At 41.9% G+C, this 144,179-nt stretch overlaps 9 protein-coding genes, 1 long non-coding RNA gene and 1 pseudogene across 19 annotated transcripts in view; 5 read left to right on the top strand and 6 right to left on the bottom strand.

Moving 5' to 3' along the window:
* The first annotated feature begins 12,017 nt into the window (after positions 1-12,017).
* On the top strand, positions 12,018-14,171 carry LOC105901625 (annotated as a pseudogene).
* Positions 14,172-18,150: 3,979 nt separating this feature from the next.
* On the top strand, positions 18,151-19,225 carry LOC116222369 (free fatty acid receptor 3-like). The gene has a single exon (XM_031576095.2). The coding sequence runs from the start codon at positions 18,248-18,250 to the stop codon at positions 19,223-19,225; it is 978 nt and encodes a 325-aa protein (XP_031431955.2). The 5' UTR covers positions 18,151-18,247.
* Positions 19,226-20,819: 1,594 nt separating this feature from the next.
* Positions 20,820-21,826, bottom strand: LOC122133315. Its single transcript, XR_006152681.1, has 2 exons — positions 21,524-21,826; positions 20,820-21,220 (listed from the first exon to the last, which is right to left on the bottom strand). It is a non-coding gene; the product is annotated as an uncharacterized LOC122133315 (long non-coding RNA).
* A 1,053-nt stretch (positions 21,827-22,879) lies between these two features.
* LOC105901622 (free fatty acid receptor 3-like) lies at positions 22,880-24,192 on the top strand. The gene has a single exon (XM_031576097.2). It carries the CDS (start codon positions 22,880-22,882, stop codon positions 23,858-23,860), a length of 981 nt encoding a protein of 326 aa, XP_031431957.1. The 3' UTR covers positions 23,861-24,192.
* A 4,205-nt stretch (positions 24,193-28,397) lies between these two features.
* LOC116222370 (stonustoxin subunit alpha-like) lies at positions 28,398-30,430 on the bottom strand. Its single transcript, XM_042709246.1, has 2 exons — positions 28,798-30,430; positions 28,398-28,642 (listed from the first exon to the last, which is right to left on the bottom strand). The coding sequence occupies exon 1, from the start codon at positions 30,407-30,409 to the stop codon at positions 28,838-28,840; it is 1,572 nt and encodes a 523-aa protein (XP_042565180.1). The 5' UTR covers positions 30,410-30,430; the 3' UTR covers positions 28,398-28,642; positions 28,798-28,837.
* Positions 30,431-58,313: 27,883 nt separating this feature from the next.
* Positions 58,314-62,158, bottom strand: LOC105901620 (vascular endothelial growth factor receptor kdr-like). Of its 3 annotated transcripts, XM_042709072.1 has the most exons (5): positions 61,543-62,158; positions 59,973-60,254; positions 58,730-58,832; positions 58,575-58,630; positions 58,314-58,456 (listed from the first exon to the last, which is right to left on the bottom strand). In XM_042709072.1, the coding sequence occupies exons 1-4, from the start codon at positions 61,682-61,684 to the stop codon at positions 58,627-58,629; spliced, it is 531 nt and encodes a 176-aa protein (XP_042565006.1). In that variant the 5' UTR covers positions 61,685-62,158; the 3' UTR covers positions 58,314-58,456; positions 58,575-58,626. The 3 variants fall into 3 exon arrangements, with proteins under 3 accessions (XP_042565006.1, XP_042565005.1, XP_031431970.2); XM_042709071.1 differs by having other exon boundaries at positions 58,575-58,832; XM_031576110.2 differs by lacking the exon at positions 58,314-58,456 and having other exon boundaries at positions 58,489-58,832.
* A 7,298-nt stretch (positions 62,159-69,456) lies between these two features.
* si:dkeyp-97a10.3 lies at positions 69,457-79,619 on the bottom strand. The gene is made up of 9 exons (XM_031575896.2): positions 79,535-79,619; positions 79,205-79,256; positions 78,213-78,554; positions 77,375-77,644; positions 74,874-75,158; positions 74,355-74,459; positions 74,063-74,118; positions 70,601-72,694; positions 69,457-70,046 (listed from the first exon to the last, which is right to left on the bottom strand). Exons 2-9 carry the CDS (start codon positions 79,239-79,241, stop codon positions 70,020-70,022), a joined length of 3,216 nt encoding a protein of 1,071 aa, XP_031431756.1. The 5' UTR covers positions 79,242-79,256; positions 79,535-79,619; the 3' UTR covers positions 69,457-70,019.
* On the top strand, positions 79,238-83,937 carry LOC105901619. Of its 2 annotated transcripts, none has more exons than XM_031575897.2 (6): positions 79,238-79,390; positions 81,380-81,455; positions 81,551-81,883; positions 82,407-82,637; positions 82,862-82,961; positions 83,060-83,937. In XM_031575897.2, exons 2-6 carry the CDS (start codon positions 81,416-81,418, stop codon positions 83,124-83,126), a joined length of 771 nt encoding a protein of 256 aa, XP_031431757.1. In that variant the 5' UTR covers positions 79,238-79,390; positions 81,380-81,415; the 3' UTR covers positions 83,127-83,937. The 2 variants fall into 2 exon arrangements, with proteins under 2 accessions (XP_031431757.1, XP_031431758.1); XM_031575898.2 differs by having other exon boundaries at positions 79,239-79,390; positions 81,410-81,455.
* Positions 83,938-92,398: 8,461 nt separating this feature from the next.
* Positions 92,399-119,696, top strand: LOC105901678 (peroxidasin-like protein). Of its 7 annotated transcripts, XM_031575823.2 has the most exons (12): positions 92,399-94,159; positions 99,050-99,173; positions 113,846-113,930; positions 114,040-114,387; positions 114,504-114,734; positions 114,954-115,056; positions 115,142-116,220; positions 116,384-116,447; positions 117,549-117,893; positions 118,176-118,412; positions 119,022-119,118; positions 119,590-119,696. In XM_031575823.2, the coding sequence occupies exons 8-12, from the start codon at positions 116,393-116,395 to the stop codon at positions 119,651-119,653; spliced, it is 798 nt and encodes a 265-aa protein (XP_031431683.1). In that variant the 5' UTR covers positions 92,399-94,159; positions 99,050-99,173; positions 113,846-113,930; positions 114,040-114,387; positions 114,504-114,734; positions 114,954-115,056; positions 115,142-116,220; positions 116,384-116,392; the 3' UTR covers positions 119,654-119,696. The 7 variants fall into 7 exon arrangements, with proteins under 7 accessions (XP_031431683.1, XP_031431684.2, XP_031431685.1 ...); XM_012829166.3 differs by lacking the exons at positions 92,399-94,159; positions 99,050-99,173 and adding an exon at positions 113,110-113,153; XM_042709074.1 differs by lacking the exons at positions 92,399-94,159; positions 99,050-99,173 and adding an exon at positions 113,112-113,153 and having other exon boundaries at positions 114,024-114,387.
* Positions 102,610-105,082, bottom strand: LOC116222310 (vegetative cell wall protein gp1-like). The gene has a single exon (XM_031575822.2). The coding sequence runs from the start codon at positions 103,923-103,925 to the stop codon at positions 102,888-102,890; it is 1,038 nt and encodes a 345-aa protein (XP_031431682.1). The 5' UTR covers positions 103,926-105,082; the 3' UTR covers positions 102,610-102,887.
* A 16,345-nt stretch (positions 119,697-136,041) lies between the features above and the next one.
* Positions 136,042-144,179, bottom strand: part of LOC105901649 (protein argonaute-3) — a 9,413-nt gene continuing 1,275 nt past the window's right edge. Inside the window, exons 3-14 of the mRNA XM_031575800.2 lie at positions 143,654-143,801; positions 143,044-143,163; positions 141,945-142,067; positions 140,747-140,880; positions 140,220-140,404; positions 139,884-140,043; positions 139,656-139,746; positions 139,110-139,304; positions 138,681-138,815; positions 138,396-138,497; positions 137,465-137,664; positions 136,042-137,048 (exon numbers count right to left, since the gene is read on the bottom strand). Of these exons, the coding sequence (XP_031431660.1) occupies positions 136,940-137,048; positions 137,465-137,664; positions 138,396-138,497; positions 138,681-138,815; positions 139,110-139,304; positions 139,656-139,746; positions 139,884-140,043; positions 140,220-140,404; positions 140,747-140,880; positions 141,945-142,067; positions 143,044-143,163; positions 143,654-143,801 (1,702 nt within the window). The 3' untranslated portion in view covers positions 136,042-136,939. The remainder of the gene's footprint in view (positions 137,049-137,464; positions 137,665-138,395; positions 138,498-138,680; positions 138,816-139,109; positions 139,305-139,655; positions 139,747-139,883; positions 140,044-140,219; positions 140,405-140,746; positions 140,881-141,944; positions 142,068-143,043; positions 143,164-143,653; positions 143,802-144,179) is intronic.

Here is a 144,179-nt window from a genome sequence, read left to right on the forward strand (position 1 = left end):
AAGTCAAGTCACAGAAAATATCCAATTTTGTGGAGATCCACTCACACAGCACATGAAAACAGTTACAACAGCTGTGTAGAGCATGCTATATATATTATTGTTTCATGTATTTACCTTTTAAATGAATGAGATAAGTAAATAATAAACTAAATTAATTAGATTAAATGAGCCACATTCCCACCTCAGCGTGTTTTACTGTCTGCTACCCAAACACCATAGTGTGCATTATCCCTTACTTTGTAACTTGTAAAGAGCCCAGAGAGTGCTGAACAATGCATGCTAGATGATTAACTACTGTCCCATCTGCAGATGGACAGCAGCCAACGTAATATTACCTTTCTCTGTATTTTACATTTCCTTTTGGGATACAGACAACATCTGTTAACTGGGGCTAAATTTCTTTTAGGGTGTTCATGTCGACGGGACAAGTCTTGGATCCTCCACCCCCAACAATACATGTAAGAGAAAAGGACGTTTTTTCCTTCTGCAGGCATGATGTCTGCCTGGAAGCGGTATATGGTGTCATCACCTATGATGTGCATGACAGCGAGGGAGGAGTGAAAGCTGATTGTCAACTTGCCATCATGTTTTCTGTCCCTCACAATAGGGCGGCATATTCAAATGAATTTGGATTTAGGCTTCTTTCTCCTGGATCACCCTGTGATGCGGTCCTGCTCTCTGATATGTATTCAAGCAATGATAAAAAGATTGCTGATGGCAGTGAGCTGAGTATCAGTGATAGAGGGTATGTTATCAAGGGAACAATGTCACAGACGGCTCATGCCACCATGAAAGTTGAGATCTACAAAGCCAAAAAGTAACCATAAAGACAGAAGTCAACAGAAGGGATGAGACAAACATGACATTCTAAGTACGTTTTGTTGTTGATCATAACTTCCTATCCTGTGTTTTTTTTTCATCCAGGAGTTTGACCCAGTTAGAGATATCGACTTTGCTTTGTGCTTTCAGAACTAGTGAAAATAATTTTATGTTTATAAATGTTCATTGTTTTCTTGTGAATCAGGGTTTCTTTGGTTTTGGTACAACTGAACATAGCCAGGAGAATAGGATTTCTTAAACCTGATCTACAGTGACATAGAACCTTTATTTTCTATGATTATTATCTTCAAGCGGTGAATTAGTATTATGCGTAATTCTTATGAATTCTATACTATAAATTGATTTAACACCTATTCCAATTTTTTTCAACTTTGTCCCTTTTGCCAAGACTATCTGCTGGACAAAAAGTGCACGCCTGTCATATCTGATTGATTTGAATAAACCTTCTTTACCAGTCCCTGATGTTGTGAGGCTTTCAATCAAACAGAAAACAAATGGAATGAGCTCAATTCACTCATAATGGTTGAATGTGACTGTTTTAATTATATCATTCTATGCAACTGAAGTGTATTATATTAATTATTATTTATTATTATTAATTATTATATTTTGCCCATCTTTACATTAGAACAGGAATGTTTTGTGAGCAAAGGTGTCTGTGATGTCTGCTCTTACCCGATTAGTTATTAGTTATGCATAATCATCATGGCCCTACACAGCATTGAGGTCACTGAGCTCCAGGCCTCAGGATTTTTCTGAGCAGAATGTATTTGGTATTTGTCCCACTCAAGTGCTTGGTTAGGCTGGTTGAGTTATTAAATTGGATTATTAGGCTAAGTTGTTTTCACCAAATATTGTGGTTCATCGGTTGACCCAACACTTGGTTTAGTTTTCTCCATCCCCGAGGTTACAAGTTTGGTGATACACCATTGACAGTAGTTTTAAGTAACAAGGGGCAGACCTAATAGTACTCATGAATTGTTGATAGCTACTCACTGCCTCACCCACATAAAACTGCAAGCTACAAGAGTCACACATGGCTGTTTCCATTCATAGCAATGTTGTAGTTATAAGACGTAGCATAACCTAGTTCATAATGTAACCGTTACATCGGTGCACGTATCTTCAGTGAAAGCGTTAACGTTAGTTAGGCTTGTCAATCAATATAATATGGAAATGAAACGTGTGTCCGTCTAAGAGAAAAATAAAAACATGTCGTGGTTACTTGCGTCTACGTAACTTGGCAACGTAACGTCACACAAGTTCAAGCCAAGTTCTCGACTATGGGGCTACTTGGAGCAGGACCGCTCGGGTCTCGTCGGCCAATCCTCGCCTTTCAAATCCATTCTCAGTAATCCAATCCAGCCACAGAACGAGAATGACCTGTGCCAATCGCGGCGCTTCTGCGCCATAGTCGAGAACTTGGCTTGAACTTGTGTGACGTTACGTTGAGCGGCTGCTGCAGGAACTGGTGGGTGGGGAACCTGCCTACTGCTGCCTCCAAGCTCCTCCCTGACTGCTTCCACCATGCTGCAGCCAGGTGTCCCAGCCTCTCCTGATGAGTCTGGGTTATGTAAATTCATAATTGTGTGTAAAGAAGTAAAATCACTGTATCTGCATTTTGTCCCACATCTGTTTACAAAATGTGTCACTCATCAGTTTTTATGTTTTTTTTCTTTCTCAGGCTGTGGATGACTCTGGGGTAGGGCTGAACGATTAATTGCATTTGCGATTTAATCGCGATATGATAGAACGCGATTTTCTAACCGCAACGTTCGCGATTAAAAAACGTGGTCTAAAAAAAAAAAAAAAAATATATAATTTTTTTTCTTTTTTTTTTTAAAGATGGTACATTTTGCACAGAGTGTTTAAAAAGTGCATGCCTAGTGTTTATACTTAAAATTACTTTTTTTAAATTACTTAAATGCACAGTGGCAAAGCCACTGATTTGTTGTTCTTGTTTCTGTAATGAGCAGTTAAATAAAAATCAAAAATGTGGGAAAGAATATTTTACACTAAATGTATCTAATATTGTGTTGTTCATATTTAAATCATTCATTACGTTTTGTTGGGGAAAAAAAGAGGAAAAAAAAAAATTGCATATTAAATCGCAATCGCAATATTTTGGTAAAAAAAATCGCAATTAGATTATTTTCCCAAATCGTTCAGCCCTACTCTGGGGTGCCAGGCATGGACCGAGTTGACAGCATGGTAGAGTATCTGGTGGAGCTGAGGCACCAGCTCTCTCTGGCCCTCACCAACCAGCAGGTCAGGAACATTTATTGTCTTACTACTTTCCCTCTGTGCCCTGTCATACATATTCACACTCATGTTTTTGTCTTTTCTCACGGGCTGCTGTGTTCTCTCTCTCTCTGTCCAGATGGGATCTCATCCTGAATGACTACAGGAGGATCAGGCGGCACATTCTAGACAATGGGGCTGTTATGCAGCAGACCACCCTGCAGCTGGTAGACGTGAGCCACACCACCCACCCTGGTACAGTGGCACAACAAGAGGGTGTAGAGGCAGGGCAACGTGGTGGTGCAAGGACTGGACCTGCCCAGCCACTTGTCTGTGGCGACTGACCCTCTCCTCCCTGCTAATGTGTACCCACCATCTGCACCCCCCCCCCCCCCCCCCCCCCCCCAACCAGGCCCAGTTCACCACCAGTACCCCCAGGCTGGCAGCACCGTGGGCCAGGCACAGGTTGAAGAGGAAGGTATCGTCCGCCGTCCGAACTCTTCCCTCTCCACCCTCGGGCCCTCAGCTGTTCATGCTGGGTCCAGTGACCCAGCACAGGGGCCTGTGCTGGGTGCTGCTCCACAGGCTCTGGGTGCCAGCCTCTCCTCTGCCGCTCCTGCTCCAGTCCGAAAACGGACCTGCAGTGTTCTGCGCAACACGTGCAAGAAATGCGGGCAGTTCAGGACAGCGGAGACTGGACACAGCCAGTACAAGGGCATTATATACTGCCCCTCTGTAGAGGCTGTTCCCAAGAAGCAGTGGTTGGAGGATATAAAAAATGCATGAAAAATAAATGAATAAATTGTTCCCCCCCCTCCCAGAGGCATGGACACTGGCTTAGTGCCCCTCAACCCCTTTCCCTCCCAGTTTCACACTTTCTGTATATAGTTCTGTATATGTTTTCTGATATATATTATTATATTGTATATATATATTATGCTATAGTTGTTGTTGTTCAATTTGTTATTGCAAATAAAAGTTTGTTTACAACAAAGATGTATACATTGTTCTTTTGTGAATAGAAGGATGTATTAACTGGAACACAAATATTTTGTGAAACAATTAAAGTACCTCACACATAACTGTACATGAACTTGCATTGAAATATTCAATGTAGATGTATAAATATCTCACTAATATAAGGTAAATTAAAAGTAATATGCAAACAAATTGTGATTTCCAGTAATAAAATTGAACTTTGCTGTAAATAATGCACAGCTACATTTCTGCTAACGGTGGGACTCGAACCGGGAACTTTGGGGTCAACTCTTCTCTCATAAAGGCATATATGTATTGAAATATTCAACGTAGAATTATCCATATCTCACTAATATAAGGTTAATAAATGTAATATGATTACTTGAATGTCTTATACATTACCTTATGAATGCTGGAAAACAATAAAGTCTGGCCATATGATTTGTGTACCTTGTCCCACTGACCGAAATATCTATGGGAAAATAATTTAGCGATCACTTAGCCTCCTTATGTGTAGGCCTATCACTTTAAATAGGTAGGTTACGCTCCTGGGTTGTAGGGGAGCAGGTGAACGCTCAAAAGGGGGAGGTTTGTTTTTCTCACGGTTGTGTGTTGAATGGAGAAGTGCCAGCAAGTTAAGTTTAAACTTAAATAGCCTACGACTTAGACAGCCAAATGCCAGTATGCAATAACGATCTTTTGTTTATATGTATGTTTATGGAATATATTCCTCCTACTGCATTCTCTGGACCGATCCACAAAGCAGGTTAAACGAGTACTGAGGACTTCATTCAGCCCCGGATCTGGTGAGAAAAGCGGTATTTTGTTCCTGTTTTTTTGCACGACGGCAATGCATTGCTATTTTTTATTTGGAAGAGAACTGTTTTCCATCTTGGACTAACGTTTACACACGGGACTTTGGATTTATTCTAAAGGCAAATCGAGGAAGCAGGCCGACACTGCGGCCTGGCGAGAGTCTGGTTCACGTTTGGACTGATTCATGTTTGGATCATTTTTTGTTATGTAAATAGGCTAATTACACACGGAAGAACGAACGAACGAACGAACAAAGACAGTATATGTAGGCCTACTGTATTATTTCTGTGAATGTGTGTCTGTCATGTTTACACCTCTGCCCTCTGGAGGTAAAACCCCTCCATTTATAAATACTTCCTCCATGCATGAATACCCATTGTGTGAATCATATCAGTGCAAACACAAAATTGGTATTTGGTAAGGGATTATCCTACGTCTAAACCTGTTATGAGTGCTAACACAAAATTCCATTTGATAGCCTAAATCCATAAATTGATTGTTAAAGATATGATTGGGATGCCGGGGGGATAAAGGAACCCTACCAAGTATAAAGAGTGGTGACCTGGGGGTGAGCGACAAGACAAGTTCCTCCCAAAGACTTCGTGCTCGTTGTGTGTGCTGTGCGTTGTGTTGAAGGAGCTACATGCAGTGTTAGGGAGTAACGGAATACATGTACCGGCGTTACGTATTTAGAATACAAATTATGAGTAACTGTATTCGGTTACAGTTACAATTTAAATAGATGGTATTCAGAATACAGTTACAATGTTGAAATCGATGGATTACATGACGGTACTTCTCTGTTTCACGAGTTTATTCACTCTCTAAATAAATTAAGGCAACTTGATGCATTTCCCAGAAGCCCAACATGAAAACGAATGAAAATGTAATGAGCTATTTGCGTGATCAGTAGCTGCTAATGGAGTCGGAAGAGGAGCAGGTGCCAGAGCCCGCACCACAGAGCCAGGGCAGGAATGCTTTTCTATCCTGGAAATTCAAACAGCATTTCACGTTAAAGAAAGAGAAGGGAGAACGTAATATACCTGCTGTGCAACCTCTGCTTGCCAGCAACCAACCTCCTTTCAGCGTCCAAAGACTCCACCTCCAACCTGACGAAGCATCTTAAAGTAAATGCATTTTTTAATTAGCCATGGGTAGTCATCTGCTGTAGTTTTACTGGTCACCTTGCTATTTTATAGTTGTATCAGCCAGATGTGCGACTTTACATTCTCCTATGTGCTGATTTACTAGCCCCAGAGCCGTTGAAAAACTCTGATTAGCCCTGTTTGACATGCTAGCTAACGTTAGCTAAAATTAGCTTGTGTTCGTTTAAACAGTATTCAGTTCGGGACTACAAACACAAAAATGTATCTGCGAGTTCAGGTACTGTTAGTAACACTACTGTGGAAGCTTTTATATGTTTTAAATGCTTCCACGTGGTTTTAGTTGTATGTATGCACGCTCCATAAAATGCAATTCAATGTGGATGTAATCCAAGTATTCAGAATACCTTACACAGATTAGTAAATGTAACGGAATACGTTACAGATTACATTTTAGGGCATGTATTCTGTTACGGAATACGTTTTGAAAGTATCCTTCCCAACACTGGCTACATGTGAGTATGAAATCTGCTTGGTTGATGTTCATTGTGTAACTGCTACTTGTGAATTTAGTAATTCCTTGGTGTATTAGTAGCTAGTTATCTCTACTTTGGCTTAACTTTGGTTAAATTCATCGTTCATATACCGAGGATGTATTCAATTGTTTAATAGAAGGACCCAATAGCTATTCTCTCATAACACTTAACTTGGTAGGTTTTAGAGCGCTACATAACCATCATCTGAGCAATTTCTGAACTATTTGTTAATACTGGTTTCATTTTAAATTCTTAAACTGTAAAATACACAGATGGCAAGTACTGACACATGTATTTTTATTAGTATGTTTATCATGTAGTTTACCTACTCGAACTGACTTTTTTTTAACATGCTTAAGTCTGTACAGTGAGACATGGCAGGGGTGGCGAGAGCGGTCACGGGTGGCGGTGGAGCACTGACAGGTGAGTGCATTAAGGAAGCCTCAGCCCGCAGCCTCATCATTCAGCTGACCAACTGCAGAGCAGCAACTCTTTCCAATCCTTTGTGAGTTCCTCACGATTTTAGCATGGGTTAAGTAATAATGATGACTGAAAGTAACAGAGTCAGAATACATAAAATGCAGTCCACTTCTTGTCAAGTTTTAGACAGAGAGATCGTGTTTTGCCCTTTTTTTTAACAGGGGCTAATTTTTTTTTTAGGGTTTACTTGTCGAAGGGACAAGTCTTAGATCCTCCACCACCAACAATACCAGCAAACGAAAAGGCTGCTTTTTCCTTCTGCAAGCATGATACACTCCTGGAGGCGGTATATGGTGTCATGACCTATGATGTGTGTGACGTGTATTACATCGATGGGCAGAAAGCTCTTTGTCGACTTGCCATCATGTTTTCTGTTCCTCAGGATAGGGTGTCTTATAAAAATGAATTTGGAATTGGTGTTATTTCTCCTGAAACCCCCTGTGATGAGAAACTGCTCCAGGCTATGTATTCAGGGAGTCATACAAACTTCAAAAGGCAGGTTGCTAATGGCTGTCAGCTGAAGTTCAGTAGAAAAAGGCCTGTTCTGGGAACCATGTCACAGACGTCTCATGCCACCATGAAAGTAGAGATCTACAATGACGAAAAGTAACCATAAAGACATGGCAAAAGTCAATAGGAGAGATGAGACGGTTTAAGACAAACATGACATTTCTAAGTATGTTTTGTTGTTGATCATAACTTCCTATTCAGTGTTTTTTTTTTTGTTTTTTTTTTCAGGAGTTTGACCCAGTTTGAGATATCTACTTTGTTTTGTGCTTTCAGAACTAGTGGAAATTATTATATGTTGATAACATGGAGGATTTTCGAACATTTAGACATTTAGGCTTGAAGAATGTTAGCTCCACATATTAGCCAGCTACAGGATATCTTATCTATCTTCCAAGCATGGAGATAGGTCTTAATTCTTGTTTTTACTATAAGGAATGACTGTAGTAGTATTTTTTTTTTCTTGTGAATCAGGGTTTGTTTGGTTTTGGTACAACTGAACATAGCCAGGAGAATAGAATTTCTTAAACCTGGTCTGCGGGTGACACAAACATTTATTTTCTATGATATTCAAGAGGTGAATTAGTATAAGTATTGTGCTTAATTCTTTTGAATTCTATACTTTTATATTGATATTACTTTTTTAACTCCTATTCCAATTTTACTCAACTTTGTCCTTTTTGCCATGACTATCTGCTGGACAAAAAGTGTACGCCTGTCATATCTGATTGATTTGAATAAACCTTCTTTACCACTCCCTGATGTTGTGAGGCTTTCAATCAAACAGAAAACAAATGGAATGAGCTCAATTCACTCATAATGGTTGAATGTGCCTGTTTGAATTATATCATTCAATGCAACTGAAGTGTATTATATTAATTCATTATTATAATTAATTATTATATTTTGCCCATCTTTACATTAGAACTAAAAGTTTTGTGAGCAAAGGTGTTTGTGATGTCTGCCCCTACCCAATTTGTTATTAGTTATGCATAAACATTATAGCCCTAGACAGCATTGAGGTCACTGAGCTCCAGGCCTCGGGATTTTTTTGAGCAGAATGTAATACTTTCTAAATATGTTGGGTATTTGTCCTACCCAAGTGCTCGTTTAGGTTGGTTGAGTTATTCATTTGGATTATTAGGCTAAGTTGTTTTCACCAAGCATTGTGGTTCATTGGTTGGCCAAACACTTGGTTTAGTTTTCTCCATCCCCGAGGCTACACGTTTTGTGATGCATCATTAACAGTATTTTAAAGTAGCAAGGGGCAGACCTAATAGTACGCATGAACCCTGGAGAGCTACTCACTGTCTCACTCACATAAAACTGCAAGCTACAAGCCACAAAGCCCACGTCCCCTCTAGGCCATGCAATACAAAACCAAGCCCTTTATACCCGTCTCCTAGACTACACATACAGTATGCATGAATGGGACACTGTAGAGGTGCAACTTCAACCATAAATAACTCAAGTCCGTTTCAACTGAAGTGTCTCACATTTAGTTTAAGGCCTTCAGTTATGAAGACACAAACATGGCAAGCATCTGAAGAATCCAAATAACAAAAAAAAATATTTATATCAAAAACAAATATATATCTGTTTTGTTATTTGGATTCCATTTATATATATCAAGTCCCTTAAGGTTTGGTCCATCATTCTGTCATTTCCAGATCCAGTAAAAATGAGAAGAAACAAAGGAGGGCCTAAAAATGCAAAAGTAGGTCTTTACATAAATATTCCTCTTCTCTTGCAGTAAATCCCAAAAATCAAAATGTGACAAATCTCCGATCTTCAGATAGGCAAGTAAGAGGTATATAACTCCACAAACTGGCAACAGGCTCTACACAGGCTCTCTAGTTGTCTCTGTCTAGCACACATTGATGACTTCTCCACCTCCCTTCTTTGTCTCACAGGAATCCCACACACGCACTTCCTGTCTCCTTCCACAGGTGTGCTTTTTGTTAGAAAATGTCACCGTTTACCATTAACTATAAACAATGAGTGGATTCCCTTTAGGACTTAATTTAGACCACCTCGCTATTACCTCAACAGTTTAAAGTAAACTTCAGTAATTCACTGGGATATGTGTGTGTGTGTGTGTGTGATCTAAGTCGTACTGTATCTGTGGCAGTGCCACACTACCTTGCCTCTCTCGTTACCACCCTCTCTTTACTAAGCCTGTACACAATGTAGATTGTAGCAGATAGGTGGGAAAGTACTATTTACAAAGTTCTGCAGAAACATCTGACAGGGATCAGAGGTGGAAAACATTTCTCACAGATTTCCCCTATATAGAGGAATTATGTAGGCTATGGCTTTACATGCATGTTGTTTGTTTTACATTACTCTGATTGTTTTACCTTTACATTTAGTCATTTTAGCAGATGCTTTTATCCAAAGCGACTTACAAAGATGTATACACATTTCACATCAGGAGCAATTAGGGGTTCAGTGTCTTGCTCAAGGAGGCTTCCACAGGGAATCGTTGCAACCAGCTGTCATGGAACTGGAGCTGCACTCACAACCCTCATAATCGCCCAGTGTAAACGTTAAAGACGAAAACAAACAAAGATGGCTGGATGTAACACAGATAACTGTGCACAAGGCTGGAAAGACTGAAACACAGCTGACAGTGCACAAGGCTGGAAAGACTGAATACTCAGGCTGGAGAAGCACCAGCGTAACTCTTGTTCCATCCAAAACAGCAAGAAACCTCGGGGTCATTATTGATGACCAACTGACCTTCACGGTCCACATCGCCTCTGTCTCCAGGTCGTGCCGCTTTGCGCTATACAACAACCGCCAAATCAGGCCGTACCTAACCCAGTATGCCACCCAGCTGCTGGTGCAAACCTTGGTGAGTTCCCGCCTTGACTACTGCAACGCCCTCCTAACGGGCCTGCCGGCTTGCGTGGTGAAACCACTACAGATGATCCAGAACGCGGCGGCGCGTCTGGTGTTCAACCAATCGAAAAGGGCACACGTCACCCCGCTACTCATTGAGCTCCACTGGCTGCCGGTAGCTGCTCGCATTAAGTTCAAGTCACTTATGCTTGCCTACAGAGTGCTTGCTGGTTCTGCTCCCACCTACCTAAATGCTCTTGTAAGGGCAAATGTTACACCCAGGACACTGCGCTCGTCTAGTGAGCGTCGTTTGGCACTGCCGTCTGTGCAAGCACGGCAATCCAGACTATTCTCATTTGTAGTTCCACGTTGGTGGAACGAACTGCCTAGTACTACCAGAGCAGGGGCGTCCCTCTCTACCTTCAAGAAGCTTTTGAAGACCCAACTCTTCAGAGAGCACCTCCCTTCCTCACTGGCACCTGACTAGCGCTTAACTTGCACTTCAGCAGTTACATTCCTGCACTTCTTTTTCCTTTCTAGGTCGTTTTTTTCTAATTCTCATGTAAAGTAGTATTTATTGTTACACGATGTTTTTTATTGCTCTTAGCTTGACTGTTCTCTCCCTTGTACGTCACTTTGGACAAAAGCGTCTGCTAAATGACTAAATGTAAATGTAAAATGTAACTCTAGGAGGCAACAGTTGGAAACTGCCCACTCTTAAAGTGACACTATGCAACAATTTGACACTTTTTGAGGTATGGTTTTATAGGCAACTAGTTTTGGTACCATGCTCAAATTAATTTTGATAGCATATGGTCATGTGAAGGACAGATAAACACCTGTGTCTTCCCCACTAGCCATCCAAGATATGCCCTATGTAGTTATGTGTAACGGGCTGGAACACCCTGTACAAATGGAAGAAAAGCTTTCACACGCATGACATTGCCAGCTATACTGCCAAAAGACACGTTAGTGTGTTGGCAACCTTCTATCAGTGTCAGCTGGGCTGTTGGTGGTGTTTTCAAGGTTTTTGCATGCCTTTTAGGTAGTTAGCTTACTAGTTTAGGAACAGAACTCTGCATTGCTGCTTTAACTGCCCCCTCTTAACTGCCCACTCTCAAATGCCCACTCTTAACTGCCCCCTCTTAACTGCCCACTCTCAAATGCCCACTCTTAACTTCCCCCTCTTAACTGGAAGAGTGCCCACTCTTAACTGCCCACTCTCAAATGCCCACTCTTAACTTCCCCTTCTTAACTGCCCCACTCTTAACTGCCCCCTCTAGAAGACATCTTAACGGTCAAAACGTGATGCAACAGCTACATGGTGGGAAAATCACCTTCTGGAACATATTTGTGGATAATGCATTGCTGTCAAAATATGAGTTTAGTTACTAAGCAGCAGCAAGCTGTAGGCCTAAGTATGTCACATTCACTTTAGCAGAATAAAACCGTGCACTGACTAACACACATCTGTGTTTTGTGGTTGGTCTGTCTGGATCTATCTATATAAATGTGATAGATGCTAAAGATTAGTCTACGAGCATGTGCAAGCTAACAGGAAGAGAGTGAAACTGGTTCATCACACACAATCTCACAGAAGTATCACTTCTCTTTTCATCACACAACCATCCATCTAAGCCCAAGGTTCAGAACAGTCTTGGTCTAATTAGGAATGGTCACGCCTGACTTGATGTGCATCATGCTTCTGACTGAGCTGTGAACAATGACCCTTCCCTTGCAGCTTGTGTTAGGTCTACTACAGTAGCCAATCTCAGGCAATTTAGTCAAAAGAGCAACGAGCAGATATGCTAACAAAACTGACTTGACAACTGCATTTTGAATATTCACAGCGGCCTGCCAAGATACGGCCGTGAAAATACTTGGAATCTTCCAGAAAGCTTCAGAAGTTATACATTTGTCAACGTTTTTTTCCCGAATAATGAACATGCAACTTTGGGTTAAACAAATATCTGTTTACATTGCGTGATCTGCGTTCCCTTGGATCTAATGCATCGCTGACCTGAGTTGCAGTTGGCCCAAAAAGGGGAAATTCACAGTTGACCCGATCCTCAAATAAATTGTATCACATATTCAGAATTAAGATGCTACTGTACCACAAACCTCTTCTATGGTCTGTGATATGCAGTGCTTCTTGTTTTAGAACTGTTATATCCTTTGTGAACTGTGAGAGCATTAGAGACTCATTTCCACATAATGGCCAGCTTCTACAGCAGCAAGTGGACTTTACAAACATCACTGTGCTGTCACTTCTTGTAGAGCTGAAGGTTTTCTCAAGGTAAGAACCTATTTGTTGGCAATGGCTGGGGCAAAATAAAGCTGTAGCATCTCATTTTATGCTTATAATTGACTTGTCTTGGTGAATATGAGAAATAAGACCTGGAATATAGACAGCTTTTATCAAACTGCTTTTCACACCAAATACACCATTGTAGCTATAAATACGTTTTATAAGTCAAGTTGATTGATAAATTACAATAGCACATCAGCACACCAAGCTACAAGCATACATTTCAAAATAGCACATTTACACCTCCATTGTTTTGCATCTAAAATATTGTGTAGGTTTTGTACTATGCTAAAGATGATATTACCAGGGTTGATCTCTGTAATGAAACAATCATTATTATGGAGAGATGAATAAATCACAATAAATAATTACCAATGAGATTCTATTGATTATTTGGCTTAAAATATTCAAATCATTCCCAGCTGTGTATACTGCTTATGTATGTATATGGTATGCATATACATTCTCTACTTATATATATATTTATATATATATATATTATTATATAACTAATATATATTCTAACTCTGACAGCCAGGAAAATGTTTGAAAAAGGAAAACAGAGACCTGGTTCTTGCTGTGTACTTCATCACGTTCATCTTTGGGTTGCCAGCCAACATCATTGCCCTCTATACCTTCACCAAGAAGGTACGGCGAGGTGCCACACCCGTGGATGTCCTGCTGATAGGCCTCACCATCTCGGACCTGCTCTTCCTGGTCTTCCTTCCCTTCCGGATGAAGGAGGCCATCGACGACATGCAGTGGTACATGCCCAACTTCCTGTGCTCTTTGTCGGGTCTCATCTTCTATGGCACCATCTACAACAGCACCCTGTAACTCACCGCCATAAGTGTTGAGCGCTACCTGGGAGTTGCCCATCCCATCAAGTACAAACTGAAGAGAAAGCCTCTGTATGCGGTGGTGGGCAGTGTGTTCATCTGGGTCATCTCCATGGCTGAGTGTAGCATCGTCTATATCATGCAGTACTACCACCTTGACAATGAGACCGCCGACGTGAACAGCACAGTCTGCTATCACGAGTTCTCCCCAAAACAGCTAGAATTACTGCTGCCGTTTCGCCTGCAGCAGTTCGTCCTCCTCTTCTGCTTGCCCCTTCTCATCTGCTGCTTCTGTTACATCAACGTCATCCGAATCCTCTCCCAGCTGCCCAACATCTGCCCCTGGCGACGTTACAGAGCCATCGGACTAGCCTTCGGCACCATCGTAGTCTTTGTTGTGTGCTTCGGGCCCTATAACGTGTCCCACCTGGTGGGTTACATCAACGGTGAGAGCCCCACATGGCGCAGGCACGCCGTGCTCACCAGCACCTTAAACGCTTGCCTGGACCCCTTCATCTACTACTTCTCCTCGTCTGCGCTGAGGGCCACGTTCAGCATCCTCAGCAGGGTGTCGGCGAGGCTGCAGCTACAGGGTTTCTCCAGCAGGGGGTGCCAGAGCACTGACCCATGCCTGGCCCTGGAAGAGCGCACACAAAGCACCATTGATCACCTGGGCTAGTCATGCCAAGGTTCTGTGTAGAGAACTTCCCTCTCTCTATGCGCAAGCCTTTTACTTAAGATGATGTGTAGCGTATACTTCTTCTCGGATGCGTGTTTTACTGTCTGTTACCCAAACACCATAGTGTGCATTAGCCCTCATTTTGTAACTTGTAAAGTGCCCAGAGAGCACTGAACAATGTGTGCTAGATGATTAACTACTGTCCCAACTCAATTTGACATCTCTCTGCTTTTCACATTTCCTTCTGTGATACAAACAACATCTGTTTATTGGGGCTTCATTTCTTTTCAGGTTTTCATGTCGTCGGGACAAGTCTTCGATCCTCCACCACCAACAATACCTGCAAACCAAAAGGCCGCTTTTTCCTTCTGCAAGTATGATGTACTCCTGAAAGCGGTATATGGTGTCATCACCTATGATGTGCGTGATAGCTAAGAAGGAGAGACAACTGATTGTCGTCTTGCCATCAGGTTATCTGTCCCTCACGATAGGGTGTCATATTCAAGTGAATTTGGAATTGGTGTTTTTTCTTCTGAAACACCCTGTGATAAGAAACTGCTCCATTCTATGTATTCAGGGCATGATACAAACTCCTAAAAGCAAGTTGCAAATGGCAGTGAGCTGAGGTGCGGTGGTCGAGGGTATGTTATCAAGGGAACAATGTCACAGACATCTCATGCCACCATGAAAGTAGACATCTACAGAGCCAAAAAGTAACCATAAAGACATGGCAGAAGTCAACAGAGGGGATAAGACGAACATGACATTCTAAGTACATTTTGTTGTTGATCATAACTTCCTATCGACTTTGTTTTGTGCTTTCAGAACTAGTGAAAATTATTATATGTTGATAACATAGAGGATTTTCAAACGTTTAGATATTTAGGCTTGAAGTATGTAAGTTCCACATATTAACCAGTTTTATCTTATATATCTGCCAAGCATAGAGAAAGGAAGTCTTAACTCTTGTTTTCAGACATACACACAAAACTGTTATGGCTTTTTACTATAAGGAATGACAGTAGTGATATTGTTTTCATGTGAATCAGGGTTTCTTTGGTTTTTGTACAACTGAACATAGCCAGGAGAATAGAATTTCTTAAACCTGCTCTGCAGGTGACATATAACATTTATTTTCTATGATATTCAAGGGGTGAATTAGTATTGTGCTTAATTCCTATGAACTCTATACTTTTTATTGATATTTCTTTTTTAACTCCTATTCCAATTTTTTCAACTTTGTCCCTTTTGCCATGACTATCTACTGGACAAAAAGTGCACGGCTGTCATATCTGATTGATTTGAATAAACCTTCTTTACCACTCCCTGACGTTGTGAGGCTTTCAATCAAACAGAAAACAAATGGAATGAGCTCAATTCACTCACGATGGTTGAATGTACCTGTTTTAATTATATCATTCCATGCAACTGAAGTGTATTATATTAATTAATTATTATTAATTATCATATTTTGCCCATCTTTACACTTGACCTCAAAGTTTTGTGAGCAAAGGTGTTTGTGATGTCTACTCTTACCCAATTAGTTATTAGTTATGCATAAACATTATGGCCCTACACAGCATTGAGGTCACTGAGCTCCAGGCCTCGGGATTTTTCTGAGCAGAATGTAATACTCTCTAAAAATGTTGGGTATTTGTCCCACTCAAGTGCTCGGTTAGGCTGGTTGAGTTATTAAATTGGATTATTAGGCTAAGTTGTTTTCACCAAGTATTGTGGTTCATCGGTTGACCCAACACTTGGTTTAGTTTTCTCCATCCCCGAGGTTACAAGTTTCGTGATACACCATTAACAGTAGTTTTAAGTAACAAGGGGCAGACCTAATAGTACGCATGAACCCTTGAGAGCTACTCACTGCCTCACTCACATAAATCTTCAAGCTACAAGCCACAAAGCCCACGTCCACATCCACATATATATGAAGTCCCTTAAGGTTTGGTCCATCATTCTGTCATTTTTAGATCTAGTAAAAATGGGAAGAAACAAAGGAGTGAAGGTTCAGAGATAATAATGAGTTAATAATGATATACCTGAGTCAATAATTCAATGCATCTTATATCTAGTTGTAATTGTGCTTTTATTTGGACATAGTTTAGAATGTAAGCATTTCTGGTTAGAGAAGAGAGATTGTCCTGATGGAGGACGTGAAAGTTTCATGAAAGTGTCAGCAAATGGCTCAGAGACTTTTGTCCCTGAGGCCTAATGAATAGAGTGACACCCCTTGTTCTCAGAGAGCATTTAACTGCAATCCTTCGATGGATCATCAGATGAGTCTTAGGTGAAGCTCTGAGTGAGTGAACTTCAGGCTCTGTCTCATAATGGTGGCCACCGTTGTCCAAGATTAAACCTGTTTTCTGACTGATCATATCTTAGACTGGGTCGATAATGCATTGCTGTCAAAATATGAGTTTAGTTTCTAAGCAGCAGCAAGCTGTAGGCCTAAGTATGTCACATTCACTTTAGCAGAATAAAACCGTGCACTGACTAACACACTAACACACATCTGTGTTTTGCGGTTGGTCTGTCTGGATCTATCTATATAAATGTGATAGATGCTAAAGATTAGTCAACGAGCATGTGCAAGCTAACAGGAAGAGAGTGAAACTGGTTCATCACACACAATCTCACAGAAGCATCACTTCTCTTTTCATCACACAACATTTCTAGACCATCCATCTAAGCCCAAGGTTCAGAACAGTCTTGGTCTGATTAAGAATGGCCACGCCTGACTTGATGTGCATCATGCTTCTGACTGAGCTGTGAACAATGACGGTTGTGAAAATACTTTGAAACTTCAAGAAATCTTCAGAAGTTATACATTTGTCAGCGGGTCACAACATCAGCGTTATCAAGGCCTGAACAGACTGGTTAGAGCACATGTAGACACATCTGGTGTGAATTTGTAACAATGCGTTGAGGTAGCCATTTTGGAGTTATGTTTGCTCCTGGATTACTGAAAGGGGGGGGGAGGGGATAATGGAAAAAGGAGAAACCATATAAGTTACCCCTTCTCACAGGTTTTAAAGTGTGAACCTTACAATGATAATTGTATAGACCCCTGCCAGCCAAATCTCTGGCAGAAAGCTGGGTAAAAATGCTCTCATATTCCTGGGCAAATGCTTCAAGTGATCCCAAGCTGGGGAATAATGAACGTGCAACTTCGGGTTGAACAAATATCTGTTTACATTGCGTTATCTGCGCTCCCTCGGATCGGATGCATCGCTGCCACCTATCAGTTGCAGTGGGCCCAGAAAGGGGAAATTCACTGTTGACCCGATCCTGAAATAAATTGTATCACATATTCAGAATTAAGATGCTACTGTGCCACAAACCTCTTCTATGGTCTGTGATCCGTAGCGCTTCTGGTTTTAGAACTGTCATTTCCGTTGTGAACTGTGAGAGCATTAGAGACTCATTTCCACATAACGCCCAGCTTCTACAGCAGCAAGTGGACTTTCCAGACATCACTGTGCTGTCACTTCTTGTAGAGCTGAAGGTTTTCTCAAGGTAAGCACCTATTTGTTGGCAATGGCTGGGGCAAAATAAAGCTGTAGCATCTCATTGTATGCTTATAATTGTATTGGTGAATATGAGAAATAAGACCTGGAATATATTCAGCTTTTATCTTGATGAACTGCTTTTTCTCACCAAATACACCATTGTAGCTATAAATATGTTTTATAAGTCAGTTGATTGTTGTTGATAAATTAGCACATCAGCACACCAAGCTACAAGCATACATTTCAAAATAGCACATTTACACCTCCATTGTTTTGCATCTAAAATATTGTATAGGTTTTGTACTAAGCTAAAGATGATATTGCCAGGGTTGATCTCTGTAATGAAACAATCATTATTATGGAGCGATGCATTAATCACAATAAATGATTACCAATGAGATTCTATTGATTATTTGCCTTACAATATTCAAATCATTAACAGCTGTGCATACTGCCTATTTATGTGTTTGGTATGCATATACATTCTCTACTAATATATATTATTATATATATATTATTATATTACTAATATATATTCTAACTCTGACAGCCAGGAAAATGATGGAAAAGGAAAACAGAGACCTCGTTCTTGCTGTGTACTTCATCACGTTCATCTTTGGGTTGCCAGCCAACATCATTGCCCTCTATACCTTCATCAAGAAGGTACGGCGGGGTGCCACACCCGTGGATGTCCTGCTGATAGGCCTCACCATCTCGGACCTGCTCTTCCTGGTCTTCCTTCCCTTCTGGATGAAGGAGGCCATCGACGACATGCAGTGGTACATGCCTGACTTCCTGTGCTCTTTGTCGGGTCTCATCTTCTATGGCACCATCTACAACAGCACCCTGTACCTCACCGCCATAAGTGTTGAGCGCTACCTGGGAGTTGCCCATCCCATCAAGTACAAACTGAAGAGAAAGCCTCTGTATGCGGTGGTGGGCAGTGTGCTCATCTGGGTCATCTCCATGGCTGAGTGCAGCATCGTCTACATCATGCAGTACTACCACCTTGACAATGAGACCGCCGACGTGAACAGCACAGTCTGCTATCACGAGTTCTCCCCAAAACAGCTAGAAATACTGCTGCCGTTTCGCCTGCAGCAGTTCGTCCTCCTCTTCTGCTTGCCCCTTCTCATCTGCTGCTTCTGTTACATCAACGTCATCCGCATCCTCTCCCAGCTGCCCAACATCTGCCCCTGGCGACGTTACAGAGCCATCGGACTAGCCTTCGGCACCATCGTAGTCTTTGTTGTGTGCTTCGGGCCCTATAACGTGTCCCACCTGGTGGGTTACATCAACGGTGAGAGCCCCAAATGGCGCAGGCACGCCGTGCTCACCAGCACCTTAAACGCTTGCCTGGACCCCTTCATCTACTACTTCTCCTCGTCTGCGCTGAGGGCCACGTTCAACAGCATCCTCAGCAGGGTGTCGGCGAGGCTGCAGCTACAGGGTTTCTCCAGCAGGGGGTGCCAGAGCACTGACCCATGCCTGGCCCTGGAAGAGCGCACACAAAGCACCATTGATCACCTGGGCTAGTCATGCCAAGGTTCTGTGTAGAGAACTTCCCTCTCTCTATGCGCAAGTCTTTTACTTAAGATGATGTGTAGCATATACTTCTTCTCAGATGCGTGTTTTACTGTCTGCTACCCAAACACCATAGTGTGCATTATCCCTTACTTTGTAACTTGTAAAGTGCCCAGAGAGTGCTGAACAATGTGTGCTAGATGATTAACTACTGTCCCCACTCAATTTGACATCTCTCTGCTTTTCACATTTCCTTTTGTGATACAGACAACATCTGTTTATTGGGGCTTCATTTCTTTTCAGGTTTTCTTGTCGTCGGGACAAGTCTTCGATCCTCCACCACCAACAATACCTGCAAACCTGCAGGTGATATAGAACATTTATTTAGTTTGATATTCAAGGGGTGAATTAGTATAGGTATTGTGCTTAATTTTTTTTAATTCTATACTTTTATATTGATATTACTTTTTTAACTCCTATTCCAATTTTACTCAACTTTGTCCCTTTTGCCATGACTATCTGCTGGACAAAAAGTGTACGCCTGTCATATCTGATTTGAATAAACCTTCTTTACCACTCCCTGATGTTGTGAGGCTTTCAATCAAACAGAAAACAAATGGAATGAACTCAATTCACTCACTATGGTTGAATGTGCATGTTTTAATTATAAATACTTGAAAAGTATTATATTAATTCAGTATTATTTAGTATTATTAATTATCATATTTTGCCCATCTTTACATTAGAACTAAAAGTTTTGTGAGCAAAGGTGTTTGTGATGTCTGCTCCTACCCAATTTGTTATTAGTTATGCATAAACATTATAGCCCTAGACAGCATTGAGGTCACTGAGCTCCAGGCCTCGGGATTTTTCTGAGCAGAATGTAATACTTTCTAAAAATGTTGGGTATTTGTCCCACGCAAGAGAAGAACCAGTGTAACTCTAGGAGGCAACAGTTGGAAACTGCCCACTCTTAACTGCCCCCTCTTAACTGCCCACTCTCAAATGCCCACTCTTAACTTCCCCTTCTTAACTAGAAGACATCTTAACGGTCATAATGTGATGCTACAGCTACATGGTGGGAAAATCACCTTCTGAAACATATTTGTGGATAATGCATTGCTGTCAAAATATGAGTTTAGTTACTAAGCAGCAGCAAGCTGTATGCCTTCAGTTGGTCACATTCACTTTAGCAGAATAAAACCGTGCACTGACTACCACACTAACACACATCTGTGTTTTGCGGTTGGTCTGTCTGGATCTAGTATCTATATAAATGTGATAGATGCTAAAGATTAGTGTGCATCATGCTTCTGACTGAGCTGTGAACAATGACCCTTCCCTTGCAGCTTGTGTAGCCAATCTCAGGCAATTTAGTCAAAAGAGCAACGAGCAGAGATGCTAACAAAACTGACTTGACAACAACTGCATTTTGAATATTCACAGCGGCCTGCCAAAATACGGCAGTGAAAATACTTGGAATCTTCCAGAAAGCTTCAGAAGTTATACATTTGTCAGCGTGTCACAACATCAGCGTTATCAAGGCCTGAACAGACTGGTTAGAGCACATGTTGGCGGGGAATAAAACACACAAAGTCCAACAAAATTAAGAGTAAGGGTTCTTTATCTGATAGATATATAAAACAAAAGATTTGTATAGAAAAGTACAAAAATAAAATGACATCAAATAGAAATCTTATATGATAAACTAACCTGTACACAAGCTAAGCCTATCCCAACTCTGTAGCTGAACTAGCCGTATAAGAAAATAAATGAAAGTAAGGTTCAGCAATACAAAACGGTAGTGGTGATACTGAGAGTAGACAAATACAAAAACATCATTAGTATACCACTAACATCAAATACATAAAGCTAAAATATACATAAAACCAAAATATACACCAGTATGTCCGAATGAAATGATACCAACACTTACATGTTCCTAACACGCACACATCTCTATCCTCCACACACGTGTGCTCCCAGGATACCAGTATGGCTATATGTCTGCTAGGTGAAACATGACAATTCACTTTAATACAGCCTGTATGCAACTTAATTTCCTACAAAATACATCTACACTAACTACATCACCTCATACTCTTCACTCTATAGCCAAAACGGAATTGTATTTCACAAATGTAAACTTAAATTTAGCTACATCCCCAAATGACAGAGCGACTGGGCTAATCCACATGCTGCCAGAATCCACAAACATTCCTTCCCAAACGAACTCATCCATTCATATAAATCAATGATATATACAATTGCATGATTATTAAAGTATTTTAAGACAAATGTCCCACTTACCAGCAATATTAACCAAGTATCACCAAATATCCCTCACGCCAGCCACCTTCTCTGATGCACTGCGTTCTCGCTCCAGTCTTAATACCCAGAATTCACCACATACGAACCCAGGAACTACAACATGATGCAATGTAGTTTTCTGGCATTTAAAGGAGACATGTCCCATTACCACTTAGAAAACATACAACAACCTCAAAATATGACCCGGTTACACACATGTAGGCACACACATCTGGTGTGAATTTGTAACAACGCTGTGAGGCAGCCATTTTGGAGATATGTTTGCTCCTGGATTACTGAAGGGGGGGGGGGAGTCAAATGAAAAAAGGAGAAACCATATAAGTTACCCCTTCTTACGGGTTTTTAAGTGTCAACCTTATTGTCAACTCTATAGACCCCTGCCAGCCAAATCTCTGGCAAAAAGATGGGTAAAAATGCTCTCATATTCCTGGGCAAATGCTTCCAGTGATCCCAAGTTGAGGAATAATGAATGTGCAACTTCAGTTTGAACAAATATCTGTTTACATTGCGTGATCTGCGCTCCCTCGGATCGGATGCATCGCTGCCACCTATGAGTTGCAGTGGGCCCAAAAGGGGGAAATTCACAGTTGACCTGATCCTGAAATAGATTGTATCACACCTCTTCTGTGGTCTGTGATCTGCAGCGCTTCTGGTTTCAGAACTGTTATATCCGTTGTGAACTGTGAGAGCATTAGAGACTCATTTCCACATAATGCCCAGCTTCTACAGCAGCAAGGGGACTTTCCAGACATCACTGTGCTGTCACTTCTTTTCCTTTTTCTCAAGGTAAGCACCTATTTGTTGGCAATGGCTTGGGCAAAATAAAGCTGTAGCATCTCATTTTATGTTTATAATTGACTTGTCTTGGTGAATGTGAGAAAAAGAAGACCTGGAATATATTCAGCTTTTATCTTGACAAACTGCCTTTTCACACCAAATACACCATTGTAGCTATAAATATGTTTTATAAGTCAGTTGATTAGCACATCAGCACACCAAGCTACAAGCATACATTTCAAAATATCACATTTACACCTGCATTGTTTTGCATCTAAAATATTGTATAGGTTTTGTACTAAGCTAAAGATGATATTGCCAGATCTCTGTAATGAAACAATCATTATTATGGAGCGATGCATTAATCACAATAAATGATTACCAATGAGATTCTATTTTGTGTTTTTGCCTTAAAATATTCAAATCATTCACAGCTTTGCATACTGCTTATTTATGTGTATGGTATGCATATACATTCTTTACTTATACTGTATATATTATTATATATATATGATTATATTACTAATATATACTGTATTCTAACTGACAGCCAGGAAAATGTTGAAAAAGGAAAACAAAGACCTCGTTCTTGCTGTGTACTTCATCACGTTCATCTTTGGGTTGCCAGCCAACATCATTGCCCTCTATACCTTCATCAAGAAGGTACGGCGAGGTGCCACGCCCGTGGATGTCCTGCTGATAGGCCTCACCATCTCGGACCTGCTCTTCCTGGTCTTCCTTCCCTTCTGGATGAAGGAGGCCATCGACGACATGCAGTGGTACATGCCCAACTTCCTGTGCTCTTTGTCAGGTCTCATCTTCTATGGCACCATCTACAACAGCACCCTGTACCTCACCGCCATAAGTGTCGAGCGCTACCTGGGAGTTGCCCATCCCATTAAGTACAAACTGAAGAGAAAGCCTCTGTATGCGGTGGTGGGCAGTGTGTTCATCTGGGTCATCTCCATGGCTGAGTGTAGCATCGTCTATATCATGCAGTACTACCACCTTGACAATGAGACCGCCGACGTGAAGAACAGCACAGTCTGCTATCACGAGTTCTCCCCAAAACAGCTAGAAATACTGCTGCCGTTTCGCCTGCAGCAGTTCGTCCTCCTCTTCTGCTTGCCCCTTCTCATCTGCTGCTTCTGTTACATCAACGTCATCCGAATCCTCTCCCAGCTGCCCAACATCTGCCCCTGGCGACGTTACAGAGCCATCGGACTAGCCTTCGGCACCATCGTAGTCTTTGTTGTGTGCTTCGGGCCCTATAACGTGTCCCACCTGGTGGGTTACATCAACGGTGAGAGCCCCAAATGGCGCAGGAACGCCGTGCTCACCAGCACCTTTAACGCTTGCCTGGACCCCTTCATCTTCTACTTCTCCTCGTCTGCGCTGAGGGCCACGTTCAACAGCATCCTCAGCAGGGTGTCGGCGAGGCTGCAGCTGCAGGGTTGCACCAGCAGGGAGCGCCAGAGCCCTGACCCATGCCTGGCCCTGGAAGAGCGCACACAAAGCACCAATGATCACCTGGACTAGGCATGCCAAGGTTCTGTGTAGAGAACTTCCCTCTCTCTATGCGCAAGTCTTTTACTTAAGATGAGGTGTAGCGTATAGTTCTTCTCGGATGCCTCTTTGCTTTCCATTGAATGTGTTAACGTTAACGTATAGAAATACCCTTACACGCTGGCCTTTCGATTTTATCCAGGCGGCCCTAGAAAGGATCTTTAAAGAATATTATTGAAGGAAGTTCATCCAGATGGCCCTAGTAATGATCCTTACAGAATATTATTTAATGAGGTTTTAAAATCTACTGTGACCGTGATCCCAGCTTACCATGCTACAGCGGTGGAGTCCAAAGGAAGACTTAACGGCTAAAAAAGACAAAAATACCTTTATAATCCATTACCAATAGGATCATTTACAGCCATATGGACATAAATATGAATTAATGTTCTGTTAATGCACTTTTTAATGCTTTTTTGTTTATATACTATGTGGATAACTAATATAACTTTCTAATGTAACTTTACCGTTCAACACAATTTAATTAAATTCAATGTTTAAATAATGATCTGTGTCTCTAGAACTCATTCAGGATGGATTTAGATCATATATGTGTATGCCTATCAGCCATGCGTGATGAGAGAGGTCTAAATGTTTCAAATAAACACTATTTACCAGGTTACTGTGCCCAATACTGTCCCAGTTTTGAAGGTAAACTGTGTCAATTGGGTGAGCAAGCGTGTGAACGAATAGACTCAAAAGCCATTTGCAGTATCATAACAGGGTAAACAGGGTAAATTCCGGTGTAACAGGCCATAGTATACACCCGGTCCGGACTATACCTGGGGTTAAAGGGGCCTAGGCTAGATTATACCCCGGGTATATTATGGCCTAGGCCAATTTATACTCGAGGGTTTAAATTGGCCTAGGCCAAGTCATACCCCCTCAGGCCAGATTATACCCCCATGATATCAGTTGTGTTGAGTGATATACACAAGAATTACTTAATTTTTCAACATTTTATTGGGGGTTCAGCTTTGTCAGGTAAGTTAAGTGAGAAAGCTAACTGAATTTATTACTTCAACCAGAAAAACAGAACAAATATTAGACTTCCACAAAGATCAAAGATTACTACGTCCTGAAACTTCAACTTCTAAGACCAGCAAGTCCTCGCTACAATATAAATGTTCAAAGTTAAACACTGATAACAACATCAAAACATCCACAAAGATCAAAGATTACTACAACACTTCACATAACGACATCACATAACATAATCATTGACAGTTACTAGCTAATTTACCGTAGCATAAATTACAGGGTTGTGCGCTTTCAGGTGCCTCTTGAGGTTTGTTGTGTTCTTCCAACCTATTTTGAAGCCACACCGTTTCTCTCCCGTTATTGCAGTGTGTTGTGTTTTATTTTCTGTCAAGTTATAATAAAAGAGTGTCCAGATATCTATTCTTTTTCTTCCAGTACCAGAGTCCAGAGTTCCAGAGTTCGAACCACACTCGACCCATACCCATCAATGCGCTAGCATGTTCTGACAACACCCCTACCTCTTTAGATTGTTAAATATATTTTTTAATGTCAACATATTGGTTGGAGAAATAGAAGGGGCACCAAAAACTCTGCCCAGCAAAAAAATAGTATATATATATATATATATATATATATATATATATATTATTATTATTATTTTTTGCTATGCGCAGTTTTTGGCACCTCCCTCTAGGTGGCGCTCTAGGCCTTTGTCGCCCAGAGGAAGGATTGGCCCTGCCTGGAGGGGTATAGTCTGGCCTATTTTACACCCCTGGGTATAGTTTGGCCTAGGACAGTTTATCCCCTGGGGTATACTCTGGCCTGGAGGGGTGTAGTATGGCCTAGGCTATTTTACACCCTCGGGTATAGTTTGGCCTAGGACAGTTTATCCCTGGGGTATACTCTGGTCTGGGCCAAAGTATACCGAGGTTTAATCTGGCCTGGGCCAAAGTATACCCAGGTTTAATCTGGGCGGGGGTTAATTTGGCCTGTTACACCGGGATGTGACTCCATTAAACAAACTGAAAAATGAGAACTGATCTTCACACGTGATGAGGCTAATAGTAGGCTATTTTATGTTGGTTTCACGCATCTATATGGTTCATTTTATGGTCTGATGATCACATAAGTTTTGCCTTCATGTGAAACAGTATTGTTAACACTTATTAGACCCATGATAGGGACCACATAAACACTTCCCCTAAATAATGTTGACCTAATGCACTGCAAAGCAAAAAGTAATGGAGCTTTTATGTTGCATGTGTGATGAAGATGAAGCTAAATAATATAGGAGTGATCACAGTGGCTTCTTTCCCTCTGCATAGTTCAGGTCATACACTGCTGTAATGTATACCTTTACTACGTGTTCACAAGGGGTTTCCTCCACTAAGGACTCCAACAGAAAAAACATGCAAAATAACAGAAAATGTCCATCCCTGACCAAAGATGGACAGTTCACTTCACTTGGTCCCCAGGCGCTACAAGCTGCCCACTGCTCCTGGGGGGTCCTTGAGGAAGGACGGTACAGGATGGGAAAAAGCAGAAAATAAATTCACCGCAACCTCAGGCCTACCTGCGTGTGTGTGTGTGTGTGTGTGTGTCCTGTGTCGCCTCCATATATGCACGTGTGTGTTCCAGTGTGTCGTGTGTGCCATTAAAAACCTGACAAAGGTCTTAATTATACTCAGGGATTGAACTAAGTATCTTTAGGACCCAGGGAGGTCACTACAAGAGTGGAGCCCATACACCGTGATGCCTTTTTGAACACCCTTTTTAGAATGTCCGTGTGGCGGCTGACGTTCATGACAGACATTTTCTCTCCTGACTGCTCAGCCAAAGACAAGAGCCAGACGCATAGCCTGCTCAGGAACAAAACTATTCTGTCACACTAAGGAGAGAGTATCTGTGGTACTCAGTAACAACTATATTCTGTCACACTAAGGAGAGAGTATCTGTGGTAGTCAGGAACAACTCTATTCTGTCACACTAAGGAGAGAGTATTTGTGGTACCTTCACAGTGATACAGAGTTAAGCAATGTCTACCCAATCCTCCCTATCAACTCTATTTGATTACTTTTACTTGGTTTACATTTTTGTTTTCCTATGCAAATAGAAATATTAGTTTTATCCTTTTAAAATCATTTCGGGGTTCACTTTAAAATATACTATTTTATATCATAATAATTACCTTTGTTACCCAGATGCCTCTGCTAGTGTTTCTTTGCTGGGTGTCAGATAGACTTCACACATTATTCCTTTGATTTCAACTTTAATGCCATATATTTCTTAAAGCATAGGCCTATGTTTACAAGAGCTTCATGAGAGATTCTTTTTAGACGATTGCTAGAATAGAGGTAGTTCTGTAGTATATATAAAATATTTAGCTTGATGCCTACTTCCCTGAACTACTAATGGGTGCAGGCTAGAGGAAGGGGTGCAGGTTACAGGAAGGGGTGCAGGTTACAGGAAGGGGTGCAGGTTACAGGAAGGGGTGCAGGTTACAGGATGGGGTGCAGGTTACAGGAAGGGGTGCAGGTTACAGGATGGGGTGCAGGTTACAGGAAGGGGTGCAGGCTAGAGGAAGGGGTGCAGGCTAGAGGAAGGGGTGAAGGCTCGAGGCTTCAGTACCCAGCCCCACCCAGACCATTGACTGTTATTAGTATTTGATAAGCCAATCCATCAACTAGCGACTGTGGTCAGGCGGGTTCCTGAAAACTCCCATGTCACAGCTGCATTCGAACATTTACTAGTCTTTGCAGGTCCACATAACAAAGTTATGCAAAGCATCCAAATACCTCCACCAAACAGCAGCTTTGTTTGTTTGCTTTGTCCAGATGCTCCCTGATACACCCCTTTTTACGCAGTGCCTGTAACCATAAATAAGATGCCAGGACTGCATATTGCAGTGTAACCTTCCCCATCAAAGCCTGCTTACAAATGTTTGCAAAAAACCATGACCTGGCAATCTTGTACTCACCAAGGCAAGATCGATATCCACAATACTCCATTTGGAGGAGGAGACAAATGCATCACTTAAACCCCTGTGGTGGTTATAAAGGACAGATCACCTAAATCCAAAGTTCTTTCATCTTGATTATATCTAGAGACATCTAATAAGCATCAGACAGTTACAAGACAATTACATCTTTTTGGTTTTCTTTTTGGAGATGTATTGAATAACCTTAGTGCCTGCACTACTAAACAAATCCTTTTCCTTGAGGAAAAAACATTTAGTAACTCCACTTATTACATAACATTTTGATTATTCCACATTCAGCTTAATTCTCAACTCCAGAAACAGTTATTTAACAACACTGAACGACAACTATTAAGCCAGTAGTTATTTTTATTATATTTCTCTATTTCAAGATACAGAAAGACAGATATATTAGATGCGGCCCCAAATAATTTTGCACCTTCCCCTAGGACCCATTGGGTGTTTTTCCCCTAGGGAGCCAGTAGGGGGCATGTGTTGAAAAGCCTGTAGGCTGCAATCATGAGCCATTTTACTCATGGCCATACTCCCAGTATACAACATAATAATTGTAGCATAAAAACATCATAATTATGCATAAAAACATAAAGAGCTGTTACAATATAAAAAAGACATGCAATACATAACTGAGGATACACAAAATCATCACTCTTTGACAACAACTATGTAAAAGTGCCGCCTCATAGTATGGTTTGGAAATATTCTTCCCCTTGAAATAGGCCTCTCTCTCCATCCGACAGGCCAATGGTAATCGGGCCATGGCTATTGAAGCCAAGCATCTAGAGGGGAAAATTAAAGCAAGCAGTCTTAGGTATATTATCAGCAAATCTTGTTCAATCTTGTAAACGTTTATTCAATGTAAAACAAATATTTCAGTTTCTGGTAATTGACACACCACAGGCATGCTGTGTTCTGAATATATTCAAAGCCTCACCTTTTCTGGCGGTGTACGTATCTGCTGGCCTTATGGAACTTCAGCCGTTAGCCGATAGGTTCACATTTAAAATCATCTCATTGGTCTCTTGATCATCAAAGGTTAGAGAGTCTTCAGTGGTGTTCTCTTCTCTTTGGTTGCTTGTTCTCCCATCATCTTCACTGACCACCAGCTCACGCTCCTTCTTCTTCTCTGGGGGTTTCAGATGAGGGTTTATGCACTGCCCGTTCTTGTACACCCGGATGGAGGATCCCGGGTGAGAATCATCGGATATGTAGCTGATCAACACCGCATGCAAAGGGTTCCTCACACACCTGGCCTTCACCACCAGGAAGACTGGGGAGCAGGACCGCAAGGCAGGGATGGCTCCCGGATACTTGTACCAAGGCGCGGTGTTCTTCGAGAATGTTTTCTGTACCGCAACCTTCACATCTTCCATTTTCGCGAAGTCTTCGCAATTCAGGCACTCTTCTAGGTTAGAGAGGTACGGCTCGGGGTGCTCCAGTGAAGTGAAGCTGAACATGACGACCGTGTCCAGTTTTGGATGATACAGAACTTTGTCCAGCTCTGGGCCCGGTGGCACAAGTGAAGTGCTGCCCAGTAGGCTGATGTAAGACTGGACTATTGTGATTTCAGTCTCTTTTTCGTTGAGCCACTCTCTCATTTTGATCTTGGAGAAGGAGGACTCCTCGTGGAACCTCAGGATGTCGGTGAAGGCCGTCTCCGGCACCGTCCCTCCTCTGATCTGCGGCAGCACCCCCTTCAGTTTCCTCTTGAAGACGATGGTGTACTCTGCGCGCTTGTTCTGGAACGTCTCGAGTTTGTCCCTGAGGACCGTTAGGCTCATATTCTTGCTCAGCTTGATCAGGTCGTGCGCTCTCATCTTAGCGTCGTGGAGGTGCTCGATGATAGACTCGAGCATGGACACTGCAGATGCATTGATGTCTCGCACTATTTTGGCGGCCTTGGGCTCCAGGTTGTTCAGCGGATACAGCCAGACCTTCATGGGCACTGAAGCCTCCCCTTTCTGCCCTAGCATGGAAGGAAGGCGTTTGTACACAATCACAGCCTCCTCGAAAGATGACGGATTTTCTTTCAGCTTGAAGTCGCCGTGAAACTTGCAGCTGAACCTTCGCGCCCTGCGTTTGTCTTCCTCAGTCATGGCCACTTTCCCCTCTCCCGTCAGCTTGAGCAAGGGTATTTTATCAATCATCACCTTCAGGTTGCCCTGAATGTCCTGTTTTTCCTGGTAGTCTGCAGCCATCTGATCAAAAACCATGAAGGCCTCAGCACCATAGAGCACGGCAGTGACCACATGTGTGGCCTCGTTCCTCTCGAAAATCTCCGGATGTTTGATCTCCATGTCGGTGGCTATGAGCTCTTTAAACAGTGTGGTCTCTTTGTACTGCATCGTCATCCTACACTGGCGGGACGACGACATTCTGTCATTTAGAAAACTAGCAGAGCCTTCAATACTCACTAATCCTAACAAGAAGCTGCCTTTTAAGGAAGCACTGATTTGGAGGAGTTTGGTTTTCTTTCTCATGGAGTCGGATGCTGTGACATCAAAGGACGTGTTCTGATGACCTTTGATTCTCATGACCTTTTTCATGTCTTCGTCAGACCACAGTGTCACACCTAGGAGTAAAGGCAAAATGTGTGTCCATAAACCAAAATGTAATCCACCTCATGTAATCTTGCAAAGGCTGAATGTAAATAAATAAATAAATGATATACAGTCTTGTGTATATATAGGAATATATCCTGTAATATACTGTTCAAATTTCCTTATGTATTTTTCATTGAAAAACAGTAGTTTGAACTATTGGTAAGTCTCAGAGAAGGGCCAATGAAGTAAAAGATCAATAAAATAAAATGATCTATTCTTTGAACTACAAATACAGTGATGAAGTTGTGGCTTACCTGGAATGATGGTGTCATTACATGCATTATAGAGCATTCCAGGATGGAGAGGCCGTCCGAGAGCTGATATTTGTCGATCAGAGTGCATGACTGCAAGATACAAGATATATGACTGCTAAATAGCAATATTGCTGCTCATGTTCATAGTCTTTCCACAGTTATACTATCAATACTGTTCACACTGCACATATCTTATCTCATACTGTATATATCTTATTTATTTATATATTACTATATATATTGTATTATATATACTATTACATATATACATACTCTGCACTTTTCTGCTTTCTTTGCACTTCTGGTTAGATGCTAAACTACATTTCGTTGTCTCAGTACTCTGTGCAATGACAATAAAGTTGAATCTAATATCCAGTGTATAAGTGAACAGGCAAACCAGGGTTAGAAGACTCATCTGATCTGACTGATGTGGACTGAACTGACCATGATTGTTTATTGTCAATATAAACTCTCAAATCTTGTGTCATAAATGTTTATGTACTGCTCTAAAACATACTATAGCATTATATAGTAGTTGCAGAAACAATATACCTGTCTGGCCTCATAGCAGTTTTAGAATGTGTATTTAGAATCATAATGCAACCATAGATTAAAACGATAAGACTTTAAACATAACCAGAGGATGAAAAATAAGAGACTTGCCTTTTCTAGTCTTTCTTCACCTTTTTTGCAGTACTGAAAATTCAGCTTCATCTGAAGTAACACCGCAATAAGCAGTGGGACAAGTGGAAGTATTCTGTGTTTTTCAACAAAGTAATACAAAACTGACTACTCCATCAGTTATGCGAGGCTTAACCAATGTGGCGTGAAGTCCGTTGAGCTGTGATGATGACAGCAAGCACTTTTTTGCCTGACATTGCAACAGTTACAGACACACACTGCAGATAGATGAACTGGTGAGATACGGTGCCACAAGGCCTTCTCATGAAAAGCACAACCAAGCAATGTTAGTAAAAGAGTATAGCTCGTCAGAATGTTCCAAAAAGTTCCGTTGTTTTGAGTCCTCCGCTGCACGTCATGGTCCTGTTCGTCCCGTCGGGATTTATTTTTCGATAATGAACGATATTTTCTACTTAAAATACCCTGTCTATCTAGAAAGAAATATTCCCTCTTTGGATGGTAAACTGTCGCGCTCATTCTCGCTCGCTCATTCATTCTTCCTTCAGAACACCGGCCAGAAGGAGAGATAGGCAGGGCCTCAGCTCTCTGCCCATGCGTGTTTCAAACATCAGACGTATCTTGTGAAATGAAAAGCTCTGTGTACACAAAAGCTCTGTGCATTTAATCCACACCATGAAACAAATAGTAATTGGCATGCAAAAGAGCTGAATAAATAGAAAAGAAATCAAGTTAAAAATCAAGCAGTGATATCTTCATGGTACCCTAGGCAGTGATTATGTCATGACTGCTGGTGAAAAAGAATACCAACATATATAAAGAAAAGCTGCATATTCAACCTGTAATGTCATAAATGTGTTATTCTTATGTCACAAAATGTTTGTTACATGTTTTACACCAAAATACTGTTGAAAGTGTGAGCAAGACTGAAAAGTATTGATTTAAAAATGAGATCACTGCACTGCACTACTCGCAAGTAGTAACAGTATTCCATCCAACGTGGGAATATTTCTTTCTAGAGAGACAGGGTATTTTAAGTAAGGGATAATGTTTAGTCCAGCGGCCATTAGAGAATGTTTGAATTTAAATTCTATACATGTACCAAGATTTATCAGAGTAGATGAAGGTCTAAAGTTTCGAATCTGCTTTTCAGTCAAATACCTGTTACTACCATTTATCACATGAATAACCACCATGGTAAAATTGCTTTCTCTTTATTGTGTATTTGATCATGCCAACAGGTTCAAGTCAATGCAATGAATTCCCAATAAATCTTAGACTCAACATGTTTCCCTTTAAATCCTTAATGCAGATTGCAAATTATATTTGTAACTACAATTGAATATTAATTAAAAAAAAATAATAATAATAATAATAACATTTTATACAATGGAATGAAAATTACAATGTTGTCAAAAACAATACGGTCTACATTTTAAAATTGTCAAGGTCTTGAGGAACAAACTATCACACATCACACTTTAAACTTATTTTGTACATTAAGATAATTGGTCTTTGTCTTGCTCTTGCAGTTTCTCAAGCCTTTTTCGGATCCCTCCAGACGGAGTCTGCTATGGACACCAGAACTCTAGAAAGGGAAAACAAAACAGAAATCATGTTGTGGCTTGAAATAATGAGTTTTGATGAAGGGGAGGACACCATTTTTTTTTTCAAATTTGAAACCACGTCAAGTTAGAAAATACAAGCACATATCTGATTATACAGTGAGATGTTTTTTTGCTGCGCTCTAACCTGCTCTCAAATGAAACATAGCTGAACACATTAACAACAAGAGCATTTCTGTTTTATAAAACACTTCACCGTTTAAGTTCGAAGTGATTTCAGATGCGTTTTGGGATCCTCTGACACTGTCAGGAAGAACCAAGTTCATACCAATCTGATGATCAGGTTTGGGATTCTGTCCGAGCAAGTCCCCTCCTGGATCGGTGGCTTTATTTGCTTTTGAGTGGCCTTCACTGTTGATGGCTCTCCCCGACTCCCTCTGTGTGTTTGGAGGTTTATAATGTGGGTTCACACATGTTCCGTTTTTATACACGCGAATGGAGCATCCCGGGTGAGATGTGTCGGAGACAAAGCTGATGAGAGCTGTGTGAAGGGAGTTTTTGTCACAGCGGCCCTTTACCACGAAAAAGTTAGTCAGGCTGGTCCGCATGGCAGGAATGGTTTCGGGATGCTCGTACCATGGCACAGTGTTGTTCACAAACGATTTCTGAATGGCAACTTTGACGTCGTCCATTTTTCTGAATTCTTCACAGCTGAGGCACTCGTTCAGGTTAGTCAGATATGGCTCGGCGTACTCGAGCGAGGTGAAGCTGAACATGGCGACGGCGTCGAGCTTCGGGTGGTAGAGGATTTTGTGCAGAGCGGGCCCTGAGGGCACGACCGGAATGCCCTTCATGAGGTGGATGTAAGAGGAGACGATGCCCATCTCCGTCTCTTTTTCATCCAGCCACTCCTTCATCTTTTTCTTGGTGAAAGAGGATTCATGGTGGAACTTCAGGATCTCTTCAAAGGCCTTCTCGTCCACTGTGCCTCCTCTGATTTCTGGAAGCACATCTAGCACTTTCCTCTTCAGTACCACTGTGTAGCCTATCAACTTCATCCGGAAGACCTCCAGTTTTCCTGTGACATCGACCAAAGGAATGACTTTACTCAGCTTGATCAGGTCGTGGACTCTGATCTTTGCTTCATGAAGCTCTTCCATCACAGACTCGAAGGCAGACACCAGAGTCATGTTCACATCGCAAACCATCTGGGCTGCCTTGGGATTTATGTTTTTCAGAGGGTACAACCAGACCTGTAGGGGTATCGCAGCCTCCCCTTTCTGCCCCAGCATCGTCGGCAGACTCTTGTACACGACTGCGGCTTCTTCATAGGAAGACGGGTTCTCTTTCAGCTTGAAGTCGCCGTGGAAAGTGCATTTGAACTTCTTCACCTTACGCCGCTCATTGTCGTTGATGACCACCTTCCCTTCACCCGATATTTCAACCTGCGGTATTTTGTTAACGCTGATTTTCAGCTCGCCTAGAATCTCTTGCTTTTTGAGAATATCCTCAGCCATCTGGTCAAACACCATGAAGGCCTCAGCCCCGTAAAGCACCGCAGTGACCACATGCGTGGCCTCGTTCTTGTCAAAGACCTCAGGGTGTTTGATCTCCATCTCCAGGGTCATCAGCTCCTTAAACACAGTCGTCTCTTTGTACTGCAAAGTAACCCTGCACTGATGTGTTGACGTGGTTTTGTCCTTCAGGTATTTGGCACTCCCCTGCACATCCACCGCTCCCCCAAGAAAACTGGCCTTAAGACTGGCGCTGACATCAAGCAGTTTGGATTTCTTGGAGAAGGAGTCCGATGCAGTGACATTAAAGCTGGTGTTTTGCTGCCCTTTAATCCTCGTCACCTTTTGCATGTCGGCATCGTCCCATAGCTTGAGTCCTGTCAGGGAGAGGATGAGACACATAACATTCATATGGCACTTGTGGATGCATTTACATCAAGAAGCCCACTTTATTAATATATAATAAATATTGTTAATTTTCCTATGATAATAATAATCATGTTGCTATGGTTCCACTGATGGAGCAAGGCACTGATAACTCTATGATAATGGGTTCCGTTCAAAGGGAGCACACACAGGCTACTTATGAAAATTATGTGCAGTACATCTGTTGCTCTGCATAAAAAAGTCTGCTAAATGTATAATGTACAAACCACACCTGGAATGATAGTATGATTGCGAGCATTATACAACATGCCAGGGTGCAGGGGCCTCCCAAGGGCAGCGATTAGAAAATCAGAGTTCATGACTGCAAAAGAAAATACACAACTTTATTATAATGGACAGCATACTCTCACACAGAATAGTTCATCTTATCGCTTCCTGTAGTTTACTATAATTGACAGCATACTCTCACACAGAATAGTTCATCTCATCACTTCCTGTAGTTTATTTTATGGACAGCATACTCTCACACAGAATAGCTTATCTTATTGCCTCCTGTAGTTTATAGTTTATTATAATTGACAGCATACTCTCACACAGAATAGCTAATCTTATCACTTCCTGTAGTTTATTATAATGGACAGCATACTCTCACACAGAATAGTTCACACTAGAATGTTTTGACATTTAAGTTATCTTCATTAACATACATCTCTGTGCCCTTACATTTGAATAAACAGGATGAAATTCATTAGTTCACTTGAACACACAAGAGACATCAATTAAGGAGCACAAGATTTCATAACTCACGTTTACAATTGTAATTACTGTATATTATAAGTGTTACTGTTGAAATATAGTCTTAAATAGTGACTCAGTGACTCACAGTGACTATGAGCATACCACGCCATGTACTAGGACATTGAAGAAATTAATAAAATGTTTTTAGCGTTTAATATATATATATTTATTACCCAGAAGTACTACAACACTGTAGACTAATACCCCTGAACATTGCCGCACTAAAAACACTAAAAAGACTTAAAATTAGACCTTACATGCATAGTAACTTACTTTAGCTGTTGTATCCTGTTGGTCAATTCTGACTATTTTGTGTATCTTTAAAGAAAGATATCAGGCAACTCACTGACTTTCCCTTTTGGTTATTGAGTGCGCGACATGAACACTGAAGGTTGAAAGGGGTTGAAGTTTTTAGTGGTTATTACCTCAACTGTTAGAGTGCTTTATTGGCATGTTAGTGAGACAGGCGTCAAACAAGAAGAGGAAAAAACTAAAAGGAACATGCTGACAGAATGTTTTAGGTAGACCGATTTGAAGGAAGTTCACATCAACACAAGACCGTGAAACACACTAGGCCTAGGGCTGTGTGCAACTCACTCTGAGATCTGATCCATCTCAATAAACCAATGAAATTCACATATGCTGTGTGGCTGTGGAAAGAATAGCTCCTTATTAGTGGCATAGCAATATTTAATAAGGAAATGTGAAACTCTGACTTTAATCAAGTATGTATGTGTGTTAATCATATGCCTTTGTTTGCTGAAACATGACTTTTCTGTTTCTGTATATCTTGGATTCTTAAGTGCTCACGTTTCATACTCTTTGTATGTGCTTTAAAGTGTACCTTCTCTGTGTGTGTGTAAGCAAGGGCTGATAGGAAGAACTAGTAGTCTTTCTTTTCTGCCTTGCTGATGCATAACGTTGCAAAAAGCATGGTAAGATGACCAAGGACATAAGAGACCCACCATGTGGTTATCCCTGCTGACAAAGTGTTTTGGCGTCAGAGAACGCTAACTTCTATCTATATAAACCTTGTGTGATGTTTTTTATTTGGCTTCTCTCACATCTGCTGCAGTCTGGGAGTGAGCCCAGGCCCTCTCTCTCTCTGAGAGTGGGCCCGTGCCTCTCTCTGGCCTGCCAGGACGTGAGTGAGCCCGACCCACTTGTTGTTGTTGAATGAATTTACTTATATGGGCCATTCTACCGAATTGGTGCAAAGTCAGGTTGGAAATATTTTGAAAATTTGTATGTTTTATTCCCAAAACTTTATCCGTATATATATTGTACCATATCTAAAGTACACATATCTAGTAAATGAACCATCAATTTTCATATTGTATTTTCAGAATGTGTTGGAATGTTTTTCCTCTCCCAAAAATTGTCACTACCGAAACATAGTAATAAACTATAGTAAAAACGTATTATTATTAACCTGTTCAGATTGTGTTTCCTTCCCTTTTCTGAAGAGTATTTTTACAAATATTTCTTGAAGGTTTTCACAATGAAATCAATAAAAAAAGACATTTTTACCAAATTTTAAAGTTCAATTTATACAATTCATCCAAATCTAAGTGCAATATTTCTTTGTAAAATGCAAAATACTGATCATATTGATTCCAGAGTTGATGATTGATGGGATTGAACATACATTAAACCAATCAGTATCATAACATTTTAGTTGATAACTCAATATACTTTATTTTTTACAAAACATCCAGTGTTTCTGTAGTGACTGCACTGTTTCGGTAGTGACTGCACTGTTTCGGTAGTGACCACAGTATTTTGTTTGCAAGGTTGTATGATATTTCCTCAACCTTATTGCTTAATCTTAACTCATACCATGCTTTAGGTTGAGAATATTAAAAACACAAATGTTTTGTGCTTTTGCTGTCTTTTCCTCCATGATTTTCTGACCTTCTTTTGCTCCCTGTTGGATAAATCACTGATACATTTCAACTTTCCTTCTTACTTTCGTTTCTTATTTCTTTCTCTTTCCTTCCTTAAATATTCTTGGTGTTTTACTGGGTCATCCCTCACTCTTTGTCGGTATTCTCTCAGCCTCTCTGCTCCACTTTTTCCTTTTGGCATTTTGGTGTCTTATGATTCTTTCTCTCCTGAACAATTTCAGATAGAAATCAGCATTATCTACATGTTTACCATTTAGTCCACATAACACATTTATTTCAAAATGATGGGATAGAACTACTTACCATTCCATTTTGTCACTACCGAAACTTTACCATATGTTTTGGTAGTAACTGTTTCGGTAGTGACTGTTTCGGTAGTGACAATTCTAGCTAACTTTGAGCATAAATAAATAATTCTAGCAAGCACATGGCTAGCAAACACATCTTTGAAGAGGTGTACACACAAGCAAACATAATACTTTGCAAAAAAAAACAAAAAGTTTACTTAATTGAAGAAAATATGTGTTCGGTAGTGAAAATTCTTAAGGTTACACACTGATTTTCAGACTTTGGAACACATTTATATCAAAAGTATGGGATCTAGCTACTTATCATTCAGCCATTAGGGATAGGGATGCAGTATCACTGCCTGGTTATAAATGCAGGGGTGTGGCTAAAAAACAGGCTCAGCCAATGGACTAAAACTCCTGTGTTTTGGTAGTGACATGAAAACTATGGACATGATTTTTTGAGTATAGTTTTTTTTTTTTTTTATTAAACCCACAATAAATCTAAATCTTCCAAGTTCTGTTTAAACTTAATCGTAAAGATCTTTGAAATTACATAATTGAAAAAAATCTAAAAAATCTAAAAAGTGTTATTTACAGACATTGAAATTTAGATGCCAGGGTTAGGGACAGCTACTTTCCAATAGAAAGTACCCTATAAATGATGATTTTGTATATATTTAGCTTATCCCTATCTCAATTAATGTCTTGGGTTTAAATAGACCATAACATATTCTTAGTAAATATCTATGTCTGAATACTTAATTGTTTTGTAAATAGTTTTTATTGTTGTGGGACCACACTTTGCACCAATTCGGTAGAATGGCCCATATGCAACTCCGGAGTCCTGAGATAACTTGAGTGAATTTTCACCTGACAATATTGTATCAACCTTACAGCAATAATAACTTGTGTTTTCACCAATATGGTCACCATACAGAGGGATTACTACTGAGATGGTAAATGAAAGGAACCTCATGAACCTCAAGAAACCTTTTCCAATTAGAAAGATTCATCTATGGGAAAAGGAGATCATGAAGATAATGAAGGAAGTGTGTAAATTACGTAACAGTAAAGAAGAAAAATCCACACAGGTTTTACATGTATAGAGATGTCAGTAAGAAGAATTCAATTCAATTCAATTTTATTTATATAGCACGAAAACAATCAAACAGTCTCAAGGCGCTTTACAAAGCAGGTCTGGGTCACTGGGTTGTTTCCCTTTCATCAGACGACAGAGACCTCAAGAAACCCTGGACCTAACTATTACCAGAGGGCTGAGAGACAAACACAGGGAGACAACATGAGAAAGACACAAAGCTTTTGTCTTGGCAGTCAGATGCAGACATGTTAGGTCATTCATATTCCAGTAGGAGTCAGCTTCTCACCATAAAGTTTGGGTTCCTGATATTGACGCCGTACGCCAAAGGTACGTTTTGTCTATCTGACAGTCTTAGACCTCAGGGCATCTCTCATTTAAATACGTATATTCAAAAATAAAAAAAATAAAAGTACCTTCTCTGTTTAACCAGCAGCGCGATGGAGAGAGCTCAAAGGATGATGAAACAGGCAACCACAATCCCTATCAAACTGAGATCTGAGAGAAATGGAAGAGAACAGTGAGTGAGAGGGGTTATGCACACTGGTGCAGGAAGCTTGAAGACATGGGAACCGGAAGAATGCATTTAGCTCTTATGTCTTCGTTGACATGGTGTGCCATAGCATGTACAGTTTGTGTGTATTTTTTTTATTGCTGATGTAGGTGTGACAGGGTTATCAGATCAGAATTAGTAACCATTAATTTTGGTGTTCAATATTTTATAAATAAACTACAAAAATTGATTGAAACTCTAGTTGTACTACAGTGCTACAGTCTTAGCTGGTATTGCACCACTAATGTGTTACAACAACACTACTAAGTCTATAACACAGTGACTAAGTGAAACAGAATGCTCCAAGTTCTTTGTCTTCCCCTTAAGTACCCATTTTGTCCTACATCTGGTTTATTAATTACCCACATGGATAGTGGCTTTCCCGTGATGAGAATCACACATAAAGAGACTAATGGAGGGGGTTCTCACCCAAAGATGGGGTGTGCCCCCTCCGAGGAGAGATTACTTTACAACTCACAGAGACCAGAATTCTCATGTCTCTGAAATCCATGTTAAGACTAATCTTTGCAGCTGTATGACTGAGACCACTTTTCCACTCAGACTGAGACCATTCAAATAAGTTCAAACATGATAAAGAAATCATCTTCCAATGCAATATTTCACTTTAGCACTCTTACATTCATTTCTCTGGCCCTAGTTTCAGCCCGGCATGGAAAAGCACAGAGAGAGAACCAGTGACATAAGTTTGAGATAAGAGTCTCAGCAGGGGGTGCATTTCTGGAATGTTTGTTGGGGGCACCATAAACCAACACCTAGGCCCCAACAAATGAGTAGTTACCAGAGGAAGAAGGCCATCTGTGATTTTCCACTCCAAAGATCCATTTCTGCCTTACAGTAATTATCAACTAATATTGATCAGGTATGATCAATAGACTACTGAGTAACAATTTAACAATCAAGGCACCTCACCACCTCACGAGTGTGTAGCGTGTGTATGTATGTGCGTGCGTTTGTGTGGCGTGTGTATGTATGTGCGTGTGTGTGTGTAGCGTGTGTATGTATGTGCATGTGTGTGAGTAGCGTGTCTATGTATGTGCGTGCAAGTGTGTGCAGCTGTGCACTGAAGAGAAAGTGCATACTAGAGCCAACTAGAGTGGGGATGGGCAACGGATGCGTGAGTGTGGGTGAGAGACCAAGGATCTCCAACTTGAGGGCTAGTCCCTGCTAGGCCTTCAACCCAGCAAGGTCTACCCAACTAGCACTGAAATATCAAGAGAGATGAGAGAGAGAGAGAGAGAGAGAGAGAGAGAGAGAGAGAGAGAGAGAGAATGAGAGAGAGAGAGAAATCTGAGGTGTGAAGATGGGTGGAGATTACCTGTGAGGTTGAGCATGGAATTATGGGTATTTTGGGAGACAGCGTGGCAGCCCCTACATTGGGTTGTTTTCTTATTCACTAGATTTACTTCTTGATATATTGTTGTGACTTACAGTACACCGTGAGTGTGGCTGTGACTTACAGTACACCGGAGTGTGACTTACAGTACACTGTGCGTGTGGCTGTGGCGCTCCCCGCGGGCGACTCATTGCACTTGTAAAGCCTGTTGATTCGGGTGATGTCATTCCCGCTCATATTGAGAGCTGTCCCTATAGGAACGCTGGAATCGGGGATGGGCACCAGGGTTGGCTCTCCGTTCTTGGAAAAAGTTGTTCTATAACACAAGAAAATCTTTTCAGTTAATATCTATTCTGAATATTCATAAATGTTTTAAAACGGTTCACATTTATAATTTGGTACTGTGGTATAATTTGATCTGGTACAAAATGCCATGACCACTTCTGAAGAAGTAAGGCTTTATGTCATGGTAAGATTTGAATTGAATTACAGTTGTTTGAACTGTACTGATTAAAACGTCAGCGACTACGTCAAATGAAAGGCTCTGTCAATGTTATGGTCAATGTCATGAATGTTCGCTGCTTCCAAACGACACACCAATACTTTTCTTCAGACAAACTCCCGTGTGTAAGCTTCTTTGCAGTTTCAAGGAAACATGATGAGGTGATAACAGCTGTCGCTGACGTAACTTCTTTGAATTCCCAAACATCAAAATTACTTCCTTGTTCCTTCAGGTGTAATGTAGTTTTACTAAGTTATAGTTTGGTCATCAGAGAATTCATTGATTCATGCTGAACTTTACCACCGTTGAGCATTAGAAAATGGCACATGGTTGGACAGCCAGACAGGTGGATGGTTCTGAATGTTACTAACCTGGTGTAATGCATAATAGAACTGTAATCATACGGAGTGTTCTGGTTCAGAGTTTCCACTTTTACAAAGTTTCTTTCTCTGTCTAAAAAGAGAAATCAAGACGAAGTAGTTTAACCAAAACACGTTTGGCTGCTTTTTGTGTGTGTAAGTGTGTGTGTTTGTGAATGTGAGTGTGTGTGTGTGTGTGTGTGTGTGTGTGTGTGTGTGTGTGTGTGTGTGTGTGTGTGTGTGTATGCGTGTGTGTGTTTGTGTGTGTTTGTGTGTGTGTGTTTGCATACTTAAGGGAGTCAGTGAGCTGTAAGGATCTATTTGATTTACCTGTCTGTACATTCTGGAGAAGGACTCGCACGTGATTGTCTCGGTCACTTCGCTGATGTTCGTGATGGAAACCTAGGGCGTGGAGGAACTCGTGCTGGACGATGCTGAGGAACAAGCACCCCCGTCGTTGAAGGGAGACCGCCTGCTCCCCACCTGTCCGTCCAATAAAGGAGCTACAACTGTAACACAACACAAAGAGAATTTCTAACAAAATGATCAAAAATGTATCATTCAGTGTGTTATGAAATATGGCTAATGTGCAAAAATAATGCAAAGTGAAGTATTTCAGTGAAATATTACTACTGGAATTTGTATTCCTGTGGTGAATCGTGTATCTGAAGGTGTGTCTGAAAGTCTTTGATTCATTACCATACCCTGTTCTTGAATATATGCCCAAGTAGTCTCGTTCAGATTGGCGCGGTCTGAAGCGGATGCAGGTGGAAGACTGAATCGAACTCATGCCGCTCTCAATGATACTCCTCTCACGTTGTGCTGCAGTTCAAACAGGAAACAGAAAATTGGTCATGTGACACTGTAGGTCATCCATAGAGGAATAAACAGGTGCATGGCAGGTACGTGTTCTGTTGGACAATAGAAGAACAGAAGATATAAAGTAGTAGGCTTAAAAAGGATAGTTTGTCATGCCTCATTGTTACAACCCTGTGGGTCTGTCTATGTATTTTTCCCTGTGCTTTCTGTTTCGTCTTGTGTGTCTTGCAGGCGGGTTGGTGCACAGCTGATTGGGGCTCTAATCCCATTGGGCCTATAGAAGTCCCGGCCCTTTAAAAGCGGCCGGATTCCATCACGCGTGGCTTGCTTTGTGAATCGCGTATTTCTGTTGTCTGCCACCACTCGTTGCCGCTAGGCCCAGCCTCTGGCCTTGCCCGCGCCACTACCATCTTACTCGCTACTCACCGGAGTGAGAGACCAGGAGAGAGCGCCAGGCTGTTGAGGCTTGTTCTCGAGGCCTTGTGTTTTTGATTGTTTAGTTATTTTGTAGCCTTGGTTTAATTATTCTATTCTTTGTTAAATAAATGCACGGTTATTTTTATTCTGTTGTCTGCCCGTTTTCTTTAAAACATTTGTCATGTCCTAAAGCCCTAGACAGGGACAGGACACTCATCACCAGTAGATATAGCAGAAATTGAGTGTTTCAGCTATCACTCACAGTATTCATTGCCGAGGACATATGGCACATAGACATTTCCGTCTGTAGATTTCTCCCATGCACAGCCACGTGCCGTACAAGGATCCGCATTCCTCTGATCCGCTGGGGCCACGGAAATATCGTCTACCAAAACAAATAATCTTCATCATAATATGATTATGTGAAACAATGTGATATTATATCATGTGATGTCATTTGAGGAAATCTGTGTCACTGCATCAGATATTAAGATAAGCGATATAAATACATTTTGACAATAATTCATACAGAATGTTTTGCTTGTGTTGAAAAGTGTGTGAGGATGAGATGTCTGTGTTCATGTGGTACTCATTACTACTCCTGAGAAAGGATGACTCACCTAAGCCTGAGTTTGCGGCTTCCAGTATCTCAGCTATGGAGCGGTTCTGCGAAGTGTCTTCTGTAAAGCGATAAGATCACTCAACATCTTGTTTTGAGACACACAGAAACCTATTTCAAAACGATGTGCTTTGTCGTTTTTGTGAGACCATATTGCACCAACTTGCAAGAAAAAATGACCTTAGATGGAAAGCAATGCAAGTTTTGCCGTAAAAGTAAATATAATTTGACTACCAAATAGGCATCCACCCAGTTGTGTAACCTGTGCCAGAGATACCAGATGCTAGTAGTCCCTAGCCATATCTAACCATAGAAAGCAAGGACTCACCATACACTTTTAGTTCCACCGAGACAGACCTGATGGTTATACCACTGGTACTATTGGTAACCATGGTAACGGTGTAGTTTCCAGCGTCATCAGGCTGAACTGTGGCAATCTGGAGTTGTGTGTTTGTGACATTTATTCGACCGCTGTAATGAGGTACACGACTGTAGGCCCCCCCTGATGGTCCGCCATTTTGACCACGTGCCCACAGTCCTAATATTACCCCATCAGGTGCCTGCCATGTCAAAGAGAAGATGCCCAGCGTCCCTGGCACTGACAGGATGGCATCGTCACCGGAAAGTACCACCACCGGGACTACTTCAGGGATCTGACCAAGGAGCGGCTGGCTCTTGAGTCTACCCAAAACAGCTGTGGACAGAGGGTATATGTGTCATGAAGTAGGAAACAGTGCTTTGCATTTGCATTACATTTATTAATGTATTTTGTTTACTACAGATTGCACCTTTAAGAGACATTACCAAACATGAGAGGTGATTTTCTGGTCAATCTGTCTATCTAATCGGCAGCACAGCAACCTGTGTCTCACACACCATCTAAAACCATGGCAACATGTACATCAACACAATTTGTGGGCTGTAATGCCTCCTGGTTCTATGGAGGTGTTAAAACATCTCTGAGACAGGAAAGTTACGCTAGTTCAGTTCATTTAAGACCACACTGAAGACAAAAGATGGAAGAGGTCATAGAGGTGATTGGTCTTACTGGCCAGATAAACAGCAAGAACGAAAGTTTGTTTGTGGAAGATCATCCCCAGCAAAGAAGGCTGTAAAAACAAAGAGATAACACTTAGGTTGTGTAGGTAAAAAAAAACAGAATCGCATTGATAGAAAAAAAACTAAACTGAAAAAAAGAACCTTGGCATTGAAACACGTGAACATGAGTGTGGCCGGACGTAGCTACACAGTTCAATGGGACTTACTGTCCACAAAGAATCTGCATCAATAATAAAATACCTGATGAGAAACTACCATATATAATGATATACCTCAATAATTCAATGCATTTTATAGCTAGTTGTAATTGTGCTTTTAGTTGGAATACGGTTAGAATGTAAGCATTTCTGGTTGAATATTCTGTTAAGAGAGAGAGATTGTCCTGAGGGAGGTGTGAAAGGTTTCAGCAAATGGCTCAGAGACTTGTTGTCTCCAAGGCCTCATGAATACAGGGTGACCCCTTATACTCAGAGGGCATTTAACTGTAATTTTTCAATGGCTTTTCAGAAGATTCTTAGGTTGAGCTCTGTATTTGTGAACTTCGGTCTGTCTCCCTTGGTTGCGCACCATTGTACAAGATTAAAACTGTTTCCTGAACTGATCATAACTCAGACTAAGTCTCTAATACATGGTATAAAAATAATACAATCAAATGGAGGTTCCAACCGCGAGATACACTTCTACAATATTCGAGTTTGCTGTAAGATTGCTCTTCATCCCGGTCGGCAGAGCATTTTTGTAAGTACTATTTTAATTATAGTGCTTATCTGATCTTGGGAAAAATAGGCAGTAGACTCTAGTCTTATTCTGTGTAGAAATAGACAACTCGGGCTTCTTTGAAAGCTCTATTTCGGGTGTTTTTCTCAGAAATTGAAGTAACTCTCCCTGTTCTGCAAAACACTCTATCCGGGTCAACAGACTCTATAGCAGGTCTTTTTCGGACTCTATGCGGGCTCCATAAATTATCTCTACTCGGGCATTTGGTCCAAGGCGGCCTGAGCTGTTGTTGGCCAATTGCGGATTACTCGCCGCTCAGATATTTAATCCTGAGAGAATATAAATGCTTGTGGTCAAAACGGATGTTTAAAAAAAGGATCTTCAGCTTTAGAATTGAATTTAGAAATTGTTCTAAATGAATTTGTATATTGTTTAAGATATATTGATGAGACCAGTCCTTTGTTATGGCCAGTCAGGATTCATGAAAATAGGGTTCCTTTGAATGTCCAGACTGCTTTGGCCATTATTAGAAATCAGGGACGTGCACAGGAATTTTTAAGTTGCTCTGCCCTGGAAAAAAGGGGCAACACGTTCATTTTTGTCCTATATCACTTGAAACTCTCACTAACCGCCGCCACGCCCCCGTCCCCATGACGCATATTTTGCCTATATCCCTTGAAACTCTCACTAACAGCCGCCGCCACGCCCCCGTCCCCTGGACACTTATTCCGCGATTATTTTATCTAGGCCTACATGAAGTTCTGCAGCCGCAATACTATTTAAAAATATATATATTTCCTTCGAAGGGGCAACTTCAGTCGAGGAGGTTAAACAGGCAGTTGCCCGAGCAACCTTAGCCCCCTCCTCTGCACGTCCCTGTTAGAAATGATCCAATCTGCCTTTGCCTTTGTACTAACCAAATGGGACGGCCAATGGCACCACGTTCATTAGCATCCAAATGTTTATTGTGGGCCCAGGCCTTACTGTCTGCAGCTATTCACACCCAAGACCAAATGTATATTGTCTGATGTGTTGATTATGATAACAGGAACATTTTGCTTCATGTCTCATGGAGATGGCCGACACCATTGGGTTTATTTTGGTCACACATAGAAACCTGTTGCCCAAGATGAACTGTTTCTGGAAAATCTCTTTTCAGATTTCAGGAAGCTGGAGGACAATAGGGAGAAGCACCTCGCCACAATGTCAAAAGGGGGAAGAGCAGGGCCATTTGAACTTCAAACAGTGCCATCAGCCTTCTGATCTGTGATTTTCTGTACCATCTTACAAGGCCTACACAAACACAGCAGGATAGGCTAAGATACATTTCTGGGAAACTGGATAAGACTATTGTTGAATCGGAACACTTTCATTTTTGTTCTGGTTCATCTTATAGTCATAGTTGTTCTTTGTTCTCACTGTTTTAATTTCATTTCCCTGATGGTTATCATGTACATGTACCTGTTAGTTCTGTTTTACCTGGATGTTCTCATGGCTGAGAAACAGGATGGTTATTTTTACATAACATTGACAAGGAATTTGTCCCAAATGCCTCAGGGGTTCCACCAAATTGGCCAAACGCTTTTTTTTTATTCTGAGGATACATATGGATTTCGCCTTCTCTCGTGAGAGTATTACATCTTCAGGGGAAGAGAGACTGAACAACCACTCAAATTCAAGCAAAAGTTTACTCTGATCTGACAACAATGATTTACGTCGAAGACAGAAAGTCTTGGAAGGGGGACGGAAGGAATACAGCAAGATGGGGAAGATCTGAACCATGATTCATATAACATTACTATGAAAAACTATGTTTTTCTTGCCCCTCGTATTAAAACCCTACTACTTGCACGCCAACAGAAACATTGTTGACATTGAAAAGCACTGACATCGAAAAAGACTAGCAGCGTGAAAAAAAATCCCGCACTGAAGAAACATGAAGAAACAAAGAAAAGATTGTTATTGAAAAAGCACATCAGAACGAAAAACTTTTCAGTGCCCAAAGTAAAAGCTGGTCCTGTAAAAAAGAAATTAACTTACCAAAGATGAAGAGAAAATATAAAGTTATAGGTTCCCTTATCGCCTTGTGAAGATTATCAAAGTGTTAAACAACCTTAAGTATACAGCCGACAGTTTTGAAGGACGACAGGCAATGTGTGACAATGATCTGCATGTCTCCCTTCTTGTTCAGTTGTTCAACAGGTTCAACAGGAAGGTCAACAATTTGAGGCACGTGTGGTGCTCAAGTCTGAGATTCTTGTCTAATAAGTAATTCAATTAGTTGTTATATACCTAACACTTCATTTTACAGTTTTTCACAGTTGTTAACACACAAAAAGCGAAAATTCGGCACAATTTGCACAACCTTCACTTCATGTACCAATCGCTCGACCCAATTTGGCACTACTTCACACTCCCTTATCTCCATTAGACTCTGATTTTCCTTGTTTACACTCTGATGTCAATTACACATCACCTTGTTGTCAAAACACTACACACAATGTACAGTTGTTTCACACACTTCTCAAGTAAAATCTCAAAGCATCAACCTACAACACACAAATAGTCAAATCTCTAAACATTCAGGTCGGTTGAGCAATTTGCAATGAGGACTGCAGCATAAAAGTGCCTTGAGCCTCTGTTTTGTTTGGTAAGCAATGGAGAACTTTGAAAAGATCAACAACCAGAGAAGGAGGGGTAAGAGTGAGAGGAGGAAGAGGAGGACAAGAAGGAGGAAGAGGATGAGAAGGACAAGGAGAAGAAGGAGGAGGAGGAGGAGAAAGAAGAAGGAGAATGGTTATCTCTAATGAGATTTGGGCCGCTGTGGTAGACCATGTGCTCAACCATGGTTAGAGCATGAAGGAGGCTGGCCAGAGTGTCCAACCAAATCTCAGCCGCTTCACAGTTGCTGCCATCATTAGAACCTTCAGGATGGAGAACAGGTACGAAATCTATTTGCCTTGTGTACTGTAATACTGCATATCAATAGAATACATTGTGCTCACAGTATTTGTATTTTGCAGGACTGAAAGTGAACCACACCGTGGAGGAAGAACACACACTTTCACCGCCGAACAGGAGACTGAAATTGTAAATATGGTTTGTGAGAACAACGGTATCACACGGTTTACAGTACTGTACTCTGTGTGTACCGAAATAAAACTTTTTTTGCTGCATATTTGTGTGCTGTTTTATGTTTGACTATGAAAAAAGTAGGCCTACACTGAGACATTTTACAAAAGGAGAAATGGCTCATTCTCCAGTCATTGTCATTCATATGGTGTGTTCCATTTCGATGATTGTGTTTTCAATTTTGCACTGCAGTGTGCTCTAAATGCTTGGTAGTGTGCAGCAAATGCTTAGTTGTGTGTACTCAATGAATGTATGTGCGTGTCTTTTGAAAATATGGCTGTGTGTACCTGTTACGATCACATGTGTTGTGTTCTTTGTTTGTCACTTTCCATCCCTTTTCTGTAGCTCCGCCCACGTTGTGTTCCCCCTGATTGCCAGATGAGATGCACCTGGCCAGGTGATCAAGCAGCAGATAAAGACTCCAGTTTCCTGCTGCAAAGGGGAGGCTTCTAACTAGGGGACTGCTGGTCTTGCTGCCTTGCAACTTGGGATTTTGTTGTACAGCTATGTGTTGATGTGGTTGTCATGTAGTTATGGTATTAATAAATCCTGTGGATTTGATACTTTTAAAGGGTGTTTTTTGTAGTTGTTTTGTGTCAGTGGTGGAATGTTTGTTCGCCCCATAGGGCCACTAAAGTTGTGGCGTAACAGTACCAAATGAAAACACGAGTTCCATTTTCTGAACAGTTACAGTTTTTCTCGATTGCTTAGACGCATTTTTTGAAAGCATGCCTCATTTTCTCAAAACTCTAAACACAAATCCCAAAACCACTCACACAAAATGCAAAACCCTTTATATCTCCTGCAAAATGCTACTTTGCTTTCAAAACAATGTTATGTCACCTCAAAAGGGTATTTTGTTTTCAAATGACAAACACAGACCATTATATGAGTAGACATTTCTAAGCATCGATTGAACACTGATGTGCTAAATGGAAAACACTACTATGAATGGGAAAACACCAGTATGAAGGCCTTATCAGGAGCATTATGCCTTTTCATGTTCAGTGTTACTGTATGCTTACTCCTGTAGTAAAATTAGCTGTATAATGTTTTTACTCAAATATAAAACAACAGACAAATATACAGTAACTACAAAACTATTTCAATGATTTTTTTCCAAAAGTGCTGTAGCCTATACATCACAGCAAACACAACTGAATGTGTAAATGATTTGCACAGAACAAACAATAGGATATAGGCCAGTACAGTCAACAAAAAAAGAAACATTTTACAGTTTTTCTCGATTGCTAACACACATTTTTTGAAAGCATGCCTCGTTTTCTCAAAACTCTAAACACAAATCCCAAAACCACTCACACAAAATGCAAAACCCTTTATATCTCCTGCAAAATGCAACTTTGCTTTCAAAACAGTGTTATGTCACCTCAAAAGGGTATTTTGTTTTCCAATGACAAACACAGCCCATTATATGAGTAGACATTCTAAGCATCGATTGAACACTGATGTGCTCAATGGAAAACACTACTATGAAAAGGGGAAACACCAGTATGAAGGCCTTATCAGGAGCATTATGTTACTGTACGCTTACTCCTGTAGTAAAATATAACTGTATAACGTTTTTACTCAAATATAAAACAACACACAAATATACAGTTGTAAGGGCCGAAAAGGCCTATACTAAGATTTATCACTAGGGAATAGTGAAGTAGCCGACTACGCCAGCCCAGAAGGGCAGTTATTAAATATGCATTAAGTTCACACAGGTTCGTTTAAAGCTTGTGGCTGGTTAAAACACACACACAATAGGCAATAGTCTATTAAATGGCAATTTAATGTTACAAACAGTAAAAACAGATACAAAAATACCACTAAGGGACAGTGGGCAGTCCACTAGTCCCCAATAAATAAGTACAGGCAATAAATAGTATAAATAACAGCGGTGTTCTTAATAGCAGCTAAACTCAATGTCTGGCAACCATACCAATGCGACTAACGAGACAACCACACAGGCTACTCTCGGGAACCGGCAGCGTCAATGACGCCCGAATAACAACAGCTAGGCCGGTTCCGATGCTCAGTTACACATACATAGTACCTTCGGAGGTCGAAGCCTGAAACAGGCGAGGAAGCACAGGACCCTTGCGTGCCTGATAGAGAAACTCTCCAGGCGGAATACAAGCCTGTAGCAGAGCTGGCTTGGGAGGCGCAATCGCCACGGAGGAAAACTCCTTTATACCAACATCTAACGATGTAGCCACTCAATTGCAACCAGGCCGCTTGTGGATTCCGGTGCTCCCTTCACAAAACGCCTCTCCTATGGATAAGTTCCCGTCTGCATTAAGTACTGCGTTCAATCACGTCTGAGGTTCACGGATTGGTGGAGCTAAAACGGAGGGAGAGGACAGCAATCAGTGGACAGCAGACCGAGAGAGAAAGAAAACAAGGCAATGGGGCAGTCCTACTACACGTCACATCAAACACCTGTGAATTACGGTAACACTACAGCTCATTGGTTACGTTTGTACACACAATCACAGCACTCTTATATTATACCACTACAACACTGTTTACATCCACAACACTCGTGATACTGCACACTTAAGTTTACAAAGGCTACCCATTACACAGTAACAACTAAAATATTTCTTTATTTTTTCCAAAAGTGCTGTAACCTATACATCACAGCAAACACAACTGAATGTGTAAATGATTTGCACAGAACAAACAATAGGATATAGGCCTGTACAGTCAACAAAAAAAAGAAAGAAAAATGTAAAATAAAAAAGGACAAAAAACTACTGCATCCTGTTCTAGCTCAAGACAATATTGACAATGTTGTATCAGAAATAGACCTACACAGTGTTATGAATGTTGTTGCATTTTGTGTGAGTGGTTTAGGGATTTGTGTTTAGAGTTTTGAGAAAACGAGGCATGCTTCATGTGTGTAAGCAATCGAGAAAAACTGTAACATTGGATTGGATTACAATACAGTACAGTAATGTGTCAGTGCTGATAGGACGCAATCAGTTGTGGAAATGTATATGACTTACTTGCACATAGTCATAGCATAGCTGTTTGACTGTCGGAGTTTCTGACAAAAGGCACCCTGTACACCTGCTTTATTCTCAAGGTGTTCCGCCTTAGAATACAGTCCACTGTGGCTAGGCTCACTGTATTGATGTTTAGGAATATGTCTTGGTCATCAATGGTTGCACTTTGTATTTGTTTACGTAATTTTACAGATACAGTACAATGGAAAATAAGAAGAATAAGAAAATAAGAAGAATACTATGCTCCTGATAAGGCATTCAAACTAGTGTTTTCCTGTCCTGTAGTGTTTCTTACCTATTCCCTCTTCTGAATGTCCAGAGAATGGATGCAACTGAGAAGCGGCTTATATTTGGTTGAACCCTCTGGCCAGCCTCCTGCATGGTCAAACCATGGTTGACCACATGGTTGACCACAGTGGCCCGAATCTCATCAGAGATAATTACTTTATTATTTTTCTTGCTCTTTCTCTTCATCCTCTTCCTCTTCATCCTCCTCCTCCTCTTACTCTCACTCCTCTGCCTTTCTGATCACCTCTCACTTCAATGTTGCCATCAATTGTTCTCCAAACCAGGAGCTAACCTGTGGCCATCATATTGCTAAAGCTTTGATTTCAAATGGCACAACAGCCTTGGAAATGGAAGTTTTACCAATTGAATAGCAGTGTGTTCTGTCTGAACACAAGGAGGTTTTGGCATTGATGAAGTGTGCAAAGTAGAGAGGATGGTGTTTAGTGTTTTGAAGAAAGTGTGGTTAACAATTGAAATCTGTGTCTAAAGCAGGTGTGTTGTGTTTTGAAGAAAGTGTGGTTAACAATTGAAATCTGTGTCTAAAGCAGATCATTGTGCTTATAGTTTAGCAGAATTGGTTTAGGGAGTTGGCACATGAGTTACAGGTTGTGGTCATTGTGTCCATTGTGTTCCAGTTTTTGTGTGTAATCAATCGAGAAAAACTGTAATCCGGAGTGTACTGTAGTCCATGTAGCGCCCTCCTCTGGTACTTCAGAGGAATTGTTCTTTGTACTGCAGTGATTACACAGATCATTGTCATTGCCTTGGCCTGCCCCTGTGAACCTGGTATGGGAAAGAGGATGAACATGTCATTAGGAGAGCTTCTTATGACAAAATGGAGAGGCACTGGAAATGAATAGCAGGTGTACTGAGGAATCTAGTCAAACTACACTGAATACCAAGAATGCTGTCCTCTTGATGGAGCTGCTTGAGAGGGCCCCGGTCCTCTTGATGGAGCTGCTTGAGAGAGCCCCGGTCCTCTTGATAGAGCTGCTTGAGAGGGCCCCGGTCCTCTTGATGGAGCTGCTTGAGAGGGCCCGGGTCCTCTTGATGAAGCTGCTTGAGAGGGCCCCGGTCCTCTTGATGGAGCTGCTTGAGAGGACCCTGGTTGCCTTTCAGAGGACTGGGAACCAGTGCTGCTGCTGCTGCTGGATGTGCCTGATGGATTGGCCTGATGGTTGGGGTACGCCGGTGTTCCCGGTATCGTGTCCCAAGGTCTCTGGCATAGCAAGTGTATGTATGTGCGTGCGTGTGTATATGTATGTGCAGGGGCGGCCCTAGCACATTTGGCGCTCTAGGCGAGCTTCACTCCTGGCGCCTCTGTAAAATCCTTAAAGAACTAGCCTATGTGACAGGGAGTAGGAAAACTTTCAATGATAAGGTACATCTTTTCTTCTTAACTCCACTAAAGTGCCAGGGGCAATTAACGCATTCGTGAACGTTTTCTTATCTGGAATTCATTCTAGGCTAGAACAGGATTTAAGGATTTACCTTTCTCCATGGCACGTTTCTCTTCTTCTTCCTTTCTTTTCTTTCCTAAATTGCGCCCCGGATGGCTTTTGCCTCTTCATTATTTTGTTCTTCAAAGTTTCTTGAACACACACACACTCTAACCAAACGCCTCACTGTGCTAGCATGTTCTGACAACACCAAGGACCTACGTACCCCTTCCGTTTTCGATTTTTGGCTCATTTTACCCTAATGTAAGATTTTTTTTATGTAAAAATATTGGTTGGAGATATAGAAGGGGGCGCAAAAAAAACTCTGTCCAGCAAAAAAAAAAAAAAAAATCTTGTTTTTTTTTTTTTTTTGCTGGGCGCAGTTTTTTGCGCCCCCCTCTGAGTGGCGCCCTAGGCGACCGCCTATACCGCCTGTAGGAAAAACCGCCCCTGTGTATGTGCATGCGAGTGTGTAGCGTGTGTATGTATGTGCGTGCGTGTGTGTAGCGTGTGTATGTATGTGCGTGCGTGTGTGTAGCTTGTGTATGTATGTGCGTGCCTGTGTGTAGCGTGTGTATGTATGTGCTTGTGAGTGTGTGCAGCTGTGCACTGAAGAGAGAGTGCATAAGTGAGGGTAGCACGCAAGTGTCTACTACGTCGACTAGAGTGGGGGTGGGCACCGGATGCGTGACTAAGGATCTCCAACTTGAGGGGCTAGTCCCTGCTAGACACAGTGTAGAAAAACCGCTCCCACAGAGGTATATGAAAGGGCAAAAGACACCTCATTGCATTTGCAGCAAGCTCTGGAAATTCTGTCTGGCAACTTATCCAGAACTTAAGTCATATGAAAATCACGCAACATCTGTTGCATGTACTCAATAGGCTTGGCATTCAAGAAAACGTGATGCGTCTCCATATGCCGCATTAGTAGTAGACAGTAATGTTAAACACACGAAACACATTGGTAGCCTACCTCCTCTCCTGCTCTGTCTGTCGTCACTGTAAATCCGTATTTGATGTATTCCTCATTGTGTTTTCTTTTTCTTTTTTGAATTTGTTTTCCTGTATCCTGTGAACGTATAGCTTTGTTGGAAGCCTGTCCCTCTGTCGTGGCAGCCTGTCCCTCTGTCACTCTCCTCACTAAAAACCGATCCATTGGTGCTTCTGACCAGCTAACTCGACCTTAGAACGAAAGGTTAGCTAAGGACAGTAGATAACTTCAGTCCTTCACCAAAAGTATTACTTTTTCGACTAAACTTCAAAAGTACACGTAGGCTATGCAGATGCTTGTCAACTTTGCGCGCGAGACTGTACGTTATGAATAATATGCGCGTGACGTTAGGGACGCAATGCATTAACATTAGCAAAGCACAGGCTACCATAGACTGGATAGGTGCAAGGCTACATTCTGTCAGCGTGAATCTCCTTTATATTATTATCAGCTTGTTTTATTTTTCACGATATTCAAGAGTAATCTGGAAATGTGTTGAAATATCAAAGCGAATTTATAAAAAAAAAAATAATCAATGGTGAACTGATAAACCTAGACTCATCATGTCGCGGACCCCCTGCGATGCTGTCGCGGACCACCAGGGGGCCGCGGACCCCCGGTTGAAAACCCCTGTCCTAGAGCAAGACACTGAACCCCTAAACTGCTCATGATGTAAAAATGCAGTTTCCTTGTTCGTCGCTTTGGATAAAAGCGTCTGCTAAATGACTAAATGTAAATGTAAATGAAGCCCAAGCAGAAGAAGTGCCTCAGCCAAGACACACACGTAATCTAACAGAGAAAGGCAAAGAAATGCAGACAAGAAAATTAAACTGCAACAAAGATTTAACTACATTTACCAAAAATGGAGAACACAGGTTAAATCCGCTAAGCAGCCATTATCACAATCATTCCAAGCTTGACGGCGTTTTATCTGAGAATGATGGCGTTTTTTTTTTCAGCGTTTTGTCTGAGAATGACAGAGGTTTTTCTGAGACTGAAGCCGTTTCGCCTGAGAGTGAAGCCGTTTCGCCTGAGTCTGACGACTTTTGGTCTGAGACCTGACGCCTTTTAATTTGAGTTTCACACTTCTGAGAGTCTGAGATCTGAGGATGTCCTAAAATGAACACCGTATGGGCACTATGAAATGCCATTACCGTTCAAACAGGAAAGACCAAAACTACCGAACACCAAGATATGTGCAACACATTGTCCAACTTGTCTTCAAAGGAGACTAATGAAGAATGAAGCATACTACAAGGATTACGTGAACTTCATGAACGACATAGTTTCACATGGCGATGCAGAGAACGTCCCTGAGGAGGAAATTGACAACAGCCCGGCTTGGTATATTCCACACCATGGAGTTTATCATCCGCAAAAACCAGGGAAAATTTGTGTGGTATTTGATTGTTCTGCCAAATTTTAAGAAACTTCTCTTAACGATCATCTACTCACTGGACCCGACCTGACAAACATGTTAGTGGGTGTCCTGTGTAGATTCCGAAAAGGCTCGATCGCAGTGATGTGTGACGTTGAAAGGATGTTTCATTAGTTTCATGTGAAAAAGGAGGACCAGGATTACATACGATTCCTATGGTGGGAGTATGGCAATCTTGAAACCACACCCTCAACCTACAGAATGAAAGTCCACCTGTTTGGAGCGGCTTCATCTCCTGGCTGCGGCAACTTTGGCCTGAAACATCTGGCGGCACAAGGGCAGGGTCGGTACAGTGGAGACACAATCTGCTTCATACAAAGAAATTTCTACGTAGATGATGGTCTGGCAGGTGTTCACACTGAGAAGGTGTTCACATCCAGCTCTTCAAGGAATCAAGAGAACTTTGCTCCGCTGACAAGCTAAGACCAATAACGAGAATGTGATGGCATCCATCCCTGATTCATTCAGATTCAGAGTTCAAGTCCAATCCACTCACCAGAAGAGGTGTGCTCTCTACAGCAGCCTCTGTGTATGATCCGTTGGGATTCATGGCACCTTTTGTCCTTATTGGGAAACAAATTCTCCAACAAATGTGCAGAGAAAAGATTGGCTGGGATGATGAAATTCCAGAAAACCTAAAGCCCCAGTGGGAGTCCTGGATCAGAGACCTACCCAATCTATCTGAAATGGAAATCAAAAGATGCTACTTACCTTCAAGTTTTGGCAACATTAAGGGTCATTAACTTCATAATGTTTACGATGCAAGCTCCTCCGGATATGGTCAATGTACTTACCTGCGAGTCATCAATGAGTCCAACGAAGTCCACTGCTCTCTAGTAATAGTAATAGTCTCACCAACCAAAGTGACAACAATACCAAGACTGGAACTCACTGCAGCAGTGGTTGCAATTCGCACCAGTGACATGCTACGCAATGAATTGGAAATTCAAGACCTGCGAGATTACTTTTGGACGGACTCTACAGTTGTCCTCGGCTACATAAACAACGATGCAAGAAGATTTCATGTGTTTGTAGCCAAACGCATACAAAGAATAAAGTGAAGTACGAAGCCTGAACAATGGGTCCACGTTGCATCTGAGGATAATCCGGCCGACCATGCATCCCGAGGATTAACTGCAGAGCAACTCAAAACCTCCAATTGGTTCTCCAGACCGAAGTTTCTTTGGCAAAATGACCTACCTGACAGAGCGCGCAAGGTGGAAGAAGTTAATGAAGATAATCCTGAGCTCTGCAAGGCTCGTGTTGAGTATTAAGGCAAGGGAGAACAGATCATTTTTGGACCACCTTGAGAAGTTTTCTAACTGGCCAAGGGTAGTGCAAGAAGTTGCAAGATTGAAACGACGAGTTAAAGAACACAAAGCTGACAAGCAAAGAACCAATGAAAGTACAAGCCTAGAAGAAAGGAAAGAAGCAGAAATTTCTATCATTAAGTTTGTTCAAGAAGAAGCATTCCCAGATGAGATAAAGAGCTTGAAAGTAAACTGTACGACAAAGCACAGCAAGCAGTACAAGTTATGTCCATTTTTGGACGAAGAAGGGATCCTTAGAGTGGGAGGATGTTTAAGTCAAGCCACGTTACACCGGTATGTGAAAAAATGACCTTAGATGGAAAGCAATGCATGTTTTGCCGTAAAAGTAAATACAATTTCACTACAATTGAAAATGATATCATATCCTTCCAAATAGGCATCCACCCAGTTGTGTAGTCTGTGCCATAGATACCAGATCCTAGTAGTCTCTAGCCATATCTGTTATTCACTTATGCTGTGTGGCTGTGTAAAGAATGGTTCCTTATTATTGGCATAGCCATATTTGATAAGGAAATGTTAAACTCTAACTTTTATGAAGTATGTATGTGTGTTAATCATATGCCTTTGTTTGCTGAAACATGACTTTTCTATTTTTGTATATCTTTGATTCTTAAGTGCTCACTTTTCTTACTCTGTATGTGCTTAAAAGTGTACCTTCTGTGTGTGTGTGTGTGTGTGTGTGTGTGTGTGTGTGTGTGTGTGTGTGTGTGTGTGTGTGTGTGTGTGTGTGTGTGTGTGTAAGCAAGTGCTGATAGGAAGAACTAGTAGTCTTTCTTTTCTGCCTTGCTGATGCATTACATTGCAAAAAGCAGTAAGATGACCGTGGACGTAAGAGAACCACCACGTGGTTATCCCTGCTGACAAAGTGTTTTGGCGTCAGAGAACGCTAACTTCTTTCTATATAAACCTTGTGTGATGTGTTTAATTTTGCTTCTCTCTCGTCTGCTGCAGTCTGGGAGTGAGCCCAGGCTCTCTCTCTCTCTGATACGGGGCCCGTGCCTCTCTCTGACCTGCCAGAATGTGAGTGAGCCCGACCCACTTGTTGTTGTTGAATAAATATACTTATATGCAACTACGGAGTTCTGAGGTAACTAGAGAATTTTCACCTGACAATATTGTATCAACCTTACAGCAAGAATAACTTGTGTTTTCTCCAATATGGTCACCATACAGAGGGATTACTACTGAAATGGTAAATGAAAGGAACCTCAACCTCATGAACCTCAAGAAACCTTTTCCAATTAGAAAGATTCCTCTATGGGAAAAGGAGATCATGAAGGTAGTGAAGGAAGTGTGTAAATGACGTAACAGTAAAGAAGAAAATTCCACACAGGTTTTACATGTATAGAGATGTCAGTAAGAAGATTTAAATTCAATACAATTTTATTTATATAGCAAGAAAACAATCAAACAGTCTCAAGGAGCTTTACAAAGCAGGTCTGGGTTGTTTCCCTTTCATCAGACGACAGAGACCTCAAGAAACCCAGGACCTAACTATTACCAGAGGGCTGAGAGACAAACAGGGAGACAACATGAGAAACATGAGAAAGACACAAAGCTTTTGTCTTGGCAGTCAGAAGCAAACATGTTAGGTCATTCATATTCCAGTAGGAGTCAGCTTCTCACCATGAAGTTTGGGTTCCTGATATTGACGCCGTATGCCGAGGGTACGTTTTGTCTATCTGAAAAATAAACACAATTCTTAGGACAGTCTAAGACCTCAGGGCATCTCTCATTTAAATACGTATATCCAAAAATAAAAAAAATATAAATAAAAATACCTTCTCTGTGTAACCAGCAGCCAGATGGAAATACAGAGAGCCCCAAGGACGATGAAACAGGCAATCACAATCCCTATCAAACCGCCCAAGGTGAGACATTTATCTGAGAGAAATGAAAGAGAACAGTGAGTGAGAGGGGTTATGCACACTGGTGTCAGAAGTTGGAGACATGGGAACCGGAAGAATGCATTTAGCTCTTATGTCTTAGTTGTCATAGTGTGCCATAGCATGTACAGTTTGTGTGTATTTTTTGATTGCTGATGTAGGTGTGACAGGGTCATCAGATCAGAATTAGTAACCGTTCATTTTGGTGTTCAATATTTTATAAATACAATACTAAAATAAATGGAAACTCTAGTTGTACTAGAGTACGATCACCTGCACCTCAACAGGATTTGCAGCACAGCCGCTGAACACGCAAAACTGCGCAACGCGATAACGAGAAATACATTTACCTGAACCTACACAGGATTTACAGCGCAGGCGAATTAAAGCCAACAGCACATATGCCTATCAAGAAATAGATTCACCTGTTAACCCCTTCAGGGCCCCCTGAGCTCTTAGGCCCAGTAGGCCTGTTCGGTAATACATGCCTGGGGAGAGCATGCGTGGGTGTGTAGCGTGTGTATGTATGTGCTTGTGAGTGTGTGCAGCTGTGCACTGAAGAGAGAGTGCATAAGTGAGGGTAGCGCGCAAGTGTCTGTGCTAGGCGCCAACTAGAGTGGGGGTTGGCACTGGATGCGTGAGTGTGGGTGAGAGACTAAGGATCTCCAACTTGAGGGGCTAGTCCCTGCTAGGCCTTTCCCAGCAAGGTCTCCTCAACTAGCACTAAAATCTCAATGTTGAGGTGTGTGTTCAGATTGAGATGAGAGAGAGAGAGAAATCTGAGGTGTGAAGATGGGTGGAGATTACCTGTGAGGTTGAGCATGGAATTATGGGTATTTTGGGCTACAGCAAGGCAGCCCCTACATTGGGTTGTTTTCTTATTCACTAGATTTGTTTCTTGATTTATTTACAGAGGGATTACTACTGAGATGGTAAATGAAAGGAACCTCATGAACCTCAAGAAACCTTTTCCAATTAGAAAGATTCCTCTATGGGAAAAGGTAATCATGAAGATAATGAAGGAAGTGTGTAAATGACGTAACAGTAAAGAAGAAAATTCCACACAGGTTTTACATGTATAGAGATGTCAGTAAGAAGAATTCAATTCAATACAATTTTATTTATTTTTGTGACTTACAGTACACCGTGAGTGTGGCTGTGGCGGTCTCCGCGGTCGCTTCGGTGGCCAGAGTGCAGCTGTAGTCCCCTTCGTCTCCTTGCTCGAGCGGGCTGATCTCCAGCAGGCCCTCGGCCACGGTGATGCGGGGACCCTGGGTGAGCACCAGGCCGTCCTTCCTCCAGGTGACGCCGTTCTGGTTTCCTCCTGCCCCGCTGCACTGCAGAATCACACTTTCCCCCTCGATGGCGGTGGACTGGATGGCCAGCCTCACAGACAGAACATCTGTCTCATCTGTCTCATCTGTTGATTTCAAAGCGGATCTTGATATAATGTTGGATATACTTTAGATTCTAGTTTCAAATGTGTTCGACATATCAATGTTTTGGGATAGATTGGTGGGCCTGGATTTTCAAAGCCATAATTTGCTATGTCCGTCGTATCCCTTGACTGCCACAGTTGAGACATTGTTGACTAAGCAACTTAAAACTGCTCACCAATCTGGGCATGGATTCTTAAAGATCCCTGTAGCAAATTAGGATGCTATATATATATATATTAGTGCTGTCAAACGATTAAAATATTTAATCGCGATTAATCGCATTTATGTCATAGTTAACTCAAAATTAATCGCGATTAATCGCATTTATGTCATAGTTAACTCAAAATGAATCGCGATTAATCGCAAATTTTTATCTATTCTAAATGTCCCTTCGTTTATTTATTTTTTCCATCATTTTATTTTTATTTGAATGCCCTTATCAACATGGAAAAGTTGATTGGCTTGCTTTATGCAAATGTTTTATTTTATTGAAAACCAATATTGCCAAACAGGGCGGTACAAAATAAAATTATAAAGTGCACATTTCAGGTAAACAAGGACTCAGCCTATAGTGCAGTTAAACCATGGCTTAATATTTTCTTTTTTTCAAGTTTGCTGGGAACATAGCAGTCAGGCCTCTTATTTCAGAAACATTGAACCGTAACAGTTAGGTAACCAATAAAAGGTAAGCCTACTACTTCTTTGCTTTCAGCCAGCTGCCTGTTGACATTTTCAGACAACAGTGAAGCTCGCTTCTTTTGCACAACACAACTTTTAAAAGTAAACTTTCCATTCAGAAGCTTTTTATCATCCATTTCGCCGTATCGCGCTCACCATTCACTCAAACCGTAACGTTCTCCTACTACACAGTTTGCGAGGCCAAAAAGAATGTTTATCTAAAAAAATAAAAAAATAAAAAAAATAAAAATAATTAAAAAAAATTCGCGTTAATCTCGCGATAAAAAAATGTACGGCGTTAAAATGGGTTTGCGTTAACGCGGTTAATAACGCGTTAAACTGACAGCACTAATATATATATAATAATTTACTTTGCCACGGTATCAATTACACTGAATGAGCAAGTTATGACTGTCAAAAGTAATCCATGAAATTCTGGACCATGGGTCCTAAAACACAATCTGTTCTCTGATGAGTTCTCTCAGTTAAGTTTATGTCCACTTGTGCACTCTCAACCAACAGTACAGAAAAACAGGAAGTGATACTGTCAGTTATTTCCCGCTTCGGATTGATGATAGGAATAAAACTCACTGCACTTGTAAAGCCTGTTGATTCGGGTGATGTCATTCCTGCTCATTCTTCGAGCTGTCCCTATGGGAGCGCTGGAATCGGGTTTGGGCACCAGGGTTGGCTGTCCGTTCTTGGAAAAAGTATCTCTGAAACACAAGAACATCTTTTCAGTTAATATCTATTCTGAATATTCATAAATGTTTTAAAACTGTTCACATTCATAATTTGGTACTGTGGTATAATTTTGATCTGGTACAAAATGCCATGACCACTTCTGAAGAAGTAAGGCTTTATGTCATGGTAAGTTATTGTTTGGTATTCAGAAAATATTATTTTTTAAATATCACTTAAACGTTGTAATATCCTCACGATGGTTTGAGTAAAGGGTTTTTTATTAGCTACTGCACACCAACATAGCATAGCCACTGCCTAACTTCTTTCCACCCTTGTCTCTCTAACACCCGTGTCTTAACCCTTCACCCCAACGTTACCTCCCCCTAGGGGATTAGTGCAGGTAGTGCTTTTCTCTGAACTTACAACAAACGTAAAGATTTGAATTGAATTACAGTTGTTTGAACTGTACCGATTAAAACGTCAGCGACTACGTCAAATGAAAGGCTGTGTTAATGTTATGGTCCATGTCATGGGTGTTCACATGATAACCGACACAACAATACTTTTCTTCAGACAAACTGCCATGAGTCAGCTTCTTTGCAGTTTCAAGGAAACATGATGAGGTGATCACAGCAGTCGCTGACGTAACTTCTTTGAATTTCCCTACCTCAAAATTACTTCCTTGTTCCTTCAGGTGTAATGTAGTTTTACTAAGTTATAGTTTGGTCATCAAATAATTAATTGATTCATGCTGAACTTTACGACCGTTGAGCATCAGAAAATGGTGTATGGTTGGACAGCCAGACAGGTGGATGGTTCTGAATGTTACTAACCTGGTGTAATGCATAATAGAACTGTAGTCATACGGAGTGTTCTGGTTCAGAGTTTCCACTTTTACAAAGTTTCTTTCTCTGTCTAAAAAGAGAAATCAAGACGAAGTAGTTTAAACAAAACACGTGTGGCTGCTTTTTGTGTGTGTAAGTGTGTGTGTGTGTGTGTGTGTGTGTGTGTGTGTGTGTGTTTGCATACTTATAAGGGAGTCAGTGAGCTGTAAGAATCTATTTGATTTACTTGTCTGTACATTCTGGAGAAGGATTTGCACGTGATTGTCTCGGTCACTCCGCTGATGTTCGTGATGGAAACCTAGGGCGTGGAGGAACTCGTGCTGGACGATGCTGAGGAACAAGCACCCCCGTCGTTGAAGGGAGACCGCCTGCTCCCCACCTGTCCGTCCAATAAAGGAGCTACAACTGTAACACAACACAAAGAGAATTTCTAACAAAATGATCAAAAATGTATCATTCAGTGTGTTATGAAATATGGCTAATGTGCAAAAAAAATGCAAAGTGAAGTAAATCAGTGAAATATTACTACTGGAATTTGTATTCCTGTGGTGAATCGTGTATCTGAAGGTGTGTCTGAAAGTCTTTGATTCATTACCATACCCTGTTCTTGAATATATGCCCAAGTAGTCTCGTTCAGATTGGCGCGGTCTGAAGCGGATGCAGGTGGAAGACTGAATCGAAGTCATGCCGCTCTCAATGATACTCCTCTCACGTTGTGCTGCAGTTCAAACAGGAAACAAAAAATGGGTCATGTGACACTGTAGGTCATCCATAGAGGAATAAACAGGTGCATGAGAGGTACATGTTCTGTTGGACAATAGAAGAACAGAAGATATCAAGTAGAAGGCTTAAAAAAGGATAGTTTGTCATGCCTTAATCACCAGTAGATATAGCAGAAATTGAGTGTTTCAGCTATCACTCACAGTATTCATTGCCGAGGACATATGGCACATAGACATTTCCATCTGTAGATTTCTCCCATGCACAGCCACGTGCCGTACAAGGATCCGCATTCCTCTGATCCGCTGGGGCCACGGAAATATCGTCTACCAAAACAAGAAATCTTCATCATAATATGATCATATGAAAAAATGTGATATTATATCACGTGATGTCATTTGAGAAGATCTGTGTCACTGCATCAAATATTAAGATAAGCGACATAAATACATTTTGACAATAATTCATACAGAATGTTTTGCTTTTGTTGAAAAGTGTGAGGATGAGATGTCTGTGTTCATGTGGTACTCATTACTACTGAGAAAGGATGTCTCACCTAAGCCTGAGTTTGCTGCTTCCAGTATCTCAGATATGGAGCGGTTCTGTGACGTGTCTTCTGTAAAGCGATAAGATCACTTAACATCTTGTTTTGAGACACACAGAAACCTATTTCAAACCGATGTGCTTTGTCGTTTTTGTGAGACCATATTGCACCAACTTGCAAGAAAAAATGACCTTAGATGGAAAGCAATGCAAGTTTTGCTGTAAAAGTAAATACAATTTGACTACAATTGAAAATTATATCATATCCTTCCAAATAGGCATCCACCCAGTTGTGTAACCTGTGCCAGAGATACCAGATACTAGTGGTCCCTAGCCATATCTAACCATAGAAAATCAGGACTCACCATACACTTTTAGTTCCACCGAGACAGACCTGATGGTTATACCACTGGTACTATTGGTAACCATGGTAACGGTGTAGTTTCCAGCGTCATCAGGCTGAACTGTGGCAATCTGGAGTTGTGTGTTTGTGACATTTATTCGACCGCTGTAATGAGGTACACGACTGTAGGCCCCCCCTGATGGTCCGCCATTTTGACCACGTGCCCACAGTCCTAATATTACCCCATCAGGTGCCTGCCATGTCACAGAGAAGATGCCCAGCATCCCTGGCACTGACAGGATGGCATCGTCACCAGAAAGTACCACCACCGGGTCTACTTCAGGGATCTTACTGAGGAGCGGATGGCTCTTGAGTCTACCCAAAACAGCTGTGGACAGAGGGTATATGTGTCATGAATCATAAAGTAGGAAACAGTGCTTTGCGGTTTCAGTTGACTGTAAATTATGACATTTTCTCATAGAGATTGTGTACTTGAGCTATAAAGATACAATTAACAATTAACAGTCCTTAAAGGTGCATTGTGCAGGTTGTCATAGCAGAATCTACTATAATGATGATTTACTGAAAGGACAGGGAAAGAGTCATGCAACAGTAATGGACTGGAGAGGAACACTTTGAAAACAACATTTTCTCATGCCTTTAAAACAATTATTGTTAGTCTCGAAGCATTTTGTCAATGTGGTTTGTTTACTATAGATTACTTTACAATGTACAATTTGTCAATGTAGTTTGTTTACTATAGATTACTTTACCAGCTTTGACATTACCAACCATGAGAGGTGATTTTCTAGTCAATCCATCTATCTAATCAGCAGCACAGCAACCTGTTAATGACTGTGTCTCACAGCATCTAAAACCATGGCAACATGTACATCAACACAATTTGTGGGCTGTAATGCCTCCTGGTTCTATGGAGGTGTTAAAACATCTCTGAGACAGGAAAGTTACGCTAGTTCAGTTCATTTAAGACCACACTGAAGACAAAAGATGGAAGAGGTCTTACTGGCCAGATAAACAGCAAAAACTAAAGTTTGTTTGTGGAAGATCATCCCCAGCAAAGAAGGCTGTAAAAACAAAGAGATAACACTTAGGTTGTGTAGGTTGAAAAAAACAATTTCATTGATAAAAAATCTTCCACAAAGAATCTGCATCAATAAAAAACCTGATGAGAAACTACCATATAGCTTAACTGGACACTTTAAGGACGGATTAATGTCCCAACATTGCGTATACTTTATGTATAATTTCATGATAAATTCCCATTACTCTTCTATCTAGCGTAAGCTAACATTAGCTTGTTATGGGCTTTTTAATATTATGAGGTAAAGCCTTAAGTGGAGTACAATTCTGGCATCGTATCTGGTGATGTCAAAAGGGTGAAAACAACACATTATTTAGCAAAAGTATTAAAGCATATCAATTACAGAAACACAGTGTGCACTTTAAATTTGCAATTGCAAAAACTCCATAAGAACATCAGAGTGTGCACCTTCCTTGATCAGTGTTTTGTTGAATTTGGCTCACGACACCTCCAGACGGCTTCCCAGACCCACCCCCTTCCATACTCATGATGGGTTTGGACACACGCCACTACCGGGGCCAACAACAGATACACCTCAAGATACACCTTGACAAGATTTCACATATCTCAGTTTTACTGACAGTACAAATCCCAGCATCTCATACAGATGCTAGAACCTCTTCTTGTGTGTTGCAGTTGTTACTCCTATGTCGTCGGACGTCAGGGTGGTGAGCAGGTGCTGTATCTTAAGCGTCAGGGTTGCCTGTGCTTTGACACCGTTCAGCATAAGCTTCTACAGGCCTTGGACCTCGGGCATGAACAGCAGCGCAGCAACCGAGACATTCACACTGAAGTATACGTCAAGAATGTTGAGCCAGGTGAATCGAATTGATCCATAGGGCTCATGGTCTCTCTCATTTATACAAACACTCAGACACAGACACACTCACACACACACTGAATCACACAGACACACAAGAAGTTATTTTTAGAGGAACCTCCCATCCCCCACTATTTAAACACTTAAATACTTAAACAGCTCCTCCTCTCAACATTGTCAGGTATGGCCTCTAGGAACCAATCTGAAGGCCAATTATGACCAACCTCTGGCAAAACTCCTCTGAAGGAGCTCTGATTGCAACGACCAAATCAACAAATATTCCCAATCCACTAGAAAACCCAACATAAACGTTTTATATGTTTACTGAAAAAAAAAGTCACAAAATAAATCCCAAATGACACTGACTTATATAATTGAATAGCTAAGTGAAAAGACCAAAACAAGAGCATATTGCAACCAAATTAGATTAATACAGTGTGATGTGGGGTATCAGAGAGTCTTGATGAGACCTTGAATGAGAGCAGTGTATAGGTCCTGCAGGTTATGGATGACACCACAAAATGTCAGTCTGACATGACTTAATAATCTTGCCCAGGGGTCCTATTATTACCAGTAAGAGTCCACACATACCTACTGAGTCATAAATAAAATAGCTGTCAGCACACAGAATCTGCGTTCTATCCAGCAGCTCAGCACGACATCATGCGCATCATTTGCATATTACATTACTATGCAAAACTATGTACAGTATTTCTTGCCCCTCATATTAAAACCCTACTACTTGCACGCCAAATGAAACATTGTTGACATTGAAAAGCACTGACATCGAAAAAAGACTAGCAGCGTGAAAAAAAATCCCGCAATGAAGAAACAAGAACAACAAATAAACAAAGAAAAGATTGTTATTAAAAAAGCACATCAGAATGATAAACTTTTCAGTGCCCGAAGTTTCAATACAAGTGTTTCAATGTTGATGTTCTATTATTCAGTTTAGTTTTTTTTTTTTAATCAATGATGATTTAGTTTGTAGTCTGTAGTCAGCTCCAGACTCATGTCATGAATGTGCATGGATACACAATATATGAACAATATAAGACAACTTCCCCAAAGCTACATAATCATTGAAGATTAAGTGAGCTGAAAGTAAAAGCTGGTCCTGTAAAAAAGAAATGAACTTACCAAAGATGAAGAGAGAATATAAAGTTATAGGTTCCCTTATCGCCTTGCGAAGATTATCAAAGTGTTGAACAACCTTAAGTATATACAGCCGACAGTTGTGAAGGACGACAGGCAATGTGTGACAATGATCTGCACGACTGCCTTCTTGTTCATTTGTTCAACAGGTTCAACAGGAAGGTCAACAAATTGAGGCACGTGTGGTGCTCAAGTCTGAGATTCTTGTCAAATAAGTAATTCAATTAGTTGTTATATACCTAACACTTCATTTTAATCAAACTCATTAAATGATACCCTCAAAATGTCAAAAGTTTTATTGTTTTAGTCAAGGCCAGTCATTCATTGTTCAATGATTATGATACCTATGCAGCTCCATTGTCATTTTCCATTACCTACCAAGCCTAAAGATTTCCACAAGACATGGTTAAGAGTGAACATTCATACAGAAATTGATGGCCACCATTACAGATAATCTCTTTTTGGTTTACAGTTTTTTACGAATGCATCCACGGAGGAGGAGAAGGAGGAAGAGGCGGAGGCCATGCCAGAGTTCGAGGTGGAGGTAGAGGAAGAGGAAGACCTGAAGCTGGAGGAAAACGTGCTCATTGAAGAAGACGACCAAATGTATCAGATGAACTTGGAAGGAGGAAGGGGGCCCATATTCACGGAAGACCAAGAGAGAGAGATCATTATCCCCATTAAGCCCACATTATCGGTGACCATGCCATTTTCAATAATGTCCATCAGGTCTCTCAGTCAACACTGGCACGCATCCTGAAAAGACATCAGGTTCAAATGAAACAACTTTATTTGTACTGTATTTTCAGTTTTTTTCAGATCTTTTTTTTTCTCTTTCTTTTTTACTATAATTGTAACCTGTACTGGATACAGAATTTTACGTTTGTCTGATATTTGCTGAGCTTACAGTGTTATGCACACTACTGTAGTAGCATGAAAACTGGGACATGTTTTGTTGTGATTCTCCATGTTGACATGTTGACTGATTTGGGTATATGGAGAGAAATAAATTATATTTTCATCAGTCTGCAGCATTGGCTGTGTAGTTTAGTTTGGTGAATGCATTGTATATTTCTTTCTCTTTCTCTGTGTACTTCACTTACACTACTCTAATCACTGAGAAGTAGAATTGCTAAAAGTGTTTTAGGTTTGCAACAGCAGTGTGTAACTGGTACAAACAGGATTAAGTAATTTGCAACGTGTGTTTCATTTGGTAACAAAATATGGTTTTGATAAATGAGTGTATAGTTTTTACAATAGTGTTTAATTTTGCAAAGGATCTGAGGTGTTTTGCTAATTGGGTGTGTGGTTGTGCTAATTGTGTGTAGTGTTTTGAAAAACAAAACAATATGATCAAAATCATGCTTAAGCAATCGAGAAAAACTGTAAAGGTGAGAGTTTGCGATTCTGGCAAAAGACTGTTGATATTTGAGTTTAACAGCCAATCAAATCACACCTCTGTTGATTGGCTGGTTCAGTCTATGGATCAGTCTGAGCACACACAGAATATCTTTTTTCAGTCAGAGGACTGTGAGGAGCAATTTGCTAAATTTGACAAAAGCTTTAATGGATTAGAATCACAGACTTCACCGCTCATACTAATTTGCATAGTATGAAGAGTACATCCCCCAGCCCAAAACCAAGACCACTTTTCAAAACAACCCTTAAGTTGATTTTTTTTAATTAACAGAGTAACAAATTACAATAATTTATTGTAGTAACCTTAGTACTTAGTACTAGTTATTGAGAAGGTTTAAAGGCAACAACAGTGGACAGAAATGTTCATTCAAGTTTACACAAGAATATATATTCATTTCTTGGGCAGTACGTAGATTTGATGATACAGGATAGCAACAGTATGAGGAAGAAATCACGTGGGAAAAGGTGTGTCTCCTTAAATACACATCTGACTCATAGAGATGACTGGAAAAACAGAAACCTGTCTGTCATTTGCCCTGCTACCAGCAAAGTTTTAAAAAAACAGCGTCATGTCACAGTGCTCCCACCTCACTGCTAGAGCAGGCTAGAGTCAAGAACTGGAAGGCTTTAAAAATGAAGGTTAAACCAATTTAAAATACCTCACCTTCCTTTGGCTAGGGCCTGATGTTTCCTGATAGAGTTTAGTTGCCGCTCCCACCCCTATCCGGGCTGCAGTGCAGCATTGCACATTATACAAGCACAGCACGTCACCCAAGCTGATTTTTCCCATGTCGTGTTTCTGTAACTCACTCTGTCATTTGCTAGTCTAAGTTAGTCATGGCAAAACCCAAAATAATGACAATGATCATGATAATGATATTTAATACTCACATTGTCAAACCAGACAACCTTTATTAACAGCACCAATACGTAGTATCACCATATTTGATAAATGTAATAATATATTAAGAACATAGCATTTCCTTCTATAAAATATATAAAGTATACTTTATTATGTTCTTCCATATGACAAAATATAAACAAATATGTAAAAAAAAAAAATGTACCTCACCAGACTGAAAAAAGCCTGTTCACCATTTCATACATTCTTTTTATATCTCATGTTTTCAAAGTCACAACAAAAGTGCTTCAGTTGTATTTACATCACTTCATTGAGACACTTCATAACTTCTCAAGGAAATCACACATCCTTTATTCGCTGGCTTTCTCTTAGTCATCGTCTGGGTGTCCTTTATCACAAACTTGGACAACCGGCTTGAGAACTGATGACACGGAACCCCTCCACCTGAGAAGGATCATGATAAAATGAATCCGGAGTCCTGAGATAACTCAGAATGTACTGTAGTCCATGTAGCGCCCTCCTCTGGTACTTCAGAGGAATTGTTCTTTGTACTGCAGTGATTACACAGATCATTGTCATTGCCTTGGCCTGCCCCTGTGAACCTGGTATGGGAAAGAGGATGAACATGTCATTAGGAGAGCATCTTATAACAAAATGGAGAGGCACTGAAAATTAAAAGCAGGTGAACTGAGGAATTTAGTCAAACTACACTGTATACCATGTCCATATGTTGATTTGCTTTCTAAACGTATGTACTATTCATAGTACTGCATCTGTCATCTCTCTCTTCTAATTTACAGGATATAGTACCAACAATACTAGTCATGCTTTATCTACATTTCATTTCACTCTTTATTTAATCTGTACTTTGAAAGATGCAGGCTTTCAATGTTCTCTTCTGAATAGCTGTAATTAATCAGTGCACAGTATTCATTTACATTACATTAAGTCATTTAGCAGACGCTTTTATCCAAAGCGACTTACAAGGTATACACATTTTACACTGATGGCACACTGCACATCAGGAGCAATTAGGGGTTCAGTGTCTTGCTCAAGGACGCTTCGACAGGGAATTGAACTAGCAACCTTCTGATTACTATACGACTTCTCTACCTCCTGTACCACTGTCGCCAGTATTCAAAAGGCATACACTCACTTGTCTCATGTGTGCAGGAGGTGGCCTGTGTGCAATGGCGTGCCTCTGCAGGTTTGCATGCAGGTGGGCATCTCCCGGGTGTCTGTGAGCGTCGGTGGGCACGTGCCACCGAGGCCTTTGTGTGGCACCTGGTGGTCTGTGCCCCGGTGGCACGTGCACTGAGTGTCTGATCACTGGGACTGCGCCCGGCCGAGCCACAGCGGCCATCCTGGCCTGCTGCTGTTGTGGCTGCCTCTGCCGCTGCGGACGATCCCTGGGCATCGTCTGGAACTGGAGCGGCTGTAGCACCGCAGGTGGGGTCGGGGGTCGCCGGCCCGCATCGTTGGTCTTTTGAGTGGCGGGGGGAGGCTGGGCCGGCTGGGTGGTGCGGGGCTGCTGCCGTGCCTGGGGCATGGGGCCCTGAAGCGCAGCCTGGGGCTGTTGGTTCCGGTTGGCAGAGGGGTTGTGGGGGTTGCGGGTTTGATGCTGAAGAGTAGCCTGTGAGAGAGAACTGGGGTTCTGACCAGCTCTGGGTGCCTGAGGGCTAGTCCCCTGTGGAGCAGTCTGTCTCTGCTCTGGCCTGCTCTGGGCAAGCGTGTGGGACTGTGTGCGTGGTGACCGGTCAACCTGGCTTACGTGTGTTACATGCAGAGGATGCTGAGAGCTCTGGGGGTTGCCCTGGGGCTGAGCGGCCAAGTGTTGGGGCACGGTTGGCATCTGCACTGCAGCTGAGCGTGTGGTTGTAGTGGCCATTTGGCTTGGGTTAGCTTGAGCTGCAGTGTTTTGGCTCTGGGACACAGCTTGTCTCTGCATAGACTGGGCCTGCTGCCTGCCAACATGAGAGCTGCTTGGGGCCTGCTGGGCTCTCTGCCTCTGAGCGTTGGGATCCATGAAGGCAGGGCTGTGATCCTCCCTCCGGCCGTTCGCACTCCTGGCCTCTCGGTCTCGCTCTGGCTCTCGTGCTCTGGACGCGCTCCCAGCTGGTCTGGATGTCTGCGTAGGCTGTCCTCTTGATGGAGCTGCTTGAGAGGGCCCTGGTCCTCTTGATGGAGCTGCTTGAGAGGGCCCCGGTCCTCTTGATGGAGCTGCCTGAGAGGGCCCCAGTTGCCTTCCAGAGGACTGGGAACCAGTGCTGCTGCTACTGCTGGATGTGCCTGATGGATTGGCCTGGTGGTTGGGGTACGCCGGGGTTCCCCGTATCGTGTCCCAAGGTCTCTGGCGGTGCCTTGCGTCATGTTCCACTGGATCACGAGAGTCGGGGGGATCACTGGGATGGGCACTGTTCCTAGTCCTTGACCTAGTCTGAGCTTGGTCAGAATGCCTGAGATTGTCATCAGTTGAGAGCTGTCTGCTGGCACTACGGTGGCCAGCATGGATCACATCAGTTGGATGTGACTGACGTGCCTGAACAAAGTCACTGTGGACATGTGGGTCATTCCCAACAGATCTCTGAGCTGTATGACTGGACTGTGGGGGGAGTCTGGTTTCAGTCACGTCTGGCTGAAACGCAGGATTGACATACGAGTAACCCGTCTGTATGGGACTGCCCTGATGGGTATTCTGATTGTACCTTGCCAAAGTGTTCATGTTATCGTGGGGTAGTGTGTTGACTTGGGGGGCGCTGAAAGTGTTGACCTCCTGGCGACCTGAGGAAGGTGGTGGGTATGTGTTCAGGTTAACATTGACAGTTTGAGGCTGTGTATTGGCATTCTGTTGATCAGTCCTTCGCAGGGTGTTCAGGTTGACATGAACCGTAGGCTGTAAAGCACCAGGCTGAGTTTGGCCTGTCTGTATGACAATGTTTGGATTCTGTTGGCCAGAGTTTGGAAATGAACTGTCATTCTGGTGACCACTATAGCCGTTGCCGTTGCCATTTCCAATTGTGTTCCAGTCGGTGGTTGTGTTTCCATTGCGTTGTGGTGTGCGATTACTGAGGCGGCCATTTTGTTGAATTGCGTTGTTTATGTTGCTGTTGTTTAGTCCATTCTGTTGCAGGTTATTAGTGTGGCCATTGGGGATGTTTGGCTGATGGTAAGTTGACTGGCGAGTGTTGAGGTTGTGCAGTGGTGGGTCTTGCATGGGTTCTGCTCGATTATTGGCTGGAGGTGGAAGAGTCTATAAGAGATCAAAGGCATCAAAATATAATTATAGTTACAGTACTTCCAAAGTAATCTTGCAAAAGCAAAGTCTAATTCAGGGATTCACGCATAAATGTAACATTATATATGTAGTATTGTCAATGGTGGAAACTTAGTTTCAAGATGCTTCACAAAATAAAGAGTCTAAACTTCCAAGTCAGAGCCCTATGTGAACTAAGAAATAAGACCTTTGAGGAAAACAGGAAACTGTGTGCGTATCCCAGAGGTGTATTCCAGAAAGCGGGTTTTGTTAAAACTCTGAGTTTGATAACCCTGAGCTGAGAGAAATTCTGGGTTTTCCATTCTAGAAAGAGAGGACACTCAACGGTTACCACGGTTACCAACAGTAACTGACTCTTAATGAAGGGGTACAGTGTAATACACACTCGGGGCAACAGAGGGCACTCTTAATGAAAGGGTAAGGGTGTAATACAGAGCAAACCTTGGGATGCCCTCGACAGAAAAAGGAAATTCATGCCAGACGCGTTTTCATTAAAATAACAAACATAATAAATGCGAAAAACACCATATACTATATGTTTTAAGGACCCTGGGAAATATAGGACTTTTTTCCTATTTACTCCTTTCATTACGTGTGTGTGGGACTGCATTTCATGTGTTATTTACATTGACCCTACCATACACTGTAATATGCACACCCATATGTATTATGTAGATCTACTTCTTTTCAATATTCAGTGTTTCACTGCTGTTGCTGCTCAGATCCGTTTCAATGATATGTTGTTAATTACTCATTAATGAACATATACGGCCATGCAGTCAAAAAAACAACTGACAGGTAGAGTTAAGGTGCTGCACAGATACGAAAAACCTGTTGCACGTGCTGACTCGCTCAGGCACACTGATGGAGGAGAACTCATTTCCACTCTCCACTACTTGGTTTGGGATGGCGGATCCTCTATGTGAATGCACAAAAGTTCTGGAACTGGAAACGCAGGGTTCATCAAGTCAGAGTTCAGGGTTCAGAGTTCAGGGTTAAGCTCAGAGTTTGTCAAACCTGCTTTCTGGAATATCCCCCCTGATGAGCAGAGGAAGGGAGTTTGCATGGGAGCGCAGCCCAGAGGAAATGTAGAAAGCAGGGAAGTTTCAGGAGATATGGGATAAAAAGTGAAACAGGAGGGAGAGGGGGATGATAGAAGAGCAAAGAGGAAGGAAGAGGAAAAAAAGAAAAAAGAGCAAGCATATGGAAATACACCCGCACTGATATGAACACACAAATGAGGCAAGTTGTCAGTGGAGAGGGAATTTAGCTGAGCTATGGAACATTCAGGTCAAAGAAGGTCAGAGGTCAGGAACATTCAGGTCAGGGCAGTTTAACTCTTACCACAGGGTCTTGGCTTGTCTTCTGGAGACTGATGGCATCCTGTAGCCTCCTATCCACTGTGGGATAACAGAAATAGAAACAAGTTGGCTGACATGCGCTTGAAGTTATATCCTTCACTGTTGTTGCTTTCGTTTACCTGATATACAGTATGAGAGGTGCTAGCATTACCAAGACCGAGTTTTTTTTTTTTTTTTTAAAGAGAACAGTAATGCAATGTGCAACCTCTACTAAACAAACATAAAGGAAAATCGCTGTTAAGCTGCTACACATGAAAGAGGATGAGGGAACGTACTGTTTCTCTGGCGTAGCAACACTATAATGATCACGATGATGATGACAATAACTAGGAAACAGGCGATGACAATTCCTGCCACAGCTCCGCCGCTCAGGCAAGTATCTGAAAGAGCAAGAAACAGGAAGCTTAAGGAGGCACAGAGAAGCCAGACTGCAGAATGAATTTGAAATAATTGAATTTTGAATTTAATTTGAATGAAATGCAGCAGTAACTTTCATCAGGTGTAAAGAAAGTACTCAGTTCAAAGGCAAGGCGTTTAGATTAATCAAAGTCAGGTGTATTGTTATTATACCAAGGGACGAGCTTTATTCATTTTTAAACTGTAGTTTTATTTTTGTCAGTGGATTTATTGGAAGAAAAAGCCTTTGAGATTTATTTCAACACTATTATAATGTTGGTATGATAATGTGGTGCTAAGATTGTAATCGAGACTCAAGTCAACACTGATTTTCCCCCGGCATCGTTAACTTCAAAAGGGTTCAAAGTGTCCGTCTATCACCACTGACAACAACTCACCAACTACAGACACCTCTGTCTCCTGCTGTGACGAGCCCCCGGTGATGGAGTTCTGCGCCATACAGACATATCGGCCGCTCTGATCAGAGGAAGAGATCTGCAGACTGAGCGAGCCCGTTTCTGATTGGCTGGAGGAGACGGCTTGGCCATCGTGTTGCCATGAGAATATGGCTGGGGGCAGAGACTCTGTTGTGCAGGTGATTTGCAAGGCCTGTCCCACCACTGCGTCCCCACCTGCCACGCAATCGGCGGACTCCTTAGCCAGTGTTGGGGTGTCTGGACCAACTACATACATCAGGCAAAGAGAGGGAAGGACATTAACACCATATCACATGTTGTTGCATCATGCAAGCTCAGTTATGGATATTTCAGTGTCTAATGAATGACCGACTAACTAGGGTGTAACTCTTATTCAATTCAATTCAATTCAATTCTATTTATATAGCGCCATAACAATACAATTGTCTTAAGGCGCTTTACAGAGCCCAGAGCCCAGAGCCTGAACCCCCTTATATATTCCATATCAGTTCAACCAGGTTTTTGTTTTTTTCTGGTGGAAGATGAATCAATATAATGGAGAAATTCCAAATAGTAGAGCCATGGGGGGTTTATTTATTAAGTTACAGGCACTTTTACCATTTTCGCTTAATTAGATCAAGTTTAGGGGTTTCATAAAGCTACTTAGCAATGTTGTATACCTATCATTTTGCTTATGAGGACAGCTATGTACTTGGTCTACAAAGTTTTGGCCATTAGGGATTTTTGTCAAACATGGCCCCTCAAAAATGAACAACAACACACATATTGTGACTGAGTCACTGCTCAAAAAGTATTCAAATTATCCAACTAATATTTGTCTTCTTGCTGTAAAAAAAACTTGTATGGGGATGTGAGCATTCTCAAGGCCATAAGTGATTTAATCTGGCAGAAACGGGTCTGTTATGGTGGCTCCAGAATGAAAATTGCACTTTTAACATAACAATAAAAACATCTAATGTGGGACACATGGTTAAAAAAAAGTCATATCAATTAAGATTAATAAAGAACACAATCTGGTGTATAAATAATGTAAAAATTAAAGATGTATCTATGTTCAGTAATCTGCTAGTCTTCGAGTGCTCTTTTAAAGCTCTTTTAAATCTCCTTTGTGTGATCGTCCTCGAAAACCAAAATCCAACAGAAGTGTTGTGGCCTCCAACACCTATCTCCACACTGGCCCAACCTCGTTACTTCGTCATATCACGCATCACTATCACGTAGCCCAAACCCTGCTCTTCCACTCTTCCTCCCTATATCCCTATGCTGTAATGTGCTTTGTGCATGTTGAACCGCTTCTCGTTGATTCCACTTCTGCCCTGTTTTTACTGTCGGCACAGTGTTCTTGACTACTGCCTCCTTAGACTGTGACAAAGTCATCTCCAGACTGGTCTTCACACATTTTAACTTCCATACAAAGCTATAGTACTTTGGTGGGCTTATTAATATAAACAAATACACAACAACTCTAGAAACCATATCAAAACATAACCACACAACAAAATCCCAGGCTGAGAGGCAGCAAGACCAGCAGTCCCCAAGCTAGAAGCCTCTCCTTCTGCAGCATGAAAACTGGAGTCTGTAACCGCTGCTTAATCACCTGGTCAGGAAGTCTAGGCAGGAAATTTTAGTTATAAACAGGAAAGGATGTTAAATTCCTTGTGCTGTTGGTTGGGGCACTCCTCAGCGGCCAATCCTCTCACTGTCACATGCACGTACTCATACCCAACAACCAATATAACAACTGTCTAACTATAGATCCTGAGCAGCAGGGTACAACAACAACACACAACTGGCTGGTGACAGTCCTAACACGTGCCACATGCACTGTCTGTAGCCCTCAAGTGCTTAACACCACAACATGACTGCCCAACCATAGATCCTGAGCAGCAGGATACAGCAACAACCAAAGCTGCCTTCGTGAACATTTCACTGGGGTTATCAAGCAGGCACCTTCCTTTATCACTGCTCTTAAACAGAGTGTGGTTGGGTTTATTTGGTTTAACCGGCATCCAACCAGTTTATTCAATTTGGTTTAACCGGCATCCAACCAGTTTATTCAATTGTTATCATTTACAGTTGTACTTTTACCTTACATTCAGTTTGACTGTTTGGAGTTTGACTGATAACATTGAAGCTTCCCATTTGCTGTGGTGATAAACTGCTCATTCATTAACCATTCATTTAACTCCTCGTGTGCCATGTCATTACTGTGCCACTAGCTCATATACTGCTTGGTATGGAGGTCATTTATTAATTTAATGGAATCAGATTAATCATATTTTTTTTTTGCTGTAACACTATTAACACTAATGCATTCTTCTGTCCCATAAAGTTCAGAGATGCTTAAGCCTTTCAGCCTGGGGTTTTTCCGTAAATTTTCTGGTAACATTTTTGACTGTCTTGCAGTCTGACTTGGGGGTGAAACCTCTCGAACACAGTGCCGTGATCTGTAGTTTACTCACAGTAAACTGTAAGACTGGTCCTCGCCGTCTCAACGCTGACAGAGTTGCTGACGGTGCAGCTGTACTCCCCGGAGTCGTCCCTCCTGGACGGGTTAATCACCAGGGTGCCCCCTGAGATGATGATGCGGTCGCCGGAGATCAGGGCCACGTTCCCCCTCCCCCAGGCCACACTGGTCTGAGTGCCGGCCGACCAGGTGCAGCGCATGGTCACGTTCCGTCCCTCCACCGGCACAGACGGAACCACACTCAGACTTACCCCTGCCACAGCAACTAAAAGGGGGGGGGGGCAAAGAAGCAAATAATATGAGAACAGTTTGACTGACGATAATTCAGAGTATTTTCTTGTGGTATGTGAATCCTCAGTCCTCCGTGAGGCATTGAGACTCTCCAGATAATATTCTCAGTGGACTCTGCTCTTGGACCCAGGCAAACAGGAAGCCCTCTGGGTCGGTGGAATGTGCTTTGATGATTAGACTCTCGCCAAAAGTATGTGTAATGTTTTTTTCTGTTTTATTTATTTTTAAATGTATTTATTTTTTACTTTTTTTGTATTTGTAGAATCATTGGCAGGATGGTCCAGGACCAGGCTTTTTCAGATATACTGGATGAGGTGCAAAACATTAGAAATTAATGTCTGGATTCAAATTCTATTTGAGTCACATGTTGTGGATTACACCTTTATACCACGCTTGTTTAATTCCCCAATGATGGCTAGTACTTCTAGTATAACAACTAGTAGTAGCAGTAGTGGAAGTAGTCATAGTAGTAGGAGACTAGTAAATAGTCCTATAATGAAAGAACTGGAGACAACATTCGGGAAAAAAGACGAATTCCTCACCAAACACCTTCAGCTCCACAGAGCGTGTGTTTGGGTTAAGGCCAGTACTGTCACTGGGCGCCACATTGACACTGTAGTTCCCTGCGTCGCGTAGCTCTGCTGCGATGATCTGGAGCCGAGTGGCTGTGAGGCTGACCCGACCCGTGAAATCCCCATTGATCACCGGCCCAGCGGCGGTCCATACCCCGATCACCCCTCCATCTGGCGCTGTCCATGTCGTGGACAAGATATCGGACACGGTCACGATTGAGAACACTGCTGGCTTTTCAGACGTGGCCAGGACAGGGGCGTCGGTGAACTGGATGGAAACAAGCCCCTGAGAATGGACACACTTCAGCAAGGCTGAGAGAGAGAGAGAGAGAGAAACTATGAATTCAAATTTAATGAAAAAAAGCAGGTATTAACCAGCTTATCTGTTCACTTCAGAATGCAGTCTCTTGCTCAGGGATATTAAGCTAGGACAGGCCCTGAGTCTGTACTCTAGGTAGAACAAGTAAGTTGTGGGAAAAGGCAAAGATATTTATTAAAGATTCTAGTTCTCCAATATTGCCTTATCTGGGACAGATGTCACCAAACTAATATAAAGCAATTCCAAATTCACATAAATAACACTAGAAATGGAAATAACACTGAAAAATACAATAATTTGTTAACATAATATGTCCATTGAACTGAAAATGGTATTTTACTTTCACCCCAGCCATAAACACTGTAACTTGGTGTGTGTGTGTGTGTGTGTGTGTGTGTGTGTGTGTGTGTGTGTGTGTGTGTGTGTGTGTTTTTAGATAAAATCTGCTAACGCCTTCTTACTGAAGCAGATAAAAACTGGGCATGTCAACAACAGGTCTTGCCAAACGGAATGCAAGCTAACTAGTTTTCCTTTCAAAATGGTTTCCTATCATTCTAATTATATAAAGTGAACAAATGTAGTGTTTGGGAGCTAAGGAACACCTTATCCGCTCAGGAAAAGGAAATGGGGACTAGGGGCTTACCAGTGAGAATAACAGCCACAACTGTTGCTGTGGTCATTTCAGCCAGCTTAGGCTAAAAGGAGAGAAACTCTGTCAACTGAGTGGAGGCAACAGAACAGTACAGAGAAAAAAAGAATACTGATTAACACTGAATATTACTCTAAAACTGGAGGGCGAATTTGGACAGATCTATTTTAAGCTGACAGGGTGAGTAAATGCAGCTGAGCTTTGAAACACAGATAGACAAAAAGCTGGTTTGTTTAACGTTACTCTCGCACTGCCTAACTTCTACCACACAGCTAAAAGCCTAATTCTCACTGTCTGCTAAGCATTACAGATACATTTACTCACAAATGAGCTTCAGTCTTCATTTTCATGGACACAGCAGTCAGATACACTCCTGTTTGTTATCCATCTCTCCCACTTCCTGTTTCACCTGAAACTCCCTCCAGGAAGCCACACCTGATCTCTTAAACAGGCAACAGCACGCAGATGGGTGGGCCCACCAAAGCATAGGGGTGGAGACCAGTTACACTGCAATTGCGAACGGGCTAGAAATTTAAGTTGTCTTTATGTTTTAAGTTGAAAAGAATTTTGTTAATTGAATTTATTGGAAGCAAATAAAGCTTCCAATAAATATAAATGCAATATAAGAATAAAGCTTATGAATGCAAAATAAGAATAAAGATGCTGTAGTGAAAGTCTGCATGTGCTGCTTTGAATGTTGACGTCTTGTGATATTCCATTTGACATAGATTACCTCACCTACAAATGTCCTACACTGCTTTTATCTGTCAACCCTCTGAAGTGAGTTTAACCTACCAGTCAACTGTAACACAACATGGACGGTGCGGTATCACAGCTGTCTGTACTGCAGATGCCTTACCATTCCCACATATCCCCACAAAATGAACAATGTTTTTGTCTGTTGCTTGTTTCCAGGGAATGTGGAGAATACCGTCATGGTTGAATGGCACTTGCACAAGTTTAACTGTATGTGTTCTTATACAGACTAATAAAACTTAAGGGAGAGGCTATGTGGCATAGGTCTACATGTCTGGTACTTTTTCATCTTCTGACCACTATCTTGTGTTGCCACCACATTATGGTGTTTTTTTCCACAGATTTTTGGTCAACGATATCATGTACTTAGAATACCGATCCACATTAAACTAGGCATGACTTTATCCCCACTTGGCTGATACAGAATATAATTGTCCCTTTGTGGGCTTGTTTCAGGAAAATTGACACATTGCATCACTACCATATTCCATGGACAGATGCCTAATTTCATGAAATTTTGTCCAAAGGAGAGACTGCAAATGTCCATATCTCGAAAACCATTTCACCAAATTGACAATATATGTGTGTTAATAATGACATAATTGACATAATATGTCAAGTTGGTCTCTCAACTTAGTTCATTATGATTTATTTGTGGGCTGGCACCACCTAGCTAATAATGTTCAAAGCAAACACCTAGCTCCTCAGTGGCTAATTGAGTGATGTAAAGGTTTAAACTTCACGAAATTCCACACCGTGCCTCACTGCCACATTCATTGGATGCTCGCTACATTTTGTGAAATATTGTCCATAGGGGGCGATGCAACTGACACATTTTGAAAAATCTCAAGAACCACTTAAGATAAAAATGTTGAAATTTGGTATGCTTTTACTCGCCCTAGATTTGCTCACATCTCTTGAAGTTCCATTTGGATTGCTGAACAAAATGGCCAATCAAAGTTCAGCATCCAAAAAATTGTTTTACTGACGTGACTATATAGCAACCCAAACTAGATAGCCCTTACACCAATAATTTCTCTGTATGTTTTGCACCTTTTGCACCAATATCTCCTTGAATGTATAATGTGTGTGTCAGTGTCAGGAGCACAGTTAAGAATGTTCAGTGACGTGTTCTTGAAAACAAACTTTGCATAGTTAGTGACCATGGCAACTGTCTTTGTTAGTACGAACTGGGAGAGCAAGCTCACTTACAAACTATATATGCTAGAAGGGAGAGAGAGCAACTTAATTGTAGCCTTGTTCTTGTTCATCTTTTTTCGCCATGGCTGTTTATTTATGTTTCTTGAATATTTGGGATTTCAGAATGCAGGTCAAAGGATTTCCTTCTTTAATATATGAAGGAATGTTTTTGTTTAATTAATTACATTTTATTTTGTATTACACTCGTCACAGAAACACCTGAATAACAGTTGTGCTTTACAGCCGAGGATGAATCTGAAATGGATGACTGGTTTTATCCTGGCTCTGTGTAAGTCTAATTTTTTTCTTTTGATATGTTAATAATACAACAGTAAGAAATGACCAGTAGCCATCAGGCTTAGCCCCTTATCATGTCCTCCACAGGTGTGCAGTTGGTCCAGGGCTTATCGGTACACTTCAAAATTCCAAAGCCAATCTATGTTGCACTGGGCAGGGAACTTGTACTGGACGCTTCAATTGAGAAGACTACTGAGGAGAAGATCTTCATGGTGACGTGGGAACGCATTAGTGACAAAGGGGCTAGGAGACTGGCAACCTATCCCGGCAAAACCCAGGATCCCAAAATCAGTATGGAGAGGGAGGGAAGTACTTTGAGAATTGCTGGTGTTCAGGAGTCTGACTTTGGGCGTTATACCATCACAGTCACAAACCAAAATGGGATACAGACATCGGATGAAAAAGATGTCGGAAAACATGGTACAATGGATTCTCTCTATGTGACGCTTTTGGCTGTGAAAAGGGTGGTTGTAAAAATAGAAGCAGCTTACATACATTTGAGAAACAAGTTTGGTAGCATATTTTACATTCATAATCATCAAACACAAAGGCTGGCATTTCAAATGCCATTGGGTTTCATGTCAAGTCATATAACTGGTTTCTTCTATTTTGGTGCTAATTCACAAATAGTTCAGCCTGACCAGGTATTTCAAAAAGCAACACACTGACACTCCTAGCTGCTACACTAACACCCTGAGGCAAAGTCCAGTAACTTTATGGAAACGACTTTAGATAAAGGACCTCAATAAACGTACCTGCTTGCCATCATTTGCATGACTAGTGTCATAAAATAAAATAACTTGAAATAAGTTTAAATAAACTATACAAAGTTTGATCAGCTTCTGCTGTGTTCCTGGTTGAAAATAGCTCAAGGCAGAATGTTCAGGTGGTTGTACTTGTTCTATGTCTCTTATACAGACCTATACCTGTTTCCCTCCCTCAGAGAAGCCTCCGGAGGCCTCTGTTGTTCTCCTGTGTGATGTGTCTCGTGAGGAAGCTCAGTGGGACAGTCCTGTATTCACATGGCTGGTAGACGGTGTGGAGCTGACCAATCAGACGGCCAATATGTCTGACGGAGGAAGCAAACTCCACCTGCAGGGAATGAAGGGCAATAACTACACCTGCATTAGCAACAGCAGCCTGGGAACCAGTGTGTCTCATTTCATCATACCAGGTTTAAAAAAAAAAAAAAAACTTTGTCTTGAGAATCTGAGATCACATCAGTGTATAAGATTTCATATCATACCTTGTCTTGAGAATCTCAGATCACATTAGTGTATAAGATTTCATATCATACATTTCATCATACCAGGTTTAAAAAAAACCTTTTCTTGAGAATCTCAGATAACATTAGTGTCCAAATTTTGCAATCTTTAAGTTTTCCTTTCCAATTCCTAGATTCCACAGAGGGTCCAGATGGGTGTCCAAGCTGTCCAATTCGCACTGTCATTGTGTCATTGGTCATTGTGCTGGCTGTAATAGGGCTATTTTTGTTTTTGTAAGTGAGATTACAAGAAATACAATATTCTGACACAAATTACACAGTAAAGCAATCTCTCTGTTTACATTGATCACATCTTATTTAATTTCTTTTAGGAGACGAAACAGGCTGCTCAGTTATACTCCACCACGTGGTAGAAATAATAATAATCTCAGTAGCTGATACACCTCAAACACCAGCCACTACAGCCGTGACATCATCCTGTGGTGTACCTGTAGCCGTGACATCATCCTGTGGTGTACCTGCAGCCGTGACATCATCCTGTGGAGTACCTGCAGCCGTGACATCATCCTGTGGTGTAATTGCACCCGTGACATCATCCTGTGGAGTACCTGCAGCCGTGACATCATCCTGTGGTGTACCTGCAGCCGTGACATCATCCTGTGGTGTACCTGCAGCCGTGACATCTTCCTGTGGAGTACCTGCACCCGTGACATCATCCTGTGGTGTACCTGCAGCCGTGACATCTTCCTGTGGTGTACCCCATGAGGACGTTTGTGATGTACCACAGCACTTGAATGAATTGACATACTTATTGGACTTACATGTACATATCATCTTCAGATGAGTCTTCAAGTCTGATTTTATTATATTTGTATTATATTATTTATATTATTGTGTAGATTTTGTATTGCACGGTTATCGCACAGGTAAGATTCACAGAAGAGTGAAGAATTCTTTATGTATTCTATTTTTTATCTTAAATCTTTATGCACTCCATCCCTGTTTTTATGTTCATTTTATTTTATTGTATGCACCCAGTTTTTTATGTTTATTTTATGTCTATTTTTATGTGAATCACTGTGCATGTCATTTATTTGTGCAGGTAATGTATTTGCTGTTAAGACCTTTGAGCTGCATTTTGTATGAAAGGTGCCCCTATAGCCCCCCAAATAAGCCTTTTGTTGCAACTAAAGGGCACTTTTTTTTATATAGAATTAAACTAATGATGGATGATTTTTTTCAAATGAAATTCTCAGAAATAAAGTTTCTCCTTGGATCTGTACATACATTGAGCTTAACAAGGCCTGAACATTTAAAATATATGCAAAAGATGTATTTATGAGGCACGTGTCCCTTACTTCAAGCTCAATATCTGTTTGTCATACACAGATTTGTTTTGATAATTTTTTAGTTGAGTAGCCTACTTGTACTTTTGTACTTTACAGTACATTTTAGAGTTTGTAGCCTACTGAATACATAAAAAAAAATGTTAACTGGTACCTCTACTTGTAGTAAAGTAGATGTTTGGGTACTTTTACACTTTTACTTAAGGGTGGAGTTTGTGTCCTTCTGCCACCTCTGCCTTCTACTTGTAACCCAGGTTAAAAATAAACATGATTTAGTTAATAAATAAGTGAATAAATAGTTGAAATAAATATTATTAAAACTTACTAGAGTAGTTTATATTAGTTATACAATCCATGATTTAATCGGATTAAAACGTTTAAAAAGATTAAGATGAATATCAAAACTATACAAAAATGCACTGTTGCTTTAAGACAGTGAGCCAATGAGAAACAAATTAATTCTTCCTGAACGGTAGAACGGTGGAGATTGAAGAAAGCCAGCTAGGAGAAGGACGTTAGTTTTTCAGTGAGCTAAAGAAACTAGAAACTTGAAACTTGATTAGATTTGTACTGTTGTGAACTTTTATTTTATTTTCTGAAAGTGTTTTGATTTGTGTTTTGTCTTCGTTGGTAGACTGTCACCTTAGTTAAGTTGTTGAGAAAAGAAGAAGTCGCGTGGAGCTAGGCATTGCATGCTAGCATCATAGCTCCATGATTGTAGTAGAAATAGATGGCGAGCTTTCCCAGCGAGTAACCACACGGAATCCTGTTCCATCGGAGGTCAGCACCTGCTTTTCTGACAAGACCAGCAATCCTTTCATCGTATGAATGGTAGGACTGACAGGAGCCTGCTTTATTTCAACTAGAAGTTCGCGGATTTCGTGGTAAGAGTGAAAACACATCAGATCTACGGACTGTTCCTACCGCAAGTGGAATTTACGAACTGCAAAACGTGGTCGTAAGAAAGAATCTGAACTTAACAAGCCAGTTACCACACACTGAACTTACATCATTACATTCACAATATGTTTAAAAAATGTTCTTTTGATATTTAAATGTTTACTTGATATTGATTTATTTTGATTGTATGCATATTATATTTTCCCTATGTATATTGATGAAGCATATGATTGTGCTGTGCTAATGCTATCAATGTTGGTGAAGCATATGGTTGTGCTGTGCTAATGCTATCAATAGCAACTCACTGGTTTAGCTGAGGGTAACATAGGAAAATAAAACTAGATGTTTAAATAGATAAATTGAGAATTTAAGAGAACTTATTAGAATTTTGATACTGATATAACAGATTATAAATAGAGTTAACTGAAATATAAACTAAATAATAATATTAAGTTACAGTTTAAATACCAATTTAAATAGAATATATATAAATATATATATATATATATAAAACCAAAATTAGAATATAGTAAATATTTTCCTAATAGAAAAGGATTGCATTTGAATTGCATCTCTTTAAGATTTTTATGTAAGATGTGTGTTATATGTAAATTGTATTGTTAATGTGTTATATGGTACCTATTTGTTATTTTTCTATCTAAATCCAACTTACCTTTTCTATTATTATATAAAACAAGCCGGCATTTCAATTAATTCTATGGTCTGTGGTGTGTTTATTATATTAATATTTCCATTGTTTTAACTATTTTACTGCTCCAACGAACCTAGACTAGTCCTGATAACCTACTTAACTGCAACTAGTAGTAAGTGTTACAAAATTGGCGAGCTAGCCAGGAGCAGTTAATTGATAAAAATAAGGGAAATTATTAGTGAAAATAAATTAATCTGAATACCCAGACCTAAAATAGAATTTAGTCCGGCCAATATGGAGGTTGTAGATAGAGAAAACGTTAAGGTCCCAAACTCAGTCATTGTCAGTGGACTCACTAATACAGAGCTAGATGAGGAGGTTAATGCCTTCTTGATCAAATATGGGCGCATTGCTAGAATCATTAGGATAGATAGCCCTGAATCATCATACCACAAAAATGCCATTGTAGAGTATGAGAGTGGAGCTGCAGTGAGAGCCCTTGAACCATTACTCCCATATAGTTATGAGAGTCCCAGTGAAGTCACATACCTGATCAAAGCCCTGCCTAGTGAATATGTTCCCACTGCAACTGTGAGCGCCACCCAGAGTTTCTTGAGTGAACTGCAAAAGATTGCCAAATTGAGTGGCAGACCCTTTGAAGAAATTCTACAAGAACAACTCTCAAAATGCAGCGTAACAGTAGCCCCTGTCAAAGAGCCTGAAACTGAGTCTCCTAGTACCATGATCCAGAGCAAAGTAATTAACCCCATAGTAACTCAGTCGCAGACAGTTGAGCAGGCATCCCCTGTTAGCTCAAAGGAGAATCGCAAATTCCCCCAAAATGCAACTGAGTCTGGAGCATTTGGACAGGCTAAAGGAAACAAAGCACCTGTTACTGCTATGAGTTACATTAATCCTCCTGAAGTGCAACGCATGGTCGTAGAGCATGTAGTGAGAAGTGAAGCGCCAGTATCATTGATGAATGCATCATTCAGACTTAGAGTATTTTCTGGCAGAACTCCTTGCCCCAACCATGAAGTTGACTTCGACACATGGCGAAATAGTGTTGAGCTCATTCTGAAAGGCCCAGCTGTGTCAGACTTACAGCGCTCAAGAAAGATACTAGACAGTCTTGTACCACCAGCAGCTAATGTTGTGAAACCATTAGGCCCACAAGCCTTGCCTACAACTTACCTTGAACTCTTAGACTCAGCATTCGGAATAGTAGAAGACGGTGATGAGCTTTTTGCTGTGTTTCTCAACACATTCCAGAACTCAGGAGAGAAGCCTTCTCAGTACCTACACAGGCTACAGACAGTTCTTGCTAAAGCACAGAAAAGAGGCGGAGTATCTGCAACTGAAGTTGACAAACATCTTCTGCGCCAGTTCTGCCGTGGGTGTTGGGAAGATGTGTTGATAACTGACCTTCAGCTTGAACGTAAGAGAGACAACCCACCTCCATTCCCTGAATTACTGCTGCAGCTGCGTGTTGAAGAAGATAAACACAGTGCAAAAGAAAATCGAATGAAAAAACATTTTGGTGCATCAAAGCAAAAAGTCAGTGCACATGTGTTAGGTGCTAGCTTTCTTGAAAATGACACGCCATTGGAGACTGACATCACTGAAATTAGGAAGCAGATCGCTGAGCTGAAGAGCCAAGTCACTGGATTAAAGATGCAGAAAGCAGAGCCAAAGGTGTCTTCTCCAAACGCTGTTGTCGCCGAGTTACAAAAACAGGTTGCTGAGCTCCGGAGCCAACTCACACACACTAACAGCCAGAAGCTGCCTGTGACTAAGATCAATACCACTGGCTATGGTGGAAACTCTACTAAGAAAAGCAAAGCACCTGGACACTTGCAGTTAACAGCAGATCCAAAGCCTAGTAGCAGACCGAAGCCATGGTATTGTTTTCGGTGTGGCGAGGACGGGCATATAGCCACTGCTTGTTGTGATGAGCCAAATCCGGCATTAGTAGCTGCAAAGAAGACACAACTAAAAGAGAAACAGTCCCGATACGACAGTCAAAATGGCTCAGCTTCTTACCAGCCTTTAAACTGAAATCAGCCCTCATTGTGGGACAAATGAGAGCTGTAGACAGTGACCACAGTCTCAACGCTGACACTGAACGTAAAAGAAAGGAAAAGAGTTTGCGCTCAAAACTTAGCAATATGAAAATACCAAGAGGTTTGATAGGAGCTAAATACACTGCTCAAGTGCTCATAAATGGACAAACATGTCACTGCCTTCTTGACACCGGATCTCAAGTGACGACAGTGTCACAGTCTTTCCATGAGAGCAACCTCTCAAACTTAAAGATCCACGCCTTGAATGAGCTGTTAGAAGTAGAGGCTGCAAATGGTCAAGCCGTACCCTATTCAGGCTTCATAGAAGTAGATATCACCTTCCCCAAGAGCTGCTTTGGCTCTGAGATCACTGTGCCTACCCTTGCTTTAGTCATACCAGACATGCAGTCTAGCGCACAGTCAACACTGTTGATAGGCACAAATACTTTGGACTTAGTTTATGAGAGCTGCTCTAGTAAAAACACAAACCTACAAGCTCTATCCTATGGTTGCCGAGTTGTTATGAAAGTGATGCAGCAGAGAAATAAGCACAAAGAAAATAGCAGCCTAGGGTTAGTGAGGTTGTCAGGGACAGATCCAACAGTTGTACCTGCTGGACAAAGCTGTGTGACAGAAGGATTGGTGCATGTAAAAGATAAAGTCCCCGACCGTTGGATTGTTATTGAACCACCTTCGTCGTCTTCTTTACCTGGAGGCATGTTAGTTACCAGCTGTTTAATCAGTTTCCCAGACACTCAATCTAAGAAAGTACCAGTGGTGTTACGCAACGAAAGTAAGCATGACATAATCATTCCAGCAAAGAGTGTCGTAGCTGAAATACATGCTTTGCAGACAGTGGTGCCAGGTAACAAAGGGCCACCCAATGCAGCGCACCAAGATAGTCCACCAAAGTCTCCTGAAGACGTGAAGCTGAAATTCAACTTTGATGGCTCTCCTCTTTCGGCTGAATGGAAGGAGAGAATAGAGCAAAAGTTAGGTGCTATGCCAGAAGTATTCGCTCTTCACGACTCAGACTTTGGTCGAACAGATAAAGTTAAACACCAAATCAAGCTAAGTGACCAAACCCCCTTTAAGCATCGACCTCGACCCATACGTCCACAAGACCTTGATGCAGTGCGGAGACACCTGCAGGAGTTAAGTGAGGCAGGAGTAATTCAGGAGTCAGAGTCACCATTCTCCTCACCAATAGTGGTGGTTAGAAAGAAAAATGGAGATGTACGACTTTGTATTGATTACCGAAAACTGAACCTGCAGACTATCAAGGATGCCTATGCTCTCCCAAATCTGGAAGAGACTTTCTCTGCGCTCACAGGCTCAAAGTGGTTCTCCGTCCTGGACCTCAAGTCAGGTTATTATCAGATCGAGGTCGAGGAGGCTGACAAACCCAAAACTGCCTTTGTGTGTCCATTGGGGTTCTGGGAGTTTAATAGGATGCCCCAAGGAATAACTAACGCTCCTAGTACATTCCAAAGATTGATGGAGAAGTGCATGGGTGATATCAACCTAAAAGAAGTCTTAGTGTTCTTAGACGATCTAATAATCTTTTCAGAAACCTTTGAAGAGCATGAAACCCGCCTTCTCCATGTACTTCACCGTTTAAAAGAGTATGGCCTAAAACTGTCCGTGGAGAAATGTAAATTCTTCCAGACGTCTGTGAAATACTTAGGTCACATTGTTTCGCAACACGGTGTTGAGACAGACCCCCAGAAGATTGAGGCCTTAAAGACATGGCCCAGACCCCAAAACCTTAAAGAGCTACGCTCATTTTTAGGATTTGCTGGATATTACAGGCGGTTCATTCAAAACTATTCCAAGATAGTAAAGCCGTTAAATGACCTCACAGTTGGTTATCCTCCACTCCGCAAGAGTGACAGATCTAAAGAGAGTAATGGCCTGTACTACAAGCCAAAAGAGCTTTTTAGGAACCGGTGGACAGACAGCTGTCAACAAGCCTTTGAAACCATCATTGACAAGCTCACTACTGCTCCCATATTGGGGTTTGCCAACCCGAAGCTGCCATATGTACTCCATACAGATGCAAGCACAACTGGACTAGGGGCAGCACTCTATCAGGAGCAGGAAGGGGCAATGCGTGTTGTAGCCTATGCCAGCCGTGGATTGTCCAGAAGTGAATCCCGCTATCCAGCTCACAAACTCGAATTCCTAGCACTGAAGTGGGCTGTAACAGAAAAGCTCTCAGATTACCTGTACGGAACTTCATTTACAGTGGTCACAGACAGTAACCCATTAACTTACCTGCTCACCACAGCGAAGTTGGATGCAACGAGCTACCGTTGGCTGTCTGCCCTCTCCACTTTCAGGTTCCAGCTTCAGTACCGTGCAGGGAAGAGCAATCTCGATGCTGATGGCCTCTCGCGACGTCCACATGCTGAGCCCGTCAATGATCTAGTCTCACAGAAAGAGGAGGAGCGGATAAGCCAGTTCATCTACCGACACCTACCTGAGTCTGACGAATTCACTCGTATCTCCTGTAAGACTGTTAGCGCCATCTGTGAGAAACATCTAGTCTGCCCTCCTGCAGATGCCAACAGTAATGATCCCATCAGTCCTCTTATAGTATCTCTTGCCATGTCTGCTGAAGCTATTCCTGACAGCTTTGAACACTGTGATGGATTTCCAGTCATCTCCAGTATATCAGAAGAAGATTTGAAACAACAACAGAGAGCCGATCCTGCCATCTGTGAAATCATCCTTCTGATGGAGACTGGGGAAAGCCCTCCCCCAGCTGTAAAGAAAGAGTTGCCAGACCTTCCCATCTTCCTACGAGAGTTGAACAAGCTTGAGTTAAAGAACAACATTCTCTACAGGAAGAGGCAAGTCGGGGAGAGAACTCAATACCAGATTGTCTTACCAGAAGAGTTCAGAGGTATAGTGATGTCCAGTCTTCACGATGACATGGGTCACCTGGGCTTCGACCGTACTCTTGACCTCACCCGAGCCAGATTCTTTTGGCCAAGAATGGCTACTGACATAGAGAGGAAGATAAAGAGTTGCAGCCGCTGTGTCCGTCGTAAAACACCGCCAGAGAAAGCAGCTCCTCTAGTAAGCATTCAAGTAACCAGACCTCTTGAACTAGTCTGTATGGACTTTCTATCCATAGAACCTGACCGGAGTAATACACAAGATGTGCTTGTGATCACAGATTACTTCACTAAGTATGCTGTAGCAGTTCCCACTCCTAATCAGAAGGCTCGAACTGTAGCAAAATGCCTGTGGGAAAACTTCATGGTCCACTATGGTTTCCCTGAAAAACTGCACAGCAACCAAGGACGAGACTTTGAGTCTAAGACCATCAAAGAGCTATGTGATCTAGCAGGAATCCGTAAAATTAGAACAACGCCATATCATCCAAGGGGAAACCCTGTTGAAAGATTTAATAGAACACTCCTAAGTATGCTTGGTACACTCAAAGCTCAAGACAAAACTCACTGGCGAGACTTTGTTAAGCCATTAGTGCATGCCTATAATTGCACCAAACACGAAACAACCGGATTCACCCCATATGAGCTCATGTTTGGGCGGCAGCCTCGGTTGCCTATTGATCTTGCCTTTGATGTTCCATTGAGCCATAGCGATCAGAAGTCTCACTCCCAATATGTGCGTGCCTTGAAAGCCCATCTTCAAGAAAGTTACCAGCTTGCTTATGAAAATGCTGCTAAAGCTGCAGAAAGAAACAAAGTCAGGTTTGACAGACGTGTCACTGAATCCACCTTAGACGTGGGTGATCGTGTTCTAGTCAGAAATGTGCGCCTAAGAGGAAAACACAAGTTGGCTGACAAGTGGGAAGCGACTGTGCATGTTGTTGTTAACCGGAAAGGAGACCTTCCCGTTTACACCGTCAAGCCAGAACATCAAGATGGTCCCCTTAGAACTCTGCACAGAGATCTCCTGCTACCTTGCGGTTTCTTACCAGTGTCTGAGGCAGAACCTCCCACCGTGCCAAGAAAACCACAAAGGCCATCTACACGACAGCATCCACAACCTGTCCCTGATGAGCGAGAGTTAGATTCAGAAGATGATGATGACTTTTTGTCATATTCTTTCCATGATCCAGTCTCAAGATTCACAAGTTCCACTCATGAATACCATGTGACTATGCCTCTCAGGGAGAAATCCAGTTCTTCTGTTGAGCCTAACTGTTCCGATACTGCAGCAGTCTCCAACCGTGTTCCAGAGGAATCTGATGACATCCCTCATAGGAGTCCATCCTTACCAGAGAGAGAATGCTCACCTGAAGTGGAACCCATATCTATAACAGACCAACCTGAGAAGGAAAACTTACCTGAACAATCACCAGATGAACCTGTGGATAACATCAAAATCACACATCAAAATGAAACAGAGATCAATGAAGAAGGAGATAATAGAGATGAAGGTGAAACACAGACTACAGTGAGAAGATCTTTAAGACAAAGAGAACCACCAAAAAGACTCACATATCCTCAAATTGGGAACCCCTTAGTGACCATTGTTCAAACATTACTTCAAAGTCTGAGTACAGCTATCACTAATTCCCTGGTAGAGTCTAGCTTAACGCCCTTACCTGAACCCGAGATAGTATAGCCTGTATGCAAAGGGACTTGCATAGATTTAAGAGGGGAGTGTGTAACCCAGGTTAAAAATAAACATGATTTAGCTAATAAATAAGTGAATAAATAGTTGAAATAAATATTATTAAAACTTACTAGAGTAGTTTATATTAGTTATACAATCCATGATTTAATCGGATTAAAACGTTTAAAAAGATTAAGATGAATATCAAAACTATACAAAAATGCACTGTTGCTTTAAGACAGTGAGCCAATGAGAAACAAGTTAATTCTTCCTGAACGGTAGAACGGTGGAGATTGAAGAAAGCCAGCTAGGAGAAGGACGTTAGTTTTTCAGTGAGCTAAAGAAACTAGAAACTTGAAACTTGATTAGATTTGTACTGTTGTGAACTTTTATTTTATTTTCTGAAAGTGTTTTGATTTGTGTTTTGTCTTCGTTGGTAGACTGTCACCTTAGTTAAGTTGTTGAGAAAAGAAGAAGTCGCGTGGAGCTAGGCATTGCATGCTAGCATCATAGCTCCATGATTGTAGTAGAAATAGATGGCGAGCTTTCCCAGCGAGTAACCACACGGAATCCTGTTCCATCGGAGGTCAGCACCTGCTTTTCTGACAAGACCAGCAATCCTTTCATCGTATGAATGGTAGGACTGACAGGAGCCTGCTTTATTTCAACTAGAAGTTCGCGGATTTCGTGGTGAGAGTGAAAACACATCAGATCTACGGACTGTTCCTACCGCAAGTGGAATTTACGAACTGCAAAACGTGGTCGTAAGAAAGAATCTGAACTTAACAAGCCAGTTACCACACACTGAACTTACACCATTACATTCACAATATGTTTAAAAAATGTTCTTTTGATATTTAAATGTTTACTTGATATTGATTTATTTTGATTGTATGCATATTATATTTTCCCTATGTATATTGATGAAGCATATGATTGTGCTGTGCTAATGCTATCAATGTTGGTGAAGCATATGGTTGTGCTGTGCTAATGCTATCAATAGCAACTCACTGGTTTAGCTGAGGGTAACATAGGAAAATAAAACTAGATGTTTAAATAGATAAATTGAAAATTTAAGAGAACTTATTAGAATTTTGATACTGATATAACAGATTATAAATAGAGTTAACTGAAATATAAACTAAATAATAATATTAAGTTACAGTTTAAATACCAATTTAAATAGAATATATATAAATATATATATATATATATATATATATATAAAACCAAAATTAGAATATAGTAAATATTTTCCTAATAGAAAAGGATTGCATTTGAATTGCATCTCTTTAAGATTTTTATGTAAGATGTGTGTTATATGTAAATTGTATTGTTAATGTGTTATATGGTACCTATTTGTTATTTTTCTATCTAAATCCAACTTACCTTTTCTATTATTATATAAAACAAGCCGGCATTTCAATTAATTCTATGGTCTGTGGTGTGTTTATTATATTAATATTTCCATTGTTTTAACTATTTTACTGCTCCAACGAACCTAGACTAGTCCTGATAACCTACTTAACTGCAACTAGTAGTAAGTATTACATACTGTTCATGCCATACTGTTTCAAGGAGCAGTGTGCCAATATGCCAGTGCCAACATTCTAGGCCTATTATATCTCTAGTGCAGGGGATGGAAACTGGACAACGATTACATTTCATTAAGGCACCACCACCACACATCCAGGAGGGGAATGCAAGACCGTTTGTGTCACAATATAATGACGTGATAGGTCAATAGGATTGCTTAATAGGTGTTTTTCTAATGTAGGTATGCATACAATTGGGATGCATTAATGAAACTGACTATGGGACTGCAGATAACAGCGTTTTGTCTAGTGTAGCCTAGTGTAGGTTGCTGGCGGACGCCCTTCATGATGTCACAATTTTTTCCAGGGCACCGTAAAGGTAGGCGCACATCCCATACCGTTATTTGTATGTTAAAGCAGAACCGGAACTATAGCTTGTGCACTACTGCAACGGAATTAGATTCCGCACTAATAGTTCGAGTATTATCTGTTTTTCCATGTATTTTTACAGTTGTCACGGACGACCTTTCAGTAGATTTCATTCCGTATCGATTAAACATGGCGCTTGTCAGTGGAAAGGATGAAAAGAACGGTTGAAAGCTTTTTCACAACGGGTGTCTTCCCAAATCTTGAACTTGGAAGAATTGACTTTATTAGTTTGTCATGTTATGCTCGGCAAAATGTCTCTGGTTTGAAGTAAACAGGGGAGCTAACGTTCGCTTGTTTAGGCTCAAGCAGTGTCTATTGGCTTGCAATTTAACAAAACCTAGTCATATTGGTACCATGTATGCCATGTAATCTCTGATTCCAGGTAATACCGTTCACATAGAGTAGCTACATTCTAAGTTATTTACTAGTCGCTAGTCGCCTCTGGTCACGATTTCTGGATGGGAGACGGTAACAATTCAAAGTAAAATCCCAAGAACCTACTATTGTTTCAGTTTCGTGTGAAGCTTAATTTATCTTATACTTATTGGAAAGTGTCGCTCAGCATATGGTCGCCGATGAAAAGAGCGTTGCTCATGTTGCTGCATTAATGTGTAAGCAAACAGTCTCCTCCGCTCAACGGTCACGTGACACTCGACGTACTGACGTAGGCGTGACTTTGTATGATTTGGGTATCTTTATGTACGGCAGGGAGGCATTGTACAGGTGGGGATATTTTCTCACTAGCTCTGCGAACCTTTCCTCTATCCTAAGGTGACCAGATTTCTGAGACAAAATCCGGGGACATTTTCAGTTCAGACACGTTAACATCTCCAAAACATGTCATGTTTTTGTCTTTGTAATCGAAAAACGGGGACATTGACTGGGCCCTTATTCATAAAAGCAGTTTATCTTACCCTTGTTCTTGTAAATCGCAAGGGGAATGTCAAACAAAGAGTTTTCTTCTTAAAACTAATCACAAAGTGGCTGAAATGAAGAGTAGTACAGGTAACAACCTTTTGCCAGATAATAAGAACCAATATCAGTGATAAGAACTTTGTTGACGTCATGCACAAGCTTCCCAGTAGGCCTAACCTCTGTGTTTGGCTGATAAGTGACTGGTCTGCACGGATGGGTGACAGGTGTAGGTTTTTCCAGCATAGAAAATGTTAAGGCCATTGAGGCAACTGAATGCATTGTATTCCTATATTCTGTGTGAAAATCAGCTGGAACTATGAACCTACAGATCAGGCCCATAGAATCCAGGATCTTTGGAATTATTTTTTAGGTATTACTATACCAAAAGTGATTTAAGAAACAAACAAACAAAAAGATTCAAAATACAATTTCAGTAAAAAATGTAATTAAATCCAAGCAATGTCAAGGTGAGGGAGGGAGATCTGAATAATCTAAAAAATAACTAGTTCTGTGACACACTACCAGTTGACATATTTGTTGATAAAGAATATGTGAAGTTAATGTGGGGAAAAGACATTTCACCACAAGAACACATGTGTTTTTTTTGTGTTTGTTTTTAAGTAATGTAGGCCTACTATTATTCTAGGCTACCTGTAATTGTCTATCTATGTAGCCTAAGCACATGACTCATTTAAAGATTTTAGCACATTGAAACCCACTGCCTAACATTGAGCGGGTGAGACTTTTTTTGCTTCCACAGAACTATCAAAGTTCAAAGTACTTTATTGTCATTGTCACACAAACAACGAGACAGACGTAAGCGGGAAGCGCAACTGGATGTACGGAAAGCGAGTTCAAGGAGTATTTTCTTGCTTCCAAGTGGTTTAATTTATTGACAAGTTGCCAACTACCTCTCAATAGTAACCCAGACTAATGAAACTGAAATTTCATAGTACTGTAGTTAGTAGCACTGCTAATGTTAAAAAGTTAACAAAGTTAGTTAGCAAGTAGCCTAGAGCTGTGGCTGACACCTGACCGACAGATAGCTGCTGCTTAACACTCACATTGTTGCAAATTGTAGATCATAGGCTACATACATATTATAGGTTAAATAATATATGACATGGATGATAAAAAATGACACTTACAATAAACACCGTTCGCTAATCGCCTATCCCAAAGCTATCCTGTCTTGTACTCGATTTGCCAGAGCTAGCTGGCTGAATGAATAAATGAATGGACGCGATCTCTCTCTGAATAAAAAAAGTAGAAGCTAAGGGCAAAGATTCTACCGCGCTGCATATTCCACCAATCAAAATACTGCAAAGACGGGCATTCTAGAACATCTTTGAGCTCTGAGCTAGAGCTTGTCCCTCTGGCTGCTGGCTGGCTTGCTTGAGCCTGAGGCGTGTAGGCTACGGAACTAAACATTTGGTCATTGTTTTCTTTCTTTCTTTTTTTTATTTGAATCCCGGGTCTGTTGTTGGTCACAGTGAAAACCGGGGACATTTCCGGGGACAGCTCTAGCCGGGGACAGGTCACCAAAAACGGGGACTGTCCCCTGAAACCGGGGACGTCTGGTCACCTTACTCTATCCCCTCTGTCGCTACCAGATGGTAGTCCTCTACCGGATGGTAGTCCCGCACATCGCGCATGCTCAAACACAAACGGTTTACGGCAGAAGGCTCAACGTCAACATATGGGGTTGTCTTAACGCATAATGTGGGTATATTTAATGTAATATTTAATTATTAAAAGTGTGGAGACGGAGTAAGGGTAAAAGGCAAATAGTTTGTATTATGAAGAAGTGAGAAAATATAGCAGTAGGTAAAACAAATAAAGCATTGATGTGCTAGCCAATATAACTTGACATGGAGAACAAAAGAGCATATCCAGTATATCTTTAACTTCTTCATTATACAAACGTTAAGAACTTACAGCTGTATGCAATGACCAAACTTCTTAAAGTATACCGTCTTTCGCAAACTTCCATCAGCTTTAGCCAGCGATTGTATTCCGCTGTCTACAGTGTCGCAAAGTGGCGCATGATCGGGTATTGCGCATGCGCGACTACCATCCGGTAGAGGACTACCATCCGGTAGCGGCACCCTCCATTTAAAAAAATACAGCGTTGAGCGCCGAAAATCAAAACAAGGAAGTCAACGGCGTGTGCCGACTACCTAGCCAATCACACTTGCTATGTGACGTAGTCAGCGACAGTATCATTTTCTCATGGTAGCAGACACTTCCAGGCGATGGTTAAAAGTGTCGACCAAGACGTCAATTGGGCATTACAGCGATTTGCAGTGCCTACAGTATTTGCGAGACGCGCCACTCACATCTCCGTTGTCCAAGTCATTGTGATATGGACAAAAAACAAACCAATACATAGTGTATACAAAATATTTCAAAACGCATATGCGCACTTCTGTGGGACTACACCTTAATGCTTATGCCACAAATGAGGTTACATGACCTGTCAAATGACATTTTATCTTGTCAATATTTCACATAGTGACACAGATTTATATGACACATTTTGAAAGATATGCTTAAAGGAGTCATTGGATGCCCATTTTTCCACAAGTTGATGTTGATGTTTCCTTAAGGTCTTAATGAAATGTCTGTGACATACTTTGGTCAAAATAGTACAAGGATCAATACTGTACTCATACATTCATACTGTACTCTTACTAAACAAGAAGAGGCTCCTGAACAAGTTCCAGAATGTAGGCTTCAACAGGACGTTTCTGAATGGTTAGTTAACTTTATGTCATTTGAACAATTATTTTTGTATGTTTGTACATTACAGCTTGTAGCTTGTACAGCTTGTATTGTACAGCCAGTTTTACAGGACTTGAGTATGTAAATTGGTTACAGTGTGTTTATGTAAGTTACTGGTCATGGTGAGCTAGGTTTCTGGTGTTTAAGTAACTGCAAGTAACGCAAACGTCATTAACTTACGCCTACTACTACACCAGTAAAACTCAAGCTGTAGCGTTTAAGTTAGGTCACAGTCAGCAATGTTATCTGACAACAGTAATGGGCCAAGCAGGGGGTGTACGACATTGTTGTAATGTATAGTTACTTCCATTTATTACAGCGTTTAAACATTGTGTTCTCATTAAATTGTTGCATTTGGTGACCTGCCTTTAATAGTAACACGGCATTAAAATAAACTCCACCTGCAATGTTGTCACTTTTTTAATCTCTTTTCTGATACAGGTGAATTTTGGGGAAAAAATGCTTACAGAGCAGAGGCCGAGAATGTATGCTGCAGCGAGATACCACAGGTAGAATTAATTATTTCTGAATGACATTGTAATTATGCAGTCATTATCTGTTCTATGTTCCATGTCACTTACCCTTTTATATTTTCAGGGTTACAAGACTATGCAGCTTCAGAATCAACGAGTATGCATGGTTGATCATCCTGACCTCAAACCTGTGTGCTTGAATGTGTTCTCACCACAGAATGCATTCAACATCTATAGAGCTGACTGTGGGCCTTTACATCTAAGGGCAATACAGCTGAACAGTTTTTATGCATGAGATGTCAGTCGTTTCTGTAATATAAAAGTGACTAAGGAAGAAAATACAATAAATGACTCTTCCCTCTGTCATACTTTGTTTACTGCTCAGCTTACATGTGTCAATTGTTAACATGTTACATACCAAACACTGAAAACACACACAAAACTTTATATAGACTTTTATTGTGAGAAAGGTTGTCATATCGAATGCCACAGAGCTTTTTAAACATAGTTATTCAATGTAACGGCTGGTAGGCGAGAACTGATTGTCTATAGGTAATAAATACAAAAAAGTAAAAAATCAGTAGCCATACCAGAAAAAAAGGATGCACACACTATTAAATGTGCGTCACCATTTATGGTTCTCTAAATACAATTTAACCTCTGCTCAGTCCTTACAGGTATTTGGCATACAGAAGCTTTGTAACCTGGCTGTCTGGGACGGGGAATCTGAGTGGTACTGCCCTCCTGCGTGGTGCTACGGATACGGAGAGAGTTCCCTGACGCTCAAGGAAGGTACATAGGGTTCAGACCTGCCCTTGATTGAACCTTGACATGTAGCTGTGTCACAAGTTGGGAAATTTGTTGGCCTCTAGAGGCCGCCAAATGACTCTATACCTGTGTTTGGTGTCACCATGTGTTTTGTATTTATTTTGGTTGTCCATGTGCTTCAGTCCTGGGCCCCGTTCCTCGTACCTGGCTAACTGAGTTAGCCGGATAATTTTCATGATAAGATTACATGAATCAGGCTTTTCGGTTCAACGAAGCAAGTTTGGCAAAATCACCATAGCAACACATCCATAAACTTGAACCTGCTCCAGCGCAGGCTAACTTAAATTAACTGGATAAGCTTACCACTCCCCCGGAAAAAAATGGCAGCTCCCTTCCTCAGAGATCCCATTGATGAAGGAGCGATATTAGTTAGATTAGCGTTTTATAGGGATCGCCAAGATCCGTTACCACATCATGATGACTTCCTATACGAGCGCTATCGATTCTGCCAACAAGGAATAATTTATTTACAAGACCTTCTCGAGCCATACATTGCGAACACCACATGGCGATGCGGAGAACATCGGGAAAGCCGCTGCATGCCGTGCTGTTCGTAAAGTTTATTTGGCGCTTAAGAAACGTATGGATGTATTCATTACATTCCCTGGCCATGTCCGAGTAAATGCAATCAAAGAGGGCTTTTATGGAATTGCAGGTAATTGAGTTATTCAATATTTCACCATTTAATGAAAATTCATTCCTATCACTATTCATTATGGAGCTTATCATTATGCAGAGTTTCCCAATGTCATTGGTGCAGTGGACTGCATGCAGATCCCCATCAAATCGCCCTCTGGCCCAAACGAGGCAGATTTTGTCAATCGAAAAGGCTTTCACAGCATTAATGTGCAGGTACTTATGACATAATTTTCCTCAAATTACATTGCTATAAAAACAATCATTTGCCTTTGACAATAGGGGTCATGGACCTTACATTTGCCTTCTGTAGACTACCAATGTACTGTACAATACCCATGACTTGACCGCAATTCATCTTAGATGATCTGTGACTCCACCTGCCTCATAACAAATGTTGAGGCCAAGTGGCCGGGCTCCGTCCACGACTCCAGAATATTCAGAGAGTCTACACTGTGCCACAGCTTTGAGCAAGGTATAGCAAATCTCATGTCATTCAGAAATTGCTTATTTTATGTAGAGGTGATCCAACATTGTACATATCATATACTAGGTCACTACGATGGACTCCTAATTGGAAACAGGGGTTATGCCTGCAAGCCCTACCTCATGACCCCCTATGCAGAGCCAGGACCAGGCCCTCAAGCCAGTTTCAACGGGGCTCTTGCTCGAACGAGACCCCGGATTGAAATGACCTTCGGCCAACTGAAGGCCAGATTCACATGTCTGCGGGGGCTGCGGGTGGCACCAGACAGGGCATGTGACATCACTGTGGCATGTGCAGTGCTCCACAATGTGGCTACAATCAGGAAGGAAAGGGTCCCAGTCATCATGGACCATCCTGAGGATGACCTAGAGCCACTTGGATGAGCAGACCAGACCTGCTGCAAGGGACAGAATTGCCCACCATCATTTTAGTTAGGTGCTCAGATGACTTTGGGTAATGTTGGACTCATTTCATGTTTTTCTCTTTATGTTTGCATGTTTCATTTATATGGTTAATGGGTATATGGTTTTCCACCCTCTTTGCTTTTAAGTTACCCATTAATATAGTCCATCTTTAGCCATCATCGAGTCCATCCCCACCTCATCAATCACCGTCTGGTTTGCCGCCTCCACTGCCAAGGACAAAGGCAGACTGCAGCAGATCATTCGGTCAGCCGAGAAGGCCATCGGCTGCGACCTGCCATCCCTCCCAGACCTGTTCCACTCCAGTTTCTTCTCACAAACAAGCCCCCTGCACCACACAGATTCTGGGACCCCCAAGCCCCCCCCCCACACTGACAACGCACAATGCACTGCAGTTTGCACTTTAGTTTGCATCCTTATTCATTCAACACATCATAGCAAGTGCACATCATGTATTGCTATTTTGTTAACACTGGCTCTTGCACAGTATGCTAATACTGTAATACTTGTTTTGATTATTTGTATTTTTACTATTACCCTTATTTTTATCCTATTTATTTGTACATATTGTTGTCTATGTCCCATGCTCCAAAATCACCAAGTCAATGTCCTCTATATGAGAATATACTTGGCAATAAAAATAATTCTGATTCTAAATAGAAGAACATGTTCAAGAATAATTTAAGAGATCCATGTTGTAGAATAAAGCCTTTATTTGTACTCTATTGGACAGCCTGTTTTTATGCTCAGTTTTGACTTGCTCTTATGTCCTCTTGATGGCTGGGTTGCCACTACATGGGGGTTGAAAGCACTCATAATTATATGTGTTATTAGTACACAAAAAATGATTAAGGTGGACTCATAAGAAGAGAGAATCACACAATTTCTTTTCACTGCTTCAATTGATTGAATTTCTGATTATGAATAATACATACATACTGATCTGCCCATACACAGATTCGCACAGATATTTAAACTCCTACTTCTATATGGTCATCTACACATACATGTATATACACATCTATAGTACATGATACATAAGCGCATACAGTACATATATCCTCATAAGTATCTATTCATTCGTATCAATTAGATACTCTTTGGGTGTCACGGAACGAACAGACTCCGAGATGGGAATACTTGAAACAGAGTTTATTGCAGACAGAGACAGCCAGGAACACACAGGACAGACTACAGGTTGCAGACACGTAGATGCTGAGGGAGGTTATCCTCGAGAACACAGACACTACCCACGGAGGGGCGCAGGCTCGTAGCTCTGCCGGGAACTGAGAAAGCTGCCGATCTGAGCGCAGAAAGGAACTAAGCAGAGGCAACCTCTGAGCTAACTAAACTATAACTTAAAGCCGTTGCGGCAAACAAAACACGAGTCACACTCGGCAAGGCAGAAACTAAACAAGAACAAAGACTAATACAGAAACTGGAACTAAGGCTAAGAACGTAACAGGTACAAACTATGACAGGAGCGAAAGTAATCCAAATAAAGTCAAAGTTAATCCGTTGAAGTGCGATACCAGACACCGCGTGAAGGGAGTGTGAGGTATATGTAGGGGCTGTGACAGGTGTGGGTGATTAGGAACCAGGTGACTGCAAACGCGGTGCAGGTGAGTGAGGATGCAGGTGTGTGTGCTCAGTACTCTGGTGACTGAGCGTGATGCTGGTGAGGGAGGCGAGAGAGTGGAACAGGTGTATGTGCTTGTGTGATTGGGGACCTGAAGGCAGCTGATGAGTGTGCAGCTGGGAGAGTTAGTGAAGGGGGCGTGGCCAGAGCAGAGCTCCGCAGGAACGTGACATTACTACTACCCCCCCCCCCCCCCCCCCCTTTTACAGCCGGATTCCAGACGGCCCTTAACATCAAAAAATTAAAAAATAAACTTCCCCACAGGGTGGGTGGAGGGGTCAAGGGCAAGGCGGGCAGTCCAGCCGGGGCCGAATCGGAGCGGAAAGTCTGGTGGACGGCCGAACAGGGACGTAGTGCCTGGTGGACAGCCGATCAGGGGTGAAATGTCTGGTGGGCAGCCGGTTGGACAGCCGACCGGGGGCGGAGTGTCTGGTGGCCAGCCGGGTGGACGGCCAGCAAGAGGCCAAAGATCTGGCGGATGATTGAGAGCTCTGTCAGGAGCGAGGTGACCACAACCAATCTCCTTTACCCAGCCTCGGACGACGTCGACGGGATGAGGCCGAGGTTGCAGCACCCGTAGCTGGGGTAATCGTGGTGGAAGCCTCCTTGGCTTTGCCCTTCGCGACGTCCTCAGCGCGAGCCTCGTCGCTGTCGGAGGTGCCGTCCATACGAACCTCGTCCCCCTTGGCGGTGTTATTCGTGCCAACTGCTGGATCAGCGTCGGGAACGGATGCTGGGGGGTTCGGGTCGGCAGAGGGTGCTGCTGTTGCTTGAGCCAGAAGCGGCAAAGGAACTAACGGCGCAGGGAGGTTGGGAACTGGAAGGCACCAGACATCAAAGGGAACTGGGCCAGGAACAGCGGGGACAGGAACACCTGGGATACCTGGGATCAGGAAACTAGGGACACCTGGGCCGGGGACACCTGTGATACCTGGGCCGGGGACACCTGTGATACCTGGGCCCGGGACACCTGAGACACCTGGGACCGGGACACCTGAGACACCTGGGACTAGGTCACCTGGGACAGGGATGCCTGGGGTGACTGGGACTGCAGGGACGGGGGTGCCTGGGGGTGCCTGGGACTGCAGGGACGGGGGTGCCTGGGACTGCAGGGGCGGGGGTGCCCGAGTCTGCCGGGTCTGCGGGGTCGGCGATGGCCGGGTCTGTGGGGTCGGCGACGGCCGGGTCTGCGGGGTCGGCGACGGCCGGGGCGGTGGGGTCTGTGGCGGCTGTGTCTGCAGTGTCAGCGAAGGCTGTGTCTGGGTCTGCCGGGTCTGCAGGGTCGGCGACGGCCGGGTCTGCAGGGTCAGCTGCGGCTGGGGCTGCAGGGGCAGCGGCGGCTGGGGCTGCAGTGTCAGCAAAGGCCGCTGGGGTGGCAGTGTCGTCACAAAAGGCCGCTGGAGTTGCAAGGTCAGCAAGGACCGCTGGGGGTGCTGGGTCGGCAGCGGCAGCTGCGGGTCCTGGGCCGGCAGTGGGAGCTGTGGGTGCTGGGTCACCAGTGGAGTTAGTGACTGTGGAAGCTGTGGGAGCATTAGCAGCGGCAGCTGCGGGGACTGTATTTGTGGCCGGAAGAGCCACGGAAGCGGGAGGAGTAGCGGGAGCTGTAGTCGTGGACACGTAGATGCTGAGGGAGGTTATCCTCGAGATTACAGACACACCCTACGGAGGGGCGCAGGCTCGTAGCCCTGCTCGTAGCTTCTGAGCGCAGAAAGGAACTAAGCAGAGGAAACCTCTGAGCTAACTAAACTATAACTTAAACGCTGTTGCAGCAAACAAAACACGAGTCACACTCGGCAAGGCACAAACGAAACAAGACTAATACAGAAACTGAGGCTAAGAACGTAACAGGTACAAACTATGACAGGAGCGAAAGTAAGTCAAGTCTAATCCGTTGAAGTGCGATACCAGACACCGCGTGAAGGGAGTGTGAGGTATATGTAGGGGCTGTGACAGGTGTGGGTGATTAGGAACCAGGTGAGTGCAAACGTGGTGCAGGTGAGTGAGGATGCAGGTGTGAGTGATCAGTACTCTGGTGACTGTGAGGGTGGAGAGTGGAACAGGTGTATGTGCTTGTGTGATTGGGGACCTGAATGCAGCTGATGAGCGTGCAGCTGGGAGAGGTAGTGAGCTGAAGGGGTGTGGCCGGAGTGACATTGGGCTTGTTTTTATCTACTTATTCTTAAAGAGTTGTGATAATTATTTTCGCTAGCAAGATCTCATTCGATGATGCATGCCATTAAACCTACCGCCAGCAGGAAACATTTAAAGAAATATAATCTGATTGATTGGGGTGATTAGGCACTTAGCCTATGCATCTTCCCAACACTTACGCATTTAACTTGTCTGCGATATTTTGCCATGCTTCTTGTCTAGCCCTCGCAGCGGTGGCGGTGTCAGATTTTGTCATGATCATGGTCTTGAATACCTCATACGCGTTCATGATCATCTCCTGCTCGCCAGCTGAGAAAAAATAGGCTCTTTCTTTGAGTTTAGTAGCCATTGTACTGTTAGAAATTCATGGTTTCGGTGATCGACGCTTCCCCCTTATGAAGTAGGACAGGCATGCGCAATTATCCTGATAACTGAAGTCTGGTTTGAATTAACGACATTGGCTCTCATTCTCGAACATTTTCTGAAGTTTCTTCTGAAACATCCGCCAAATTCATGCACGCTTGAAAATGTGGTCCTACGCAGCAGAAGTTTTCTGGGCTGTGCTCCCCCGGAAGAGTTTTCTTAAATTGAAAGCGCGTTCTCGTGCTCCTGAATTTGCATACATACACGCCCTGCCAGCTCCTTATAAGGGCACGCAACCGTAGTGACGTGTGCAGTCGGAATCGACCGAATCTACACGAAAGCAACTCGTAAACGAGTCATGTCAAAGCGGAAAGCGATCACCGTCGAGTAAACTCAGATCTAACTTCAACTATATATGTCTATGACTTGAACGGTGCAGAGATGGACTGTTGCAGGATGTAGATGTGTCCATTCTATTCCACTATAGCTATATCAACGTGATTGAGTTTAGTGCTTATTTATTTATTCACTTACATTTGCAGTGTTCGTGTACATTACATTTAGTCATTTAGCAGACACTTTTGTCCAAAGCGATGTACAAGGGATAGAACAGTCAAGCTACGAGCAATAGAGACCTAGTGTAACAATAAATACTACTTTACATAAGAAATAGAAACACGAAATAGGAAATAAAAACGAAGTGCAGGAATGTAACTGCTATAAGTGCAAGTTAAGCACTAGTCGAAGTGCCAGTTAGGAAGGGAGGTGCTCTCTGAAAGGTTGGGTCTTCAAAAGCTTCTTAAAGGTAGAGAGGGACGCGCCTGCTCTGGTAGTGCTAGGCAGTTCGTTCCACCAACGTGGAACTACTTGAAAATTCTGGATTGCCGTACTTGCACAGACGGCAGTGCCAAACGACGCTCACTAGACGAGCGCAGCATTCCGGTGTAGTCCTTTTATTTATTTTATGACATCACGGTGCCTCGTAGAATCATGACTATAGGCCTACATGTGAAACGTAATTGTTAATGATACTTTAATCCGAGGATCTGTAGAGTTGATGTGAACGCAATCACCAACGATTTCTCACAAATTCATTAACAACAAGGGGCCATCTTGTGGTTTTTTAAGGAATCGCATTTGAGAAAACTCTGGCCGAGTTACGACTGCTATTTCGAGTTCGGAAAGTCTTCTGAAGTTCGGAGCAAATCCCAGATGAGAAAACTTTCATGAATGCCAAATGTTGTCCTAAATCCAATTCAGAAGAAATTCCTCTTAAATTCCTCTTAAATTCTTCTTAACTGCGTTCGAGAATGAGGCCCATTGTTTGAGCGCGGATCAGCCTTTGAGAAACCGAGATAGCCTTTCAATCATCGGGTTAATTTAAGCTGGTTAATAGGACATTTGATCAACTTAGTTGAACCACGTACGAGGAACTGGGCCCTGATCTGAGCTGATAATTTGTATACTTACTTTCTGTGTATATAGATGCTTAGTTGAGTTTTGCTTCTGTTTTTCTATTTGATCTAATTGTTTTGTTTCTGTTTTCTATTTGATTTGATATTTTATTGTGATTTAATTGTACAGTCAACGTGAGTTGTTTTTAAATGTGCTTTATAAATAATTTTGACTTTGACAAAAGTATGAAAATAAATTAGTAATAAAAAATAAATTAGTTCATTTTAGGCATTTATGCTCAATGTACTTCCATAATTGAATTAAAACCGTTAATTTTAGTTAGCCATCAACCTTTGACCAATATTTGCACAAAGTGTATGCAGACGCAACATCGCTCCACATGCGGACGAACCAGTTTTGATTCCCGATGGCGCTGTCGCGCTGGATAAAAGCGTCTGCTGATTATCTTTACCATTGTCTATATGCGATTGGAACAGAGGGCAGTTAAAGTGCTTTTGGATAACTGGTCTGTGCTTTTGTAAAACAAAGGGTAGTGAGAGTGCTTTTAGACAACTGGTCAGCAGGGCAACAAGAAATTACACAATAATAGGCTAATGTCAGGGAAATCATACAAGCTACAAACAGACCTTGTTGTTCGCATTCTCACTCCATATAATAGTGGAGCACAGGGCCGGAGTGGGGCCACTTTTCAGCCCGGGAATTTCAGGCCCAAGACCGGCCCACTTTTTCCATGGTAGTGGAAATGGGATAAATGAAGCAAAAGTTCAGCTCTTACTATCCTGTATTTACAAATAATGTAAAGGTTAAATAATAATCCACCTAAACTGAGAAGTTAACAAAAAATATTCCTCTATTCCACAAGGATAGGTTGATAGATTAACAAAAGCAAAAATAAATAAATAAATAAAGCATTTGAAAAGTATCCCACTCTTCAACAAAGAGGCATATTGAACTAATGTTTACAGTTCAACTCACAGTGCAGTATACAGTTACATTGCGAATAGCACCAACAGCATCTGCAGCATCAGTAACCGACTAAGCAGTGCACTGGTTTCAGCCACTTTATCTATAACTGTGTCGTTGCTTATAGACATGAGGATTTCCTTCTCTGTGCACATTAACATGAAAGCCTCCAGGTTGTCCTATTCTTCACAAATTTTAAGGTTGAGAAGCTTCTCTCACATGCAACCTGTGTGATGGACAAAGTCAACAGAAACGTATATGCTAACCCAATGACATGATAAGCATCTGTGAGGAGGTTGTACTGTGAGAGTATTTGGACACAAATGGCACAGTAATATTTTAATTCAATTTATTATTTTGCTTGCGAATAGGTTGACAACGCTACAACGATAATAACCAACGCTATAACGTTAGCCGAATAGTTACGTTGCTAATAGGCCTATGTCTCTCTTTACCAGTTGCCACTTGTGTATAATAAATCATATCGGTACGCTTGGCACATTTGGCAGCATCCTACTCCAGTGTCTTTCTTTTTTTTCAACCTGGCTTTTTCAGCCCCTCCTGGCCTCTTCCTCCCATCCATCCTCCCTGATGTGTATCGTTGCGGTAGGGCCGGCCCATATGTCTATGGGCCCAGCTTTCGGTAGCCTATCTGAGAAAACATTTTGGAAAAGCCGGGCTATGGACCCAACCAACTCTATTTGGGAGGGGAGAACTTCCTCGCAAGGTACAACCCACACAGAGGCGGTGTCAGAATGCCGAACGTGTGTAGCCTACTTTAAGAGAAATGGACTAACGTGACAAATGTCAAAACATTTAATTCTCGACCGGCCCAGAAGTGAAGCGGCCCACCGGGAACTCTCCCGATTCCCCAGCCCGGGCCATCAAGGGCGAGTTTCCACCGAATTTGGTATCCACTTGTTCTAGATGTTTCAGTACTCTAGTAGTAAATCTACTGAGTGAGGGATTGGCCCACCCAGCAAACAAACCCAACCTCATTGAGAAAAATGTCAAAACTTTTCTCTTAGCCATTTCTGATATGCAGCAGCTACTAAAGCTCATAGACATATATACAGAGACGCCCCATTGTCTGCTTCAGAACGTTGCTGCGACGTGCCAACTCACCGCCATCTTGGGGAGGTGATGACTGACTAGTAAACAAACGCAAGTGAACGGTGGAGCTGCGGCTTTATTGGATAAAAAGCACTGTAGCGTTTACATTTCTCAACCGATTTCATTGAGTCGTTTATATATTGAAGGGTTTATGATCTACGTGGGGTACAAACAAAAGTTTTTTCTCCATGTTACTTAAAATCTTGATAGGCTATAATCGCCAAAGACATATAGGCCTACATGCTTCATTCATGTCTATGATAATCGCTGCTAGACGCTCACTGTTGTTGTGCTCCCACATCTCATTCACTTTGAAATACTGAAACGAAATCTAAATGATCGAAATGGTGCTTCTTTATCTACTAATAATTCACCATCATTGAGAAAAACGGAACAGAATCTGCAAATAGCCTATGCTAGCATACAAATCAAACGACTGACAGAGAAAGCAAATGTAAACCACCATCAAACACCTGCTTTCTATATTTTTTATAGCAGCGAAATATACACATTCAAATATACACATTTTTGTACATATAATTATTATTAGTTAAAGAAGCACTATTTCGATAGTTTAGATTTCTTTTCAGTATCTCAAAGTGATTGAGCTAAATGAGCACAAGAACAGTGAGCGTCTAGAAGCGATTATCATAGACGTATGTAGGCTATATACCGTATGTCTATGGCGATTATACATTTCTGTTGAAAAGTTTTATCCAACCAGAGACCGGATTAAAGTGACGACATCAGGTTTCAATACACATTCCTTAGGCATTGTCGCTACACAATGGTAGTCCTTTGGGGGATCGTAGTCCCTCACATTGAGCATGCTCAGACACAAACGGTTTACGGCATAAGGCTCAACATCAACATCAACATATCTGGCTTGTCTTAACGCATAATGTAGGTTTATTTAACGTAATATTTAATAATGTTGTAAACGGTTTAAACGTCAACATATGGGGCTTGTCTTAACGCATAATGTGGGTATATTTAATGTTATATTTAGTTATGTTGTAAACGGCTAACAGCATAAGGCTCTACGTCAACATATGAAACGAAACTGGGGAGAGACTTTTTGATCCTCCACCTCATCTGTTTTATCCACTGTGACATCTGTCGGTAGGAAAACTGTATGATCAGGGAAAGTGTATTAAAACCGGATGTCGTCACTTTAAGCCGGTCTCTGGTTGGATAAAGCTTTTCAGCAGAAATGGACAAGGACCTTTGATTTATTCTGTAGGAACCATGCCGATGCCTGACTTTTAATATTGTGTGACGTTGTTGAAGTTCAAGTTCAACATTAATAGCGATTGAATTACCCTTGTGTCGTGTAATCGCTAGCGGTAAATAAACGTTAATAACTTGAATGACTGATTAAGGATATATGTTACACATCACAAACACATGTAATCGATGGGTTTTGGGGGAAATGAGGTAATTGGTTAGCTGAAATTGCAGTATCTTAGGCGAGCTAATTGACCTGGCTAGCTATAGCGGAATTAACAGTGCTAGCTTTGTGTTTGGTCATATAGCTTCGTAAAAGTTCGGTTAACAAGTCAATTGAGCATTAAGCCACCTGACTATAATGGGTCTATTCATATTAGCATGCTAACGTTAGACTTATTAGCAGCGAGGCTAGCTAGCTACTATGTGTTCCAATTGATTGTTGGTCTAAGCGTTAGCTTCAGTTAAGTCCTACAATAGGACAATACTCTGCAACATTCGTGTACCACATGGACAACTAACCGAGTCAATGTAGACATAGGTTAACAAGTCACTTGTGTGTTTAGTTGTATGACTTCGTAAAAGTTCGGTTAACAAGTCAATTGAGCATTAAGCCACCTGACTATAATGGGTCTATTCATATTAGCATGCTAACGTTAGACTTATTAGCAGCGAGGCTAGCTAGCTACTATGTGTTCCAATGGATTGTTGGTCTAAGCGTTAGCTTCAGTTAAGACCTACGTGTACCACATGAACAACTAAACGAGTCAATGTAGACATATAAAAAGTTGTGTAGATAGCTTTATTCACATAAGCCGTATAACTTCACAAAAATAATAATAATTTAAAGAAAACCGATCGTTTGCATGCCAGGCAATCAACACAACTTCTCAACTAAAAAGTAAAGGTCCTTGTCCATTTCTGCTGAAAAGCTTTATCCAACGAGAGACCGGCTTAAAGTGACGACATCCGGTTTTAATACACTTTCCCTGATCATACAGTTTTCCTACCGACAACATCTTCTTTGTTTTTAAATAAATGGTCATGTTTTCAAAAAACTGGCTTTCGTCGCTTTTCTCCATGATTGAAAACGGATCTGTCGTTGTGACGCATGCGCGCGCGGCTTCGCTGTCGACAGCAGTCGACAGTATCGCAAAATGACGCATGCGCAATGTGAGGAATTTACATTGTGTAGCGACAGGCATACGTTTTCCCTACCGACAAACACCACTAGGCTACTCTTGACTTCTGATTGCGAAATTGCAAGGAAGTTGCTCTTTTCTCCGCAACACAATTTATATATAATATGATAATGAGAGAGCACTTAAAGACACGTCTACAGGTGATCAGCATTTAGGCAAATTACATTACCAAATGAAATAAAGACATAAAAGAAATAAAGAAAAACAAGTGAAGTCTTTCTAATGTAGGTATACGTGGTGAGTTTTTAATACATTAGCAAACTAACTAGGTGACGACCAAAATAACAGTGAAAAATATACACCTATTTCACTGGTTTAATTAGAAATCTACAGTCCCTACAAATAGGACAGTCAGACATGAAAATTATGATTTTCAATTACCTTTATTTTCAACACTCACACTTCATACAGTTCGTTACGGACGTCTTGTAGTAACAGTTTTTATACCTGACATGTTTCCAACAGTTTTCGACCGCCATTGCCAAACACCGTATGTTTCCTTTGGGATTATTTCGGTAAAGACAGGGCTGTAGTGGTAAAATTAGAGGTGGGTAAACTATGAATTTTGTGATCAGACAGACCTCGACGCGAAGCAACGCAACGCAAAGCGCCGCGACTCTGTAAGGGCTGAAACACACCAAACGCGTTTTTAAAACGGCAGACGCTTCAAAAACGCCTTGGCAAAGTGCGGCGGGCAAAACATTCGCAGGATCACCAGGCTGTTTTGCCCGGCGCCTAGGAAGCGGAGCTGCGTGCGCAACCTGCCTGGGCCGAGTGTGACATTGATGAGCGGTGCGCCTCCGCACCTTGCGCTGGAAAGTTGAGAATAGTTCAACTTTTAAGCGCATCTAAAAAACGCCACAAAGACGCAACGCGTGGCGGAGAAAAGGCGCACACGCAAGGCGCGCCGTACCATAGGAAACAATGCATTTGCTAGCGTCCCGTTTTTAAAAACGCGTTTGGTGTGTTTCGGCCCTAAGGCTGTACTGGCTATATTCCATTATGTTGTCAGTTAAAGTCATATTAAATCAATGACAGTGAATAAATGTGTTTGTAGTTTATTCAATTTCAAGAAAACAGTAAAGAAAAGTATGTGTAGGCCTCACAACAATGAAGGGGGTGGAGGGGGAGAGAAAAGTAAGGACCTCTATACTATATATAGAGTCTATAGGACCTAAAACAAATGTAAGGCCTCTGGAAACAGGCCCTGGGTGTTACAGCTGAAAAGTATAATATAAAAATAAACCATGCTGCAATTAAACACTTCCCCTGTTTTTTTAACCATTGGAGAAACCCGCAATATCAACACAACACAACAACACAATTGCTATATTAAGACGTACGTGTGCCTCATCTCAGATTGCGCAATCCCTCACAAACTGGGTTGAGCGCATGCGTAGAACCTTCTTAGTATTGCTGATCTGACATAAAAAAAAAAAAATCACGGAGTGAAGGCAAACAGTACCTCTGCCTCACCGGTCGGGTTTATGCTTGTTCTGCTTTTTCTTTTCTGCTACACTTATATTTGACCTGACCGCGAAAATGGAAGATTCTATAGCTAAGCTAAAACATTTCACTTAGCAATTCACTTAGCTATGTCTAACTGGTTTGCAAAGAATCTGTCTACAATTTTCAATGAATTAGCCTAATCTACACAGATATGCGTGAGGATAATACCTCATGCATCTTCAATTGCTGAAATAATTGACGTTTTATTAGGCCTATTTAGATGGCACCTGGAAGGCTGGCTTGTTACCTGCATCATCTTATTTGCAAGCACGTTATTAATAGAGTTTGTCCCTGTCTTAATGCGATGTTGTCCGAACCAATACAACGTTTAAAAACGTGAATTGATCTTCTTCAGTGTTACTTTGTAATTGAGGCCTTTTGCGGGCATCTGTGGGAGCATCTCTTCAAAAAATCGCCTGATATCCATGGCTAATTAATCAATTCCGAACAGGTAGGCAGGCAGGCTAATCCACAACGTGTATGTGTTCACATACTTCCTGGATCCTGATTGGTGTCGCCGCCGCAGCCAAGGCACCGATTGGGGGTCACAGACCATAATACAGCGCAAATGAAAATGATTCAGACTACAGCGTTTATATGTTCAACAATTTGAAATGTAGGTGTTTTAAAATGACACCAAATTTATTTCTGATTATTCCAACGGCAGAATACAAGGCCCATGGAACTTTGAGGTGCGTAAACGCCACTTACAGGTGCGTACGTAAACGATATTTAGAGGTGCGTAAACGCTATTTCCAAAATTCCAGAGGTGCGTAAACGGCGTTTACGTGCGTTTACCCTCCACTACAGCCCTGGGTAAAGATATATAGAAACTCGAGAATGTCAAAAAAAACTCAACACCCTTCTTTTTAGTTGATTCACCTAGCTATTGTCGTACAGTTCGCGATTGATTGGTAATGTATTAATCGATACTTGTACCTAACTGTTTACGGGTTCCTTTGTCAGACACTGGCAAGGTAACCTAGCAGGTATGATACCCACAGTAACCCTAGCTTCGCTAGCTAGGTTAGCATTTAAGCCAGGTACATTATATCTGTGTGGCCAAACTATGTATGGCTTTCAACATGCGACATGCTGCGCAGTGTTTCGATGTTTGTAGTCTCCCCGAATCGTCTCATCACCGAAAATGTCAGATACTTTGCCACCTGAACACAGTAGTTGGTGAAAATGGTACCAAAACACATAAGTAGTTTTCCATTTCACCCATGACATAATTGATACGCTATTTGCTACCACAGTCTACCATGTGCTACCACAAACTTGTATTACAGTACATTTTTTATTTTACTATTAGTTATTGTTGTTGATATCTTATTTTGTATAATGTCTACATTACATTTTATCATAAGTATGTATGTATGTATACGAAAAAAGTTATATGGTGTGTAGCCTAAGCTACTATCCATGGTGGGGCTTGGAACGTATGCCCGCGGATACGGGTGGCTTTGTTGTTGTAAATTCGGAGGTTCTGTTTTGTCTACGTACAGGCTTTCAACAAACCACAATCAGGCCTATTTCAGATGAACCAACTTGCTCAAATGTGGATTGCCATTTTCTTTTCATCAGTAAACAGTAAGTCCTATTATCACAGACACAACTACTCAATATTGGCGTAACTCAATTTTAAGAAACCCAGAATTCTTACATATTGAAAAATCAATTCAGTATCCTTCCTCTACAGCACTCCAGACCTACAGCTCACCAATGACCAATGATTTGGCAGTAAGTTTCCTTACCACAGGGTCACTGTATGTGGCTTTGGGTCAAACTCTGGTTCTTGAGGCCACCGTAGACAAGAGTCCAGATGTGAATGTTGTCCTGGTGACTTGGGAGAGGAACAATCCGACTGGATCACTGAGACTGGCTGAATATCCAGGGAGAATCTTTAATCCCAGAGTCACCTTGGAAAGAGAGGGTGAATGGATAAGGCTCTCTGATGTCCAGGAGTCTGACTACGGCAATTACACTGTTTCAGTCACAGATAGCTATGGGACACAGAAACATGATATGAAAATTGTGCTAAAGGCTGGTGGGTATGACCCATTTTTCATCAATAGTTATCAAACCTGTTACGAAGTTTAGAAATATTTCTACAGGTCAGTAATCCCTTGACTGGTGTATATTTTCACTCTACCTGTTTTTTAGAGAAGCCTCCAGAGGCCTCTGTTGTTCTCCTGTGTGATGTGTCTCGTGAGGAAGCTCAGTGGGACAGTCCTGTATTCACATGGCTGGTAGACGGTGTGGAGCTGACCAATCAGACGGCCAATATGTCTGACGGAGGAAGCAAACTCCACCTGCAGGGAATGAAGGGCCATAACTACACCTGCATTAGCAACAGCAGCCTGGGAACCAGCGTGTCTCATTTCATCATACCAGGTTTAAAAAAAAAAAAAAAAAACTTTGTCTTGAGAATCTCAGATCACATCAGTGTATAAGATTTCATCATATACATATCATACATTTCATCATACCAGGTAAAAGGTGCCTGGATGTTTTGACCTCAGTAGTATTTGACATATGTCTTTGACATATATTTAATAATAATAATAATAATATTTGACACATTTCTCCCTTCATTCCTTTATTCCTATCCAGAGTGTACCGAGTGCCCAAGCTGCTCAAATGATGTTGCTATAGCCATGACCATTGAGGCAATGATTGTTCTGGTGATTTCAGTGCTGTCATGTTATGTTTTGATGTAAGTCTCCACAGCTTTACATGAATGTTTCCTTGACATTCATTTTGTTGTCTTAAAGTAATGTTTAACCTTTCTATTTTCTTAGGAAGCAGAAGAAGTTGAGCTTCTGAGTGTCTGAATTTCAGCACGCCAACAAAGTATACTGAAAAAACATACTCTATTTCCAGTGTTAGGTGACTACTTGCCAATCATTTTAGTTGTATTTTATTATAGTTCTATAATTACTAGATTGAATGTTAAGTTGTCAATTGCAAATTTGATTTACATTTATTTATTATTTATAGAATAATGTTTTTATGGTTTATGCAAAGTTCTAACTTCCCCACTGGTTTTCATTATGTTTGAATGTGGGACTGTGGGAAATTTCAAAAGGGGCATGCTCAACAATGACTATTATTGTTACTCTAGTTACACGAGTAGATTGTTTGAAATGTGCATTATGATGGTTGTCAGTACGAGAATTGCTTTTTAGGACTTTCACAGAAAATTCAAAGAAAGGAAAGTGTTTTGTGCATACAGCATGCCATTCTCCTGAGAAACCATTAAGATATTGTTTATGCTCTGAATGTGCTTTCACTTTCTGTATTGTTACACTGTTCTAGCTACTGTTAACTTTGTCTCGCATGTAGAAAACACTGCATATATGTGTAAACAATAATAAAGCAGTAGCTTTGTGCCATTCTTGGAACCAGCATGAAGACCATTTTTGTGCCACCGAGTACACGTGGATTTGTGAATTGAACACAGAGAGATCGGGTTACCTTAAGTAGACACAGCTTACCAGAGCCCCTCGCCGAACAGAATAGCAGGAGGAAGTTGGTCAGGTGACGCCTTGTGGACTTGACAGGCAGGAAGTGTTTGCTGAAGCAGGCATCTGGACTGCACAGACATGCTTACTCGCTGGCTGCTCATTCATATCACTGACCTATCTGTACCGGAGGGTTTCCGAGGCGTTTTCATTCACGGCCTGACTTCTGCTGTGTTTTAAAGGGCGAGCCTGATAAGTTTGCTAATGGCATTGTAAGGTTTTTATGACCGCCCCTTGCGACCCGGGTGGATCGTCTAGCCACTCCTTGCTAGTGGAGTGTGCGTGTGTGTGTGTGACAGAGACAAACTCCTCTTTGAAAAACACACAGAGCAGCATTGGTGTGCCTCAACAGAAAGGTAGGTTATTCCCACACAGTTGCTACTGATATGTCCAGTAACAATATATGCATGCTGATCCATAGATACATCTTTCTCCCGCTGTGCCACAGCTGGTGAGTTTCAGTGAAGTTTGTGTTAGACTGCTGTGCTAGATCTGTGTGCTCTTCTCTTTTCCTCCCAGGCTTATAAAATGGAACTGAAGACACAATCATCTCTTTGGACTTGCTTCCTAATGCTGGGCTTGCGTGAGTTTTTTTTTCTTTCTCCTCCTCTCTCTTTAACCTTGACTTCCAACTTCTTTGTACTGTCTTTTGACTTCAGGAAATGTGTAGAAGTGAACTTGGATTAAAATAGTAAAATAACCTTTGAGCACCTACAAGTGGGTATGACTCATGCTAGTCATCATTCCTTTGTTTGAAAAGTACCTTATTTTTTTTATTTTTTTTGTCCACTGATCTTTGTTGCTACAAGACAATAAATGTGATCTAACTGTTAGAAAAGTAGAAATTGGACACAGACATACACCATTGTTATGGTTTTCACCTGATATCACCAGCATGTGTGAAGTTCATGTGGTTACATATGGGTGGCAGGATTTCTGCAAGGTTTTCTGAACACAAAGGAACAAATAAGCTTGTCGCACTCACTGCAGGAACACTGGAGCCCAGACCGCAGACATTGTAAGCAGTGTGAATGTGCATGTCTGTTTATGTTTGCATTGTGTGAAGCAGTGGTCACTTGAGGTGAACCAGACAATTAGAGGTTGCTCGAGGTCCTTGGCAGCTCCGCTATCAAGGACGAGAAACACGCACTGCTAGAAGAATGTTTTGATATCATGTCCTGCCTGCCCTATCTTGTTACTTTTCTACCGAGGGGACACCCCAGCATTTGACACTTGCATTTGAACAGATGCAGTCTCTGCATGTCAGTGACTTTCCACTTCACAAGTGGCCATACTATAGTAGAACAATAGATAAACAAACAAGGAATATTTAGATGTGACCAAACCCATAACTGCTCCTATCCTGTGAGTTTTAGACTTCACTCAGGCCAGTGGTTTACAGTTGAAATTCTCAGCTTGTAAAACGAAAAAGACATTTTACAACTTTTTTATTTTTTATACCTTCTTCACTTGTTGTGTTGCCTTGTGTTGTGAGTCTCATTTTAGAAACAGATGTGTGGTTCCTGCAACAAAAATCCACCCTCAGTTGTGGTTCATTTCGTCTGGCTATTATCTGATGTTTTTTTTTTTTTTGTCTGCTGATGGCTTATTGTGTGTCCCGGTTACAGTGTGTAGATATTTGTAAGATATGACTTTTCACTTTTGTTCTGCTGCTTGTGTGTAGTGTCCCCCCTGTGCCAGTCTGTGTCGGTCCACTTCCTGAGCCCCAAGCCACTGTACGTGGTCCAGGGTGACACCCTCATTCTGCGCACCGAGATTGACATCAGAACCAAAGAGGTGGTTCCCACGGTGATTTGGGAGTACGTGCCGACCCACGCCAAACATCCGACGCGGGTTAAGGTGGCGGAGTACCCGGAGCAGTCGCCGAGCGGCCGGGTGACCATGGAGGAGCAGGGAGCGGTGCTGAAGATCACCAACTTCGGACCTGGCGACAGTGGGGTCTACGCCATCAATGTGACGGACCACGTGGGACAAGTAGCCTCTGCTCAGCATGTCGTTGAAGAGTACTGTAAGATATTGATTATAATATTAAGACTTTTTTTGTTCATTCTTATCTCAAAAATGATAATATTTATACTGGATACTGTGGCAAATTGTTCCGTTGACCACATCTTTGCTCCAACCGTCACTTGTCTTCAGTGGTGTCTTATGCTGTAGATAAGCCTATCCTACACCCCCCCCCCCCAAAAAAAAGTGTTCACTTTTGGTGCGTGACACTGTCCTGTATGAAGTGTTTCTTGTGTAGTTCACTACCTGTCTCACCATTCCCTCTGTGCTCCCCCATCTCCAGTGCCGGTGCACCACGTGTCCGTGATGGTGAACGTGTCTCACACCTCGCTTCACTGCATGGAGGCCTGGGGCACCGAGCCTGTCTTCAGCTGGCTGCACGATAACGCCAAGGCGGACGGCTCACTGGGTCAGCTCTCTGCTGACAACTCCACCCTCTACGTCACGTCGCGCCTCTGCGGCCAGTTCACCTGCGTGGTCAGGAATAAGCTGGGCCACTGCTCTGCCTCCCACAACTCCGGTAACGAATCTCTAAAGTGGAGCAGATCTTTCAGCAGATAGGATTGTCTTTAGTTAGTCTTTGTGTTTCTCTTCACATTTTATCTAGCAGTCTGTAATGTATCTTAGTATATGTGGATTCAGTCTGACCGGTAACTGAAACGTAGGAAAATGATTTACGATGCCATTTTGACTGAACATTTAACCTTATATTTTTTTTACCTTTTCATACCAGCATAAAAATGTGTTGGTAAAATAATGAATACAAATGAAGTCTTATTTTGTGGTACAGTGTTAAGACGGTGTCAGTGAGCGTGATATGTTATTAAAGTTTAGGGTTGTACAGGATCACAGAAATGAAGTGAAATAAATGAGGGAATGCCATGTAACTAGCAGTCTGTTTCAACATTCTGAAATATTTCCGTACATGCAATAGATTTTTAATGTTCATGATTTGGCCACTGCAAATGTCGGTCCCAGACACGTATGATTCATTTTGGATAACAATTTTTTATTTTTTTTATTTAAACCAGTCTTTTCGTGTCGCTACCCATTCACGCTATGTGTATTAAATCATTGTGTCACGACACCGTGACTCATTGTCCTGTTGGCTGTGTGTGTTATGTGTTAGAACCCTGCGAGAGGAAAGGGATCGGTGGGACTGTGGCGGTAGTCTGCCTCTTCCTTCTACTCATCAGCGCAGGGGCTCTGCTCTTCCTGCTGTGGAGGTAAGCACATTAGGCCTACACTCAAACACAATGCCATATGCTAACATTAGGCCTCCACTCAAACACAATGCCTCATGCCAACATTAGACATTAGTCACATGCCAACATTAGACTGTTCACTCAGACCTGGAATGTAGGCATGTGGTTAAAGGAGTTGATATCTACATTGCGGTTAACGTTCTAATTTTTAGTGGTCTAAAATGCATAGCATCAGATAGCGATATAATAAATTAGCAGTTACTTAGTGTTATATTGTCTGGACTATGATCAAGGTGATTTATATAATAATTCTGCTCTTACAGTTTGTAACTTTCTTATATCGTTTGGAAGCAGGACTTGGGATAAATATGCTCAGAATCTGTAGACTAATACTTAGTAGTGATTTCCAGTCAGAAAAATACAATCCAGAAATAATAGTACATTCTAAGTCAGCAGTGGGCTTGACATCTGTTCCATGACCCTTCTGTTCAGGAGACGGCAAATCTACAGAACCAGAGGAGAAAGGCTGAGGGAAGCCTACGATGGCCCCTTATGAGGACATCTGGTGCACTCGCCTGCGCGCGCGCGTGTGTGTGTGTGTGTGTGTGTGTGTGTGTGTGTCCTCAGAAATCCCGTTCAGACACCCAGAATCCTCAGGAAGGGGTTTCCTGTTTGGGTCTGCATGGTGACCTCAGACTGCTGCAGAAAACATACACACCCAACACGGATCAGTGTGGAGCGGATTGCTTGGCAGCAGTGTGAAGTTCTCTGGCAAAGGAGTGAACATATATCAGACTTCTCCATTCTTTTGGGTGATATTATTAGCAGCTTATTTATCACAACATCTGTTGTTTGTTTTAGACAATGATTATGTCAGTATTACTGAATGTGCTAACAGTTATGTCAATGTTGTTCAACATCACAACCGTGAAAAGAATCAGTTTTTGTAGTAATCGCTGCTAATTGTTCAAGACATTTAACACTGGAAAGTAAAAGTCTTGCATTAATATCCTGCACTTGTAAAACAGATAAGCATAGGGTTGCTTTTTTATTGTAAAATGAAGCATGGTCAGTAGTGTACAGCATTATATTTTTTTTATAGTGGGTTTGGTATGGCGACAGTGGTATTGTAATGGCTGGGGGATGATATGTTCATTTTATATATTGACCCATATATTGATGTAGGTGGACAAATTACCCATTTGCATTGGCAAAAACACACATTAACTTGTTTGAGATGAGGTCTGTTGTTGCTGATGGGCCAGCTGTTGAGCCTCACCCATGATGCCTTGCAGAAGTCAAAACATGATCTGTCAGAGCTAGTAGACCTAGTGCTTACATCATACTCCTGCAGCCATTAGTGGTGAATAAATGTACATGTAGGTTTGTATTCAAGGCTTGCCTCTGTCACTTGCACTTCCGTGCTAGTCCCGCTGTACAGGTTCATGTTTACAGATGGAGATCACTGAAGCTTTTCATAGACAATAGTCTCAAGTGGTTTAGGGCAGCGGTTCCTTGGGGTCCGCGACATAGACATAGTATACTATAGACATAGTATACTATAGACATAGTATACTATGTCTATGGTCCGCGACGCCTTGCCTGGGGGTCCACGTAAAAGTCTGGCTTCCAAAGGTTTTTTATTTTTTTTTATTCATTGCAATACAGTATACAAAACATCTAGACTAATGTTACACGGTGTACCGATACTAGAAACGTTTTGAAAGGTATAAGTATAGTTACTTCATTAAAATACCACGCAATCAGAGCGCATTCACTGTTCCGCTCCCTGTCAGGCTGCCTGCACGCATTGACTGAAAGGGCGGGGCTGCCCAATTCTCACACATGCAACAGACAGCCTTCACTCACAGCGAGTGATCTCAGGGGAGACATGGCCTCATGGGCAGGAGCTCTGGCCGACCGTCCTCGGCTTGTTTTAAAAAAAATAAGTGAGATCTGGAAATACTTCGGATACGAAGCAGACTGTGAAGGAAAGCCCATCGACACACAGAGACCCGTCTGTAAAACATGCTTCAAAGCCACTCAGGCAAAGGGAGGTAACACGTCAAATATGGCTCACAGACAGACACAACCGAACTTTTCAGAGAGTTCAAAGAACGACAGGTTAGCAAATGTGATTATAAACATGAACACCCCCAAGGTCACCCATATACAGCCTAACATGAGTAGTCTTAGCCTAGTTTAGCGACAAGCGATTTCCCCCCACCACAGAATTTTGACTATGCGTAGTACAATGATCATAATGTAGTGTGGTTAACGTAACCGCACTTTTCACGCTAGTAATGTTAACTGCCATAATCTGCAAGTGATGCATTTAATCTTCCATCAGTACGGGTCGTGTTTATCGTTGCAGAAGGCCCTTTTTTAAAGATAGGTTAGCCGAAGCCATATCGGATGGCCCTATTGCATGTAGCTATTCTCGTTTAAGACGTTGATCCAGCTTTCAATTTGGCTGCAAGAACGTAGCCCAGTTCATTGTCAAAATGAACCTCTAGAAAGAAAACGCTATACGTGTATAATCAATGCAGTGATGTCACCATGTTGTTTTCATTAGTATCTTGCTGGAGGCTAATACTAATATGAATGCCATTTGTTAAGTGTTCGTTACAACCCTAATACAGACAAGTGCTCATCACATCAGCCATAAAACAACAGCAGATATCTGGCTTCCAAAGGTTGCCATCGTTCAGTGACAACAAGACCGGGTCAATAAACTGCACTGGACAAACTATGTGCTGAGAGACAGGAACACCCTTCTCATTGATGATACAACACCACCACTGAAAAGAGTTTATCATATTTTTTGTACAGAGTGTCAGTCGGGGATACCAGTTTTTGATAACATTAGGTGGATATTTCATGTTTGTTAATGTCTTTGTTAAAAATAAATCTTCAGAATCATCTCCGTTGGAAAACCCTACAATCTGAGTTGTATTGGAAAACCCTACAATCTGCTTTGATAAAAAAATGTATTCCATCAATATTTGGTTTTTATGTAAGGTAAACATTATTTGGCTTCTCAGCACATTTTCCAAAAGATAATTTACAAATATATCCTACATACTGTCAAGTAATGCCAAATGTAATACAATGATTATCTAAAACTCTTGTAATATTAATAGCTACTAGGCTATATGATTTTAGAGTAAAAGAGTCCAAAAGCATAAAACATTACAAATAGCTATAAGCCTATATGGTTTAATTTGGGATGCGATTATGAAGGGGGTCCTCGGAAAATGTTCTACCCTTTGAGGGGTCCCTGGCCCCAAAAAGTTTGAGAACCCCTGGTTTAGGGAACTTGAAGGGCCTGTAAAGTGGGGTGAAACAGGGTGAACCCGAGGCAAAAGTTTGTGGGTGGACTCTAATCTATGTAGCGCCGGCTATGCAAGACTGGACGCCCATCACAGGATATTCGCAATCACCGCAACTGTGGTTTAAGAACAACTTCCTCAGGATAGCACATAGCTTAAGATAGCTAGGCTAACTGATTACTATACATTAAACAGCCATGTATATCCTCGGCATAGAGCCACATTTGTCTTTTCCCGTTGGTGATTGTTAGACGGATCTTTATCGTTGGGTGGCAGTGTGAGATATAACGGCTGCATGCTTCTGAACACGTTTGTATCGAGGAGTTTGTAGAACTGCTAGTGAAAACTGACAAATTCTATATTACCCTGGCGCCAGGAAATGGTCAGTCAGCAATAATGTATTAGCGCACAGTAAACAACGCACGGGCTTTCATCATCTGAGGCCCTGTTCTTTCCTGTGGTTCAAATAGGTTCGCTGCGGTCTGATTCAGTCCATTATTAGACGTGTCAGCACCTAGTGGCTATGTCACGTCACATTCTCGACAAGTTAGCGACTGGAAACCGCTTATCGTCTAAAAAAAATATAATATTCTGAAGAAAATGATTTTCATGTGTAACTGGCTCCATAATGGTTCTACTTGCTTACTAACAAATGTCAAAGGGATTGTTTTTGTCTGTTCTAACTAAGCCCTTTAATTTATCCATCAAACTGACAGATGTTCAGAATTCATTGGCCCACCGGTGGATTTTGGCCTCTCAGGGACCACTATCATCTTTAGTTTAACTGGGCGTGGATATTAAGAAAATAACAAAATGTTACAAATTCCTGTAATTTCTAAATCATTTATTTGGCATAGTCTATTTATAATTCCAGTGGCTAAACAGATGTAGTTCATGGCACTAGAAGGCTCTCCAGGTGAAAATGACTTGGTAAATTAAATACATGTTACGTCTATAAAAATGGTGAATACTAATGAAGTATAAATGAATGAAGACATTTCTTAAAATCATATGGCAAAACAGTGTGCCATTTGTGTAACAAATTATCAGACAACATTATTTTCAGTTAAAGGTGTTTGGCCCAGCACCATTTCCCCTGCCACCCTGGCCTCTGTAGTTTCCGTTCACCCTAACGACATAACTCTGTCATAACATTATTACCCCTCCGAGCACACACATACTCGTATCACCTTTTCAATCGGAGTGCATCAGCAGTCACCGCAAATAGAATATTATGACAAACTTTATTTTCCATACGGCTTTCATCGCTTCTGCTATCGGCGAGTGTTGTGATACTCTATGTGGATTTATAGCAGTTCACCCCCCCCCCCCCCCTTCTTTACCATTTGCTTGTATAAATGGCGGCCAAAGTGGCTGCCAAACTTATAACTGTGATGTAAATGTAACTGATCAAAGTCCTATCTGTCCAGTATCAGTGCTGAGACGGAGTGAGAGGAGTTGGGTTTACCCAGTGTGTACCACAGCAGCAGTCCCTACAGAACAACCGCATGTGCTTCTGACATTGAACAACTTATGTGCACCAGCTTCTGGTGAAATATGGAATTGCAACCAATGATTGACAAATAGAGGAGGGGAATTTCTCAGAGATGCAGACAACATTTTTTGTCACATGATCTGAGGGAACCCATCTATGAAGTTCAGAGTTGCTGCACAATAAAACTGGCCTCTCTTGCCATCCATAGTTTAACATCAGTTGATGCAATAGTCAAGGTAAAGAGGTTGATGCAAAGAAGAGGGTTATTATGTAAGATAGATATCTTCCTTTGTGCAAGCCAAAGCATTTTCACTTTTACACTTAACAGCAATTTAATTATAGACAAAACAAGTGTGTGTGTGTTGAAGGGACCGACATTTGATAGTTAGTTTAATAAATATATTCCATAGTCAATAATTCAATATATCTGACCTAGTGGTCATTTTAGTGTTCTTTGGATTTCGTGAGTTGTAAAAACTTCTCATGTGTATTCTGTTCCTGGCCTACATGAGGTGTGAGAAGCCCTCACAGCTTCCCCCCCTGACTAGAGACATATAATAATTAGCATTTAGGGATCCACCCCCCCTGGCATGCACACAGCTTAAATTCTGTGCTTTCCCAAAAGATGGGCAGTGATAGAGATGTAGGTGGAACACACTCAGTGAAATCTAACTCTCTGTCCTCCTCTGGTGCGCGCCATTGAAAGAATAAAACCTGGATCCTTGGTTTTTCATCACAATCTGACTGAGTCTCCGATACATTTGGGATATAGAAATAATTCCTTTCAATTGGAGGTCCTACCGAGATATTACTTCTTGGAATTTTTGCTGAGATTTCAGTTCTGCTGTAAAGATTCCTCATCACCCTGGTTGAAACAACGCTTTGGTGAGTAAACTTACCTAATCTTGGGAAAATACGTACCATAGATTTTAGTCATTTCCAACAGGCAACCCCCTGTGTGGAGATAAACAAATTTGAGCTTCCTTGAAGCTCCATATTTGAGTGTTCTGCCAGAAATTGGAGTAATTCTCCCCTGTTCTGAAAGACACTCCACGGACTTACCAAAGTTCCATTCGAGCTCTATAAAGAGACTCCACGAGCTGTCCTGAAAGACACTCCACGGACTTACTAAAAGTTCCATTCAGGCCTCTAAAACAGTCTTCACGGGGCATCTGGCTGCAACAAAGTCGGAGCTGGGGTTGCTGCATTTGTCCACAGATCTAGATTTGTCACTCAGATATTATTCCAAGAGAAATAAAAGTGTTTGTGGTTCCATAAACGGGTGTTTGGAAAAGAATCTACAGGCATTTAATATTTGAATTTAGAAAGTAAGTTTCTAAGTTTAATTGTAAATATTTTTACATTAGATTGTTGCAGATTCAGTCTTTTTGAGATGGAAAACAAAGATTCAAGACGTATGGGTCCCTTTGAGTGGTTCAGATTGCAATGGCCAAGTGTGGGAAATGAATAAAACATGAGAAAGTTAAAATTGAGATGATAGAAGATGGTTTTCAGCTAATTGGGGAAGTCAGGAAAGCCAGTGAATTGGGGTTTTTAGGAACATTAAGTCTGAAAAGAAAAGACAGCGATATTCGCGCTACCTCATGAGCAGATGGACACAGCGTTCACAGGGTTTCTTGGTGGAATCAGATGGCCAGCCAGCGACCCTTCCTAGACTGCGTGAAAGTATGAAACAGAATGCTGACAAACTTCAGGAAATTGTTAAAAATTTACTGGGAAAAATCCCACCTACTGATGTAAAGGATCCTAAAGGCATTGCAGATTATGCCAAGCTAATAACTGAACTAGTGGCCAGTGTGGGTAAAGCCGTTTCACAGGTAGAGGAGAGATCATTTCAAATTGCCGCTGTAACAGAGACTAATGTGCCTACAGCCCCTCCCCCGCCTGCGGATTTGAGGCCACAGGTAAACTTATATTCCACTGCTCCGTTTGTTTCACAGAATGTGTTATCTCAGATACCTCAGATGGCTCCCATTAGACCTGTGACACCAGCAGATGTTCGGAATAATGGGGTTGAGGGTGTTAATGTTACTTATAAAGGGCCTGGACTACGAGGCGACTTGGGAATGGCTACTCCAATTACACCTGGAGCGCTTAGCCATATTCTGCAGCCTCTGCCGCCACTTAAAACACAAGATCCAAATGTTGATTTTTGGGTAAAGTTAAAAGATGCCGTGATTACCTTTTCTCTTGAATATAGTGAGGTAGCAACTATAATTAAAGCCAAAGCCCCTTTGGGCTATGCCTCACGTTTAGCTGATGCACAGTGGCCTCGGCTTATGCCAGATAATGATGTGGCCTGGGAAGAGCATCTTGTACAGTGTGAAAATATAACTCAGGCAATCCTAGGTAGAGGATATCAGTCATTTACTTCTCTGTCAACCTGTATCCAGGGACCAACAGAGAGTTTTAACTGCTGGATAAACCGTTTCACAGAGAAACACAGGACCCTGGCTGCCTGTCGTACAGACACGCCAACTCTCGGGTCAAGTTTTATAATTGATACAGCTTCTAGAAACATGAATGAAAGATACCAACAGATGTGGACCTTAGGTCTGCCAGTAAATCAGAGACTGGGAGAATTCTTGATTTGGGGACAGAGAGCTGAGGCGAGTGTAGCTCAACTTAATGACAATAAGATCAAGATAGCTGCAGTACAGGACGTACGCCTGCTCACAATAGTTATCAGCAAGAAGGCAGGAATATACCCCCACATACACCTTGTCACAAATGTGGAAGTCAGGCCATTGGTCTTAGCTCTGTAGAAATAGACAGAGAAAACACAGATAAACCTGTGTCCTTCAGCAGCGGGGCATGGACTCTGACACAACCTCTGAGATTTTAAATCTTCTCAGAAGTTGGCTAAATCTAACATCACTGATCAATAGACTAGTTTGACTCCCTCCCTGCATCATATTCAGACATTCTTCGTCCCAATAACTGCATTCTCTGTCAAAGTTAATCAGGTGCAGATTACAAAAGGCTTATCCTACTACTAAATACATATCCTAATAAAATATAACTGCAGAATGTTCTTTCTCAAACAGGTCTTTGGACTGGATGAATGTCTGACTTCCATCAAATGATCCAGGAACGCTGATTAATTATGAGAACAAAAATCAAGGGCCACTGGAATCTGGATACAAAAAGGGGGCTTTATGACATAATTCTTGCTAACGTTAAACAACTGTTTCCTTTTCTCTAGGCATGACATCTGTCACCGGAGAGCAAGCACATGAATGTGGTGTGTGGTGTGTCTTGTGCCGGCCGGCTGTATGAATGATTTTACATGACTTTTTCACTGACTTGTTTTCAGGGTAAACTGTTAATTACTTTCCATTTATTTCACAGGATGTTATGTGTTGATTATGCAAACAGAAACATTTGGCTCCCTGTCCTTAGGGAATCATCTATCGCAGATTAAACCTTTTGCATAAGATTAATTCTTTTGTTAAGATCTCTTTCAGAAGCGAATCAGCTGACGGTCACCTGGACCCTACCACCGTCCCTCACAGTTGGACCGATAAGCTCGCCACGGAATCAAAAGGGGGTGGAGTGGCCATTGGAAACCCAGACAGCGTTAATTCAATCAACATCAACTCCATCAACACCTTTCAACTCATAGAAGGCAGCATCTCGCCAAGGTGTCGAAAGGGGGACAACAGAGGGAACAGCAGGACCTTTTGAACAAACATCGCGAACAGCCAACAACTTCAACCTTCACAGACGAGCAACACATCTGAAAAGAACGGCAATCTCCTGATATGCTAAGAGACGCATAGGCTAAATTACCCCATATGGAGCAAAGACCACAGGAGGGAAACAACGGACAATTCAAGCGTCACAGACACACACACACGGATACTTGCTCACAGACACACACTTAACTGTATCAAACCGTCAACCCACATTTCAATAAAGTAATGACATGCCATGTACACCTCAGTAACCAGAAAGGAAATGCTTTAAGATGTTGTAACACTGTAATGTGTCTCCCATAATCCGTTATCTTCTGTACAATTGTGTAATCCGAGCAATTTCATTTTTGTTTGAGTTCATCTTCATGTATAGTTAATTTTGTTCTGTGTTCCCACTGTTTGTAACTTCATGTTTCCGAATGGCTACCCTGTACTGTACATGTAATTATTTCTCTGCTTACATTTTCGGCTCTCGCGGCTGGAAAGGGCGGTCATTTTGATTTGACGTCGGTAAGGAATTTCCCCTTAAAAACATCAGGGGGGCCCACCAAAAATTGGCAAACAGGTGTGAGGCACCCTGATGAGAAAAGGTTTCGCCTTACCTCGCGAGAGAATGCGCACCTTTGGAGAGAGAGAGAGAGAGAGAGAAAAAACTGACTGTGTTCACCCAAAACTTAAGCAAGCGTTTACTCTGATCTTAAAAACAAAGATTTATGTTCAAGACCTTAAGTCTTGAAAAGGGGGAATGAAGGGACCGACATTTGATAGTTAGTTTAATAAATATATTCCATAGTCAATAATTCAATATATCTGACCTAGTGGTCATTTTAGTGTTCTTTGGATTTCGTGAGTTGTAAAAACTTCTCATGTGTATTCTGTTCCTGGCCTACATGAGGTGTGAGAAGCCCTCACAGCTTCCCCCCCTGACTAGAGACATATAATAATTAGCATTTAGGGATCCACCCCCCCTGGCATGCACACAGCTTAAATTCTGTGCTTTCCCAAAAGATCAGTGAAGAGATTAAGGTGGAACACACTCAGTGAAATCTAACTCTCTGTCCTCCTCTGGTGCGCGCCATTGAAAGAATAAAACCTGGATCCTTGGTTTTTCATCACAATCTGACTGAGTCTCCGATACATTTGGGATATAGAAATAATTCCTTTCAGTGTGTGTGTGTGTGTGTGTGTGTGCAGCATGACCTAGGCAGTACCGTCCTATAATGGTACTCAAGCACAAGGAGGCAGCCCTGCCATAAACACTTTTACGTCCATATTAAAACATATTTCGAAAGACATGCAAATTTCAGGTGAACAATTTTTTATTTTTGACCATTTCCCGGATAAGAATTATTTACTTTTATAATGCCTTTTCAAAATCAGATTGACAGGAATCACAACCGGTGTAAAAATGAAATGAAAAACTTTGCATGATTGGAATAGGACCTCTCGGAGGTGTATTCCTACACGTTTCAAGGTTTACCGTACAAACTGCTGAAGACACAAATCACACAAACACAAAATCACAGATGTGTCCAGACATTAGATTTATGTTTGAAAAGCAAAGCTTTTTATTGCAGGTATTAGTGAAATATACACTTCAAACTGAAGCAAAGCAACACTATAAAGGCCATTAACTCTACAAAGAAAGTAATAAACAAACAAATACAATTAAAAGTAACACAGAGAGGAAGGGAAACTTGAGACTGAGGCACAAAGCTCCAAGTGGAAAAGATGTTTCTCTGCTCACTCCTGTCCCCGTCCCCCCCAACTCCATGTTCAACTGTGCTTTAGCACCCCTGTGTGGCCTCATATGACACATGAAGAGAGAGCGACCAGTCTTTGTTATTGGCTACGTCTGAATGTGGGTTCCTGCATGGAGTCCTGGAGGAGCACGAAAAAAGATGGCAGGGGTCTTGCTCAACCACTGTCAACACCAATGTCACCCGGAAATGAGTAAAAAAAAGAAAAAAAAGAAAAGATAATCATAAAATCACACGCGCGCAAGATTTGGTTCAGAACCCTTTCGGCTGGAATGCTATGATCAGTAGCTTTAGTAAACAGGGCTTACATGTAAACGTCTACATGAAGTGGACACATTTTTTTATTGGACAGTAAAGATCTGTTTGGTTTTTGAGAATAAAGACCCAAGACTCCCACTGGAGCTTCATGCCTCTTAGCTAATTAAGTGATGGTGTGACATGAAAATAAAAAAAAAACATCAAAAGGCTCAAACAGAAGAACACAAACAGCAGAATGAATACTGACAACAACATGGGTGGTATGGATGATACAGGTACAGAAACGGTCAAGCACGGAAATCAGAATAGCATCTTTCCCCTCGTCACAAAGTTAGCCCATAACACAGATCACTTTAGACAAAGCACATACATACGTCCGGCTCGCCTAACTAGCTAGTGGTTTCGGGAGGATGGGCATATGTTTGCTTTACTGCGCCAACCTAAGGGCTTGAAAAGACATAACCAGAACCCCAGCAAAACAAGAGAACACATTTAAGGCTGAAACTTGTACATCAGAATGGAATGGGACTATCACAGATTTATACAGACTCCAACTACCCTTGGGAGGAAAAAAAAAAAAAAAGAAAAAAAGTCTGACAAACAAAATAACAGCACTGGCACAGAAAAAAAAAACTCATGAACCTACTAAAAGATGATCACAACGACCAAAGGCTCCTCCCTCCCATTTCTGTGCCACCTCCCCATCCTTGGCGCTTCCAAACACCCCTCTCTCTCACCCAGACCAGGCAGATGCATATGGCTGACATTCTCAGCAGCTCTGGTTGAGAGTGACGGTTGTTTAGATTTGTAAGAAAAAAATTCAGTGTGGTTCTCCTTACCCTAAAGAGATGAAATGCAACATGTGGGGTGTGCAGATCTCTCTGACAGCAGTGGAGGAAGGAAGATGGAATTGTGGGAGATGTAGGACAAACGGATGGGTATTAGCTAGAAGTTGACCAGTTGATCTTTCTATGAAGAAGACTGTCGCATTTCCAATCGGTCACAGAAAACACAATATTTTGGTATACTGGGCCCAGTGTGCCTACATCACCTCCATCTGTTTCCACATCCGTCTTCCGCCCTCTCACTGTTTCCTGTTTGCTACCCACCCCATCATGGTGTTGTGCTTGTGTTCAGTTCAGGGGAGGCTCAGGCTCTGTGTCCTAGACAACCAGTTTGAATGACAGCAGCCTGACGTGTCCCCATAATGCTGTCTGTTTATATAGAGGCTCCAGCTACTCATATCCACTCTTAATAAATACATCATAAAATATTTCCCATATGTATATTTCATAATATATTAAAAAAGGAAAGAAAAAAAAAATACCACACATTTAAATAGGACAACAAAAAATAAAATGTTGGCTCAATGAAGAACAATAAAAAGGTCAGATAAGTGTTAAAACAAAAAAGAATAGCTTTACAATTATACTTCTTACTCTAAAATAACAAGGATATTGTTGTCAGGCAATCAAGCACTATATAATAATCAAAGCGGTATTTGCAGTTTGTCTCATTTTTAGTATAATATTTTGTTTCTTTTTTTTTCCTTTTTCTTTTTTTGCAGCATACCAAGGTACGTGAGGTGCGGCGTTTTTGGAGATCTCTCATAGAGGTATGTTCTCCTGGACCAACAGGCAGCTATGTGACTCAAACAGGCTATTAAGGGGGGGTTAGGCTCTTGTATTATGCACCTTCCCTATTATGCATACTGCTCCGATTCTCAGGGTACGCATGTGGGGACACTGCACAAGTCATGAGGAACCGTTGGCGGGGAAACGAAAACGAAACGAAAAAACAAACAAACAATGCTAAAGAAAATGAAGGCAGAGTAGGTTTCCATGGACACCGCGAGAGGCTCAGCATCTCGTCAAGTGACGAGCAACATCGAACAGAGCTCGCGACACGATTCCTGGCTTAGGTGCAACACTTTCAGGTTTTTTTTTTGTTTTGTTAATATATTTCTCTTTCTTCCCTCTCACTGTCAGCTGTCTAAAGTTTTTTTTCTCAGACTGAGGGTCTGTCTGAATGCTGGGGACTGAGGGGCTTGTGGGGTATATATTGAGGGGACTGAGGGACTTGTGGGGTATATATATATATATATTGAGAGAGTTGAAGGCAAAAGTGCTGTGGCTTAGTCTCCTGTGTGGTCGGCAGTCTATAAAGTGCTGTGCTAGGCTTCACCCTCCGCGAGCCCAAGAGGTGGCACACGCCTGCCCGCTGCGCCCGCCCTGCCCACTGCGTGTCAACACAAGTATCGGTCCAGACTCTTATCGGACTACAATGAAGAGATCAACCGCATGGTAATATACTTGGCATTTATTCTCATGGTAAAGTCTAAATATATTAATATATACAGTATATAGAGAGTGGGAGACGGAGAGGGAGGGAGGGAGAGAGAATGGTACAAGGTCCTCCCCTCTGGATATAAAAGGGTTTGAGGGTAAGTGTGTAACTGTACACCTCTTAATTAATCCTTGCACTGCAATGTCAACATTAGATAAATACCTCTTCTAAATTTCTCGTATAGTATTATTCAGCACCATCATTAAGAAAGGCACTTTCTGTGAACACAATTCACTCGACTTTCTTTGCACAAAACAAAGGATTACAGGAGTTGGGAACGAGCCTGTTTAAACTGGCTACATACTTTGTTCTTTCAATGCCAAAAAAAACAACGTTATTCTTCAGCTTCATCTGCATAACAACACTTAAAAACAGCTTGAGAAGATAAACAACCAGTAAAGAGATGCATACATATATACATACATGTGACGCATTCTTTCCCTTACTTAAACTACCACTGTGTCAGTGAGAGACAATCTTTATACAGATTAAACATTTAGACTTCCACCACTCTTTCACACACACACACAAAAAAAAATTGTCAAATACACACAAACACCTGTCCAACCATTTTCTTTACTTTAAAACCAGTCATCAGAAGCGTTGCACGACAACACAGGCTATGGTTAGCGCTGTTTTGGCCAAAGTTAGCTTTGAGTTTGAGCTACCGTTTAAGGATGGAGGTTGCAGAGTATACCAACACAGACAAACAGCCAATCAGTTTCACTTGGCAGCAAGTTCATTCTTTTTTCACTCAGAAACACAAACACAGTGTCACCGCATGAAGTGGACGTGCTAGCTGACAGAACACCCCCCCCCCCGGAAGTTACAGTTAAAACACAGTGTGGAGCCACTGTTGGTGAAACACAAGTATCCATCTCTTGCGTTGATTTGGCCAAAGGGCATCGCTACAAAACAAGGCAGATAGTGGTTCCAGTATAACCATCTCCAAAACAGTCATATTTGGCCAAAACACCCAGATTTGTATTCACTGGCTTATTTCACTGCCCAATAAGACAACCCAATGTTAAACTAGCCTGTATCTTGCTTGTGGCGGTGGCTTAAAGTGACAATTACACTCTGACCCTTCAAATTCCCAAGTTAAATCATGTCTCCTGTTTTAGAAAACTAGACAAAAGTAGCCGAAAAACACACAGCTTTAGCAATCAGCTGGAAGCAACTTTATCTTTTTGTTGTTACGAACATCAGCTTTTTTAAAAAGCATCACACTTAATCTTATGCTTCATGTGGCTGGTTATGCCCGGTCATTTATTGTAGTTATACTTTATTTCTGTGCCGAGTGCCAACGATGCAATTTTTTTGTCAAACCAAGACCCCAATCTTCCACAGGAGAGACGTGTCCTTCCCTATTGGCCGAGACAGAATGGACATTGAGAGAGATGAAGAGTGGCCTGTGACAGACAGCCCCAAATGCTTACAGTCTGAATAGTCCTCTATCCACACAACACAACACAACTCCTGTCTCTGTACGGGCCCCAATGCACACTAAAAGCCTAAATCAATGCTTTGACAACCGTGTCAATCACAGTCTATTGCAACATCCATTAAAGACTTCAACATAATCAGTTACTTCATACTAGATAGACCTTAGACCTCTATATACTTACTTTTCTAGAATTTAACTGGAAAAAAAAAAGTAGTGTACATTGCATACTTTAATAATTCAAAATATTGTGACTTAAAAACATGAGGGGGAAAAAATATGGATGACGATCAATAAGTTGGCTTTCCAAATTAAGCGTACCAGGAAACACCGCAAAATACATCAAGTAGACTCTGAAAAAAGAAATACAATTCCACTTATGGCATTTCACTGTAGCTACACATTCACCATCAATGAGAAATGGCCACTTTGTAGAGAAATAAGTCTGTCAAATGCGTACCTTTGCCCACTGGAAACTGCTTCAGCATACACAGCATTATCTTTAATGTCATCATCCCCTACTGTCCTTTGACCCAGAAGGAAACACAGTATACAGGAGGAAAAGTGACGTTGAGCGAGAGATCAAAGATGTAGACAGCACCTCCCCCCTCAGCCTCAATAGACTCCAGCCTTATTCTTGTAAAAGGTGTAGCGCCAAGGCTACACTTCATAGCACCAGACTTGTGTCCAGATCGACACACATTTGCAATGTACAGCGATTAGTGCAGTTTATTGTCATTCTTCTTTGCCCCCCCAGACTGGGTTTGCCCTTTCTTCGGCAGGGGGCGTGGCACCAGAGAGCAAGGCACTCACTGTACAAAATAACCGGTGTACGGTGAAAGAAACTTAAAATGGTCACCCATAGTGCTGCCCCATCTTCAAGTAAGTCTCCACACTGCCCTCTACTGACCAACAAGTGAAAACAAGTGCCCAAAGCACTGAACTGTGAGAGCTTCACGGCGCGATCACATTTTATTTAGGCTGACTGGTCGCGGGGTCAAAGATTTGTCTTTTTCTCTCATCTTTTGACCCCCTGAAGCTTTATGTTTCTCAATTAGCAGCTCAATCCTGTTTTCTTTAACTAATAATAAAAACAAATTATAGTAACAAAAATACGTGATATGCAGAGCACTGAGAAACACTAGACATCAATGGTATATAGTCAGACACAGGAAGCATTTGAGCTGAACTGCCTGAGGAATATTAGAGGCCTCACACCCAACTCCAGGCTCTCCTCAGTCTCCTGGATGCCTGTCTAGGTTTAAAAACAGCTGGAAAACAACAGGAGATCCAGGACACAGTTGAGACTACGAGGCTGACAGACTTAAGAGCATCTCAATGGGTAAAAGGGAGTGCAAACAAGAACTATAGACGCCTCTTTAAAAAGAACCAATGGTCGCTGCATCAGAACTATAGACGCCTCTTTGAAAAGAACCAATGGTTGCTTCATCAGAACTATAGACGCCTCCTTAAAAAGAATCAATGGTTGCTGCATCAGTGCTGATTCAAGGTTATCAATACCAAAAACGGGTTAAACAAATACGTACATGATCATTGCCACAGAAGTCTCAACTGTGCCCACTGACACTTCTAGGCTTCGATTTGTGTTTGCACAAGACCTCTTCATACCCTCTAACCAACATCCCAAAAAATCCATCGTATCCAAAACCAGGCACTTAATAATACACCCCCCCCCCCCCCCAATAACAATCATGCACGGTAGCAATCTCTTAAAACCGTCCTGCTCCTACTATATCATTCAAGATTTGTAATTTCAAAACATAACGTGTGCCAAAAGCAGGTTGGGCCAAATTCAGCCATAATTAAAAAGTCTAAGGTTTAACATTCCCTTTCAATTAAAACTCTCATTTCTGTTTTCTAGAATATTCCACCCAAACAATCAGCTCACATATCTGCTACACTTTCCCTCACTCCATGAGTGCTCCAAACACTAAACCTTCCAGTCAGGAAGAGGTCATTTTCTGTCAATGCATTATTGCACTAAAAACTAAATCAGACCAAAAATTAACTTGCCACTGACACACCATAATTTGAACAAACAAAAATGACAGACAATAGTTGAGAAAATTAGAGGAAAGAAAAGCTACTGTCGAGAAAAGGAAAAAAAAAGCCACACAAATAAACATTGTTGAAAAAAAAAAAAAAAAAAAAAAATATCGAATCATTTAGAAAGAAACGGGAAAAGACCGTTAGAACAGGATGTCTTTGCAGTGTTGTACATGAAAGCTTTCTGATGGTTCTACAAAGGCGCAGGCTGCCAAAGGTTGATATCATTCAGTATGATGAGGCTACATTTAAAAATGGGCAACACCATGTTGAGAGCTGTAATATTGTGTCAGTAAGTGGCATTGAGCTTTCTATGACACCATGATTTTTTTTTTGTCATCATTTTTCTTTCGACACATAATTGGTTCATCATAATTGACACAGTAACACTTTGTTAAGTCACCATTGGCTACATACAAAGAGGAGAAGGGACAATGTGTTACTGAATACTAGAGTAAGCAGAAATGTACACACACACACACACACACACACACACACACACACACACACACACACACACACACACACACACACACACACACACACACACACACACACACACACTCATCTGCATTCACACAATCAGAGAAACAGTCTCTCCAACTGTCCAACAACACCAAGTGTTAACCCTTCGTTTTTATCAATTCCCTAAACTGCATTTGGAAAGAGCAGATAAAACAAAGGAAGAAAATAATGGAAAAAAAAGTGCAGTGGATAAAACTTGAGGTAAGAGGCATGACATAGAGGGACATCAGAATGAAGACACTTACAAAAACAGAAGAGCAGGGAGGGGCGTCACACGGCAAACACACCCCCTCGCGGGGAGGGATGGAGAGGTGTTTTCGTGGGAAGGAAATAAGAGGAGAAAGGAGGGATGGAGGGAGGAGATGGTCATAAAAGCAGTTGGCTGGTTTGATATTGCATATAGTTCTGTTCTTCTTTTAAGTGGGATCTGTAGTTTTAGGCCTGAACATGGTGGTGGGGGGTGGGAGAGGGGCTCTTCACCACTGGCCTACTCCATCTTTCACTTCTGTTCTCACACACACACACATATATATATATAGAAACATACACATGTATCTTTTCTGCTCCTTTCTGTCATTCTCGGCCTCACCTCCTGTTTCTTCACTTCCAGACAGTGGTGGCTCCATCGGTTGGCTCTTGATGGGGACCCTTTGGGATGCACAGATTGGTAGGGGGTGTGTGTGTGTGTGTGTGTGTGTGTGTGTGTGTGTGTGTGTGTGTGTGTGTGTGTGTGTGCTTGTGCAGGCATGTCAATGAAAAAATGTGTGTTGTGGGGTGTCTGAAGTAGCGTGTGTTCCAAATGTGGTATGTATACACGCATGTATGAACATGAACACGGATGTATGTATGCATGTATGTATGCATGTATGTATGTATGTATGTGCTAGTGCACTTGCTCAGGCAAAGTACATGGTCCTCAGGGTGTCGTGGTGGATCTGCACGGCCTTGGCCAGAGCCTGGGGGTCCCGTCCGTTACTCTGCCCCGACACGTGGCTGCCCTCAGCACTGAAGGAGGAAAGAGGAGGGGGAGGGCAGTCAGAAGGACGCTTATGAATTACAGTGTGCTAGTCAATCAGTCCTGACACAACACAAATAGCATCAATACCAATTTAAAACAGAACCCTCTGCATTAAAGTGTTTCTGTACTGTGCTAAGCCCACCAGAATAATGGGTTTTATACCCAGGGAGCACACATACTGATAAAAAAAAAAAAAATGTATTTCTATTAATAGCGCAAGTTGCTCTGGAGAAAAGCATCTGCTAAATGTTTTAGATATTTACCACTGTGGCCATGACATTATTTCGAGTTTAAATCATAGATCATGTAAACGTCATTTGTCTTGCCATCAGATTTATGATGATGGTTTTATTCATCGGAGGGTCTGGTTGTGGTTGCAGGGGTCGTGTGCTCTTGTGCTCACCTGTCGTGCTCCTTGTCCACCAGGTGGTAGCGGGCGCGGAAGGCCACCAGGTGGGCGTAGTAGGCTGGCGCGGGGATGGAGACGGAGCGGGTGCAGCGCACGTAGGTGTGGCACAGCTGGTAGGTGAGCAGCTGGAACTCGTCTGCGGTGAAGCAGTTGTCGTCCCACAAGACGTGGTAGTGGGAGGGGCGGCTCGTGCCCTGTAGCCAATCAAAACCATTACATTAGCCATCACAGTAAACATGGACTGTGCCAAACAGATGAAGCACAATCTATACTAAGTATTACCCAAGCAAACCGTTGATGTGGTAAAGGGGCCAGTCAAAACCAAGATTAGCTGTGACATAACAGACATGAGCCATCTGTTCTAATCTGTACAGCATAATGACCTTATACAGTTAAAAAGGTACAATATATACATATTAGTTTTCATTGTAAAAAAATTAAACATTACATAAAAACATAAATATAAAAACAAAAAACAAAAGCTTGTTCATCTCTTGTAACGATTTTTTTTTTTTTTTCCCCCGACAATTCAGCAGTTAGGTTTTTGTCAACAACAACTACATGCTGCATCTTTAGTCAAAGCACAAGGGAGCATCCTGGCCAGCTAATAACAGATAAAGGGCTCAACTGGTTTAGTCTGGTTTCACAGGATAATAAGCAGCATTTCTGTACGTGACATTTGCTTAAAAACAGCTTGAATAAAAGCCCATGACGGTGAGGTATAGGGCCACTGAAAATCAGTCATTCTAGAACATTACCAGCTAAATGAGGATTTCCCCAAACCCATTTCATGCAGGAAGGGAGTCAATCGCTGCAGCTCCACAGCAGGGGATGAGAGTTTGTGCTCAAACATAAGCATGAAAGCAGGCAATTACAGGGTCTTGGTGTGTGTGTGTGTGTGTGTGTGTGTGTGTGTGTGTGTTACCTGTATTCCCGCATGACTGCAGAGGTAAAAGTCAAACTCATAGGGGTGCGTGATGTCTGTATCTACTGTTGTGCCAGCAGGAATGTTTCCACTACGCCCAACCTAGAGTTAAAAAAGAAGGGGTGAGGTGGGGGTGGAGATAATGATGGACCATGATCTGGCACAGGGTCATAGAAAACCATCTGAACGTCTGAAGGGTCCACTGACATGAGTGAATTATAAAGCCACGCTAAACAAAAGGAAATTCATGGCAGAAACTGCGTGTAACATGAGGTTACGCCTCACCCTCTCGTTGCGGTCGGCGCAGAAGAGGCGTGTGTGGTGGCGCTTCTGCACCACGATGTAAGTGATGCCAGGTTGGTACTCCTTCTCCAGACTGATACAGGCCTCTCGGATGGCAAGCAGCTCGTAATAAAGCACCTTCAACACACAAATGAGAATGTGAGCTACAGAGAGTGTGTTTGTGTGTGTGTGTCTAAAAAATAATCTGAACATGTATTTATGTGACAAAATGTAGTTTTAACACACACAGGATGTGTGTAATATATACCTTGTTTGGTAAAGAGTGTGTGTGTGTGTGTGTGTGTGTGTGTGTGTGTGTGTGTGTGTGTGTGTGTGTGTGTGTGTGTGTGTGTATCAGAGACGGGGAGAGAGAGAGGGAGAGAGAGAGAGAGAAACAAACAAATGTGTGTGTGTAGGCCCAAAGGGTCTGACCTGTCTGAATTGCCCCTCTGACACCCCGTCCCTGTAGAAGATGATGCGGGTGGGCTTGTAGCGTGTGGACTTGTAGAACTGGATGAGCAGCTCACGCACCATAGAGGCCAGATCCTGGATCACCTCCTGTCTGGGCCTCTGCACCCGTACCGTGGCACAGTACCTGCTGGGGTGGGCATCCATACTGCCCACCACCTACAGACAGAGAGAGAGAGAGAGACAGAGACAGAGACAGAGACAGAGACAGAGACAGAGACAGAGAGACAGACAGACAGACAGACGAGAGAATAGGGGACATGGAGAGATAGACAGGAAGAAAGAGAGAGAGAGAGAGAGAATAGGAGAGGTGGACAGAACATGGGCGATAAAAAGTGGGGAGAGAAATCTTTAGGCCAGTACTTATGTACTCAGCATCAGTGCCAATAATTACTATTCTTTCCTTAGTCACTAATGATCCAAAAACAGGAAATGCAGAGTTGATAAGTAAAAACTTCATGTAATTATTTTTGAAAGGTGCCTGTGTGACTGACTGTGTAAAGCATTTACCGCTGCAATAGAGGGCTTCTTTCCATCCCCAGCTGGTGGGTGTGTGACGTCTGCCCCCAGGAAGATCACAGGCTGCTGGAACACTGACGGCCTATGGCGAGAAGAGCACCCCATTCAAACACAAATATAGAGATTCTGGCACATAAGGCCAAGGAAGGCAAAGGTCACATCATAGAGCAGGAAGGCAAAGGTCACATCAGAGAGCAGGAGGGGGGGGCTCAGGCTCACCGTTGGTGTGGGACAAGGATGTTGTTGATGCCGCCCAGCTTGACGTTGATCTTGAGGCAGAGGTTGGAGAGGGTCTGGGGAGACGTCTTCACCACGTTCTTCACCTGCACACACTGAGTGGCCATTCCTAAGAGGGTGTCTCCAACCCGCTTCACCTCAGCTGGGGGGATGAGAAAGAAAGAAAGAAAGAAAGAAAGAGGAAGAAAAACAGATAAGTATATTAAAACATCACAAGTGAGGGAATCGGCAAAAGAAAAGCATCTCTGTTATGATGTCAATCAGATATTGCAATATCACACAAAATATGTGCCACTCAAAATGTTAGCTCCCTCCTACCGTAGACTGGGGTCTTGCCGGGCAGGATGACGATGATGAGCTGCAGGCCAGAGTAGGTGTTCTTCAGGTGTCTGAACATGGGCTCCACGCTGTCGGCTCCCTGCGCGTACTTGCAGAAGCACGGCTGGCCCTGGATGGGCATCCCAGCATCCTTAGAGATCTTGCGCAGCTGGTCCGTGAAACCCCTGAGAAGACAGAGAGAGGTGAGAGAGTGAGAGGTGAGGGGTGAGGGGTGAGAGAGGTGAGAGGTCAGGGTGGCGTTAACAACATGGAGAGGTACTCTCACAAAGACCATAGAATAGAGACAGGACAGTTATGTGTAAGAGTAACTAAAATCGTTCTAATATACGCATCTGTCTGCATACCATCTTATGATCTCCGCAAATCCCTCTCCACGCTGGGTGGGTGGGTGGGTAGGTAGGTAGGTAGGTAGGTAGGTAGGTAGGTAGGTAGGTAGGTAGGTAGGTAGGTAGGTAGGTAGGTAGGTATGTATGTATGTATGTATATGTGGGTGCATATATGCTTACTTGAGGATCTCCTCCCGGCACTGCCTCTGGGTGGCGAAGCAGGCGATGGCCCACATCTTGATCTCCACTCCAGTGTGGAACTGCTTCCCCCTCATGTCCCACACTCCGTGGCTGGGGGTGGCCACTGTACGGTTCTGCAACAACAACACACCGGTTATCTGCTGCACTGGGTGTGTGCACACAAACGTGCACACACACACACACGCACGCACGCACGCTCACAAACGCTCAGAAACACACACGCTCAGAAACACACACGCTCACAAGCACGGACATTCACATTTTTCTAAAAAGTATGATAGTTGCATTGATCATTTTATTAAAGCCTTCCCTTTCTCCTAATAGACCTTTCGAAACAGTTTTACATCGCAGCTCTTGCTCCAACAAAACATTATCTATAACACGTGAATAATAAATCAATCCCACAAGGAGAAGAGAAAGCAAAGAGAGACATGTTAAAATCCCCTCCCTCCTATGATTAGGTTGATCAGCATCGGTGCAGCATTAATGAGGCCACACACTATAACATCAGGACTCAGGTGACAGAAAGGTGCGGCCAAGTCAGGTAAGATGTGTATGACTGGAGCGGCAGGTAAGATGTGGATTTTAAATGAAAACAAGCCCAGTCGTGTGATGCTAAATGGCAGACAACTCTGGATATTTGAGCTGTGTGGTTTAGTGTTTCGAAGCAGAGGTAAGAACGGAATGATTTAAGAAGGCAGATGAGGTCAAATAATACTTTGTTGATTTCTGGTGGAGGTGAGGTGTGGATTCAACTCAGGGGAAGTGACTACACTTCAAGGTCAAGGTGAGGTGTGATGATCTGAGGTGGAGCTGAAGTGGGATGTGTACGATTTAAGCTGAAGCTGGGATGAATGTGTGTGTGACTGAAGGTGGAGCTGTGGGGAGGTGTGTGTGACTGAAGGTGGAGCTGTGGTGAGATGTGTGTGTGTGACTGAAGGTGGAGCTGTGGTGAGATGTGTGTGTGACTGAAGGTGGAGCTGTGGTGAGATGTGTGTGTGTGACTGAAGGTGGAGCTGTGGTGAGATGTGTGTGTGTGTGACTGAAGGTGGAGCTGTGGTGAGATGTGTGTGTGACTGAAGGTGGAGCTGTGGTGAGATGTGTGTGTCTGACAGAAGGTGGAGTTGTGGTGAGATGTGATTTAAGGTGGAGGTACCATAAAGGGTTCTGAGCTCACCCTGCCGCCATACTGCAGCATGGGGGCTGGTAGCACGCGCCCCGTCACGTGGGCCATCTCGTCCCGGACCTTAAACTGGAACTCCTGCACAAACGGATCCGCCTCGTAGTTCGCACTGCGGACCTGTGACAGAGGAACAAAAGGACTCCGATGATGACGCATGGCAGATCATTTTGAAGCATCCGGACTAAGACTCCTGATGGTAGTTGGTTACCATGACCACAACATCTGTGATGGCACCATGTAAGCATCAACACTCCACTGAACAGGTCTACCATACACCCCTTGCTGCTCTAAAAAACACGTGCGTAATACGGTCATCACTGTGACCCATCAATGAACCACACAAAACATGAGGACGACAAAAAAAGGTCCTCGTACTCTTTTAGTATGTCAGTCTGTTTCTGCCCACGCACTTCAACAACCACAGGCAAAACTCTCTATATATATATTTTAAGAAGATCTTTTTCCAGAATAAGTGTGCTGCTGCTTCGCCACGCCTCATTGCTGTTCTTCAGGCCGTTCCCCCCCCCGTCACACCTACACTCACATTGGGATGCTGCTTTATTTAGTACTGAGACTGAGCAATCAAATTAGAATGTAAATAAATAAATTACAGACGACAAGTAAACACACTCGATTTCCTTATCAGTCTGTATCAGTCAGACCGGTGATCCTGGAGTAGATTACGCTCCAGTGGAGAAGGTTATCTAGGCTAGACTGACAAAACAGCAGGACGGTCTGGCTGCTTCTCTCCTAACTAGATGTGACAACTTTAATGTCCACTACAGTATTTAAGAACTGTTTTTATTACATTTTTATCAAACTGGTTTAAATCACGCAGGACATAAAAAATTAATGTTTTCATGTCTTACATTATTTTCCTAGTCCATTCCCAGACCAAAAAAGCCCCTGCAAACCCCATAACACTGACTATGTAAAAGCAGACTCTTACCAGCAAAATGAAGCTCAAACCGTAAATAAATGCACATTTATAGTGTTAAGCATGTTTGCATGATGCCATAGCGTAATCTAATTTTCAAGCGGAAGTGAATACAGGGTGTCATGCAGCCTCCAAACACTAGGTGTCAGCCCTCACCAGCCTGCTGATCTCCTCTTGTCTGTCCGGTGCGGAGCGTGCCGTGGCTTTGATCATGGTGGAGGTCTGATTATCCGTCAGTTTCTTGATGCAGCGCTGACCCGCTACTATGTTACAAACCTGTGGAAGAAGAAGAGCAGAACCCTTAGAAAATGAAACATTCCACCCTGAAATCACCATGGTGAATTATCACAATGGCTCAGCAATCAGCTCGCTGACAAGTTTGTGTTGTTACGCGTCACATTTAATGGTTCGAAGTTTAGCTTTGCTGAGAGCATCCTAAGTAAACATAAACCCACTCTGACCAACCCCAAAAACCTAGTCTAAGTGAACTCCGATCACTAAACCGGGGGGTTCCCAATCCTACTCCAGAGGGCACCCTGCTCTGCATGTTGTCCATCTGTCCCTGGTTCAACTCACGTGTAACTTGCATTTGTAACAGCTTACATTAGTGCTAGTTCACCAGACCTGATTCAGCTAATCAAGATCACTAATACCAGTGGGACTCCAGCTGAATTGAGAACCACCAATCTAAGCCAAAATCAATTATAAAACCCAGCTCCTTTGGCTGGAGTGAGTGTGTGTGTGTGTGTGTGTGTGTGTCTCTTACCTCCAGGGGCAGGTAGGTGTGCTTCTGCTCTTGTCCCACCTGCAGGCAGGGCAGGTGAGGGTACTTGAGCTGCAGGTTGTACTTCTCTCTGAAGTACTGGGCCACGGTGCGCTCCACTGTCTGGCCATTCTCCAGCTGGAGGGGAAACCTGCAGATGACACGTGTGCACCGATGTGAGGATACAGGGAACACTGAGTCTTTTCTGTACGCTGGCAGGTCTCCAACAAGTTTTTAAATCCAATGTAATTGATACAATTATAGAAAGCAGACAAAATAGCTGTAAACACATCTCGCTCACTTGTAAAGTCAAACCGCATTAACTTAACAGGGAGGCCTTATTAACCCTAACAAACCCTTTCAGACACAATTTGCGTCCACATTTCCTCACACTCATTACCTGTCGTTTGAATTACTCACAAAGTTGTTATTGTGTAGACATGAAACGGATATGAAAAGAAAGAGCGGACCTTGTGCTTCAGTGATGCTAGTAACGTAAGTGTCCCATCTTGCTATCGGCCAAGTTATT

The sequence above is a fragment of the Clupea harengus genome, chromosome 11 (assembly GCF_900700415.2).
Source record: "Clupea harengus chromosome 11, Ch_v2.0.2, whole genome shotgun sequence".
Taxonomy (NCBI): domain Eukaryota; kingdom Metazoa; phylum Chordata; class Actinopteri; order Clupeiformes; family Clupeidae; genus Clupea; species Clupea harengus.

Bases quoted from the DNA above. Each gene is read 5' to 3' on its own strand.
- LOC105901619 (XM_031575897.2), top strand. From the start codon at position 81,416: ATGAATCTGAAATGGATGACTGGTTTTATCCTGGCTCTGT. The intron at 81,884-82,406 runs GTACAATGGATT...TCCCTCCCTCAG, and splicing joins AAAAGATGTCGGAAAACATG to AGAAGCCTCCGGAGGCCTCT. The intron at 82,638-82,861 runs GTTTAAAAAAAA...TCCAATTCCTAG, and splicing joins GTCTCATTTCATCATACCAG to ATTCCACAGAGGGTCCAGAT.
- LOC116222369 (XM_031576095.2), top strand. From the start codon at position 18,248: ATGATGGAAAAGGAAAACAGAGACCTCGTTCTTGCTGTGTACTTCATC.
- LOC116222310 (XM_031575822.2), bottom strand. From the start codon at position 103,925: ATGCTCCCACAGCTTCCACAGTCACTAACTCCACTGGTGACCCAGCAC.
- LOC105901678 (XM_031575823.2), top strand. From the start codon at position 116,393: ATGGAACTGAAGACACAATCATCTCTTTGGACTTGCTTCCTAATGCTG. The intron at 117,894-118,175 runs GTAAGATATTGA...CCCCATCTCCAG, and splicing joins GCATGTCGTTGAAGAGTACT to TGCCGGTGCACCACGTGTCC. The intron at 119,119-119,589 runs GTAAGCACATTA...CCTTCTGTTCAG, and splicing joins CTGCTCTTCCTGCTGTGGAG to GAGACGGCAAATCTACAGAA.
- LOC105901622 (XM_031576097.2), top strand. From the start codon at position 22,880: ATGTTGAAAAAGGAAAACAAAGACCTCGTTCTTGCTGTGTACTTCATC.
- LOC105901620 (XM_042709071.1), bottom strand. From the start codon at position 61,684: ATGTTCTTGTGTTTCAGAGATACTTTTTCCAAGAACGGACAGCCAACC. The intron at 60,255-61,542 runs GTGAGTTTTATT...TGAAATCAACAG, and splicing joins CAACAGGCTTTACAAGTGCA to ATGAGACAGATGAGACAGAT. The intron at 58,833-59,972 runs GTAAGTCACAAA...CATTTCTCTCAG, and splicing joins AGCCACACTCACGGTGTACT to ATAAATGTCTCACCTTGGGC.
- LOC116222370 (XM_042709246.1), bottom strand. From the start codon at position 30,409: ATGAAAAAGGTCATGAGAATCAAAGGTCATCAGAACACGTCCTTTGAT.
- si:dkeyp-97a10.3 (XM_031575896.2), bottom strand. From the start codon at position 79,241: ATGACCACAGCAACAGTTGTGGCTGTTATTCTCACTG. The intron at 78,555-79,204 runs GTAAGCCCCTAG...TCTCTCTCTCAG, and splicing joins TGTGGCTGTTATTCTCACTG to CCTTGCTGAAGTGTGTCCAT. The intron at 72,695-74,062 runs GTAAGAGTTAAA...GATCTCTTATAG, and splicing joins AGACAAGCCAAGACCCTGTG to ACTCTTCCACCTCCAGCCAA.